Source organism: Talpa europaea (genome assembly GCF_964194135.1).
Source record: "Talpa europaea genome assembly, chromosome: 2".
Classification (NCBI taxonomy): Eukaryota; Metazoa; Chordata; class Mammalia; order Eulipotyphla; family Talpidae; genus Talpa; species Talpa europaea.
In genome coordinates, this window is record NC_140068.1 from 43,711,064 (window position 1) to 43,816,940 (window position 105,877).

At 38.7% G+C, this 105,877-nt stretch overlaps 1 protein-coding gene across 2 annotated transcripts; it reads left to right on the forward strand.

Annotated features, from left to right (window-relative positions):
- Positions 1–35,004: 35,004 nt before the first annotated feature.
- Positions 35,005–97,402, forward strand: SEC63 (SEC63 homolog, protein translocation regulator; the record flags this gene model as incomplete). Of its 2 annotated transcripts, none has more annotated exons than XM_084259578.1 (21): positions 35,005–35,128; positions 55,753–55,852; positions 63,423–63,537; positions 65,047–65,159; positions 68,771–68,832; positions 69,407–69,465; positions 71,058–71,108; positions 72,073–72,181; positions 74,202–74,296; positions 74,386–74,518; positions 75,684–75,776; positions 76,514–76,668; positions 78,845–78,992; positions 81,752–81,834; positions 83,248–83,307; positions 83,542–83,715; positions 87,633–87,791; positions 89,414–89,515; positions 91,713–91,811; positions 96,419–96,523; positions 97,259–97,402. In XM_084259578.1, the coding sequence occupies 21 exons, from the start codon at positions 35,005–35,007 to the stop codon at positions 97,400–97,402; spliced, it is 2,283 nt and encodes a 760-aa protein (XP_084115704.1). The 2 variants fall into 2 exon arrangements, with proteins under 2 accessions (XP_084115704.1, XP_084115705.1); XM_084259579.1 differs by having other exon boundaries at positions 83,545–83,715.
- Positions 97,403–105,877: the final 8,475 nt, after the last annotated feature.

Sequence of the window (105,877 nt, forward strand, 5' to 3'; positions counted from 1 at the left end):
ATGTTAGGTCTGGTTTATTATCTATTAACCTTGAAAGCTGCCGTCTAGCTGAGACCTGTAGGGGCCAGTAGTCTATGGGAAACATAATATACTAATTGTTTTTGCTTTACACATGATAATGTATTTCCTTATTATTATTACTAATAATGAATAAAAAAAGACCTGCTGAGTCTCTCGGCAGAAGATACTAGCACCTCACCAAGTGTCAGTGTCTCCTCATTCTACCTCATCCCCTTCCCCTCAGCCCTTAAGTTTCAGCCCTTTCGTTTTCGCCTAGGCCGTCTCATCCTTTCAGGAACCCCTGGCAAGACGTTTTGCCGGAGGCTGGTCCCCGGCACTATAGTATAACTCACTGTAAAAAAAAATTTTTGTCAGATTGTTTTGAAATCTTAAGCCATCCTAGGAAGAGTCTGATTTCATGAAAAGTTCTAAGGAGACCAAGTCAAATCCATAAGCTGGAGGCCCTGCTGTTGTGTCACATGGCCAGCACTTGCAAGAGTGACATATGAGACCCTTGCTTGTTCTGAGCCTATGAATCACTTCACTTTCCCTGTTCATGCTCTGAGTTCCTGACAAGTTTCTGTCTGACCTCCTAGCTTGAACTTTCCCCTTCTCTCTTATATTTGGCCTCATAAAAATCCCTCATGGAAAAAAAAAAAAAAAGCACATTTGATACTCCTCTGGTGTTGGCTCCCTTCCCCTGCTTTGATTTACATTTGCCCCTTAAATTCTATCTCCTGCCAGTCACTTCAGAAATAATCCAGCCAGATTCAGTTTATCCTAAAACCCAGGTGTTCATTCGTCCACTGAAGAAATACGTCTGATTCCCTAAGATGAGGCAGGCAGAGTGCCAGGCACTGGGGTTCTAGTAGTGACAGAACGGACATGGTCCTGATCTCACAGAGCTGTTGCTATAGTAACAGTGAGGTTCCTTATTTCCCAAGCTAGGAACCAGGCATGTCCTGAGTGAGAAAACCAGGGATTGCTAATTCTTAAAGATCAGAAAAACGAAATTTAATTGTACACAGGCAACTGTATTTTGTTCAAATTTTAAGATTGCATACCCTTTTTAATAGAATGGTTATTAATCTTTGTTTTAATTTTATACAAAAAGCAAGGTTGGCTATAAAAGCATGGTGATCTCCCTTTAGATTAGATTTTATAGATGATATAACTATAACCAAGTTTACTTGGTGGCTGCATATTCTAATTTCAGTAAACTAAGTGGAAACCAATAAAAAGTTTCTTTAGGATACTATCGAGCTGGAGAGGAAGATGAACTCTTGTTATTTGCAACAACATGGATGAAACTGGAAAGGATTATGCTAAGTGAATCAGAAGGAAAGACAACCAGATGATTTCATTCATATGTGCACTACAGAAGAAAAAGAAGGAACTAATAAAACTGAATGAAAACATACCCTAGAAATATTGTTACAGGGCAGCCCGGATACAAAACGGGGTGCCTGACTGTGGGTCCTCACCCGCATGCTTAAAAGGACTTATCAATACTCTACTGCACCTCCACTGCCTTGGACTATAACTGTGTTTTACTCACCTTCCTCTTCCCACAGGAACTCAGGGTCTTGGTTTATTGCTTAAATGAGTGAATCTGCATGACACTAAGTGTCTGCTGGAGACAGGAGGTTATGAATTCTATGTAATATGTTCAATAAGAATATTCTTTTCCTAGGTGTGGCCCCTGGACACTAAAAGAAAGCCACAGGTACATTTTGAAGGATAGATAACTTGGCCAAAAATGAATCTCAATCTATAAGACAGTAAGATATAAAGCTTGAATTAGTACCAAGAGACTGTGGTAAGCTTCGACTTTCAAAGTATCTTTAGGATTTTTCACCCTGTTGCTGAAATTTCTAATGGAACAAAGGATTTACGGGTTTCATGATCTGAATTATTGAATTAATTTTTTTAAAGATTTGTTTATTTATGCATACAAGAACTGGGGTACAGGCCAGAGGTGTCGGGGGTGAGAGGATTCACCAGAGATAGAGTGGGGGACAGAACAGGAGGATTCACTGAAATACACTGCTGAGGGGAGTAGTGGTCAAGTCAGGATAGGTCTGCTTCGCCATGTGGGTTGCTCCCTGGCCAGGGATTGAACTTGTGCTGCAGTGGCTGCAGATAGCTTCATAGGTTGCGTCTTAACCCCTTGCGCCACCATGGAGGCCCTGAATTAATTTTTTAATGTGTGTTGCTGATGCCGCTTTCTTCCCCCAAGAAGGTAAGCTCAACAAGAACTTGCTTGTCTTGTTCACTGTACATCTACCCAGCATCCCAGATAGTACCTGGCACATTGCAGATACTTGGTAAATATTTGTTGAATATGTGAATTTACAAGAAAGGCTGGAGGATTGTGGATTATTGTTCAAATTACAATGGACTGATTTACAGTGTCAACTGGATTTGGAATTCCCTGCCAGGAATGAGTTCTCCAAAAACGTCATTATGGACAGTAAGACACACAGATTCATCAACTCGAGCAATTGCTTCTATTTTTTTTTTTTTTTTGCAATTGCTTCTAACTAGCACTTTTCATCCACCTATGCTGTGCTCTGAGAGTCCCTTGCAATGTTTCCCATGGCAAATCAGTCTAGATTCTCAATGAGAGAATGCCCAAGCAGTACTGGGAGCTGGGATGACATATTCATATAGGTTCTAAGGAAACCACCATCTTTTTCCTAAAGGATCTTACAGTCTCAGAGGAGGAAGACATGAGGGATTTTGTATTTGGTAATTTGCCCAGACAACAGGCTTCTCATTGGCATATAAAGCAGTCTCAGCAGTACTGCTCTAGAATACAAGGTGTGTGTGTGGGGGGGCACATATGGTCCTGAATCCTCACCTTTTGAAGGCTAGGACTCCACTAAAGTGTTCAGCGTATCAAAACTGATAACAATTTTCAAAACTACTCATTATTGAGCTCCTGTTATGTGCCAGGCCCGTTTACTTTTATTTTTTACTTTTTGCTTTTATCCCAGGGTAGTTCCAGTGATATTAATTCATTTTACATACAATCAAACTGAGACTCAGGAAATTTCAGTAACTTGCTACTGAAAGTCACACAACTATTAAGTGAAAGCCATGAATCAAATCCAGGCTTTTTAAATACTGTGTTCTTCGCACTACACCAATGGCTGTTGTTGAAATATCCGAGATGTACAATGAATTTACACCTACGAGAAATCTCTTCCTAACTTCCCTCCTCTATTCCTGTCAGAGAACATCTTAAACACACCAGTCAAAAGCCCTGTAGACCCAGGCACATTTCTTTACAGGGTATAGTTTACTGGCACATTATACTGATAAAACCATTAAAGAGAGTCACTCTCTCATACCTAGAAGACACCGGGAAAAATAACAGTAAGCATTCAATCAATTATAGCTATGATGGACACCAGACCCTCAATAGGCTCAGCTTCTGTTTCTAGAGGACACCATTTAGCCCTAAGGTCCATCCAGGCTCTTCACATCTCTGATGGCCGCATAGATGTCCTCAGTCTCTACTGGTCACCTAAAAAGTAATCATGAATGAGAGCTGCTGTGTCTCCAAATTTGACTTCCCCAGTGAATGGCAGCAGTGAGAGCTGCTCTCCACCAGAGCCAAACTCTTCCTCTACCTCAAGGAAGCAATTCCGCTCCTTCCAGTCCCTGCATATAAGGTTTTCATAATTATTTCAGATACTGCTCCTTGGAAAATGTGGTTTTATTCCTGCTCATTAAGTCTTACAAATATTATGACTTAACATGTCACATTGCCCCAGTGGATCTCTCATAAACTCTGAGCTGCTTGGACAGTTGCAAAAACTAGACAGGGAGGCTGGAATCAGCATGAATAAAGACAATTACCCCTCCCTTCCCACACATACCTCCCTGCCAATGGCAGGGCATTCCTGGAGAAGGGGAAGTGTGAGGGAAGAAAACTTTCAAGTGCAATTATTACTATGGTGAGGAAAGAAAATGTACTTTTCCCAAAACCACTTTTTGGGGGGTACCAGGCAAATATCAATTCTCCTTCAACTTCTTGAGTTTGAAAAGGTTTTGTCACTACACATGACATTTGACTTCAAAACGAAAGTTTTGGGAAGACAGATTTTCTTGGTAGTTCTTAGTTCTTCCTAAATTTAGGAGGCATGTGCCCATGGGCAAAGGTGTGGCATGAGGAACTAAGAAATAGTAGAAGAGAAAAAGCTGAAGCGGGGAATGGAGAGGAGAGAGGGGAGAACGAAGGATACATGGGGCTTCAGTGTTCTGCTTCCTTTTTCTTTTCAACAGCACAGATGAGGGGGCTACCCAGGATTTCAAATCCACTTAAGCTTTTCTGAGGAGATGGTTGTGGCCTGACGCACAAGTGACTCTCAGAGCAGAGTCGTGCAGTTACAGAGGCAAAAATGAGATAGAAGGGCTCTGACATGTCCAGTGATGTCAACAACAGCTGACCAGTCATAAGACCTTAGGAAGGAAACCAGTGGGAATCTGGCTTCAGAGCACCTTGTACCCAGCTAGCTCCCTGCTAGGAGCTTAGAAACAGATTGATTATGATAATGGATTTTGTAATCTGTCATCATCCCATAAGCTACAGACCCACAGACTTCGACCCCTCCCAGGTATAATAAGCTCCTTTATTCAGCTGCACATGTTCTCCCTGTGGGGAGGATAGGAGGGGCCCTTATAATTACAGATCCAAAGCAGATGTTTTACCAGAGAACAGGGCATTATATTCATTAGCAACAATCTTATAAACCAGGTTCTTTTTACTAGCCAGTTCACTAATTGACAGTTAAGAATTTGTATTAATAATACGCAGCAGCCAGGCATTGCTTAATCTGACAGTTTTATTTTTTTTTTTTTTATAAATTTTATTGTTACATTCCCCATACAATTGCAGCCCCTCATTCTGACCCCAATCCCTCCCCTCCCGCCCCCGCCCCCCTAAAAGTGTCTCTGGTTCATAGTTTTTTGTTGATTTTGATTTTCACTTTCTTATAGTTATTCATTTTCCTGGTCCCTTATTTAAGTTTTCTAGATTCCTGCTATGAGTGAGACCATCCGGTATTTTTCTTTTTCTTTTTGGCTTATTTCGCTGAGCATGATCCCTTCCAGCGCCATCCATGTTGCAGCAAATTGCATGTGTTTATCTTTTTTGAATGCTGAGTAATATTCCATGGTATATATGTACCACATCTTCTTGATCCAGTCATCTATTTTTGGGCATTTGGGTTGTTTCCAAAGCTTAGCTATTGTAAACAGTGCTGCTATAAACATAGGGGTGCAGGTGTTCTTTGGAATTGATGTTTCTGTGTCCTTTGGGTAAATACCTAGGAGTGGAATTGCTGGATCATATGGAAGCTCTATGTTTAGTAGGTCCAGAAATCTCCACACAGCTTTCCACAGTGGTTGGACCAGTTTGCACTCCCACCAACAGTGCAGAAGAGTTCCTTTTTCTCCACACCCTCGCCAACATTTGTTGTTGCTAGTTTTTTTAATATGTGCCATTCTCACTGGTGTAAGATGGTATCTCATGGTAGTTTTGATTTGCATTTCCCTGATGACAAGTGATGTTGAACATTTTTTCATATGCCTGTTGGCCATTTGCATTTCCTCTTCAGAGAAGTTTCTTTTTAGCTCTTCTGCCCATTTTTGGACTGGATTATTTTCTTTGTTGTTGTTGAGTCTCATCAGCTCTTTGCAGATTTTTGTGATCAGTAATCTGACAGTTTTATTAAAATTGTAGGCAAGCTCTGCAAGCCAGCACGACTGTCGGAATCCTGCTCCCCAAGGATCTTAACTTGCCTGTAAAACAATATCACTCTGGCAGAAAATTGTTCTCCCAGGTTGAAGTCCGAGAGTCAGCAGAGTTTCTCGCTTGAATGAATTTTTTTTGTTCCCTTTCTGATGCATCAGAACAAGGAAGCAATTTTGTCCTCATTGTCTTAAAACCTTGTTGGCATGGTTCACGAGTTCTGGACCCAACTATTCCAGCAGTGAATTGACCTGACTCTAGTTTTCTCCTTTTCTGAGTCTCTTGCCCTTTTTTAAAAAAAATTATTTTGTGGGGTATAGAAGGAACTATTTCTCCAGTCCTTAGTAACTCCAGCAAAAGTTGTGTAAGTGATGACAGAGATGGCAAAATTCAAAGTCTATGCTATCACTGCTCTTTCCAGCCTTTGCCTTTGAAATCCTACCCATGTTCCAAGGCTCCCTCCTCCCTGGTATCCTCTCTAATTTCCCTCACTGATGGAAATAAAATATTTTCCTCTTCCTCTCAGCACCTCCACCTACTTCCCCAGGGCCCTCTCATCACCTGATCCTAACTCCCTGGGGGCACAGTCCATCCCAGCTAAGTCTCAGCCCCCCTTCCCATGATCCTTTGCCTAGAGCAAATAATCACTAAGTATTTGCTAGGTCAGATTGAATTTACTCATTATCGGTAACTCTAATCTCAGCCAGTCAGTCTGTAAGCACTCTTTTGATCTTTGTTCTTTTTACAAATATCTTTAGAATCTAGTCCTTCAGGACTTTTCACACTTCTTATCCATTTCCCTGGTTCAATCTCAGCCTCCTGGAGAGGGATCTTTTTAAAACATAAATATGGTCATGAGACTCTTCCGCTTAAATTCCTTCCACAGTTCTCCATGTATTCATTTCTTCTCCAAATAGTCTAGAACACACTGTGTACCATGCACTATGTTAGGAGCTGTGATTTCAATGATGAACAAAACACTCCCAAATCCTGCACTGATGGAGCTAAAATACTAGTGCGGAAGACAGACAACACATAGGCGACTACGTCAACAATAGATAAGTAGTACGAAAGCCAGTATTTATGGTCTGTCAGATGGTAATGAGTGGTATGGGAAAGAAGAAAATAAGAAAGAGCGACATGGAAGGATAAAAGGGGAGGCCAGCACATGCTTGGGTTGATTAGGAAAGGCTGTGTTGGAATTGTTAGGGGGAAATGATGTCCTGAGTTAATCCCATACACGCTTTGTGGATCCCACCCCTACTCCAGACTAAAGCCATCAAGACATTGGGAAAGACAAATCCCATCACCACCAAGGGGAGGGTGGCTGGGACCTGAAAGTGGAGTTGGGCAGCCAGGTTGGATATAAAAACCAAACACGTGGGCCTTGGGGGCTCTCGCTATTGCTTGCCTCCTGGCTTCCCGGCTCCTGGCTCGCGGCCAGCTCTCACAGTGCCATTTTGGGATTCCTGATCGGCAGATTGGGTAGGACGCATTTAAAACTCTGTCTCCCACTTTTCTCCCAGAGCTGTACATTTCCTCATTTCCCCTTCCCTTGTAAATAAACCTTTTATTAACCTTTCGCGTGTGCCTGCAGTAGAGCATTGATAAGTCCTTTTAAGCGCGCGGGTGAGGACCCACAGTCAGGCACCCCGTTTTGTATCGGGGTTGCTCTACAACACAATGACCTTGAACAAAGATTGTGGAAGTGAGGGAGCTAACCAAGTGGAAACTTGGGAGCAGAGCTCACCAGGCCCGTTGTATGGTGCTAAGGAAACATAGCAGGGCTAGCAAGAAGCAGCTTTAATTGCACTGGTGCTGACTCAGCAGATTCACATCTAAAGGCTGAGCCCTGTTTGTAGGAAGTCAGGGGCATATACATACTTTTAGTTTCTACGAGGTTCCAGGTGGGTTTGCATTGGCAGCTGCACATGGTCAGATATGACGTGGCTACATACTAGTGAGTTGTATGGCTGCATACTAAGGACTGAGTAAAGGTTTAGTGTTCACGCCACTCCCCTCCCGCCCCCCAGTTCCATTCCGCCTCATGGCGGTACATGATCTAACATGAATAAAGATTCATACGTGAAACTGAGCAAAAGGTACTCAAGACCCCCAGGCTGCTGCTGAGGGAACAGTGACGTAAAGAAGGTGCTAGGGAGGGAGGGAGGAAACAGAGTGGGGGTAAAGGTAGAAAGTGAAGTGGGAGAGATCTTGCCAGAGCCAGACTTTGTGGGCAATATGAGGACTTTGGAGTTTACTGAGTGAGATGGGGCACTTTGAAGGATGTTCTGCAGAGGATAGTTTTGATCTAACTTCAGGGCTTTTTAAAAAAATTTTTTTCTTACATCTTTGTTCATTTTTGTACAGTATTTGATTTCTCCCCTGAGGTGTAGTCTCCATAATTCTTCCACCACCATAGTCCCTTGTGCTCTTCCCTCCCCGGTTTTGATCCCCTCCCTCCTCCTCCCCTGCTGTATGCCTCAGATCTATGGTTCAGTTTTAAAAGATCACACTGGCTGCTGTGTTGAACAGAACACTAGGGATGTCTGGGAAAGACAGAAGTGGGGCAACCTGTTCCGAGAGGACTGCAGCCTTCAACAGAGTCATGCAGCCCTCTGGGCCAAAGTAGATCACCAGGTGGTGAGAAGTCACCGAATTCCTGTTTTTTGGAGATAGAACCAACAGGACTTGCTATTGAAATGATGGAGAGAGAGGGAGGGAGGGAGAGAGAAAGAGAGAGAGAAAGGTTTTAAAATACTACTTATTTAGAGCAACTGGGAACCTATTTGTTCTTTCTCTCCACTGCTGTCACCGGCCTCTCCCTTTCTACATTCCAGCTTCTGCTCACACCCATGTCTTCCATATTGCACACTCATTCTTTTACATCTGAGTCGTTGCTGATGATAATCATTCCTACTGGATTGCCAAAGTGTGGCCTTCTATCCACCAGACAAATTCCTATTCCTCCTTCCAGACCTCACATATCCTCAATGAGGACTGCTTCCTTTTACTTGCATGCACAGCACACACACACACACATACACATACCCCTGAGCAGGTATATCTACACCCACCTCTCATTTGCACATCCTTTATAACTGCCTCTCCTTACTTCACTTATTTCTTCAGATTTCATGGATCTCAGGTTCCTGGAGAACGCACGCTACCTGAGGGCAGGACTTCTGCTTCCTTATCGCTCCCTCCCTACCACAACAGTGGGGCTTCCTATTTATTAAAGCTATGTATGAGTGGGATTCACGGTGCTTCTCTCTCTAAATCCCTCTTCCTTTTCTCCTGCTTCCCTCACAAAAATGTTTTGTTTTCCCCTTCTATCTGTGACCACTCGTGCTACCTGGTAAGTCATGTGTTGAAGGGACTTGATTGGATGAATACTGACTTGTTTTGCAAAACAGGGAATGACATTTTATTTGTGCGTTAAATATAAAAAAAAAAAATCAAATGGACTTTAAGGCAGTTTTAACTACCCCCAACTCAGACTGTGTTGTAAAGGGATGTTCATCTCCAAGTTCACTACCAGGAAAGCCTTCTTGGAGGTCATAAATTAGATTGCTAGAATCCCATGATTTATTGAACCTATTTAAAACATAGAATGGCAAAACAGGGGGATTTAGAACAGGAGTAAAGCTGTAAGGAAGCAAATTTATCTTTCTCTTCTGCTTTAGCTGCAGTTAAGGGATCAGAGGACAAGACAGAGTAGTGTCAGCAAAAAGAAGTGTCTGGAATGCCCCAGCTTGCTGTGCTGGAAGGGTACAGTACAGAGTAAGTATGCCTATACAGCAGGGATAGTTGGCCAGTTGCTGTGCTGAACAGTTATGGGTTTTATCTGCATTTCTGGGTTGGAACATAAATGAGGCTCTACAGGACGATACGGAGATAACTGAAATGTGGCCGGTTTAGGGACGATGTGATTATCACCTGGAGGTGGCATAATCCATCCTTTTTTGTCTGTAAATAACACTCTTGTTATTTATCCTTTTTAACATATGGCGTATTTCACAGGTTGCCGATTTACTTACTACCTACTTCTCAGCACGTCTTATGAATTATATCTAGGTTTCTTGGGCTATTTGCTCACACATGTATTCTCACAAGTCACTCATTTACTTCCCCTCTATCTTGAACACTTCTCATGAGATTTGTTCATTGTATGTGTTTTTCTTTCTATGATAGCAGAATTAGATATTCTGAAATAGCACAGCAAGTACAGACATTGTAGGATGAAAGAGAGACTCCAAGATGCCAGTTTAAGAGTATCTGTGCCTAATGCAATGTCTCAGGAGGTAATTACGCCCAATAATTTATGCCTCTTACCACCTACAGTGCATCCCCATGATTGGCTTATTGAAGAACATGTTTAAAGGCAAAAGAAAAATGGAAGTCATAAAAACCTCTGGGATCATTAATTATGTATACCCATGCTGGCTGGTTAATAATCATAAGAGTTAATTGGAAAATTTTGTTTCCAATCACCTTAGTAACTCAGAATCTTTTTCTTTTCCTGCTTACTTCCTAAAGGCCCAAAACTATTTCTGAAACTGTACTGCTCAGCTGAAAAAGAGTAAGTCCAGGGACAATTGTTTATTTATTTAACTCAGATTCACTCCAATACTTTCTATTGTACAAACTCCTTTTTAAAAATAAACTTTTTGAGCTATTCTTTACAGACATGCACATTTTAAGTATGCCATTTGGTGGGTATTGACAATGTTTGCACTCACACATACCACCATGATTAAGATAGGACTTGTCCATCATCCCCTCAAATTCCTCCATTTCTAAGTAGCCATTTGACGCAACAAGGAAAAAGTTCCAGGTGTTCATTTCTATAGTATCTTGCTTTCCTTAAAGCCCAACTCTTGCCATTGGGGCAAACAGAGAAAGCGTCATAAAACATCACTTAGTGGTTTCTTTCCAATAGGCCCGGCATGATGCTTATCCAACATGTTGATTTTAGTTATTGGTAGTAAGGAGTGTAGATATTTTTAGGATAGGTGCCAACCTTGCTTTCTGTCCTCATTTGTGAAACGGTTGAGTCACCTTCCAGCATTACTTCTTCCCCTGTGGACCCTCAGCCATGGTCAGAGAGGATGTGTGACTGCCTTTTAAATGCACCGATTGCAGCACTTTACACAATGCAACCTCTGTGCGACTGCTCATGTGAAGTCCCAGTCTGGACTGTTCTTCTCTAGGGACCAGTTCACTTAGCATAATCCCCTCAAGTTTCAGCCATGTTGTCATAAAGAGCAAGATTTTATCTTTTTAAATAGCTGAATAGAGAATATGTTATAGCTGAATAGGTCCCCAAACACTTCTTGAATTAAACAGATAATGGCATATTTAGCCCATGCCCTAGCCAGCAGCCTCAGAGGGACTCAGTGGGAGCGCTGGGTTCTGTGCTCTGATATGGTAGCCATACCACCTTGAGAAAATCAGGTGTGTGACAGTCCAAATTTACCATTATATTTACCACTATTGAGACAGTACTCTCTTTTGAGCATTCTACCAATGCTTCAGGAATTATGAAATTTTCTAGTCTTGCTGGTGGAAATAGACACTATTCTCAGTCTCACACAAGTGGCAGGTATATTGCTTTCTGGTCTTTTTAGATAGTTCTTTCTCCACTCCTACCCTGTCATGTTGGGGCTTCTGCCTGGAATATTTCCTCCAATAATTTCTTACTCAGATAATTTCTAATTCTTCACTAAGTTCCCAATTTTAACAACAATTCAGGGAAAACTTCCCTGACTACATAATGGCCCTTCCCAGGCTTAGGTGAGGCTCCTGCTTTGTCCTTTTATTACAGGGCAGGGAGAGGGGCACCCCAGACCCCACAAACCTGCCTGCTCTAAATAGGTTCTGCTATCCACTGCATCAACACAAAACATATGAGAATTTAATGAAAGGAACTTTAATACAATTAGTAAACAATACAGGAAAGGCAAAGAATCTAGTTTCTAAATCAAGCACCCAAAGTGACCTGTCCCCTCGTGGGTAAAACTCCACCCAAACAGTATTGGCCCAGAGAAAGGCCCCAAAGCCCGCCACAAGTCTAAAGCATCTTCCAGTGGGGACCCACAGAAAAGGGTCAACCAGACAAGTCTGGGAGGAAAAGAGCAAAATCAAAATCAAGACAAAACCCGCCATTGTCACCTCCCTGCGGGTCTCTCACTTACTTCTGTGTCACCCAGTCCACGACCAAAAGGCAAGCGCAGTTTCTTCACATGTCTCTTGGCCCCATGTGTCTCCTCCAGGTTTCCTTCTGGATCTCCATCCTGCTTACTTCCCTCCTCTGTCCCTCTGCAGCTTCTTCTCTTTGCTCAGCTCTATCCTCCTTTGGGTGGGGCAGGAAACCTGAAACTTCCTCTTTTCCTGGGGACCACCCTGGTACACAATGATCTCAGCAATTATCTCACCATATAATAATCGCTTCCTTCTTTCTCCCCATTCCAACCTCCGAGCCTATTCCCTATAGTATCCCAGCACCTAGTCTTAGTAAGCACCAGTGTCTTATTCTTTTTGAAAATGTATGTTTATCTTTTGTAATAAATTCCAGCTCTATTCTGTCCTCCCCATTCCTGGCTCTGTTCTAGGCCATTTTCTAACCCTGATTCCTGAATAGCCTCAGATCAGCAGCCTCCCTGCCTGAGGGTCTCCTTCATCTAATCCACCCAGCTCAAAGCAGCAAGAACCATTGTCCTCAAGCATCATTTTGATCATATCACTCCCCTTCTTAGAAGCTTACAATAGCTCCAATTGCCTCTTGAATTAAATTAAAACTCCTAATCATGGGTTTCAAGAGTCACTACCAATTAGCTGCTTCCCTTCCCCCACACCTAACTGCTGTCATCTTTTCATAGGCCCTCAAGCTGTTGCCCTGCAAATTTGTTCCATGTCCACCTCCTCGCCAAGCTGGCCCATATTGTACTTGCTCCTCCTTTCTTCATTGTCTCCCCTCCTCTTTCTTTTTCCCAAGTCATATCCCTTCCCCCACTTACAAATATTGCTCAGTAATAATTTCCTTAATGAATATATCCAAGTCACCTCCATGAACCTTATTATATCATAACCTGTTCTCAGGTAGATTGAATATTTGTGCATATAAGTGTGTTACTAACATCCCATTCCCTTTGGCTGCTGCTAACTTATTTTTGGTACTGTCTGCCCTGTTAGTGTCCAGGAGCGCCTTCCATACCAGATTTCCACACCAGGCTCTGGTCAGTCTGATGTGTGCAGCCCTAGCTGAACAGTACAGAGTTTGTCCTCAGCATCCCTGTCATGGGAGATCTTACTGTGGTGGCGAGGAAGAAGGATGAAAACAAACATTTCTGAGTACCCACTCTGTGCCGGACATGGTGCTAGAAGCTTTACATATGTTGTCAGGTCTATCCCCAACAGCCTACTGAATTAGCAATGATTATTTCTGAACTGCAAAGACTTGAGGAGTCAGAGAGTTGTGTCTAGTCTGCCTTGTCACTGGTACAGGTTTTCTTAGTGCAACCACATGCTTCTATCCTCACACAAGGGAAGACATGTTTCTGGAAGAGTGGACCTTCTGGCAGATTACCTCAAATCTAAACCACCATAAGGATGTGCTCTGACAATGTTGTGTCCACACGGCCTACAACACACACACAATGTGGTGTCTGCTGCTCTAAATCTGATGAAGATGCTCACAAGCACTTGGCTCTGCTCACTCTATGTGCTTGTCTAACTCTTAGGAGACAAGTCTCTTCCTAGAAATGATTTCTTCTTTTTAAAAAAAATTATTTATGCATATAAGAACTGGGTGTAGGCCAGATGCGCGGGGGATGAGAGGATTCACCAGAGACAGAGTGGGGAGCAGAATAGGGGATCTACTGAAATACACTGCTGAGAGGAGCAGCAGGCAAGACAGGGTTGGCTGTGCCATGTGGGTTGGCTCACTTGACGGGGGATTGAACTCATGCCACTGTGGCTCGCTAGCTTGATAGCACTGAGACTTTAACCCCTGTGCCACCAGGGAGACCCCTATAAATTATTTCTTTTTAAAGCCATGGACTCTTTCCCTTGGGAAAAAAAAAATACATGATCACACGACCCTGTGCTCACTATCAGAGTATCCTCAGGTCCACCTCTCCCTTTGCTTGTCACCATAGGTTGATGGAGGTGTATCACTCAGTGGTAGTGATGTCAGCTGGAGAGGTGGTGGGTTCAGAGAGCAGGTCCTTGGGTTACCTCTGAGAAAAGCTTCATCAGAGCATCCCTTTCAGTGGCACTCGGTGAGTTTCCCCAGGAGAGTTTCCATGAGGCAGAGATGTTTAGTTATATCCAAAAGACAGATTTATTATTAAAAGGGATGGGAAGTCAAGGAGGCTTGCACAGACACAAGGGGGCAGAAAGAGCTGCCCCTGAAAGGGACAGGTTTGCTAAAAGCGAAGCCTGCACAGTTACAGGCAGGCAGCCTTGGGAGGAGCTGACTCTGCTGCTTTGCAAAGGGAGGAGGTTGGTGAAGAGAAACACCTGCGCAGTCACCGGCAGGCAGGAGGGCTGCTGCTCGCCAGGGCAGAGATTGTGCTGATATAGTCTTGTTCTCTTTGGGAGGGGCTCATTCCTTGTGGGATTATTAACTGCTGTTAAATTAATTATTTCTAGGACTGATGCCTAAAAGATTCTTTCTATATTTGGTTTGACTAGGTCAATTTGGAAAAACCAGTGATTCTTTTACAATGGCCCTCAATCTTCATGTCCCCACCTGGTGTGCACCTCAGTCTGTGCCTCCGGATACTTTACTGTGTAGCTTGTCTGATCACTATTTTTATCATGTCTATCCTTAACCTCCAGTTTCTGGCATTGTGTGAGCCAGTTTTGTGATGGTCTTGTGATGCCTCTTTCCAAAATTTTCTACTCTCAGCCTCCATTGGCAGAGCATTAGACCACATAGGTGTTCTAGACCCCAGGACTAGAAAGGAAAGTATACTCGCCTGATAACTTTTCTTAATTTAGATTCCAAAGCCTATTGAGGTAAATTTTTGAGAACTCTGTCAATATTATTTATAAATATGTTTCAAATGATGTGCTATGTAAGTCTTGAGTTATTTAATCATGCAAAGGCTAGCTTTGAAATGGAGACGTAAGAGAAAACCTATGGATTAAAAAGAGAGATTCAAAAAAAAAAAAAAAAAGAGAGATTCAAGAAGAGGCTTTTTTTTTATTTTAAAGATTTATTTATTTATTTATACGAGCACTGGGTACAGTCAGAAGCACGGGAGGGTGAGAGAATTCACCAGAGCCAGAGTGGGAAGCAGAGCAGGCAGAAGGACCGAAGTGCACTGCTGAGGGGAGCAGTGGGCGGCAGGAGAGGTCTGCGCGCCATGTGAGACCCTCCTCCGGTGGCCAGGGAGCAGCTAGGGATCGATCCGGCACCGGGGAGGCTTCAGGCAGCTTCGCAACCCAGCGCTCAACCGCTGCACCACCGGGGAGACCCCAAGAAGAGGCTTTTGAGAAAATGAATTTCATGATTTTGATTGTACCCATATTAATCTATGGTTCCTGCTGCTGGTTTTAATTATAGCACCTTTACTTCCCAATTGCAGATAACACCATCATTGCATTTCAGTTTAATTGCCAGAGCCTGGTTTGTTTACAAGGGGAAGTCCGTTTCAAACAGTAAACTTATTTTCCTGGGAAACTTCCTTTTGTTGCTGAGAAGGAAAAATGAAAAATACTGGTCTATTCACAGGCTGTTTGAGGCTGAAGAGTGACATCTCTTGGTGAAGAGATGGAAGGGATTTCTTTTAACTGAAATATGTAGAAGAACAATTATCCATGGCTTCAGAGTGTGAACCCCCTAAAATCATATGCAAAATTTTGGGTGTAAAGTATATGTTTTTCTGGGGAAAAAAATGGTCTAGAAGTTTTACCAGATTCTCAAAGAATTTTCTGTTCATAAAAGATTAAGTTCCCCAGGGCTTGGTTCATGTTTTCTTAAAATGTTTGGGTCAAAAGATTACCTGCAGCAGAGCCACTGAAGAGCCTGTTACAAACTCAGGTTCCTGGGCATGAGTTAGATTCTCTAGGGGTAGGGTTTGGGACTTCGAATTTTTAATAGTATTATTATTTGTTACCCCAAGTTATTTGGTGAAGTTTCTGAATTAGTTAAGAGGTTTTAGGTGTTTAACATTACCTGTTAGAATAAGATCAACACACTGCAGTGTAAGTAAGTACTTTCATTATCCAGTTAGGCTTGGGTTCAAATCCCAGCTCAGTCATTTACTAGCTGTGTAGTCTTGGCATATTATGAATCTCTTCTGAACCTGTTGCCTTATCTGCAAATATGGGGCTAACTAATTTATCTGTCTTGTGATAATATTGCCTAATACATAGTAGGAATCCAAGAAATCTTTTTTACTATTCATTAAACACCAAGTGTTACTTCTATTAAACACCAAGTACTCCTCCAAACTATCTAGGTCCAATTTTTAAAAATGCTTCATGAGGATTTTTCCATAAACATATTGTTAAAAAAAAAGAAACGAGTCAATCATTTTCTATAGAGATCCATTAACCAGGTATAAAGATCCAAAAACAGGGATTTTTTAGTTACTTGACAAATATTTCTGTTTTTTAATTTTTTATTTATTGTCTTACATTGTTGTTCATTTTTGGACGGTGTTTGATTTCTCCCCTCCAGGGCGGATCCTGTTGTTCTCCCACCACAATAGCACCCGTGATCCATCACCACAGTCCTTTCTCTCCTCCCAAAACAGGGGTTTTGATATGTGCCTGAACTTTACAACTTTTTTTGTCTTAATAGAAAATTAGCAATATTGGGGGCCTCCCTGGTGGCGCAAGGGGTTAAGACGCAACCTATGAAGAAATCCGCAGCCACTGCAGCATAAGTTCGGTCCCCGGCCAGGGAACTACCCAAGTGGCACAGCAGACCTCTCCTGACTCACCTGCTGCTCCCCTCAGCAGTGTATTTCGGTCAATCTGCCTGTTCTGTTCCCCACTCTGTCTCTGGTGAATCCTCTCACCATCCACATCTCTGGCCAGAACCCCAGTTCTTGTGTGCATAAATAAATAAATCTTAAAAAAAAAAAAGAAAATTAACAATATTGATATTCTACAGGCCCTACCACAACAATTCTGTCTGGACTCACAGTGATTTTAGCAAATAGTAAGCATAATAGAAATTACAACAGCAAAGTCTTCCATGCTTAATAGTCATGTTATAGAGTATTTGATTTAATTGAGCACCTACTCTCTAGCATATCTTCAGAAGCAAAAAAGAAAAGAAGAAATTCCTATTTTTGTTTAAGCCATATTTGACTTGAACACTCCTCTAGTCCCACTCTACCCTCATGCACACACACAGGGTTGTTTTGGGAAAATTCTTTTCCTCTGATGATTTTGCTGCACTAGTATACCACAGCTGTGTTTTCTACCATGGGAAAAACATTTACACAAATGTTCATTTTTACATACCAAAGAACATTTACTCTGGCTAACAATGTAAGCAGAAAATCTAAAGGAAATACAATGCCTAGGCAAAACCAACAAACTCTTCTAATTCATTTTCACAGTGAGTAACCACAGCTACTATTTGACTAACTGAAGAATCTGAGAATTTGTTGCCTGTGCTTTTTTTTGAGGTTAGACATTTACTTCAATCACTGGTGAAAGAAGACTTGTTCATTTGGAACATAAGAAACTAATTGCATGGGGAATATAAAAATAAAATTTATTAAAAAATATTTATTTATTAAACATATTAAAAAAAAGAAAAAAGAAACTATGGACCAGTGAAGAACTACCCAAAAGGTAAAATTCAATAGTCTGTGTACCTTAAAAGTTATCACGTTATCCTTCTTGAATCTGTTTATCAAAATTTTCTTGAAGAGGCTAAGCTCAGGTTTTGTGTTCTTTGATTGCCATCTGCTGGTAGTTCTCTATGCTGGAAAATAAAAATTCCCAGGAAGACTGCAGCAACCTGGTTATTGTTTGATTTAAGCAGTTTTTGCAACCCAGGAGAGACTATCTTTAATGCCCATGATGGTTCAACTTTCATGCCAACGTTTTAGAGAACATGACCTGAGAATATACCTGCTGTAGTTGATTTCTGGGAATATAGTTGCATGGTTTCTTAGCGCCAATTTGCAGGACCAGCGGCTCAGTCCTTTTTTTTTTTTCTTTTTAATAGACATTTTAAGAGTATTTTAGGTTCACACGGAAAACTAAGTGCTGAGTGTTCCCATATACTCCTTCTCTCTGTACATACACAGCTTCCCTTATAATTAATACCAGGCAACAGAGAGGTACATTTGTTATAATTGATGAACCTACATAGACAAATCATAATCACCCAAAGTTCATATACAGTAGAGTACCCACATGTTGTAACATTCTGTGCATTTAGGCTAATGTATAATAACACTTCACCATTATCATATCATATAGAATAGCTTCATTGCCCTGAAAAGCCTTTGTGCTTTGCCTATTTATTTATCCCTCCCTTACCTCTGCAACCACTGCAGTTTTGCCTTATCCAAAATGTCATTTAGTTGGAATCATACAGTATGTAGCCTTTTCAGATTGACTTCTTTTACTTAGGGCTGTGCATCTAAATTAGGTCCTTGTCTTTTGGGTAATTCATTTCCTTTTGGCACTTGATAATATTTCATTGTCTGAATGTGTCACAGCTTGTTTATCCATTTACTTACTGAAGGACATCTTGGTTGCTTTCAAGCTTTAACCATCGTGAATAAAGCTGTTCTCAAAATTCATGTGCAGATTTTTTGTGTGGACATAATTTTTCAGTTCATGTGGGTGAATACAAAAGTGTGTAGGGGGCCTCCCTGGTGGCCTAGGGGTTAGTCTTAGCCCTATCACTGCTAAAGCCTAGGTTCCATCACAGCCAGGGAGCTAGCCCACATAGGTGCAGCAAACCTCTCTTGTCTCTCCCACCGCTTCCCTCAGCAATGTATTTCAGTAAATTCACCTGTTTTGCTCCCCACTCTGTCTCTGGTGAATCCTCTCACTCCCTTATGCCTCTGACCCCACCCCAGTTCTTCTACTCCAAGAACAATATAGATAGATAGATAGCTAGATACATACATACATACATACATACATACATAGATATCTATATCTATATATCAAGGAGTGTAATTCTTGCATGGTATGGTAAGAGTTGTTCTATTATTTTTCTTGTCGTAAGAGTTCATTTTTAAGAGAACGAAGCAGGTAGCACTGGCTATGGTCAACCATAACAAAAGTCTTAACCTCTAGTCCTTGGATCTTGAGGTATGTTCAGGAATCCTGCCAAAATCATACATGAAATATTATGTAATATGCATTTTCTGGGACCATAGTTCATTGTTTTCATCAGATATTCAAAAATGACTATGTCTCAGGCCTCCCTAGTGGCACAGGGGTTAAAGACACAGACTTATCAAGCTATTGCCAGCCACTGCAACATGAGTTATATCCCCAGCCAGGGAGCTAGCTCACATGGCACAGGAAACCTCTCCTGATTCGTCCACTGCTCCCCTCAGCAGTATATTTCAGTCGATCTGCCTGTTCTGTTCCCAACTCTGTCTCTGGTGAATCCTCTCACCCACCCACACCTCTGGCCTATGCCCCAGCTCTTGTATGCATAAATAAATAAATATTTAAAAAAAATGACTATGTCTTAGGAAACAGCTTTCTGGAGACTTTGAAAGGAGTGTGGTTGAGGAGATATGACAAACCTGTAGTGATTCTCTTCGTCATAGCAAATCTATCTTTGGAATTAGAATCAGAAAATAAAAAAACTAACATTCCCTATGAACTTAACATGTGCCTGATACTCTTAAAGAGCTCTCACACTAACACACATGCACACACATACAGTTAAAAACAATATCTTGGGTTTACTGAGAATCCGCCAATTTAAAGTTTGTTCTGTGTTTGTGTGTATGTATATATGTTGGCTATTGTCAAAGTTATAAGCCTGTGTGCTTCAAAGGACCCGACCCAAAAATGAAAAAGACAACTCACAACATGGAGACAGATATTTTGGAAGCCATATAGCTATTATGGAACTTGAACCAGAGTATATAAAGATGTTTTACAGCTCAGCAATAAGAGACAAATAACCCAATTGTAAAGAAGGCAAAGGATTTGTACAGACACGTCTCTAAAGAGAACATACAAGTGACCATTAAGGACATGACATGATGCTGAACATCATTAGTCATTAGGGATTTGCAAATCAAAACCACAATTAGATGCCACTGCATGTCCACTAGGGTGGCTATAATAAAGACAAGTGACAACAAATGTTGAGGATGTGAAGAAATGGTAACCCTCATACAGTGCTGGCAAATGGTGCAGCCAGTTTGGAAACCATTTTGGCAGTTTCTCAAAATGTTAAACAAAGAATTACTGTGTGACCCAACAATTACTCTCTTAAAATACACACCCAAGAGAACTGGAAGCATACCTCCACATAAAAGCCTGTATGTGTGTACTTATAGTAGCATTATTCAAACAAACAGTAAAAACAACCCAAATGTCCATTAACTGATGATTGGAGAAATAACATGTGGAATGTCCTTACACTGGACAATTTTCCAGCCCTAAAAGGGAATGAAGTACTGATATATGCTACAGCATGGATGAACCACGCTTGAAAACATTTTGTGAATTGAAAGTCACAAAAGAGCATGTTAAATAATTATATTTATATAAACTGTGCAGAATAAGCAAGCCAATAAAGACAGAAAGAGGTAGCCATACACTGGAGAGAGATGAGGGAAGAGTGACTGTCACTGGGCCCTAGGTTTCTGCTGGGGGTGATGAAGTGATCTGAATTTAGCTGGTGGTGATGGTTGTACAACTCTGTGACTATGCTAAAACCACTGAATTGTACACATTAATGGGGTGAAATTTATGGTATGTGAATTATATCTCAAGAAAGCAATTTTTTTTAAAAAGGGAAATCATTCCTGAAGCAGAGTTGTCCTCCTGCTCGGAGCTATATTAGAGCAGGCAAAGTAAGGGAGGGAGCTTAGGTGGTGATAATAAAACAATTTTAACAGCTAACTTCACTGACTTAGATATTTATTGAGTATCTACTATGGTTTAGATGCTATAGATATAAACAAGGTACACAAAATCTCAGGAGATTCTATTCTAATGGAGGAAACAGGCAGTAAGTAGGTAAGTTAATCTATCAGACAGTGCTGAGCATTTCTCAGAAAAATAAGGCAGGGCAAAGAAGATCAGAAATTGGTGACATAGGGGGCCACAGTTTTAGGTACAGAGGCTGGGAAAGGCCTTTAGGAGGTGACATTTGTGAAAGGATCTGAACAAAAGGGGCCCCCCTTATGGCACAAGAGGTTAAATGTCAGCACCATGAAGGTATCAGCAGCCACTGCAGCAGGAGTTCTATCCCCAGCCAGGGAGCTAACCCACTTGGCACAGCAGACCTCTCCCGTCTCGGCTACTGCTCCCCTCAGTAGTCAATCCACCTGTTTTGTTCCTGGTGAATCTGTCTCTGGTGAATCCTCTCACCGTGCTGCCTCCCCACCCCACCTCTGGCCTACACCCCAGCTCCTGTATGCATAAACAAATAAAATAAATCTTAAAAAAAAAGGATCTGAACAAGGTGGGTGTGTTGAACATTTCTCCTATGCAGGCAGAGTTGACGGTTTCCTATGTAGCTTAATATATTTAACCCTCTCGACAGCCTGAGGCAGATAACTACTATTATTCCCATTTTACTGTTAGATTCAGAAAATTGAAGAGATAGAGCTGGTATTGAAACCTAGATATGGTCCTTTTATAGGATTTTATAACTTTTCAAAACACTTTCATGCAAATGGAATAATATATGCAGAAGTGCTTTGTAGATGATAGAGTACTATGCAAATGTAAGTAATTATAACTATTTTAATGTAATCTGATTTGACCTCCATGGCATCCCTGTGGGGGAGATAAGGTGTATAATATGAGATCATTCTGTAGACAAAAACAAATATATACACTGTGAAGTGCAAAGTAAAGTGACTTGCCCAAGGTCACAGAACAGTAAGCAAAACTTTTGGGATGATAAATCCCACCAAGTATTGTTCTTGCTAAATTTTTCCCTATTCCTTAACTCTCCCAGACACTAACCCCCCCCAATCCCGGCCCATTCATACCCCAGGGACTAGGGAGAAGCCATCCAAGCCCCATCCTCTTGGTTAACACCAGGAAGAGGCTTTTAGATCATTAACTCTTCGAGGTAGAATCAGAGAGCAGTTACTGGGAAAAAATATGAATATTTTAGGTGACTACACAAGGGTTTGAAAATCACTCTTCAAGATGATTAAATGGGCTTGATTTTAAATGCTTTAGATCAGAGGGAATTAGCAACATTCCAAAATGCTACCCAAATGGTAGCTATACTGGCCATTAAAGCCACTGAAAACCAAAATTAATATGTGAGACTAAGATTTCAGAAAACTTGCAGTGCAGATTTGACTTGTGACTAGTACTTGGGAGCAAAGTGACTAAGAATCTGAGGGTACTCACTTTAACTGCCCCTTTTCCATCCACCTCCCCTGTAAAGTTTGGTTTTCTGTACTTCTTTTCCTGATCATTGAGTAAATTATTGCTTAAACTTTATGGAGGGATTGGCTGTAAAGTGGATTTGTAACAGTATAAATGGGGAGGTTTTCCATGTTCCCTGCCCCCTTAATGAAATGTGGAGCTGAGCTGTGAGCAGAAGCTAAAATCTTTTTTTTTAATTTATTTTTGCCTTTTTTTTTTTTAAGTTTTATTTATTTATTTATTTATTTATTTATTTATTTATACAAGCACTGGGTACAGTCAGAAGCGCGGGAGGGTGAGAGAATTCACCAGAGCCAGAGCGGAGAGCAGAGCAGGCAGGAGCAGCGGGCGGCTGGAGAGGTCTGCGCGCCATGTGGGACCCTCACCTGGCAGCTGGGGGTCAAACCAGCGCTGCAGAGGCTGCTTGCAGCTTCACAACCCAGCGCTCAACGCTGCGCCACTGGGGGAGGCCCAGAAGCTAAAATCTTGACTTGGGAGAGATGACTAGGAGGAGACTTGAAAGAAGAGACAGGTGGAGTGGAGATATATGAAGTCCTGCTTGCCTATTGGCCTTGGACTTGTACCAGGGGCTTGGGGGACGTGAAAGAAATACTTGGGTGAGAGACGCATGGGAAGCTGGCAATGGCAGCCTTTAACTTGATTTGTACTTTGATTTTGTTCTTTCTTTATTTTTATTTTTATTTTATTTTATTTTGTGGGACGCTCGCCAGCGGCCGGGGAAGGAACCGGCGCCACAGAGGCTGCGGGCAGTCTCGCAGTCCAGCGCTCAACCGCTGCACCACCAGGGGAGGCCCCTCTTTCTTTTTTTAAAAGATAGATAGATAGATAGATAGATAGATAGATAGATAGATAGATAGATAGATAGATAGATAGATAGATTGATTTATACAAGAACCGGGGTACAGGCCAGATGCATGGAAGGGTGAGAGGATTCACCAGAGACAGAGCGGGCAACAGAACAGGCAGACGATGAAATACACTGCTGAGGAGAGCAGTGGGCAAGACGGGAGAGGCCTGCCACGCCGGGCCGGCCAGGATTGAACTGGCGCTGCAGAGGCTGCGGACAGCTTCACAGCACCGCACTCAACTGCCTGCGCCACCAGGGGAGGCCCTGATTTTGTTCTTTTCATCCCAACTTGCTTGGTCCCTCTGCCCCTTTCCTATGGTTTCCTGCCAGAAGGTGCCTTAGAATTGTGGTAAGCTTTTGAAGCCCTGCTATAGGCCAACCCTGTTTGGCCAGGCATTTGCTTATGAAGGGGGTGAGTAACTTTGGGTGTTTCATTGGGAAACTGTTATCCTTTCTTCTCCTTCTGTGACACTAATTCTATTAATGTTCTTTTCTTTTGAAGGTCTTACACACTAAGGGTATGCTTTGTTTTTGTGTGATGGATGGCAGAACCCATATAGAGCATGCAGGTTTGAGGTCCTGGGTGCCCATCAATCTGAATGCTAACAGTATCTAAATCCAAAATGAACCCAGGCCTCTTCAAAGTGGGCATAGGAGCCTTGTGACTGACCAGAGGGATCCTGTCCCAAGGATGGGCAGATTCCTATAATGTTTCACCTAGGATTGCAGCTAAAAGCATCCCTAGGAGTTGAAAACTTGCAGTGCAGAGTGTCCCATATAAACATGGCAAAGTCATCTGTAATTTAAAAAAAAGAAGAAAAACTTCAGCTGTTGGCTGTCCTCGGGATCACATCCCCACTCATGTCTGCTTTTCCAGCTTTCATTCCTGTTCCTTCGCTCCCTGACAGGCAGTCCAGATGGGAGCGCCTCTACTGTCTTTCTCCCCATCCTGCACACAGGTTTCTCCCCATCCTAACTGCTCCACTGACACTGCCCTTGGTATAGTCATCCACCAGCGGCATCCGTTTTACCAAAACCACTAGACCAGCATTTCCCAAAGCACGCGCCTGCAGAGCAAGAGATCTTTGTTATGGGTGTTATTAAAAGGGGGATAATAGTCAAAAAATTTTGGATACCTCACATTCTATACCTCATCTTAAAGATTTACATTCCTGTTAACATATTTAGGGGGTTGGGAGTGTGCCTTAATCTCTCTGACTCTCTCCCTACCTGATTCTTGTTTAGAACCCCTTCACCTGACACCCTCAGGTGTGCGGTGGGTCACAGCAGCTAAAACACTGCAGTGTGACAGTTAATGTGGCAGCCTGGCAGCTGCTTACTTGCTTTGTGTTCATTTATCGGCAGGCGTCTTTGGATCTGAGGCACCTAAGGCTGCCATCATCACTCGTGTTGGAGCCCATGTCTTAAGGCACCAACAGTCTGAATGAATGGAGCTGAAATTCTTTTCCTCCTTTAGTCATTTTTTTATCCCCTTTACCACCAGTCCATTATATTAATGATATGGTCATAGAATTTGCCTGTAAATTAAAGTTCAGGTTTCTTATTTTGATCTTCAGCTGGCTCTGTCATTTAAATTCCATAACTTAACTCAGTGACTTTGCTGGGCCTGACCAAGCTTCTAGGGAAGCAGGGCCCGGCTGGTGACCCCTCTTCACTGTGCATCTATCCGCATTGACTGACTAGCATTGGAACGGAGAGGTCCTCTGGGTAAAATAACTGAAGCATTTCCACCATTGGGGTTAAGATATATATAGCCACTTCTGCTTAACTGGCGCCCTAGGTGCAAGCCAGTTTTCTGCAAAAGCACGCTGGTAATTTGGAGGAGTCTAAGTGCAGGGAGTAGGAGAGGGACTGGACAGATGCGATCATCTCTGAGCTGAGTCACACTGCCTGGATTCTACACTCTCCTCTTCTCTCACAGCCTATGTGACCCCAGGGCATTTTCTTCCTTTCTCTAGGCTTTCTTACTTGGAAAATGGGTGCAGTTCTACTTCAAAAGGCTGTTTGAAAATGAAAATAGCTAACTTAAATAAAGCAAACAGCACCAGTGCCCCCCTGGCGGGGTAGGGTTTAAAGTCTCAGCGCTATCAAGTTATCACCAGCCACTGTGACATAAGTTCGATCCCTGGCCAGGGAGCTAACCCACATGGTGCAGCAGACCTCTCCTGTCTCACCCGCTGCTCTCTTCAGCAGTTTATTTCAGTAGATCCACCTGTTCTGCTCTCCACTCTGTCTCTGTTGAATCCCTGCATCTCTGGCCTAGACCCCAGTTCTTGTATGCATAAATAAATAATTTTTTTTTAAAAAAGCAAACAGCAACAAATATTCCTATTATCTGCAATAAGGAATTAGTATCAATGACCTGGTAGTAAGTAGTTCTGAACAAAGTGGGGTTCGCCTAGAAACTTACATTTCATTTTTGTGCTTTGGGGAGAAAATGTCTACGTGTACGCACTGAAGAGTTTGTTTTAGCACTCAAGAATTCTTTATGTGAACTTGTCCACTGACTCCTCTTCAGAGGAGAGGAGCCCCAGCTTCAGAGAACACTTGTAGGGTAAAGAAAATGTCAGGCTTTTCTGCCCTACCGCCATCAGGATGGATGATGGATCCTTGAGGTCCTGAATGCATGCCTGATGGCGGACACCTGGAGTAGGGTGTGGGCATAGGTAGATGGGATTCACCTGGGCTGAGACTGGGCTTTTAAGGTCGGCGTCACGGGGACGCCAGCAGAAGCCAAGAAGCCGAGAGAGAAGTAAGAGAAGCAGTAGCCGAGAAGAAGCCGAAAGAAGAAGCCGAGAGAAGGCCGGAGAACCCAGAGTGAAGACCTGCTGGGGCCTGGGAGGATTGCCAGCCTCCCGGCCCCCCAGCACCCTGCCTGCCATGTGCCTGGCAAATCTAAATAAAAGACCTGCAAAAACCACTGAGGACTCTGACTCCTCCTTTACCCGGTCTGCTGGATCCTAGAAAACCTGCTCAGTGCCCATTCCTGACCTTACAACACTCTACTGCCATTGCCAAATTCTAGACAAACAACTGTCATACTAGGGTATGTTCTTTCTGCCTGAGCAATAACATGGATTTCAACAATCAGGTGCAATGGCTCTAGCGTTTACACAGCGGCACCTATGTGGGTTGGGCAACAGATATTCTGGGCTCTGTTATCACTGAGCCTGCAGGGTTGTAACTTAAGTAGCCATGGCTGAGAGCAAGGAGCAAGTCCAAAATGGGCACACAAGAGAGATCCCCAGATTATTTGCACAACTTCTGCACAAGAGTGGATTTCCTGCAGCCTGCCAAGCAGGAGTGCAGAACCATCAAGACTAAATGAATGCACCTACAACTGTGAAGCCTAATAGACTGGGGCTCCTATTATATAATATAGGTGTTTATATATTTAAGGGGATTTATATAAGTATTTATTTGCCAGGTCCTGGGCTGAGCACATTTCATTTCCCAAGTGCACGCCCCCCCGCCCACCCCCCCAAACACATACACAGTTATTCCCATTTCACAGTTGAAGCCATTTGCTGAAGGTCACATAGGTAGTAAGTTGTAGGACCCGGTTTAGAATGCTTAAGTTGATTTGGAAGCTTTACCTTCTATGCTACCCTGCTCTCCTATACCTACACTCTTGTCCTATCGTTCAGTACTGCCCTCCACACTCTTCATTTAATTTTGACTATCTCAAATCCATCTCATAAGTTTGGCCTACAGTTTTTCCTCAAATATTGACATTTGTAATGTTTACCATGAGAATTGTGTTCACTGGTATCGTCTCTCTAAGCATATTTGCCCAAAGCTTGCTGTTTTTATATTTTGATGTTAATTTGGTGGAAGATCTAAAAGATTGCTAGTCAGTGTGCACTTGTGGTCCAGAGGCACAAGTGTCACCTGGAGTTTGTTAGAAATTTGAAACCAGGGGCCTCCCCGGGGGTGCAGCAGGTTGAGCGCAGCGCTATGAAGCTGTCCGCAGCCTCTGTAGCCCAGGTTCCATTCCTGGCCGGCCAGGGAGAAACCCACATGGCGTGGCAGACCTCTCCTGTCTCGCCTGCTTTCCCCTCAGCAGTTTATTTCGGTTGTCTGCCTGTTCTGTTCCCGACTCTGTTTCTGGTGAATCCTCTTACTCTCCCACGCCTCTGGCCTGTACTCCAGCTCTTGTATAAAAATAAATGAATCTTAAAAAAAAAAAAAAAGAAATTTGAAATCACAGACCCCACTCCAGGCTTACTGAATCAGAATCTTCATGTTAATCAGATTCCCTCAAGGGATTCATATGTACACTACAGTTTTTTTTTTTGGTCCGCTGCTCCCCTCAGCAGTGTATTTCGTCAGTCTGCCTGTTCTGCTCCCCGCTCTGTCTCTGGTGAATTCTCTCACCCTCCCGCGCTTCTGACTGTGCCCAGTGCTTGTGTAAATAAATAAATAAATCTTTTTAAAAAAAAAAAGTTGAGAAAATGTCAGAAAATGAGACTGAAAAAAAGAACAGAAAGACGTATAAGGAGAAATGTATGAGAGAAAACTGTCTTAGTGAAGAAAAAATATCAAGGAAAGACAATGATTCAAGGACTGAAAATATAAAAAATAATTTGCTCTGAAGTGTTGAAGATTAATTTCCTAAATGTCTATTATGAACATCAAGCCTGTTGAGAGTATAGCCTCATTGATATAAAGGTGATGATTATAAAATTCTACAGAGAGAGATTTGAATTAACATCTCGAAAATTTCTTAAAGTAAGATAGAAGTTGATTTGCCTCAGGACCCATATATTTAATCATAAAATGATACTTCATTCCAAATATTGAGATTTCTAAGTATGGATATACTTTTTTTTTTTTACTTTTTGTAGCAAAGATCTCAAAAGAATAGGAAAGAACTACCTCCCCTGAACTTATACTTCCCTCATATTCAGAAATGCCAGGATCAACCAAAAGTTGAGAAAAGTGTGACAATCAACTTGAATATCAGTATTTCCCCAGTGTTATTATCTAATCTACCTGAATATCTTTTTTTTTAATTTTTAAATTTTTTTTATAATAAATTTTATTTTTATATTCCCCATACAATTGCAACCCCCCCATTCTGACCCCAATCCCTCCCCTCCCGCCCCCCACCCCACAAAAAGTGTCTCTGGTTCATAGTTTTTTGTTGATTTTGATTTTCACTTTCTTATAATTATTCATTTTCCTGGTCCCTTATTTAAGTTTTCTAGATTCCTGCTATGAGTGAGACCATCCGGTATTTTTCTTTTTCTTTTTGGCTTATTTCACTGAGCATGAGCCCTTCCAGTGCCATCCATGTTGCTGCAAATTGCATGTGTTTATCTTTTTTGAATGCTGAGTAATATTCCATGGTGTATATGTACCACATCTTCTTGATCCAGTCATCTATTTTTGGGCATTTGGGCTGTTTCCAAAGCTTAGCTATTGTAAACAGTGCTGCTATAAACATAGGTGTGCAGGTGCTCTTTGGAATTGATGTTTCTGTGTCCTTTGGGTAAATACCTAGGAGTGGAATTGCTGGATCATATGGAAGCTCTATGTTTAGTAGGTCAAGAAATCTCCACACAGCTCTCCATAGTGGTTGGACCAGTTTGCACTCCCACCAACAGTGCAGGAGAGTTCCTTTTTCTCCACAACCTCACCAGCATTTGTTGTTGCTAGTTTTTTTAATATGTGCCATTCTCACTGGTGTGAGATGGTATCTCATGGTAGTTTTGATTTGCATTTCCCTGATTACAAGTGATGCTGAACATTTTTTCATATGCCTGTTGGCCATTTGCATTTCCTCTTCAGAGAAGTTTCTTTTTAGCTTTTCTGCCCATTTTTTGACTGGGTTATTTTCTTTGTTGTTGTTGAGTCTCATCAGCTCTTTGCAGATTTTTGTGTTCAGTCCTTTATCATTAGTGTTGGGTGCAAAAATGTTCTCCCAGTCAGTGGGGTTTCTCTTTGTTTTGGTTATTGTCTCTTTTGCTGTGCAGAAGCTCTTTAATTTGATGTAGTCCCAGCTGTTTATCTTTGCCTTCACTATCACTGCTTTGGGTGATGTATCTGTAAAGATGTCTTTGATGTGCAAATCACGTAGTGTTTCGCCTATATTTCCTTCTATATATTTTATGGTTTCAGGTCTTATGTCTAGTTCTTTAATCCATTTTGAGTTAGTTTTTGTGCATGGTGTGAGGTAGTGGTCAAGCTTCATTCTTTTGCATGTAGCAACCCAGTTTTCCCAGCACCATTTATTGAACAAACTTTCTTTGCTCCAGTGCATAGTCTTTGCTCCTTTGTCAAAGATTAGTTGACCATAAATCTGTGGGTTTATTTCTGGATTTTCTATTCGATTCCATTGGTCTGTATGTCTGTTCTTGTTCTAATACCATGCAGTTTTGATGATTATGGCTTTGTAGTATAGTTTGAAGTCTGGGAGTGTGATGCCTCCATTCCCTTCTTTTTTTTTCAGTAGAGCTTTGGCAATTTGGGGTTTTTTGTGATTCCATATGAATTCCATCAATAATTGTTCTATTTCTTTGAAGAATGACATTGAAATTTTGATTGGAATAGCATTGAATCTGTATATTGCTTTTGGTAGGATGGCCATTTTCATAATGTTTATTCTTCCAATCCATGAGCAGGGGATGTCTTTCCATTTCTTTGTGTCTTCTTCTATTTCTTTTAACAGTGTTTTATAGTTTTCTTTGTATAGGTCCTTTACCTCTTTTGTTAGATTTATTCCCAAATATTTGATTTTTTTTGTTTCAATAATAAAAGGGATGTTTTTTTCTTCTTTAGATTTATTGTTTGTGTATAGGAAGGCTACTGACTTTTGTGTGTTGATTTTATATCCTGCCACTTTACTGAACTGATTGATGAGTTGAATTAGTTTTTCTGTGGAGTTTTTGGGGTTCTCTATGTATATTATCATATCATCTGCAAATAGTGATAGTTTGACTTCTTCTTTTCCTATTTGGATTCCTTGGATGTCTTTCTCTTGTCTTATTGCTCTGGCTAGGACTTCCAGTATTATATTGAAAAGCAGTGGTGAGAGTGGGCATCCTTGTCTTGTTCCAGATCTTAATGGAATTGCTTTCAGCTTTTCACCATTGAGAATGATACTGGCTGTTGGCTTCTCATAGATGGCCTTTATGATGTTGAGGTATGTTCCTTGTATCCCAAGAATTTCAAGGGCTTTTATCATGAATGGGTGTTGCACTTTGTCGAAAGCTTTCTCAGCATCTATTGATATTATCATATGATTTTTATATTTCTTTTTGTTGATGTGTTGGATAATGTTGATTGATTTTCGGATGTTAAACCATCCTTGTGTACACTACAGTTTTGGAGGCACTGGTATATAGCTTTGAGCAGAATCTCTGAAGTCACCAACCTTTAGGTAGTTTCTCATTCAGTGCAGGACCTTCAGAAGCTGATAGACTGCTGGACTCAGTAGATCAAGAATCCTCAAGACTACTTCATGAGACCTTCATCCAACCTCCTCCTCCCCATTACTTAAGCAGGATACACTAGTTCTAAAATTTGGCTGTCAATTGGGATCATGAGGGGGAGATTTTTATGTAAGGGGTATAGGGATTGACCTAGGCACTGGGAATATTTTAAATTCCCCAAGCAATTCTTATATTTAACAAAGTTTGAGGTTACTGACTTGTGAATATCTTCACCTTTCAGTTAATGTAATTCCAGGGTTTAAATTGATTCATAGCTTGTGTAAAACAGGCTTTCCCTGTTTCCCAAACAGGCTTTACTTTGATTTTTAGACTTATCTGTAGTAATTACTAAAACACAGCTACCAAACCTTGTCTCCAACTCATGCTGTAATTTTAACCAGCACATATGTGCTCTGGTCCTCTTCAGAGAGGAGGTTTAGAAAATACTGTTTTCAAAGACCAGTGGATTAGAAGCTCTAAAACCTGCAGCAGTTGGTGTTTTTGTCATCTTCTTGTTTCTGGAAAGGCACCCGATCCTCGTCCAGCAAGAACTAATGGTTTTAAAAGCACAGAAAAGAATGGTGTCAGCAATCTTTCTACAGCTTTCTGAAGGGAAATGTTTTCTTATAAAATGCTCAAGTCAAGTGTAATTTAGAGCTTCAGTAAACTCAACATATGATGAACAGATAAATTAGGAAGTAATTATTCATTGTTTAAAAGGATTGATTTGCAAAAATGATTCAGTACAGCAGTGTGGTTCTTAGAGTAGCAGTGTCAGCATCACCTGGAGACTTATGAGAAGTGCAATTTTTCAGGCTGCCTTGTATCTTCTGCCTGCCACTCTAGAGGTGAAGCCCAAGAATATACATTTTCACAAGCCTTTCAGGTGAATTTTCTGCAACTGAGGTTTAAGAACTACTGCACTGGAAGAGTTCTTTAAATGAAGTTTCCCACCAGATAATACAAAGTGTGTTCACTCATTCACTCAGGGCCCCTTACCTATATTCTCTAAGTCAAGCATTTTTAGAAAACCTTCAGAGTGTAATTGAGTATTTATTTAATTCAACATTTTATATATAAATAAGTATAATTTGTTTACTATGACTAGATCTGTAGTATAACAGAAAAAGATCTCAAAGCACATTAAACTTTGAATTATGCTTTTATGACACATTTTCCAGTAATATATTCTTAATATAAAGTAGATTTCTTTCTAGGAATAATGTTTAAAAACAGCTTGAAAAGCATAGTTGTATAGGTACAAGCCTTGGTTGTGCTTCTCATCCATGCAAGTGGGGAATGGCAACATGTAAATAGTTTCATAGATGGGCTCATTAGAAGGATCAAACCCACAATCCTTGCTCACAAAGACCCTTCCTTAGGTTCCAAAAAGGCCTTTTCATTTCTGTAGTCCTGTCTCAGATTTAGGCAGTGAACTTGATTCTCAGGTTGGTTGTTTCTGCCCCCTCCCCAAGTGTCTGGATTTTGGTGAGAGGAGATAAAGGCACCTGGCAGATCAGTAAGACATCAGTGTTTGGCTACTATGTGTGTGTAATACTATATAAGTTAAAAGTAATTTATTTAGCAGTTACCTAATGTGGAATAAACACAAGACATTCAAATGAGAGCAAACAATGCCTATTTCAGAATTTTTGCTATAGCAAGAGATTCTGCCACCATCACTTGTGTTCAGCAGACTCAAAGTCAAGCAGGGGAGTGGGGAAGTTTTAGAGGTTTTTTTTTGTTGTTTGTTTTAAAAGTAAGGATTCAAGCATACTCTGATCATTCTCCTGGGGAAGCTGAAGGCAGGCTAACTAGGGGCATCCTGTGTGACTGGTTTAGATAGCATATTTTCCCAGTTGATCCTGATTTGAAAATGGGCTCAGGGCCTCACAGGTGGCTCAAGGGGTTAAGCATAGCACTGTGAAGCAATTTGCAGACTCTGCAGCATGAGTTCGATCCCTGGCCAGCCAGGGAGCAACACACATGGCACAGCAGACCTCTCTTAACTTGCCTGCTGCTCCCCTCGGCAGTGTATTTCAGTCGGGCTGCCTGTTCTGTTCCCCACTCTGTTTCTGGTGAATCCTCTTACCCTACGCATCTCTGGCTCTTGTATGCATAAATAAATAAATCTTAAAAAAAAAAAAAAGGAAAATGAGCTCAAACAACTGGGGAGCTGGCAGTTGACCTAGTCTGGGCTGATTGCTGAAGAGGTTGTGTTTTGGCTTCTTGGATTAGTTGCTCTAAGACTTGTGGGGCAGAGTTCTGTTGTTATATAGACTTGGCCATGTCCCACTATTTATCAATGCAAGCCGACAATCTAACCTGTGGGACTAGTTTATTCATATATTTCTCACTTACAATCACTTGCCAGCTTGTCCAGTGAATCAGAAACTAAAATGAATTGAATATACTGCGTATGTAGGGGATGTCCGAGAAGTCTTGGGAACGTGTATTTTTTTTTTATTGCTTTTCTTACATTTTTTTTAAATTGGGGTGACATTGGTTTAAAACACTGTATATGATTTAAGGGAAAGGGCTCACACCTCTTCAGATGTATGTCATCATATCACACCTACCACCAAAGCCTCCATAGTCCTTCATCAAGGGTCATTTCCAGATTAGTGCCCTGACCTCCCGCTTCCAGCTTAGCTCTGGGATCTCATAGCCAGTGAGCGAAGGGAAAAGTCTCTAAGCACCAGGGCTCCCCCAGCCGTCCCTAATCCAAGCGCAGATTGCTGCCCACACCCTGCCAGAAAACCAGCTGCTTTGGGAGAAATGTTAAGGTCCACGACCAAATGGTGGTCTAGAGCATTGACTTTGTGGTGTCAGAGTGAGCTGGGTTTGACTCTGGCTCGCTCATGGTGTGTGACTCTAGACAATCCCTTTGCCTTAACTTCCTCTTCTGGAGATCAGGCATGCTTTGATTTATTCCATGGGGTTTACTGATAGTTACTTGACATAAATAAAGCAATAAAAGTCTTAGCCTGCTGCATGGGTGGGAGAAAACTCTGTAGACCTGGTGGCTATACATATCAGCACTGGGATGGGGAGGTCACCATCTCCACTGACTTGGGGGGAATCTTCATCTGCAAAATGGGCACAATGTAGATCACAGTGTTTTGTAACTAACGTTAATTTGCAAACACAACTAAATCCCCCACCTTCTTATTACATACAATCTCCACCCCATTCTCTCCTCCCACCTGTTCTGAATGATTGTTTCCAAAATGTGGGGGGCCTGAGCAGAAGGTCCAGAACCTAAGGGAACAATATTAACTAGGGAAATCAAGAGTAAAGGGCAGGAATGGGTGAGGTAGGACGAGGGGAGGAAGGAAGCATTGACTCTGCTCTGAATCACTCTGATTCCAGTCGCAGGCGGGTGAACAGATCGCCCTCACTCCTCAACCTCGAAACCTTTTCTTTTTTTTGAGATTTATTTATTTATTTATGCATACAAGAACTGGAGCTAGGCCAGAGGTGCAAGGATTCACTAGAGACAGAGTGGGGAGCAGAACAGACAGACGGACTGAAACACACTGCTGAGGGGAGCAGCAGGTGAGTCAGGAGCGGTCTGACTGTGGGTAGCTCCCTGGCCAGGGATGGAACTTGTGCTGCAGTGGCTGGGAATAGCTTCAAAGGTTCTCTTAACCCTTTGTGCCACCAGAGAGGCCCAACCCCCAGAGGCCAGAGATCTTGTGTGTGTGTGTGTGTGTGTGTGTGTGTGTATTCACCAGAGACAGAGCAGGGAGCAGAACAGGCAGACTGACTGAAATACACTGCTGAGGGGAGCAGCAGGCGAGTCAGGAGAGGTCTGCCGCGCCAGGTGGGTAGCTCCCTGGCGTGCTGGGAAGCGAACACATGCTTTAGAGGTTGCGGATTGCTTCTTAGTGTGGTGCATAATCCCTCGCGCCACCAAAGAAGCCCAACTCCTAAATCTTAGTTGCGACCCCACAGGCCGACCAGGGAGACCAGGAGTTAAATGCAGATAAAACGAAGGGAGGGGCGTGAACCCTGCGGCGAGGGTGGGGGTTCTAAGGGAGAACTGGCAGGCTCTGGGGGGCGGGGCTTTGGCGGAGGGCGGGGCCTCAGAGGCGAATTCCGCGGCTGCGTAGGCCACGTCTCCCTCAGCCGGGAGAGCGGCGCGGAGGAGGAGGGGCGAGCGGTCTCTTCTCGCGAGAGCCGGCGGGGTCGCGGCAGTGGCGGCCCGACAGGCGTGTGGGCGGGAAGGAGCCGTGGCGGGGCGTGCTACGCCACACCGGGCCGCGGCGCTGGGACCAGGGCGCTGAGAGGGGTCGTGGTGGCGGCGGTGGGACGAGGGAGGGCGAGGAGGGGGTGCCATGGCGGGGCAGCAGTTCCAGTACGATGACAGCGGGAACACCTTCTTCTACTTTCTCACCTCCTTCGTGGGGCTTATCGTGATCCCGGCCACATACTACCTCTGGCCCCGAGACCAGAACGCCGGTGAGTCCCCACGGCAGCCGCCTGAGGACCCGCGCAGGCCCCGCCGGCCGCTCCGGGCCGCGCCGCTCCGGGCCGGGCCAGCCCGCCGCGGCCGGGCCTCTGGTCTGGGCGTCCGCCGCCAGCGGGGCCCGGGCGCGGCGGTGCTTCCCCGGTCCCTCCCCGGGCTCGTCTCCACCCCTCTTCCTTGTCCTCTTGGGGAGTTTGGCTCCGTCCTCTCTTCCCCCATTGTTCTGGATGCTCTGTGCAGGCTCCTGATGCCTCTTTGTCTTCTCTGTCTCCGGTTTTATTGGGTGTTTTTTCTTTATGGAGGGAACGGCATGGGATGGGGAGGATGGGAATTGGGAGGTGAGAGAAGAGTTGGGAAAGGAAAAAGCCTGACATGCAGGCACAAGGCTCAGCCCCCAAGCCCTGGTCCTTCTCCTTCCGTGCCCCTCGTTTCCCTGCTGCAGCTGTCGTTACAGATGTTGGAGACACCGTCTGCTCTTCAGACTCCGACTGAGCTCACCTACGGCACCTCCCCCTGCCCCTCTCCTCCACTGCGTTTTCGTCTGTTCACTTACCCTGTGGGGGTTGGAAGTAGTGCTGTTATTCCTCTTAGCAAATTTAGGTTTTTCTCTGTTTCCTCTTCTTTGGCGTTTCCTGTTGATGACGGGAAAAGTGCAAGTATGAAGGATTAAGTTTGGTAGGTAATTGTGAGGTCTCTGGTCCACTGCTTTTAATTTTAGATCTTTTCGCATTAAATACCGTCGAATTAGCCCCGCAGAACAGTAGAGATTCTTTTCTAGCATTTGATGTTTGAGTAATGTTTGGATTCCATTTGTTGCACTCTCAGCACATATGGCAGGTGGACATTCTTAAAGCTAGTTGGATCTGCAAGGCCCTTGGAGGTTATTTATGACACCTAACGGTAACTGGTAGTTTTTGAGTATTAACATTTAGGGGAAACTTTGTGTTTCTCAAGGTCTGGGCCAACTTGCTTAAATATTTTGAGTTGGGTGTGGTGGAGGTCTGCTTGTCCAGGTTATATACTGCACTTTGGGGAAATTGGTAGCAGTGAGGCACTGAAGAGGCTCAGAACTTGTTTTCAGACTGATTCAGTGCTTTGTAAAATTCTTGACTTATGTAATGGAATTAAATTGATTTAGGGTAAATAGTAACAAAATATCCCATCTTTGTGTACTTGACAATAAATTTAAAATATCCATTAAGTGCAAAAGTCTGCCCAGATAACAGCTTAACCATTTTTCTCATTCATTGGATAGTTTTATGAAAATTGGATATTAGGTAATTATGCCTTCTTTTCCTTTGTATTTGAGTTATTTATATTCTTTAGTGGTTGTGTATAAAGGATGAGGTCTTAATACCGTAATGGTTTTCCTTATCTTCAAAACCTAGACTATTCTTGTGGCAATTTTTATTTTTTGAGTTAAAAGTACCAATTTTGGTGTAGTAGTTTATTTTTTACTTATCACGCATCTGTTTTGTAGTTGGGTGTGTTGAAGACAAAAGGGGTATTTGGGAAGATAGGTAGGTTTGGTTAGAATGTGTTTTGAGAAGTAACTCTGACTTCAGAAATAAGTCATTTTAATCCACACCAGATTTTTGAAATTTAAGTCATTTTCATGGCGGATTTTGTATTATTGAACTTGCCTCATAGTTTATGTCGTCGTATTTGAGTCCCTTTAGCATGTAACTGGTCTTTGGGAAAGTGGTCAGGAATTAATATCAACTCTCTCTATGTTGTGAACTTCAGATGTTATTTAGTCCTCTTAAAAACATGATGGTGTAGCTGCTGTTATTATCTCCTCCATCTTACATGTTTAGAGAGTATCAGTAATTTACCTAAGTGGTGGATCCTGGATTAGAACATTGGTCTGCTTAGCTTCAAAGCCCTCTGTTATTTCCATATTGCTAGAGAGAAAGTTAGGTGTTGATTTGCCCTTTTTTACATAGGGCTTTTTGCTTCAGTCTTGCTTGGTCAGTAAACGTGCACATGTTGATATATTTGGTCTTGCTGATAATTGCATTATGAAAATTAAGGTGGACACTGAATGCTATTATCATTATGAAAATTTGTGCACACCATTTCCACGTTTGTGTGTCTACCATAATCATTGAGGTGTTTCTTTAGAACTGCAGTGGAATTAAAGGGGTATTTTCTTCATAATGCCTTTTTTTAAAGTTCATTTGCAGTATTTTGAATATCAAAGAGAATTCTTGAATTACGGGTTCACCCAGTGCTCCAAAAAAGAAATAATTTGCTGACTTGTACTGACAGGAGACTACTAACAATCTTTATTCATCCCACTTTGAAAATAGTCATATTTTGCTGCTGGCATATTAATGTTTCATTATTGGTTCTGTTTTAGACCCTTGAGGGTATGCTAAGGTATAAATGCTCTATTATGGTACTAAAATCTGAAACATTATGTAGCACATCTGTCCTCAAGGGTTGAATAAAGGATGTGGACATGTAGAGATATTTTTGAATAACACAATAGGATCTTTTAACATTTGATTTAGAAGCTTATTTAGTTTTGATATGAAATTCCAAGTAGCTAAATAAAAAATTTAGGCATGTAAGTTTGAATTTCAGTTCTTCTGACAGTTTTCACTTTTTGAGGGATATCCTTTGCTTAAAAGGACAAAGGGATTTTTTTTTTTTAACCAGGAACTATACAATCTTAAAGTTCAGTTTAAGAAATCCTTGGTTAGTTTTTCTTTTTTAAGATGACATTTGGACTTTTGTTTCAAGGTTGACAGTTGTTTCAGTGTCTTTTTTTTTTTTTTTTTAAATTATTGGACTCCTCAGAGCACCAGAAAGCATGGTGCCATTTCACAGATTGTAAAATCTAGGGTTTAAAAAAATAGAAATATCCTGATCATTGGTATATTTGATTTGTTGATTGAAATTACTGTTATTCCAAAACATCATTGGAATCCTTTTGCCTTGAATTTTGTTTAACTTATGCGTTGTGTCCTTATATTTAATGCCCCATTTAGTAGTCTAAGGGGGCTATTTATCTTCCTCAGTTAAACTGTTTCCAAATTGACTGAATAAGGTGACTGAATACTTTTTTAAATCATTATGGACAAAAGCCCCGTATGAAGTAATAACATGAAGTGTTTTGATTTCCTTAGAACAGTAGTTCTCAACCCTGACTGCACATTAAAATCACTTGAGGGAACTTTCAAAAACAGTTGGGCTCATCCCCAGATATTCTGATGTCATTGGTCTGGAGTGGTTCCTCTGTATGGTCCTTTAAAAGGTCCTTATGTGTTTGTGAATTGTAGTTAGATTTGGAAAGATCAGGGAGAGAAGAACTTCCTTAGAAGTGCTCTTTTGTTACAGTTATCTTGGAAGGTGCTTTGTCTTGATATGTGCTTTTTCTTAAAAAAACAAACAAACAAAAAAAAACCCTCTAATGTCATAGCCTTTTTGTTTTCCAAACCTAAGAAGCATTTACTGTACAACAGTGCTGTAAAGTTCTTGTAGTATAGTATTTTTGTTAAAACAGCTTTAATACCAATACATTTAAACCAGTTCATTGTAGTCATCTATTAATGTGTGCTATTATGCTCTCATCTATTATTATTTATTATTTTGCTGTGGTTGGAGCTTTATGCGTTTTTGAATGTTGTTAACATTTGGAAATGATTGCAGTTACCTTAGCATCACCCAACTAAAGTTGAGTGCACTGCCCCCTTTAATTCTTTCTTGTTGGCTGTTAATGTTTTTCTTGCCTAATATTTTTAAAATGACATTTTTTAAAAGATTTATTTATTTATTTATTTATTTATTTATACAAGAACCAGGGTACAGGTGAGATGCGCAGGAGGGTGAGAGGATTCACCAGAGACAGAGCGGGGAACAGAACAGGCACACTGACAAAACACACTGCTGAAGGGAGCAGTGGGCGAGACAGGAGAGGTCTGCCGCACCATGTGGGACTCTCCACGGCGGGCTGGGATTGAACAGCACTGCAGAGGCTATAGAGCTTCACAGCACTGTGCTCAACCGCCTGCGCCACCAGGGGAGGCCCTAAAATGACATTTTTTTTTTTTTAAACGCAGATGCTTTACCTATTTTTTAAATTTTTAAATTTCTTTTTATTTTTAAAGATTTATTTATTTATACAAGCACTGGGTACAGTCAGAAGCGCGGGAGGGTGAGAGAATTCACCAGAGCCAGAGCGGGGAGCAGAACAGGCAGAAGGACTGACATACACTGCTGAGGGGAGCAGCGGGCGGCAGGAGAGGTCTGTGCGTCATGTGGGACCCTCCTCCGGTGGCCGGGGAGCAACCGGGGTTCGAACCGGTGCTGCAGAGGCTGCGGGCAGCTTCGCAACCCAGCGCTCAACCGCTGCGCCACCGGGGAGGCCCCTAAAATGACATTCTTAATGTTTATTTTTTTCTTAATGTTTATATGTAATTTCATCCTGATCATTAATCTTAAATGTGTGCTTTTACTTCTTTAATTTAAAATAGAAGTCACATTATTTTAAACATTATCAGATTCTCAGTATATATTTGATAAAAGTCAATAACTGGTAGCTATAACTATTCAATTTTCAAATAATTGAGAGCATCCTTTTATTCTTCTGGTTGGTTAAGGTTTATATATATTTTGAATTGAGATAATATGTCTATACTTTTTCAAAGCTTTGCTTTTTTTGACTCCTTGATCTACTTTTTCAAAACTTATTTGACCTTATTCCTTGATCTTACTTTTAAAAAACTGCCTGGTTTTGAAACATCAGTCTGTCACAAGCTGATTGTGTGATCTTAGGCAAGTTATTTAACTTCTGTGTATTTTAGTTTACTCATCTGTAAAATAGAGAGTTGTTATCTGTTTAATAGAATTAAAAGGAAGATTAACTATACATATAAAGTGTTCAGGACAGTGTCTGGCACATAGTGGGTTAGCTCCTACTGTTTCTGCTGGTTACATAGGCTTTCTGGAATAATTTGATTTGGTACTTAAGTACTCAGGTTTTTTAAATCTTCATAGTGTTTGAAAGAATTAATGAAACTTTTCTTTAAAAAAGTTGCATTTCGGGGCCTCCCTGGTGCCTCAAGGGATTAAGACACAACCTATGAAGCTGTCCGCAGCCACTATAGCATGAATTTGATCCCTGGCCAGGGGGGTGACCCACAAGGCGCAGCAGACCTCTCCTGTCTCGCCTGCTGCTCCCCTCAGCAATGTATTTCAGTCACTCTCCCTGTTCTGTTCTCCACAATGTCTCTGGTGAGTCCTCTCACCGCTCCCCCCCCCCCCAATCTCTGGCCTGCAACCCAGCTCTTGTATGCATAAATAAATCTTTAAAAAAATAAATAAAAAGTTGTATTTCTTTATTCTTTACTTGCTGTCAAACAGTGTACAAATCCATGAGTTCTCTGATTTGGTATTGTGAGTGGGAGTCCTCTTAGAGCCCACTCCCCCCATACCCCCTTAACTTTTGACACTATCCTCTTTTGTGGGGAGAAGCCCCCCCCCAAGTATGTGTCAAGTAATTGTATCCTCCTTAACTCTGCTGCTGTGTTGAGTGCTTACTAACCTCAAAGTGAGTTTTGCTGAAAGTACTCAGGTCTCACTTTGAACTAAATCCTTGCATTATCCTAGTTTCATTAGGTAACCAACTTACCTAAAACCATATAGCTACTACTAAGTAGAAAGATTGGGTGTTTGACCCAAATCTTATGCCAAAATTCTTGTTAGGCACTACTCTATACTGTTTCCTATAATTAATGTAACATACAGTAAGTATTGAAATGGCAAGTGGAAAATGCTGTGGGAGCAAAGAGGGAGGACTCACTAATTCTGTTTTGGGATTTGGGGGAGTGTTACATGTAGAGGTAATTTGAGATAGGTCTTGAATGCTAAGTGGGAGAGGGCATTCCAAATGTAAGGGAAAGGATATTGAAAAACCAGAAGATGTGGAATAAATGACAAAGATTTGAATGTGATTGGCACTTAAGCAAGTTAGCTATTTTAGTAAGTTTATCTTTTATCCTGTAAGTTATTGGGTAAACAGTGGAGACTTTTAAGTAGGGTATTAGCTTGGTCAGTTTTGCTTTTGTTCTGCATTATTTGGTGGATTGTTTGGAGAATAGTTTGGATTGGGTGGGGGTAGTGGGAGGTGGGTGACTGGGTGGGGAAAAACTAGATGGAAGGTCCATTTTGTTAACAATGCATCTCTGCAAAAAGTGGGAGGAGCATTATAACAGTGACCACAGGAACAGTTTTCATTTTCCCTGCCCCCACTTACATGTGCTGCCTTGGACTACAACTCCCAGTTCGCCATGAACCAGACTTTCTGAATGGGGGCTAGCTGGGAAGGAGGAAGGAGCAGCGGATACATATTGGAGGTAGAGAGGAGGAAAGAGATGAGGCACCTGGGTGAGATATGTGGGAAGGGTGCTCCTGTTCCTTGGTCATGGATTGTTAGCATTTTGCCAGAGACAGTGGCAGCTGTTATCTTGACCCTGTGGAAGCTTACATGGTATATTCTGAATTTTGGGTGTCCTGTCCCAACACTCTGGGACTTGGCCTAACTCCTAATCACTTCTTGTGGTTAGTTCTGGTATACACTTTGGACTTGTTCTGAAGCTTTTATGCCTCAGCTGCCCTGGGTTTGACTGGACGTTTGCCCATGAGGGGTTGGGTCATTTTTGGATTTGATTGGGAATCTGTTATTTGAAATACTTTCTGCCCCCCCCCCCATGAACTTTGATACCAGTTAAACATCTCTGAGCACACTAAGAGTCTGCTTTCTTTGTCTTTGTGTATGTGGATAGGCAGATGGTTAGAATGGGTATAATGGATTTTTCCCTTCACAATGTGGGGGGCCTGAATACCCTTCCAGTTTTGTCCAGTTTTAATTTCAGGGGTTTATTGAGATGTCAGGATGTAGGAGAATGGGCAGATTAGAAAGATAATTCTAAGATAGCTTGGACTAGTTATGGAATAAACATGGAGGAATGAGAAAGTGGAGTGCAGATTTTGAATTTTTACTCATTTAAATTTTTACTCATTTCTTCTATGCCCCTAAAAACTGTTTGGTGATTAGCCCAGTAAAAGCCTGTGGATAGCCTGTTGACCTTTATCAACTTTGGAGTTGGATAAAGGGAAAAGAATGGGATCATTATTTTTATTTAAAATGAAATGTTTGGGGCCTCCCTGGTGGCCTGTGGGTTTTATCAGTGCTATCACTGTGACATCCTGAGTTCTATCCCTGGCCAGGGAGCTAACCCACATATGGTGCAGCACACCTTTCCTATCTCGCCCGCTGCTCCCCTCAGCAGTGTATTTTGTCAGTCTGCCTGTTCTGTTCCCGACTCTGTCTCTGATGAGTCCTCTCACCCTCCCGCACATCTGGCCCATACCCCACTTCTTGTATAAATAAATAAATCTTTAAAAAAAAGTGTTCTTTTTATTTTAGAATTGTTTTTGTCAGTATGGAGGAAAGAACTTTCTCATGTACGTTCCAGATCTCTTTGGCTTCAGATTTTTGCCTTTTAAAGTCTATTATTAATTGAGCATTTGCGGTTAGCCTGTACTAGGAATAGTGGACAATACAAAGATATATGCAAATGTAAATGTACTCTTGTTTTGTAATCTGGTTGGAAGGGTTAGGATTAGGTAGGCTAAGATAAGAATTATATCCAGAGCACAACAAAGAAGATGTCAGAAAAGTGAAAACCAGGTGCTGTAGAAGTTAAGTACTTAAGTATTTGCGTTTAGTTGGGGATAATAGTGGGGATCTAGAGGTAGGAAGGGCTCTTCAGAGTAGGTCTATTTTAACCAGACTTTTAAATGATGAGAAAGAGTGAATGGGTGGATTGGGGGTGTCAATCAAAGAAGTCTCATGAACAAAAGTATAGAGGTTGGAAAGAATGGAATGTGAATAGAGTAGATAATTTGCAGCTAGCGTTCATGGAGTGAAAAAGTATCAGAAAAGGCCAGTAAAGTTGGTTTAAGTCATCTGGAGACTCTTGTATGCTCAGCTAAAGAGTTTGTGTGTGTTGGTTAACAGTATGTCATTTGGGATATTTTAGAACATTGCTTGCAGTTGTGCTGTATGAAAGTTAATGTAATGACATATCTGAATGAGTTAGAATGGAAATTAAGCAGATAGGAAATAATGTGATCCTGAACAGTGGTGGCACATAGGAAAGGTATGGGGACAAACGTGAGATAATACTTCAGTAGCACTAATTACATTCACAGTTGCATTCCCAAAAGCTATCACCATGATCTATTTCCAAAATATTTTCTTCACCCCAAATACACTCAGAACCATTGAGCTGTATCTCCCCATTTTCTTCCTTCTAGCCCCTGGTAAACTAATTTTTGTCTCTCTGAATTTGCTTAATCTGGATATTTCATATTAGTATAATCATGCAGTATAGACCTTTTTATGCCTAGCTCATTTCATTTAGCATAATCTTTTCAAGGTTCATCCATATTATAACTTGTGTCAGAACATCATTCTCTTTATGACTGAATAATAATGCATATTCTGTATTTTTGTCAATTCATCTCTTGAACATTTGGGTTGTTTCCATTCTTTCATTATTATGAATAATGCTGCAATAACATTGGCACACAAGTTTCCCACAGTGGTTGTGCCATTTTCCATTGCTACCAGCAACAGGAGTGCTCCGATTTCTGCATATCCTCATAACACTTGTTATTTTCTATTAAACATTTTACAGCCAGCCTCTCTTCCACTCTTAGAGCACATAGGACATATCCTCTGGATGCACTCCCTAGACCTTTGCAATTGGTGCTCTTTGCCTAGAATGCTTTTCTTCTAGATAGCCACATTACTACTGCCCTTGTTTCCCTTATATCCTTGTTCAAATGTTTTCAGTGATGCCTTCCTTGACCATCCTGTTTAAGATTGTGATGTTTCTACTTCCCCTGAAGCTTTCCCCTTTTGTTTTTTTCCCCCTTAACACTTCTCCCCATAACACGTCGAATATAATTTTTGTTTTTTGCTATTAAAATGCATGGTCTGTGAGAGCAGGGTTTTTGTTTTTGTTTTTTTTTTTTATCCTCAGTGTTCAGAAAAGTCTTGGCACATGGTAAGTAGTCACCAAATATTTGTTAAATAATAGAGTTATCATTCTTTAAAATATTTTGTGCTGCTTAACTATATTCCAGGCAACTGGAAAGGGTATGTGTGAGAGAAAGACAGAGATTATTTGTGGAGGAGATATAATTTCTGCTTTCAAGAGCTTGCCTACAGAAGAGTAAAAACTGACTTTAATACTATTTGTTGAAGAATGGTAATGCTCTCATACAAATTGCTGAAAAGGCTGTATTGTACTGCTTCTTTGTTTAAGGAAGGAGCTATAGAAAATGTTAACATTCTCAAACCCAGTAGTTTCTGGGATTCTATTCTAAATTTTAAATACTTACACTGTCAAAGAAAGTATCCATAATCCCAAAAAGTTAGAAACATGTCCTGTGTCAATTTTAAGATAGTCATTATATTATGGCCTCTTTATTCATCTAAATCATATTTACAATGTATTTCTAAACACCTAAGCTGTTTAGATATTTAAAAATTACAAGTAATATGCTCTTAATACAAACTTAAACTTTATATGTCTTTCAGCTGTACATGCATATATTACAGAGTACTATCATATTAGCTTTTGTATGTCTTATTTGTTCTAGTCTGAGAAATTGTCACTTGGGCAGCTGCTGCATTGAGGAGATGCACAGGTATCATCAGTACTACAGGGGTGTCCTTGAGGCCTAGTTTGAGGCAGCTTCACAATCTTCAAATCCAGGGCAGCTCATTGTCCCTTGAAGTTAGTTGCTGAAATATCCTTGTTCATAGAGGTTCCTCCTGAGTGTGTATGTACCTCAGCCTTGCTAACTCCTCTCCTTTCTCCTCATATATTCTTTTCTTTTTTTTTTCCTAAAGATTTATTTATTTTTATACAAGAACTGGGGTACAGGCCAGAGGCGCGGGAGGGTGAGAGGATTCACCAGAGACAGGACGGGGAACAGAACAGACTGACGAAATATACTGCTGAGGGGAGCAGCGGGAGAGACAGGAGAGGTCTGTCCCACCATGTGGGTTTCTCCCTGGCTGGCTGGGAATCGAACTGGCCCTGCAGAGACTGCACACAGCTTCACAGTGCTGCGCTTAACCCGCTGTGCCACCGGGGAGGCCCCTCTCCTCTTACTTTATTCTAAAGAGTACTAAAAAGGAAAGATTAAAATGCTATTAATGATTATCTGTGTGAAGAGTGAATTATTTTTCCTTCTGCTTTTGTGAATTTGTGGAGATTTCTATATTAATTTTTATTAATATCCAAAAGATTTAAATAGTCTTTGGCTACGTTGACTGTGATCTTGAGCTAAACATTCTCTGTCTTTTACCTCTTTGGCCCTTTCCATCTCAGTGAATTGTTTTCACTTTGGGGTTTATGGTGTGTTTAAGGTCCCAGTGGGACATAAATCTTTCTATTTTAAGCTTCTTTTTAAAACTACCATTTCTTTAACAGTACTTGAGTCGCTCTGTTTCTTTTTTCTCTTGCTGTCTGTTTTAGAAATAATTAACCTTTGACTTGTGCTGTGGATTATCATTGTAATATTAAGGGGGAAGGAAAAATAAGAGCGGTAATGACCAAATGATTAGATGAAGAGTGAAGTAGAGGTGTTGGTAGATAAGATGGCAGCATAGAGAAGACCTTTGGTAGGATTTTTAGTCATGTTTGATAATGCTAAGGAGACATAGCATCCTTCTCAGGGATCCACTTGAAACACACAGCAATTTGTTTGGAATTCAGTATGTTTTACTTGAGAAGTTAAATTTGGAGAAATGCATCTTGAAATGAATCATTCCTTCAACTGAGTCTTCCCTTCTTTCCTTAGTATTATCTTCTGGATTAGAGACAGGTGGGTTATAAAAATCTCTGTCTTACAGATATGAAGAATGGATGCTTTTTATATTACCTTGACACTTACATAGTAATGTGAATTAAAACAAAATAGTTTGCCATTTCTACCCCCCCAAATTCATTTGATTTGTTGCCTTGTCTCACATTCTTCAGTAGTGAAGTCCTTGTAGCTGTTTTTATTTATCATACTTTTTTTTGTCTATATACTTCTTTTACACCAGACTTTTTATTAGAGCTATCATCTCATTAGTTGTTCTTAGCTACCCCTCCATTGTTAATTTTTTTAATTTGAATTTCTTCATATTACACTTTGGAGATACAATTAAGATAGATAGATTTAATTAAAACCATGGGCCTCCCTGGTGGCACAGGGGTTGGGATGCAACTTATGAAGCTATCTGCAGCCACTGCAACATGAGTTCGATCCCGGCCAGGGAGCAGCCCACATGGTGCAGCAGATCTCTCCTGTCTCTCCCTCTGCTCCCCTCAGCAGTGTATTTCAGTCAGTCTGCCTGTTCTGTTCCTCGCTTTGTCTCTGATGAGTCCTCTCACCCCCCACACCTCTGGCCTGTACCCCAGTTCTTGTATACATAAATAAATTAAAAAAAAAATTGTGATGCTGTATATTTTTGCTCTTTCTGCAAATTGTCTACTAAAGTGATTTCAGTGCACAGACCTATAACTCTAAATCTGGGCACACATCCTATCTCTTTAGTGGTTTGCTATTTATTTATTTTTTTTTCCCTAGTGTCTTTAACTTTGGACAAGTTATTTAACCTTTCTGAACTTTAGTCTTTTTTTCCCCCAAGTATAATCAGTCATTCATTCACACACACACACACACACACACACACACGCAAATACTTACATACATATACATGCATACGTATATACATACCACCAGGGTAGTTAGAACTTCTAAATTATATCATTCATACATTCGACAAATGTTAAGTACCTAGTCTTTGCAAGGCATTGTGTTAGGTAGTGTAACATGGGTATGAATATGGAAAGGATCCCTGTTCTTTTCAAGTGTATATCCTAGTATGGGGAGACAATTAACAAGTAATATATAAAATAATGAAATATTAGTGATAAATACTTCTTAGAGAAGTGAAATGTTCAAAGGCCATCTTTCTGAGACTGTTTTCTTCAAACTGAGTGAGGAAAGGGGACCAGCCATTGAAAGATCTGAATTGGGTGGGAAAAGCCTGTTTCAGGCAGTGGGAAAGAGTTTTGTATAAAAAAGCCTTTAAGGTAAGAAAGAGTCAGACATATTCCATGAATAGAGAAGACCAAAGTGGCAGGTGTGTGCAGGTGAGAATGATCTGAAATAAAGTCAGAGGGAGCTGGGGTGCAGATCATATCTGTAAACCAAGGAATATGAAGGTTGGACTTTATTTTAGGTATGATGGGAAGCTATTGAAGGCTTTTAAGCTGAAAAGTGCCAAGATCTAACTTCTTGTTCTCCCCTTTTTTTTTTTTTTTTTTTTTTTGTGGGACCCTCGCTGGTGGCTGGGGATCGAACTGGCGCTGCAGAGGCTGCGGGCAGCCTTGCAACCCAGCGCTCAACTGCTGAGCCACCAGGGGAGGCCCTATTCTCCCATTTCTCAATGGCATGAAGAAAGATTTTTGGTCATCTTGAATATATGGCCTTTTAAAGATGAAGTCATGAAGTCATATTTCCTTAAGATGTTATAAAATATAGTTGTACACTTAGAAATCACATACTATAAGATACAGTATTTTAAAAATACAGCTTCATCTTCTTACTTTTCAGGAAACAGTTTCAAATTTCTCTTATATTCAACCTTGGTATTTTTGTTTCCCTGTTTTGTTTTGTTTTTTAAAGATTTATTTATGCATACAAGAGCTGGGGTACAGACCAGAGATGTGGGGGGGTGAGAGGATTCACCAGAGACAGAGTGGGGAACAGAACAGCAGACTGACCGAAGCACACTGCTGAGGAGAGCAGCAGGCAAGTCAGGAGAGGTCTGCTGAGCCATGTGGGTTGCTCCCTGGCCGGCGGGGGATCGAACTCATGCTGCAGAGGCTGCGGATTGCTTCATAGTGCAGTGCTTAACCTTGCGCCACCAGGGAGGCCCCTGTTTTCCTATTTTGAAACATTCTAGAAACCAAACTATTGAAGTAAAACATCTTTCCCTATTTTTTAAAGTTAATAAAAGAACAAAATTTCCAAACAATGAGTGAACTAATATCATTGTGACGAGGCAATATATTAACTAGTTGCAGAGAGACTTTGGGTGGCTAGAAAACTGGTGTATGATAGCTTTTCAGCTTTGTGGAATATTGCATATAATCTTTTGATTCTTTTTTATTTTTTTTTTTAATTTATACTATTTTAAAAAAATTTATACCGGGGTACAGGCCGGATGCACAGGAGGGTGAGAGGACTGACCAGACACAGCGGGGAACAGAACAGGCAGACTGATGAAACACACTGCTGAGGGGAGCAGCCGGCGAGACAGGAGAGGTCCGCTGCGCCATGTGGGTCTCAACCCAGCCGGCCAGGATCGAACCCGCGCTACAGAGGCTGTGGACAGCCTCACAGTGCAGCACTCAACCACCTGTGCTACCAGGGAGGCCCTAATCTTTTGTTTCTTAATGCTATTTTTAATGAATCCTTTGGGGCTTTAGGAACAATTTTTAAGAGTTACTGAATTTTGCAAAGAGAAGAAATACAGCTTTTTCTTTAAAATAAAAATTAAAAATTGTTTTAATCTATATAATAAAACTTTAATCAAGCTTTATTAATTCTAGTAATTTATTACAGGGTGTGTTCTAAAATTTGTAAGTGATTTTTATAATCATCAAAATATTTATTTTAAATGATAAATGAAGTAATCTTTTTGATGGAGTTTGAGTTAACAATGATGACTGCTTTTGTCCATAGGTTACATATATATGTATATGTATATTTACATGTATGTTTATATATTTTCTGTAAATTTAATGATTCCGGGTAATCTGCAAATTCAAGTTTTGACAAAATATGTCTAAAGTAGAAATATTTCACTAAAATCTGTTGTACCATATTGTCAAAATTTGCTTTTTAATTTAATTTTTTTTTTTTGCTTTTTAATTTAAAAAGTAAATTTTACTCCCTAGAATTTTAACTTTTTGAACATATAGGATATTTTTTTGTGCTAATTTTGTCTGGTTTTAGTTTCAGGGTAATTTTGGCATCATGAAATGTATTAGGGAGCATTCCTACTTCTTGTATTTTGGAAAACAACTTGGGCAAGATGCACATTAGTTCTTTTTTTTTTTAATACTTCTTTTTTTAAAATTTACTTATTTATGCCTAGAATAACTGGGGTGTAGGCCATAGGTGCTGGGGGTGAGAGGATTCACCAGAGACAGAGTGGGGAGCAGAACAGGCAGATCTACCGAAATACACTGCTGAGGGGAGCAGCGGGAGAGACAAAAGAGGTCTGCTGCCCCACGTGGGTAGCTCCCTGGCCAGGCAAACTTGTGGCTGTGGATAGCTTCATAGTGCTGAGACTTAAGCCCTTGCGCCACCAGAGGTGCCCAAGGTGCACATTAGTTCTTAAAAAATCAGTAAAATCACATGGAAAGCCATCTGTTCTTGGGCTTTGTTTTTTGCAAGATTTTTAGTTTTATTCATCTTTTTCTACCTGGGTTAGCTTGGTAGACTATATATTAACATAGAATTTTATCCATTTCTTCAAGGTTATTGAATTTATTGATACATAGTTGTTCATAGGAATCTCTTAAGAGCTTTTGTATTTCTGTGCAAGCTGTGGTGATTGTACCACTTCCTTTGTGATTCTGTTTACTAATGTTTTCTCTCTCTTTTTTAACCTCTCTAGAGGTTTATCTATTTTATCTTCTTAAAGAACCAGCTGGTAGTTTCTTTTTTTTTTTTGTATACTGTTCTTGATCTCTTTAATTTATTTTCACTCCTATTTTTACTATTTTCTTTTTTCTACTAACTTTGGATCTTGTTTATTCCACTTTATTTTCCATTTGCTTTAGTTGTGATATAAGACTCTATATTTGGGGGTTTTGTTACTTTTTAATGTGGACCTGCTTGCAATCATCTTTCCCCTTAAAGCCACATTTTCTGTGTCCCATAGATTCTGGTAGCTTGTTATTATCATTTTCATTTGTCTCAAGGTATTTTTAAATTTTAGCTTTGATTTCTTCTCTTATTCAATTGCTATTAAGCAGAATGTTCTTTATTCTTTATGTATTCAATAGTTTATCCTAATTTTATGCAACTCTGATCAGAGAAATACTGAGTTTAATTTCAGTCCTGTAGTTTTACTGACAGTTGACTTAGGTACCAAGGTATGTTTATTTTTTAAAATGTTCCATGTGCACTTGATAAAAATGCATATGCATCGTTCTTTGGATGGAGTGTCGTATGGCTGTCACACTTGTTTGGTCTAGTTCCTCATTTAAGCCCATTTTTTCCTTATTTATGTTTTGTCTTTTGATCTGTCCATTGTTGTAAGGGGGGTATTAAAATCCCTTAGTATTACTGTGTTATCAGATTCTTAAGTTCTGTTGCTGTCTTATGTATTTTGGTGCTCCATCATTTATGAGTGTTATTTCTTATCATATTAAAGCTTTAATTGTAAAATAGTGTTCTCTATGTCTTACTGCCTTTCTTAATTGGAAGTCTATTTTATCAGTTGTAAGTTTAGCTCTCCCTGATTTTTTTGCTTGCCATGTGCTTGTATAACCTCAATCCAGCCTTTAACTCTTATGTTTATGCTTGTCTTTGTTGGTAAGGTAAATCCTGTAAACAACAGAAGGTTGGATTTTGTTTTGAAATCCAGTTAGTCACTCTCCATCTTTTGACTGTTAAGTTTAGACCATTTACTTTTAAGGAGTTTGTTGAGACATAAGTACTCATTGACATTTTGTTATGTTTTTACTTTGGTTTCTCATGTTTTTCATGTTTAGTTTTGAGAGCTTCCTGTTATATTTTAAGTTCCATTTCCATAGTCTTATGTGTTACTTTTATTCTTTTCGTTTAAAGGATCTCCTTCAGTCCCTTTTGTGCTTACATGTTCCCACTGTAACGTTCACGGACAGTCTGATTAGTGTTCTCTTATATAGGTTCCCCTTGGGTTTTTTTTTTTTTTTTTTTTAATATGTTTTCAATGTTCTGTCCTTGTTAGTTCTCAGGAGCCTTTTTATGATGTGTCTTGGCTATGTCGGTCTGGCATTATTTTGCTTGAAACTCTTTGGACCTCTTAGATCACAACTTCTGTTTGATTCCCCAGATGGAGATGGTTTGTGGTGATTATTTCTTTAAATAATTTTTCTGTGGCTTTTCCTTTCACCCCCATGAATGGCTATTTCTCTTTAACTTGTCCCAGAGCATTCTTACATTGTTTTCATTTTTCTTCTTCTCTCTCTACGTTTTTCTATTTGTGTGTTTTTTAGCATTGTCTTTTCAAACTCGTTCTTTCCATTGCTTCAGTTTTTCTGCTGCTGAGGCCCTCCTGTTATTTGTAGGTGCTTGAGCTCTAGTTTGTCAAGCATATTTTTTTGTTTTTGTTTTGGCACTGGGGTAGGGAGTGGTGAGTGTTGGTTGTTTTGGGTATCTCAGCCTGGGCTTTGAGTAGTAGCCTCTTCTGTAAAGAAACCCAGGTACTTTGGCCTGACTCAGGCTACAGCTATTGTATATTGAGAGCTTTAGGCTCAAACCAGTAGTTCTTGCTGTGTGTCCCCAACTCTGCAGTTCTTCAGCAATGCACACTCTGTCCTAGGTGCCTGCTTGCACATCCTCTGATCCAGTGCAGTGCATTTGCCTGCGTTTTAAATCACAGAGATGTTTTATGACCTTGGAACTTCCCTTTTCTATAAATGTGGATGATTTTTTTAAAAAGAACTATACCATAAGTTAATGTATTTTTAGCAAAAGTTTTAGTAGTAATGAAACTAATGATTCTGTAATCTAGAAGTTTATAAATGATCTTTTAATTTTTTTAACATCATTAAAAAAACTAGAAGAACTATACTTGTGATCGTTACTTTGATTTGAGGTCATTCATACAGAGATTTGGGTGAATATTTAGTTGTGCTGGAAATCTAAATGCCATAGTAAGTTCAGCATATAAAACAAAGTATGTAATATTTGCTATTAATTTAGATATTTTCCTGGACAAATATTTAAATTTTAGATAGGAACAGTGAGGTACACGTGGTATACATATACATTATGGAAGACTGGCTACTGAAAATCAGTTGTACTTTCTCCTGTCCAGAGACGTTAGGAGAACATCATATCTTTGAATAGATCATGCAAACTGGTTAATAAAGAGGCTTCAGCATTGTTCCTGTAAGTTTATTAAATATGTTCTTAGCTTTGAATATGTTTTTTTTTTTTTTTTTAAGATTTCTTTATTTATACAAGCACTGGATACAGTCAGAAGCGCAGGAGGGTAAGAGAATTCACCAGAGCCAGACCGGAGAACAGAACAGGCAGACTGACGAAGTACACTGCTGAGGGGAGCAGTGGGTGGCAGGAGAGGTCTGAGCGCCATGTGGGACCCTCACCCGGTGGCCGGGGATCGAACCAGCGCTGCAGAGACTGCGGGCAGCTTTGCAGCCCAGAGCTCAACCACTGCACCACCGGGGAGGCCCTGAATATGTTCTTTTACTTGAAAATGTGAGACTGTGGAAGGTTAATTTTTTTTTTTTGTGGGACCCTTGCTGGCGTCCGGGGACCGAAGTGGTGCTGCAGAGGCTGCGGGCAGCCTTGCAGCCCAGTGCTCAATCGCTACGCCACCAGGGGAGGCCCTGGAAGATTAATTAAATGTAGATTAAAAATAGAGCCAGTGGTATTTTCAAAATTGTCCATACTCTAACCAGGAAAGTAAAAAAATTAACATTTGCTCCCATTTCATTCTCAGACTCCATCCAAGTTTTGTTATTTGTCTGAATAATGGCCTATATAGCAAATATCTACTTCAGAATCACATATCATATTTAGTGGACATTATTTCTTTAGTCGCCTTCATCTGGAATAGTTCCTTGGTTTTCACTTGACTTACATGCCAGGTATTTTGTAGAATCTTAATTTGGGTTGTCTGGTGTTTTCTCATGAATAGGTTTAGTTTATTTATCTTAGGCAGGAATTTCATAAAACTGATTCTGTGTTCTCATTGCATTCTACCAGATGGTATTTGATTGCAGTTTGTCCTATTGCTGGTGATGTTTACTGTGTTTGCTTCCTATTGTTACCATAACAAATTTCCACCAACTTAGTGAGTTAAAACATTACAAATTTATTCTCTTATAGTTCTGGAGGTCAGAAGCAAAGATCAGTTTACTAATCTAGGGACTAGTAAATTGGGCAGGACTAGTCCTTCCTTGGAGGCTTTATCTTAGAATCTGATTCCTTGCCTTTTTCAGCCTCTAGACATATTCTGTATTCTTTGGCTTGTTACTCCTCTATCTTTAAAGGACAAAATTCCAACTTCTAATCCCATTGTGACATTACCTTCTCTTTCTTTGACCCTGCTGCTCCCTTATAAAGAACCTTGTTATTATATTGGCCCTGCCCTGATAATGTAAAATAATCTTTCCATCTCAGGAGTCTTAATTTAGTCACATATGCAAAATTCCTTTTGTCACTTAAGATAATGTGTTTACTGATTTTGGTATTAGGATGTAAACATCTTGGGCAGCATTTATTCAGCCTACTACATTTCCCAGTGTAAAACCATTCTTTTCTCTATTAAGATCTCATTGGAATTCTTAAAAGAAATAGAGCAAACAGGACTGAAATCTATACTGAACTGCAAAAGACCTCAAGTAGCCAAAGCAGCCCTGACAAAAAACAAGAGGAATGAAAGTATTGTGCTCCTAGAGTTCAAACTATAATACAGGCTATAGCAATCAAAACAATATGGTGTTGGAATAAAAATAGACACATAAGCCAGTGGAAGTGGAACAGAATTGAGAGCCCAGAAACAAACCCATGTTTATATGGATAGTTAATCTGTGAGAAAGGAGCCAAGAATATATAGTAGAGAAAGGGTAGTCTCTTCAAAAAAATGGTGTTAAGAGGACAGCCAGATGGAGAAAAATGAATCCAGACCACTTTCACACCATACACAAAAATTAATTCAAAATGGATTAGATGTAAAGACCTGAAACCATAGAATATAAAAGGCAAAATACTCCATGATAATTGACTTCAATGTTGTCAATAGATTTATTTTTCTATATCAAAATATATTAGTTCATAGCAGTACTGTGAATAAATCCACAGGGTTCATTCTTGTTTTCTTTCATTTGTGTGATTTCCTTCTCTGATGGTGAAAAACTAATTCCAGTAACATGTTAATGTACTTAGCCAGTCCCTTCAGCATGGACTATGACCAATCTCTGCCACAACCTCTGCTTCTGCATGGACCCTCTTCCCTGCATATCTCTCCCCATGTGGGTGTCTTCCTCAAAGTGGAGTGGTAATAGGGTACTTATTATTCTTACATGGTGAATTTGAAGCATTGTATTATATGCGAAGTTCTTTTACTTATCTGAAATTTAAGGACTATGGATTTGTAGGTTTTTAATAAGATGAAAAATATTTATCTTTATTAGCCAACTGGATCACTTTAGATGTCTCAAATTTTGTTGGCAACATACAAAGCATATTAGTAGTCAGTCTAAGTGGCTTCTCTCCAGCATGTCTGATCAGTGTTGACCTTGGCCATGTCAGTGTCATGGAGCTTTTCAACAGTCTGTTTGATCTGGTGCATGTTGCCCTTGATGTCCATGATGAACACAAATGTGCTTTGTCTTCTTATTTCTTCATAAATGACTCAGTGCTCTGCGGTTTGGGGATGGGGGGTGGGTTGGGGAACTTGACACCATAGTGGTCAGCTTGTCGCTTTTCTAAGGCTATTTGGGCTGCTTTTGGGAATGTCTTCGTCCACCAGAAAATGGGTGACATATGGATCTTCCTTTCTTTTGTGGCTGTGGAATCTGTTAGCACTGCCTTCAAAGCCTTGGCTTTGGCTTTGGGAGTAGCGGGGCCTTTTTCTTTGTGTTGTCATTTTGTTAAAAGGTAGATTTTAAAACATTTTTAAAGTTGGAAGAATAATTCAAACCAAGTGATTGTGATGATCTTAGTAAAACTGAATCTAATCTTTTACTTTGGTTTAATTCCTTTTTAGTTTAATTGCAGATTATTTATGGGGACTAAAATAATACCTTTTGTCCTAATACTCCTAAACCTATCTTAGCTTATGGGTTTGGGTCACTTTTCTAATCTAACAATTATTTTCTTGTTTGAGGGTATCATTTCTACTTAGCTTTCTTAATAAATTGCTTGTTTTAACTGTTTTATACTTTTACTCCTTTTATAGCAGAAAACTGGAGAAAATTTCTCAAGTTACTGATTATGTGACTAAATACCTTTGAGTCAATTTTCATGTTTTTCAGTTAGAAATTATTTAGGTCTCATATAAAAAATGGTTGTCTGCTAGTTGAATAAAATTTTCCAGATAGATTGTTTCAAGTAGCAAAAAATTTAACCGGTCTTGTGATTTAAAAAAAAAAAAAATTAAGTAGGCATTACTTTCATGTTCCAATAAAATAGCATGGTAATAGAGGTTAGTATGTTATTAATTCTGGTTTTGTCTTCACTATAAAAAGTGATATATTAATGTATATTTATTTTTCTTTGACAGAGCAAATTCGATTAAAGAATATCAGAAAAGTATATGGAAGATGTATGTGGTATCGTTTACGGTTGTTAAAGCCCCAGCCAAATATTATTCCTACAGTAAAGTAAGTAATTGGCTTCAATTAAAAACATACTTATTGCTTAGCCTTTGCTAGGCATTATATAAAAGAGTAAAATTATGAGTGTTAACATGTGTCTAAAGAAATTGTACCCTTATTAGGAGTAAGATGTGGTTAGTAAACTTGAGAACTGTTATAACAGAATGGTTTAGAAGTTAAAGAAGAGTGCACTTCCTAATTAGGGAAGGAGGGGAGAAAGAGGAATCAAATCTTGAAGGAAGACCTTATGCATCTTCTCAGAATTTGAATTTTATCTTAAAGATTATGGGGGAATCTTTAAAAGATTATCAAAAAGGGAGGTAATGGGCAACTTTGTATTTCATGGTGCTGAAGTTTATTGAGCACATACTGTATACCAGGTGCTGTATATCAGGTGTTGTATGCTTTATATGTTACTTCATTTAATTCTCTAAGCATCAAGGTATATTTTTGCTTTTTCTCAGAATAAGAAATTGAGGCTAAGAAAATGAGGTGACTTGATCAAGTCATGTGCTAGAAGTAGTGGAGCAGGGACCTAATCACCTTTATTTTGGTGGCACATCTGCTTAAACAGATCATTAGCGTATTTAATTAGAGAAGGCCTATTTGACTTTGTGAGACTGTTATTGGGCATACTGGTTTGCTGCCTAGGTTTTGCACTTTTACCCTAAGTCATCAATTTAGAAATGAACCTGACAGGAAGATAAGAGTTGCTATTATTGGCAGATTTATCTTGTGAATTACTTAAATTTATAAAAGACAGGAGGGGAAGACCTAGCAGAAAAAAATAGTAAGAATAGAACCTTTTTTTTTTTTAAGATTATTTTTATTTATGCATGCATGCAACAACTGGGGTGTAGGCCAGAGGTGAGGGTGTGTGTGAAAGGATTCAGAGACAGACTGGGAAGTGGATGTTCTGAAGTACACTGCTGAGGGGAGCAGCGGGTGAGACAGGAGAGGTCTGCTGCACCATGTGGGTTATTTCCCTGGCTGGGGAGCAAACTCAAGCTGCAGTGGCTGGCAATAGCTTGATTGCACTGAGACTTTAACCCCTGCGCCATTGGGGAGCCCCAGAACCAGTTATTAATATCGATTGTAAAGGCAGGAAGGACACAGTGCAGGTTTTCTAGGATCCCATGCAGACCGGGTAAAGGAGAAGTCAGAGTCCTCAGTGGCTTTTTGCAGGCTTTTATTGGGGTTTACCAGGTACACAGCAGGCAGGAGTGCTGGGGGGCTGGGAAGCTGGCAGGCCTCCCAGATCTGCTTCTGCTGCTGCTTTCTCAGCTTTTTTTATCGGCTTCTACGGGCGTCCCAGTGACACTGCCCTTAAAAGCAGTCTTAGCCCAGGTGAATCCCATCTACCTAGGCCCACACCCTACTCCAGGTGCCTCCATCAGGCATGCATTCAGGACCGCAAGGATCCATCCTCTATCCTGATGGCAGGAGGGCAGAAAAGCCTGACATTTTTCCTTACCCTACAGTCCACCCACTCAGGGTTTTCTGCCATATAGTCTTCATATATACAATTTTCTTAGCAAACAATGCAGCCATGGCCCACAAAAGCAAATACATCACAATATAACAACAAAATACAACAGAACAGAAATAAGTCCAGGCAGGGCCCCAACCTAGTGGAAAAAGACAATTATTGGTACCAACAGATGAGCCACCAAATCTGCTGCTGAAGGCACTGCTCATACAAGGAAGGGGAATCACTCACGGCATCTACTGTTAACACGCCAGGAGCCGTCAGGCTTCCTGACCTTCTCTTTTTGTTGTCTCGGCTACAAGCCACATACCACATCCACCCCCAGGATGCACTCACTCTGGGATTGGCGATTCTATTCTTCTGTTGGGGGTAATCGCCCAACCCTCAGGGTTTCTGTCTGCAGTCGCTCCAACACTCGGCCTTCATAGCCACCAATGTGACTCGCAGACCCCTGCACTCAGGCCAACCCACTGCACAGGCACATGGGTCGGGGATCCAAACTCTACATTCGGCTTGGGCTCCACCCCAAGCCACTTTCCCCACCCGTCCCCCAAGGACGGGTTCCTCAGCTCCTCACCCTCACTCAAGAATGAGCAGGGCATCACCCACAGGTGATTTTAAGAGATTCACTGGTCTTCAGCATACTTAGGCTGCTTAACAGCTGCTCAGGGCTTCTCAGACTTAGCATCAGCACCAGCTTTTGCCTTCTCAGTTGGCTTTTCTCCACCTAGCTGCTGGGCATACACAGGCTGCTTTTGGCCATCAAGGCCCACTGGACACCCCCAGATTCCCATCTCCTGGGGTTTACAAACTATTCTCCCCCAGGGTCCCCAGAACAACATTAACTTGCCAAGGTTCCTCTGCCTTCTGGCGGGATTGTCAGTCCAAGTCTTTTGGTCCAAGTCTGTTAGCCTCTCCCTGCATCAACACTGGTGAGCTCTGAATCATGGTCCTCTCTTCCGACAATTCTTGCTGCCTCAGGGGTCATTAGCTGGTCCTCTCGGGCATCTCCTCCACACGAGTTCTCATCCGGTAGCTTCCGGACTGTGTCCACCTTCTGTGCCGTCATGGCGCCTCCAGTGTCGTCACAGGCAAACACAGTCTGTTACTCCTTAGTCCCTCCAGGTCTTCGGAGGGCTCCAATACCTGTCTGCATGGATCATCCTGCCAACTTAAGTCAATTGTGGAAGCAGGAATGGCCACTAAGCAGGTTTTCTGATCCAGCAGACCGGGTAAAGGAGAAGTCAGAGTCCTCAGTGGCTTTTTGCAGGCTTTTATTAGGGTTTACCAGGTACACAGCAGGCAAGGGTACTGGGGAGCCGGGAGGCTGTCAGGCCTCCCAGCCCCCAGCAAGTCTTCATTCTATCTGGGCTCTCCGGCGTTCTCTCTCTCTCGGCTTCTGCTGCTGCTTTCTCGGCTTTTTTTAATCGGCTTCTACTGGTGTCCACGTGACGCCGCCCTTAAAAGCAGTCTTAGCCCAGGTGAATCCCATCTACCTATGCCCACACCCTACTCCAGGTGCCCGCCATCAGGCATGCATTCAGGACCGCAAGGATCCATCATCTATCCTGACGGCGGGAGGGCAGAAAAGCCTGACATTTTTCCTTACCCTACACGATTTAAACAGTGATGATAATTTTCAATATATCTGTGTAATTTAGGGAGTTTAAATAGTATTTCTTTATAAGGTTTGATTTTGACTAGTTTGGTTGCTATGTGGAGGGAGGGAGTGCTTAGCTTTGATGTTGAGAGCTTCAATAATGTGAAATTCAAAGGCAAAAAACTAAATGTTTTCAAGAGTAGTTTCATAGTCACTGCTCATTCTTTGCTACTGCTTCTCATTTTATTTGTGTAGGGTAAGGAAAAATGTCAGGCTTTTCTGCCCTCCTGCCATCAGGATAGATGATGGATCCTTGCGGTCCTGAATGCATGCCTGATGGCGGGCACCTGGAATAGGGTGTGGGCATAGGTAGGTGGGATTCACCTGAGCTGAGACTGCTTTTAAGGGCGGCGTCACGGGGACACCAGCAGAAGCTGAGAGAGAGGCCAAGAAGCAGAGGCAGAGATCACTGGAGAGCCCAGATAGAGTGAGGATTTGCTGGGGGCTGGGAGGACTGCCAGCCTTGCGGCCCCCCAGCACCCCTGCCTGCTGTGTACCGGGTAAATCCCAATAAAAGACCTGCAAAAAGCCACTGAGGACTCTGACTCCTTCTTCACCCGGTCTGCATGGGATCAGAAAACCTGCTCAATGGTCATTCCTGCCCCTACAATTTGTTTTAAAGATTTATTTATTTATGCATATAAGAACTGGGGTATAGGCCAGAGGTGCGGGGCGGGAGTGAGAGGATTCACCAGAGACACTGGGGAGCAGAACAGGCAGATGTACTGAAATACACTGCTGAGGGGAGCAGTAGGCAACACAGGAGAGGTCTGCTGCGCCTTGTGGGTTAGTTCCCTGGCCAGGGGTCGAACCCATGCCATAGTGGTGATAGCTCTGAGACTTAATCCCTAGACCACCAGGGAGGCCCCACTTTAATAGTTTTCAATTTCACTTTTATGTTTGTTTTCTGAACTTTGCTAGCTTTAGGGGGCTAAATAAAATGTGAAGTTATTTATGGAAATAAAGTTTATTTTCAAGTGTTCACTAGCATATTGAGGGTATTCACAAGTGTAGGATTTGATTTAAATATTCTTAAATTATTTATATTATTCAGTCAACAGAGTAGCTCTTTTGTGCCTACTGTGTATGTGTCATTTATTTTACTAGGTGCTTATATACTGTGATTAATAAATAGATATGATTCTACAACTTACTGTTTTAGGGGATACTGGTAAGAAACAAATAATGATAATAGAGTTTAGTTAGAGCTGTGAAGGAGGGGACTGGTTCTTTACTACTCTGTTGATTGTTTATTTAAGAAGAAGAAAGATTTTTAAAAACTGGCTCCTAGCACAGGGCTCTAGTAAGCGGCATCCTAGGTGAAAAGCTAGTAATAATGAGCAACTTGGCAAGATCTCACAGTTAATATGTGGTAAAACTGAGATTTGCCCTCAAGAGTTTTATTCCAGAGCCTGTGTTTTTAACTGTCTTTCACTGGATAGTGAAAGTGGGAGTTTCCAGATGGGGCTCTCTTTACATCTTTGGGTTTAGATAGACATATAGGTGTGTAGGGTAAGGTCAAAAGTGTCAGGCTTTTCTGTCTGTCCTCCGTTAGGATTGATGATGGATCCTTGCGGTCCTGAATGTATGCCTGATGGCGGGCACCTGGAGTAGGGTGTGGGCATATGTAGATGGGACTCACCTGGGCTAAGACTGGGCTTGTAAGGGCGGCGTCATGGGGATGCCAGCAGAAGCAGAACCATGAGAAGAAAAACCACAAAAAGGCCACCAGAGAACTCCCGAGAGCCCAGATAGAATGAAGACTTGCTGGGGGCTGGGAGGCTTCCCAGCCTTCCGGCCCCCCAGCACCCTTGCCTGCTGCGTACCTGGTAAATCCCAATAAAAGCCTGAAAAGCCACTGAGGGCTTCAGGACTTCTCCTTTACCCCATCTGCTCGGGTCATAGAGATCTTGCACTATGTCCTTTCCTGCCGTTACAAGGTGGTATGGAAAGCAGCTTTGAAGCATTATGCCATTATGCCATTGATAAGATTTAGTTTTATTTTGGTCATATGGAATGGAATTTGCATCAGAGTACCTTTAAGGGGCCTCCCCGGTGGTGCAGCGGTTGAGCGCTGGGTTGCGAAGCTGCCCGCGGCCTCTGCGGCGCCGGTTCGATCCCCGGCTGCTCCCCGGCCACCAGAGGAGGGTCCCACATGGCGCGCAAACCTCTCCTGCCGCCCGCTGCTCCCCTCAGCAGTGTACTTCGGTCCTTCTGCCTGCTCTGCTCCCCGCTCTGGCTCTGGTGAATTCTCTCACCCTCCCGCGCTTCTGACTATACCCAATGCATGTATAAACAAACAAACAAACAAACAAATAAATAAATACATAAATAAAAATACATGCCTCTTTAAAAAAAATAAAATAAAAATAAACCTTTAAAAAAAATAAATAAAACTACTCTTGAGTTAGTAAAATGGAATATGAGCCTGTCCCTTTGCTCAAGGAGCTTGCAGTAAATCAGGAGAAAAGTTATGGTTTGTGCTTTGTCTGTAACCAACTTCACATTGGTCATCTTGATAAGGGTTAGGGATTGCTTCTTTGAGGATGGATAATTTGAGTTGAATCTTGAAGGATGAATAGAGTTTGATTGGACAGAGATGGGGAATAGGAATTCCAGGAAGAAAAATCCAAGAGACCAAAAAGGATGATGGTGGGAAAAGCTTAGTGAACATTTAAAAAATCAGGTAATAAAGGTAAGCAAATAGCTTGGAACTGGATCCTAGGAGCTCATTCCAAGGAAACATGTTGAAGATAGGTTCCTGCCAAGAGAGCTTTAAAAATATGGAATGTGTTCTTTCTATCCTTGAAAACAGATCACTCCAATTTTGTTTGACTAGTCCTCTGATTAATTTTATCTCTGTTTAATCAATCCACCTCAGAAAAAGTTATAATTCATCACTTAAAGATTGCTACTAAAATGATGTATTTTCTTTTTTTAATTTAAATTTTATTTTTATATTCCCCATACAATTACAACCCCCTTATTTTTACCCCAAGCCCTCCTTTCCCCGCCCCCCACCCCCCATAGAGTGTCTCTTGTTCATAGTTATTTGTTGATTTTGATATTTTCTTTCTTATAGTTATTCTTTTTCCTGGTCCCTTTAAAATTATGTATTTTCTGTATTTTTATTTATAATGAACTTTTAAAATTACAAAATAGGATTGTAATAAACAACTTTTTTTTTTTAAAGATTGATTTATTTATGCATACAAGAGCTGGGGAATAGGCCAGAGATGTGGGGGGTGAGAGGATTCACCAGAGACAGAGTGGGGAGCAGAACAGGCAGACTGACTGAAATACACTGCTGAGGGGAGCAGCGGGCGTGACAGGAGGGAGGTCTGCTGCGCCATGTGGGTTGCTCCCTGGCCAACTAGGATAGAACTCGTGCTGCAGAGGCTGCGGATTGCTTCATAGTGTGATGCTTAACCCCTTGCGCCACCAGGGAGGCCCAATATACAACTTTTAAAAGCTGTTTTTCTTTTTAAAATTTAACAATGCAAGGCATATAATCTTGCTCAGGTAATATTTTTGTGGTTAGAAAGTTTCGTTATAAGATGTGCTGTTTATCCACTATATTGATGGTTTTCTTTTGGTGGGGGAGGGGAACGGCTATTATTTACATCTGTAATCATCCTTTTACACTTTATATACTTAGTTTTATTCCTTCTAAATGTCTTAAAGTGAAGTCAGTTGATAGTTTAAAAGGGTATGTACTTCTTCAGGGCTTTTGATGCTTTATTGCCAGATAATCCTTCAGAGTGGAGAGTGTATGAGTGTTCATTTTTTCTTTACCTTCTGCAACGTTGTAGTATCCATCTTTTCAATGTTTTTTATGTCTTTTAATCTATTGTGCACATCTTTATCTGTATTGACTAAAAAGTTTCCATTATGTGGCTGTGTCTTGATTTGTTTAGTTGGTCTGCTATAAAAGGTTTAATTAGTTTCCTATAAATGGACATTAGGTTGTTTCCAAAGTTTTGGAATTATAAACAAGGCTATTTATTCATCTTTGCACAATTGACTGATTCTTTTTTATAGTTTCTTACTAAAAGTATGATTGCAAAAGCAAGAGCTATTCTTTTTTATATTGAATGGTTTATTGAATACTTAGTATTAATATATTTAGATCTAATGTAATAGATGTAACAAATTGATAAGTTGAGTAATTCTATATGTAAAAGTCTACAGATAATAACTGAGAATATTATATACAAGGCGCTATTCTAGGTTTCTAGAGAATTCAAATGTAAAAAAGTCACTGTCCTTACTGTTAGAGTTTAGTGATTGTAGAAATTAAGTCAATAGGATAGTGATATGGGCCTATTTTAGATTATTTTATGCCTTTCTCTTGTCACAGTGTCTTTAGTTTCTTAAAGGAAAACCAAGTGAATGTATTTACTTATACTTATCTTTTTCCTAAACAGGAAAATAGCTCTGCTTGCAGGATGGGCATTGTTCTTATTCCTTGTATACAAAGTTTCCAAAACAGACCGAGAATATCAAGAATACAATCCTTACGAAGTATTAAATTTGGATCCTGTAAGTAGTGTTTATAATACTTAATAGTTTAGTGATCTGTTGAAAATAGTATAGGCTCACATCTTAAAAGAAATTGGGCTGTGCCTGAGGAAATCAGACTCTGGACAGTTAAAATTTGTATTAATATAACATGCTCAATCCACTATTATTCTAATGTATGCTTTTAGAACTACAGATGTTGATTGCCATCCATGGATTTAAGGATTGATTTGTAATAGCTGAAATGTAAGAATATTTTGAAGATGAAAAGAGAAGTTAGTGACAAGTTAGTTGGATGATAACAACAGCTGATACTTAAGAAGTGTGTTAGTCTTTGTGTCTTTTAAAGAACTGGTGTTATTGCCTTAGATATTCAGGCTAACCTTGGGTGTAACTCTTAGTGATCTTTTGATTGAAATTAATTGATGGGCCCCAGCAGAAAATTAGTCTTGTAGCTTTATCAGTGGAAAGGCAGAATTGAAATGAGTAATAGAGACCATCTAGTTCTTTTTCCTGGTAGAGAAAATGAGGCCTGAAAAATATATCCTTTTTCTGGGTCCTCTAACCAAGCTGAGTTTAGTGTTCTTTCCATTTTCCCCTCAAACCTGCTTTATTTTACTAATAGTCTGTTCAAAATGTGGCTTGATCAAGTGATTTATATAATACAAAGTTTATCTGTGTTTACTTTCTAGTTTTTTGCTTTGAAGGAAAAAAAGTTTGCATAGCATTCTGATGTTTATTGTGATGATTGTGGTTAGCAAGAGATTTTTTTAAGATTGAAAAGCTTTGGGGGCAATTTAATGCCATAAAAATCAATATGAAAAATTTATTAATAGAAATTGAGCCTAATTAGGAAATAACCAAGGTAAACATATTAAATGTTAATATTAAAATATTGACAAGCAGATGAAATGAGATATTCAGATTATATTTTAGAAAGGCAGTTAACCTGTGTTTTAAGAGTTTTTTCAGCCACATTTAATTTGCCATGATCATTCTTTGATATTTAAATGTCAATGTTTTTTTATTTAAGTGTAGTTTATATGGTTTCACTCTCATATTGTTGGTGTCTAGTGTACTGCATGACACATAGTAGGTGCTCAATAAAATAAGTATATTGGGCAGAATAAGTTTTTTTAAGATTTATTTTGCTTATTTATGCATACAAGAACTGGGGTGTAGGCCAGAGGTACTGGGGGTGAGAGGATTCACCAGAGACAGAGTGGGGAGCAGAATAGGTGGATTTACTGAAATACAGCTCCCTGGGCGGGGATGGAACTCATGCCACAGTGACTGGAGATAGCTTGGTAGTGCTGAGACTTTAACTCCTGCGCCACCAGGGAGGCCCCCCAAAATAAGTTTTTTATTTAAAAAATACATGGGGCAAAATTGATAAAATATACAGGATAAAAACTTCATTTTCTCTTTCTGAATTTATTGAACTTAAAATATTTTAAATTCAAAATGGGACAAATTATGTTTTTATAGCATTGTGTGTATTTTTATTAACATGATTCTTTTCCCTTTTAGGGGGCAACGGTAGCAGAAATTAAGAAACAATATCGTTTGTTGTCACTTAAATATCATCCTGATAAAGGTGGTGATGAAGTTATGTTCATGAGAATAGCAAAAGCTTATGCAGCGTAAGTAAAGATTCATTTCAAATTTTTAAGAGTGGTAAATATAGTTTTCTATTTAGGTGAAATAGTAACTAAAATAGTTGTTATATACCTTTTGTTAAATGTTGACCCCCATATGTTGACTCTGTTATTAAGGAGTTACCTGACAACCCTAGCCAAGTAGTGTTGTTGCCCTGTGAAGTTAGTTAAATAGTAAGTGCTATGTGTATTGAACTATTTTCTAAGCATCCTGATTAGAAGAAAATGTATTTTGTTTTCATTTCTAGGCTTTTTATTATTTTATATCTTTATTTTTTATTTTGGCAATGTAGTTTGTTAAATTTTGGGGAACCAGGCTACAGTAGGTAAAATTAAAGGCAGCTACTTTTGAGTGTAATATTACAAGAGATAGAAGTTTACTGGATTCTTTAGATCTTGTAAGAGGTATATCCCTACACAATCATTATGTTAAATTAAAGAGTAAAAAAACAGATAAGATGTCTGTTTTGAGGACTCAGTGATCTGTAATTTTGTGAGCTAATTTAAAAAATACAAGTAAATTATAGGATATTCAAACATGGTAGTGAACTGAGAAACTGACATGTTGAATGAAAAAAGTTTTTGGGGAATGTTATTGTGCTTATTAGTAAAATATGTTGGCTGTGTCTCTTCCAGTTTTTTGGACCACTTATTATCTATATGAATATGATTCTATACTAAAACAGTGCCTTCAGGAGCTTCTGAAGTATGCACTATATTTTATTTTCTGCACAACAGATGTCCTCCAGATTGATGTCTTTCTGTTGGTGTCTTCTTTCCCCCTTTTCTCAGCGTGTCTCCTTCAAGCATTTACTCTTGTTACACAAGAATTGCTGTGCCTTAGTTGCTGTCTTCAGGTAATTTAAGAACTGAAGATTTCCAGAGGAAGTCAGATAATGAAAATTATTTAATTAGTACCTTTAATTTTAGTACTTTTGGAGCAGTTATTCCCTTCTCCCCTCAGTTTTCAGGTATTGTAACATTTTCAAGTTCATGATTTTGTTCTCAGGTTGCTAGAAATTTGATTCATTGTGACATATGGTCACTATTCAAAAACTGCAGAAGAATAATATCTAGCTTTGGTTTTATGTGGGTTACATGAATGAAGATAGAGAATATTTTGTATGTAAAATGGTCTGTCAGGCAGTGAAGAGGACCCATAACTGAGAACTTGCAAATTGGCACAAGTATAACTAGATTATATAAAGGTGTGCATTTACTAAAAACAAGTTCTGAGTGATAGAATTGAAGTTCTTGTTAAACTCAACATTTGGCATAAAGTTCTAGGCTTTAATCTACAAAATCTTTTAAAATTTAGTTTAGTTACCCAGGATATTTTCTCTTCCTTTATGATCATTTTAAGAAACAAGCTGGGTACTCCTCCTGCTTCATACTAGATTTTAACTGATGTTACCTTAAAGTTATTTCAATTTTTATGAATGTGTTTTCATATGTTCCTACAAAGGAAACATGTACTTAACTCTGCATAGCCAACTCAGGGTCACTCACATACAATTTAGTTGAAGTATTCTCTAGATCAGGATTTATAATCTGGGATCCTTAAAGTTGTGTATTGGATTTATATGTATTTATAAATGTGTTTTTTTTTCCCCAGGGCAAAAGGGATATAGGTTTTATATATTTGTAATAGGATCTATGACATAGTCTGCCACCTCCCCCAAATTAAGAATACAATGTTTAAGAAACTTTATATTCAGTTTTAAAAATTATGTTAGAATTATTGGTTTTGTTTAAATTTATTAGATGTGAATTATACTAAAATCACATAGCCTTAAAGTATTCTATTAGGAGTGGCATATAAAAATAAAAAATGGGTTGCTTTCTTACCTGACTCTTTGAAAAGTTAGTTCCTTTATTTGAGTATACAACATGGTGTTTCTGACATAGTGCTTGTGCAACTTGGTTAAATGAATTACGTAATGGAATTATAACCATGGGTGTGCATGTATGTGTGTAGGTTGAAAAATCCTATGTTTTCTATGATGTGAGTAGTGTTTTATTTTGCAAAATCTGAGGTCATTGTATAGAGAACAGAGCAGTATTGTGCTGCCATCATCAGGAAGTCAGAAGGGGTGGAATTATGTTGGGGAAAACACAACAAAACAAAAATGGACAATTATAAATCAGAGACCTACTGCAGGGGAGGAGGAGAGAGAGGGATGAGAGGGAAGGAGGGAGGGAGGAGCACAGGGGACTGAGGTGATGGTGCACAGGTGCATTGGTGAAGGGAACTCTGTGGGGACTACACCTGAGGGGGTGGGGAGAAGCAAATATTGTTTAAAAATGAACAATGATGTAAAAAATAAAAAAAGAATTAAAAAAAAAGAAAAACAATCTGATTAAAAGACAGGCTTTTGACAGAAATAATAGCTAAAGCTCTGGATAACTTGGATAATTGTGTGGGGGAAGCCAGGGTGAAATATATTTAGAAACATTCCTCCCTTAGAAGAAAAGAATCATAGTATACCACTCCTTTTAGCAATATGCAACCTCTAGTATTTTTTGCTCCTATATTTTCCTGTGGCTTCAGTCAGATTGTATAAGTGGAGGTAGAGTTGGATAAGGGATTAAAGATGTCAAAACACATGTTTTCATAAATAATCAAATCAGTGTGTTCTAAATATTTTGAGATCATTGAAAATGTGTACTTTTAGTTTTAACTATTTAAAAAATGTACTTCTTCATTGTCCCTTTCAACTGGGAGCTTTGTTGAATAGAAGTTACATTGCATCTTAAGTGCATGTGTTCTGGGAGATAGAAATGTAGCTAAAATTAATTTGGATATAAACATAATCTTGCCATTTAGTTTGCAAAAATGTCTTTTCTGTCATACTATTGGTCATTTTGTGTGTGGGGGTGTGATTTCTGTTCTCCTTAACATTAAAAGTTTTTGATGAATTGAAATTTTCTTTTAAATTTTTTAAGTATCTATCCCGATTCCTGTAATAAAACCACTCTTACTTTGTGCCTTAAGCCATTAGCCATGTAGGAAGTTATATTTATCATATGTTTAAAAAAAATCATTGTCACTTTCATGTTGTTTGTGTTAGGAAGCTATTGTCTTAGCAGGTGTTTTCCTAGTCCCACTGGCAGTTGGCTTAGAAGAAAATTGGGATCTTAGCACACTGCAAATGATCTTCTCCACAGCAGTGGAGTTTTTACAGGTCTTGTTCACTTGAACCTTGCGGATGTGGTACCAGTTTTGGAAAGAGCTATCATTCTGTATTATTTATCATGCTCATTGAAGAAATTTTGGAAACTATGAGAAAATAAATTCACCTATAACCCTCCTTTTCTTCTCAGAAAATGTAAAAGTTTCTTCTGACTTGAGCCAGCTAAATTTGAGAAGTCACAAACCAGCCAGGAATTTGTATCAAGGCTCTCAATAGTTAGCATTTTCTGCTAATGCAGAATTTCTTGTTGTTCCTTTATCCCCTTGATTTCTGAGAGATTTTTCCTGATTCTTTAAAATTAATATCTTTAAGAAATGAGTTGGTTAGTTAATGGAGTTTGCATACAGAAGTACTTTTTCAGAGTTGAATTTCTAATCATTCAACTTTGTTATTTTATACTAGTTTAACTGATGAAGAGTCCCGGAAAAATTGGGAAGAGTTTGGCAATCCAGATGGACCTCAAGGTGTGTTAAGTGTTGATTAGTAGAATACTGGGTTGTGCATAGTAATGTGAAATTGCTAACCAGATTGGAAAGAATATTTGCATTTGTAGGGTGTATGAATAGTAAAATTACAGCCACAGGGAATAGGACTTAGTTATGGGAATTTAGTTCCTTTTCATTTTTATTTTGTTTTTCTTTGTAGAAGCTAGTTTAAAAGATAAAACTTAGATTGATTTGGCAAGAAAGAGTGATCAGTATCATTATTCATCATTTCCAGTTAGTTGATAAAATTGAGTGAAAAAATAAGCTTTTCTACTGACTTTAAATATTTTCTCACATATTCATGGTATTTACATAACCTCAAGACATACCAAGAATTTAGATTTTTCTGGAAGGAATTTGTATAGACAGGGTTTTTTCCTACCTCTAATGAAAAAATTTGAAATTTCAGATGTGAACCATATTCTGTGTGATGGGGACATATAATTAAGCAATCTTTCTCAGGACTTTGGGGGGGAGAGGCAAAATTGGGGGATATAAATAAATAAACTGGATATGAGGACTCAACAAACAACATATACTCTTCCTATTTTAGCCACGAGCTTTGGAATTGCCTTGCCAGCTTGGATAGTTGACCAGAAAAATTCAATTTTGGTGAGTCAATTATAAAGAACACATTATAATGTGGTTGACATAGTTTGGTAATATAAAGAGAACTATTACAAAGAAATTGGTATATTGTTATTATTTTAGCTGTGTATTTGTGAAAACTGCTTATACAGTAATGGAGAAAAGAATTGAAAAGTAGAACTTTTCCTTATCGGTATGATTTGGTACATGTTTCGGTCACATCTGGGAACATTATTGCCACTAATTTATATGAAAAAGATTTTGAGCATTCCCAGGCCTCTCCAGAAAACCTACCATGTGTATGTGTGTGTGGGTATATATTTTGTTCTGCACTTTCACAGATAATGGGGCAAACCTGTATTAGTTTGGGGGTTTTGGGCAGTCTATTCTAAATGTAGTTTTAAAGCCTTACAGCTGTGGTGATTTATTTTGGAAGTGGTTTCAGTTTGGATTCTAACTTTGGGGTTTAGGGAACTACCTTTTTTTAATGAAATTTACCTCTATTCTAAGTAGTACTCAAAGTTTAAATTATCATTCATATTTATACATAGGCTAACTTAATTTTAATGTTTGCTAAATTAATGGCATATATTCCATATGATAATTCACAAGGCAATTGGACATCAGACTATGGTAGGATATTAGCTTTCAATCAGTGATAGATGCTGCAACTTTAAAACATCACAGTTATCTTAACTTATTGTTCAGGAATAGATGATTTCCTACTTCCTTTCTTGAAAATAATGATCTAGAAATGTTTCTTTGAAAAAATGAAAGTCAAAATCCATGCAGTCTGTAACTATAATGTGGCTATTAGGTATTATTTTATGGCAGATTAGTAATCATTATCTTGAAGGTTCAATAATTGCTATATATCAGTGTGTTTATCATAATTGCTATATATCAGTATGTTTTAGAGTTCAGGAGTACTCTAAAAGACTAAAAAAAAAAGGATAATTAGCTCTCAGGTTTGGGGTTCCAGCAATAGGAGAAAAATTTAAGACCAATAGATAGAAATTACTTGCAAACAGGGTATTATGAAGTAGCCCCTTGGTACTTAGGCAAAGGAACCAGGCTTCTGTCATTTACTACGAAAGCAATAACTACTTGGCAAGGTGTGGATATAGTGGATATGCAAGTACCTGTCTGGCAGGTCCCTGTTGTAGACTATATGGATTATAGGCTTTATGGATTCCGGTTTTTATTCATTCAAATTTATATAATTAATAAAAATTTATAATTCAGTTATAAATAATATATAAAATGAGCTGTTATCAATAGCATATCAGTATATAGCAAATTAAAAGTTAATTTAGTATAATGGATAAGAGCATGGCCTCTAGATAAGTAGACTGCCTCTCTGCTCTACCACTTACTAGCTGTGTGACCTGGGACAAGCTTATGAAACACATATGTGCTACAGGCTCCTTATCTGCAAAAGAAAATAATAATGATACCTTCCCCATAGAGTTTGATAATGAGAATTAAACAAGAGAAATACATGAAGAGTACTTTTTATAGTGGCTCGTCCATCATATGCCTGGAAGTTAGTGTTCATAGGTGATGTTACCATTTCCCTGATGAAGGTAATCATTTTGTTCTTTTTTCATTTCTAGGTTTTACTTGTGTATGGATTGGCATTCATGGTTATCCTTCCAGTTGTTGTGGTAAGTTCTAGTTCTTTTATTAACATTTATTTAGAAAGAGAATTGTGGCATAATTTGGTGAATTCCTTTAAGATTGTAATTTGTACTAGAATATAATCCATTAATTCTTGACTTAATCTTATATCAACTATACTTTAAAGGTCTTTTAAAGATGATATCACTGGAATATGTTAAAGGATATCTACTCCCTATCTTGAAGTTATACACAACTAAGATTAAACAGGTGTATTTAGAGTTTAAAATAAAAATCTTCCCTCAACTCCATTTCTCTGATGATGACAATCATTGCTGTGTTTGGTGTTTTCCTTTTCAAATATTTTTCTGTGTATTATGTATATACATACACATTTTTGGAAGAAGTGTATACTGTGTGTGTTGTTTTGGGACCTTTTTTGCTTTATGTATTACGTGCACACCATAGAGAACATTCTTAGTAACTTAATGTGGAAAGACTATAGAGATTATGATTTTACTGTTTTTTTACCTTTTGACTAGTGGTATTCTTTCTGATCTTATAGTCCCTCTGAGTACCGTTATGAGGCTAACGATTAACTTATCTTGACTTCATAGAATTGTTTTGTGAGGATCCAGTCATGGAATAATGTGAATCAAGGTGTTAGCTGAAAATTGCTCCTAAACTTATTTATTTATTAAAGACGTGCTATGTGTCAGGAACTAGCCTGTTGCTCATAGTAATGGGTTGTTTCTATTTTGTTTTCAAATAATTTTTAGTTTAAACTTAAGTGTTGTAATCTTACGTGTAGTGAGGTAGGTTGGTGTTTTAGACTTCAGGGATCATAAATATCTGCAAAGTAAGTAATATGAAATACCTGTTAAAGGCATTTGTTTTACAGCTTAGGTATATTTATTGATTTATGAACATTTTGAAAATTTTGACCATAAATGTATTCTGCATAAAATTTAACATTTATTATAGTTTTTATGTTTAACTTTGTGTTTTTAGGGCTCTTGGTGGTATCGTTCAATACGCTACAGTGGGGACCAGATTCTAATACGCACAACACAGATTTATACATATTTTGTTTATAAAACCCGAAATATGGATATGAAACGTAAGTAAATTTAAGTAACTGCAATGTTAGATCATTTTCTGAGTCATTTATGTGGAGGTGATATGAAATTCCTTTTTACAGTTTTGCACTCAGTTGTTATAACTAAAACTGCGGGAAATGCTATACTCTACCACTTTTCTTGATCTGTATTTCTTATTCCCATTTACTTAGTCTCTGATATATATATATATATAATTTATATATATAGTTTATGAAATTTCAGAAATTTTATTTTATATCAGAAATTTTATGGTAAACCTTCATGTGGGCTAATATTGTAATAATGCTAGTTGCTAACATTTTTTGAGTGTTTGATGTCCCAGTTATTATAAAGTACTGTATATGTTTTAGATCATTTAGTCTTTGCCTTGTCCTCTTAAGTGCTGTTTTTAAGCATATTTTATACATGAGAAAATTGAGCCCAGGATACATAAGTCACAGAGCTTGAACCCAGGCAGTCTGGTTCCTCAACCCTAATTTAGTACATTATATACAGTGTTAACCTCAGTAAAATAAGCACAGGTTTTGGGTATTTTGAGAGAAAATTGAGAACATATTTCATTCTCAGAATTTATTGCAAAATTTCTTATGAAAATAAAGTACCATCCTAAATATTTGATGTCATAAGGCCCCAAAAGTTAATTGTAAGTTTTATCACTGGAATATCTAAGGCTGTTCAGAATTACTGCTCTGCAGAAATCTTAAATATCTTCCATTCCCTCCTTAAAAATAAATATGAAGGCATATATTTTAAATTGTGCCTCATTGGAGTGTACATATTTATTCCAATACCTAAATGGACTTTTCTATAATTTGAATTTGTCAGTTTTACTAACTTTCTTGGTAATGAGAAAGAGACTCTAGGATCATATGACCATGTGAACAGACCTTATGTTTCTGAGGAATGAACAGTTCATGCCGCATAATGAGTGAGTGTTATTTTATCTTATGCACACACATCATGCTTCCTTATGCTGGATTAAAATAACAATATAGAAATTTATTGCATTATGAAAATGTTTCATATTTGTAATCTGTTTTAATGTTGTTGTTTTTTTTTTTTTTTTAAATCAGTGATCTTGATTTCTGTTTCACTTCGGAGATTGGTACTTAACCCTGCACAATTTTGCCAGAAAATCATTGTTCAGTTTGGTTATATATTCTTGGTTATTCTAGTGTTGACAACATTTATGTAGCTGTATTAGCAAGAGTTCATTTCCTGAAAATATTTGAGAGTAGTAGTAGCTCATGCACTAGTGTGCTTACTTTCTGTTACACACGTATGAAGAAACTGAGGCCCACAGAGAGGAATATTGCCCTTGGTCATTTAGCTAGCAAGTGGAAACTAGAGTATATACACTTAACAGCTGTACCTGCTTTTGGTGAAAATACATGTATTTCCTGCTGTCAGGTGATGACTATAGTGCTAGTCCTTACACAGCTTGTATAAGCTATCATAACTAATGCTAATATATTGGCTATGAATTATGTGTATTTCAATGAATACCATTTCCCCAAAACCCTCCAGGGCTCCTTAATAAAATTTTCTGTATATTACAGTGTATTTTAGTTTTCACAAAGCTGAGAAGTCAGGCATTGAAGAAACCTAAAAGTTTTTAACCCATTATTTCTTGGCCTTATTAGTTGTAGTGTCTCGTTGGTTTACATAACAGTTATTAACATCACATGGAATACTTAATGCTCTATAGAAAACTTCTGTTGGACACAAGCTTAGGTCTACAAATAGATATATTTGAAGTGATTTTAATGACTCCAGTTACTCTGGAGTCCTTAATTTGATATAGATTTCTTTTTACTTGTAATAGGTAACACTGTACACATTTTAAAAAGTGAGTTTTTCGATGGGATGAATTAATACTTGGTTACTAGTATTCAGATGATTTTAGCAGTGTACGTGATCAAAAACTGCCTTGGTATAGAATTAATGAAATGTCTTAGGAGAGGAAATTAATGGGAGCAAATTTATTTACTTCCCTTCATATTTCTTTTACTTTCTTAGGTCTTATAATGGTTTTGGCTGGAGCCTCTGAATTTGATCCTCAATACAATAAAGATGCCACAAGTAGACCAACAGATAATATTCTAATACCCCAGGTTAGTCCTATCTCCCAAATACATTAAAGTATTAAAAGTTAATACTTTTTTAAGTGTATATTTTTTAATAATTATTTTATTTACTCTAGCTAATCAGAGAAATTGGTAGCATTAATTTGAAGAAGAATGAGCCTCCACTCACCTGTCCATATAGCCTGAAGGCCAGAGTTCTTTTACTCTCTCATCTTGCTAGAATGAAAATTCCTGAGACCCTTGAAGAAGGTATTTGTGATTCTAATATGTGCAGGGTTTTATTGGTACAAAAGGAACAGATTTAATTAGTTGTTGTTGTCTTTGTGTTGTGTTTTTGTCTCTGTTCTTTTTTGCTTAATCAAATAATTGCTCAAGGACCTTTTAAAAGAAGTCTATATGCTACATAGTTATTTCACAAATAGTGTGAAGGTTTAAGTAAGTCAGATGTTTTGGTAGATCTTGAAATTTAGTATTTCAAGGTGAGAGAGTACTTTATAAGAAGTTTGGTTAATTGCACATTATACTTGTAAAGTATACTTTCTAATGACTTGTAAAAAGGGATTTTGTGAGTTTTGGGAGAAGGATAAAAATGGATTTCAAAGCAAATATCTCAATTGATTCCATCACCACTACCATCCAGGAGTGGTACCAGTCAAATGTCTGTTTAAACTTTGAAGCTGCATAATCTACATAAAAGAAAAGCAGTGTATTGGGATGCAGAATTTATGGCAGTGTCATCGATTTGAGTGTCACCTTTTCTTCACTTGCATTATTTCAATTGAAGTTTTAAAAGAAAGTTACTATCCTTAGGGGATAAATGTTCTTTCTGAATGACCCCACTTCCCCTAAGTATGCCTCTGAAAACAAAACTACTTTGATGCTTAGCAATTAGTGATAGGATGCTTATGATGGAATGAAGAAGTACTATTTTTAGGTTGAGTACCAACCCCAGTGAACAGTCTAAATATTTAACCAAAAGAGTCTTCCCAGACTCCTTTCTCCTCCTCCTCTACCTACTTCTCTCCACATTTAGGTTGGTAGGTTGGTATTTATTGTCAGTCTTACTAGTCTTTGGACTTACCTATAATTATATGAATCTTAAGTACACAAGAAGAAAACTCTTAAGCCTTTTAAATACAGTAAGATTAGGATTAAGTTAAATTTTGTGATTTTTCCCAAAAAAGAGATAGGGAGTCAATTTTCAAGTGCAACACCGTAACAAAAATTTACTTTTGAAACATCTTATTTGAGCTAGGTTTTTCTGACTAGTTTTTGACTTAGTATTGCTATGGAAAAACTATTGATGTAAAATTCTGAGTCGTGAAATATTTGTGGGACAATTTAAATTTAGTCTTTTAATTATAAAAGTAAAATGACTTGTTTCAAGTTATTTTTTTTTTTTATTGTTTTGTAGATCAGCAATTTATGCTGAAAAAATGCCCTGCTCTACTTCAAGAAATGGTTAATGTAATTTGCCAACTGATAATAATGGCCCGGACCCGTGAAGGTAAGGAGCAAACATAATTTTGCTGTACTTTTTCTTGCAAGCATATTTAGATTATACTTAGTGGTTTTAACATATATGGGTGCTTACTATCATTCTGTATATACAGCTTTTCCAATTTTGTTTATGGTTTTCCTTCTACATTTTCTATTATATAAAGTCTTGCCACAACTCATATTTTTGAATTTAATTTTTAATTTTTTATAGTTTATTATTTGCAGATATTTAAAATATCCTTTTCCTTTCTCTGAACATTTCAGAATTCAGTTATTCTGTATTTTATCAATGAGCTTGAAATAATTCTTTTAAGTTATATAATAATGGTTCACCTGATATTCCATGTTTTTTGTATGAAGGAAAAGAATGGGGGAGTTTATGATCAGTAATGGAGAGGGAGACCCTTAAAAAAGGAGATAGTGACTGTGGTTTGTTGTGACAGATGATGTCAGTTCTTAGCATGGTGTCCCTATGGTCTTGATAATAATGTCTGGTCATCTACTGGTTTTGTAAGTGATAGAATTTTTCTGTTAAACTAGTGATTGATGCTAGATAATGTGCATTTGACCTAGTTTGTATTTTTTTAGTATTTTAGTAATTTTTAAAGGGAAAGCAACAGTGTGGTCTTAAAATCTGAGGTGGTAAGGATGTTTGCATGAATCTTGTTTTTGTAATGAATTGTTTACTTCTTAACATATAAAAAGTCCAGCTCTGTTCTTTCTTTTCTTCCTGTTCTTTCTAAGAAAGGGAGTTTCGTGCTCCAACTTTGGCATCTCTAGAAAACTGCATGAAACTTTCCCAGATGGCTGTACAAGGCCTTCAACAATTTAAATCTCCCCTTCTGCAACTCCCTCACATTGAAGAGGACAATCTTAGGAGGGTTTCCAATCATAAAAAGGTAATTCTTTGTTACTTTAAAATCAGTTTTAGCAGTTTGTCATGTCACTTATATGAGACGTTTTCTAGAATTGGTTGGTATGAATCTCTTAGACTTAGAATGTTAAGGACATTATAAATCTCTCTCAAGTGGTCCTATTAACATTTTCTTGATGAGGTAATTGATTTATAATATTTTAACCCCACAAATGGTTTTGCTCTTTGACAATAACTGTTTATTAATTTACACTTTGTTTTCTGTATTACCAAAAATAAACATACTAAGTGAAGATAAAACTGTCTGTTTTTATTTCATTCTATTTGTGGCTTAAATGTTGTGTAATGGTTTGTTGGTTAATTGTGAACAAAAACAGTGAAGCAGTCAAAAAACAAGTAGCTCAAATAAAGATAATTCTTATTTAGAAAATAAACATTTGTAAAGACATGGTAATGAATCTTAAGATATACCAGACATGTATAAATATCTATTAAAAAACTTGAGGAAATATAAGGAAAAGATGGAATGATTTTATAATTTTGGTAGAATTTTAAACTTTACTTTTCATATAGTAGCAAAGTGGGCAGAAGGTAGACCCTGGATTTCTTATTATATTAAGGTAGAATTAGTAAGTACATTAGATTTTTGCATGAGCGTTCTCTGTCCTTTCAACTGTTACTTTTATTAATTTGATCTTATTTTAAGTCATAATCAAAAACTTTCAGAATCCAAAGTGGGCATTTCACTTGCCTCATGACCTAATAATCCCTGCCTAGGAAAGTGAAATTGGTAACTAGTATCAAAATCTGGAAATTAAAGAACACGCCTAAATAACCTTTTAGCCAAGATGACTATTACTGCAATAATATATAATATATTTAGAAAATACAAAAATGAGACTGTTGCATAGTAAAATCCAAAGGGTATAGTTGTACTTGAAGATAAATTCATATTCTTAGTTTTTAGTTATTAAAAAGTGAAAATAAGATCAATAAACTAAAGCACACCAAATGACTATGGTCCTTGATTGGCCCAGGATTTGATATGAATATACTCCTTTTTTCCCCCTCTAATTTAATTTTTTTTAACTTAAAAAAAGAATTAATTTTGTAGTAAAAAAATCCCAAACTCAGGTTTTCTTAGAAAGAAGGCCTTGATGATAAAGGACTGATCACAGAAATCTACAAAGAGCTGATGAGACTCAACAAAAACAAAGAAAATAATCCAGTCAAAAAATGGGCAGAAAAGCTAAAAAGAAACTTCTCTGAAGAGGAAATGCAAATGGCCAACAGGCCTATGAAAAAATGTTCAACATCACTTGTAATCAGGGAAATGCAAATCAAAATTACCATGAGATACCATCTCACACCAGTGAGAATGGCACATATTAAAAAAACTAGCAACAACAAATGTTGGCGAGGTTGTGGAGAAAAAGGAACTCTCCTGCACTGTTGGTGGGAGTGCAAACTGGTCCAACCACTATGGAGAGCTGTGTGGAGATTTCTGGACCTACTAAACATAGAGCTTCCATATGATCCAGCAATTCCACTCCTAGGTATTTACCCAAAGGACACAGAAACATCAATTCCAAAGAGAACCTGCACCCCTATGTTTACAGAAGCACAATTTACAATAGCTAAGCTTTGGAAACAACCCAAATGCCCAAAAATAGATGACTGGATCAAAAAGATGTGGAACATATACACCATGGAATATTACTCAGCATTCAAAAAAGATAAAACACATGCAATTTGCAGGAACATGGATGGAGCTGGAAGGGATCATGCTCAGCGAAATAAGCCAGAAAGAAAAAGAAAAATACCGGATGGTCTCACTCATAGCAGGAATCTAGAAAACTTAAATAAGGGGCAAGGAAAAAGAACAACTATAAGAAAGAAAATATCAAAATCAACAAACAACTATGAACCAGAGACACTCTATGGGGGGTGGGGGGCGGGGAAAGGAGGGCTTGGGGTCAAAATAAGGGGGTTGTAATTGTATGGGGAATATAAAAATAAAATTTAAATTAAAAAAAAAAAGAAGGCCTTGAAATACAGTTGTATTTTCTGCTTTAAAATGTATGTAATTTTAACATTTTTCTAAAAGTTGCTAGATTTTATAGTAGCAAACATGTTAATTTTCCTTTTATGAAAAGTTTTATGACTAGGGATTTCATTTCTTTCTCTTTTTAAAAATTTAGTACAAAATTAAGACAATTCAGGATTTGGTGAGTTTAAAAGAATCAGATCGTAACAATCTACTACACTTCCTTGAAGATGAAAAATATGAAGAGGTTATGGCTGTCCTTGGGAGTTTCCCTTATGTTACTATGGACATAAAATCACAGGGTAAGTGGGAGGTTTCCCTCTTGAACATCACTTCCCTTTGATAGATTGGCTCTTGTTTATTTGATTCAAGGTTTTCAAAACATTTTATTTAATAACATAACTTTAATTAGACTATATGGAACTGTAGTTTACTTACAGATTTGTTATGAAGTAAAATGATATATGCTTGGCAATTTTGAGAACATTGATAGTTTTACTTTTATTATCCTCATAATGGGATTAAATTTAAGACTTTTGTTCTGTAGTTCAATTTTCAATAATAACTTTTCAATGAAAAGAGATAAAAGAGATTTTCAGATGTAATGAAAGACATTTGAAGTATGTGTTGTTAGTGTGAAAGAAATAGCTAGTTCTAAAATGAATTCTTAAAAACCTGCCTTATTTATGTTAATGAAACCTTAAAAATTACCATGTTCTCTGCCACATTTAATGTGTTTATCTAGACTTAACTCTCTACCTTTATGTCTGTCAAGTAAAAACAGAGATTATTTTTCTCCCTATATAATTATCTTGCGACTTCCATTTTAATAGCGAAATAATACTATTTTAGAACAGTGACAGAGTTAGAGATTGTGTGCTCCATTCCTTCATGGTGACATTGTTCTGAACTGTGACATTTACTGAGTTAACTGTTGTGAGAACATTATTGTGGGACCAAGAATGTAAAAATATATTAGGGATGGTTTCTGTTTTTAAAGGTCTTTATAGTCTAGTTGGGGAAATAGGACATAAAGATAGGATTAAAAACAAGGAAACAGACTAAGTGTTAAGTGAATGACACAGACATTGTGCCATTTGTTCATTCAATAAATAATTGGAGTGACACTCATTCTTCTTGGTGATGGGAAAGCAGTGGTAAGACAAAGCTTATGTCATAAGAGTTTTTATTCTAATGGGAATTGAGACAAGATAAATGGTTCCCTAAGACTTGATGTGTTTGAAAAAGAAAGGGTTCAATTTTTCTCTGGAGTGTAGGGCACAACTACTAAAAAGTTGTGGGATGATTTGGTAAGGTGTTGGGATTTCCTTATGAGTCTCCCTGAGTTTTCAGACTTTAAAAACACTAACCTAAGCTTCATTCAGGACCATACTGAGCTAATCAGAAACTAAATAAAAATTAGTCTGAAACTTAATACTTTTTGATATAATTGAGAATGTGAAAATTATGTCCTGCTTATAAAAATGAATGTTAGAAGAGATTCTCCTATTATAAGTCAGGTGAGTATGTAATATCCTTGGGAAATATTACAGTGTGTTCCATTCTAAAGTGTCTTGTATAAACCATTTATTTTACATTTTTACAGTGCTATCAAAATGTGTAACATGAGTGGTATAGTAATGGAGGGAGAGTAGAAGTATAGAAGTGGGAAAGAGATAACTGCTTCATCTAGTGCTGGGGATGGTGGATCTCTTTGCCTACATTGTTTAGAGACTACATATTATAAGAGAACTTGTGTGTGTGTGTGTGTGTGTGTGTGTGTGTGTGTGTGTGAGAGAGAGAGAGAGAGAGAGAGAGAGAGAGAGAGAGAGAGAGAGAGAGAGAGAGAGACCCTTGCCAGTGGCCGGGGAACGAACTGGCGCTGCAGAGGCTGCAGGCAGCCTCGCAGCCCAGCACTCAACCGCTGCGCCACCAGGGGAGGCCCTATAAGAGAACTTTTATAGACTCGTTCTTCATTGGAAAGTGTCAGGTGGCAGTGACATTGATAACAGCTATTAAATCATAGTGCTCATGCACGTACAACAATGTTGTGTTGATGAATAGGTAGTTCAGATTTGACTTGAGATAATGAAGACTTCCAGGTAAAGAAGAGCTATTGTACCCTTTCTTGATGCCCAGCTGTCACACCTTGCAGGTAGTAATGGAGGAGAGAGCACTTTTAAGTTGTTGGAGACCATTCTTTTCCGATGGTGATATGTTAGACAGGCCAGACTAGTATGTAGTCTAAATCTGTGTAAAATAAGTAGTAAATTTAGAAAAACATGTAGGCAAAAATAAATACATGAAGAAACTTACAGATGAAATCTGTAGAAATATACTATTGTGTGTGTGATATATTGATTTTTTAAACTTTAAAATTTCATTTTAATGTTATTTATTTTAATATTAGGTTTATTTTATTAATAGACATTTGGCAACTTTAACAGATTAACAGATGGCTTTAAAAAACTAAACAATTCTAAAAACTTCACAGAAAATATTTTAAGGTGTTTTTTAATTTAAGTATTTTGAAGTTCTTGCCTTAAAAAATAAATCTCTATAATGTGGCTTGGAATACTAGTTTTAATTATTTTATTATGACAGATAGGCATTGAACATACAGGTAAAATCTTGTGAGTGTAATGTTTGTACAGCTTAATAGAGTGACAGTCCTTCTGAATATCACTAAGCATGGTATGGCTATGGTATGGCAGTCCTCAGTCATACTTTGTTTTAAAAGGCCTAGGTTTGAAAACTTGGGAATGTAGTAGAGCTATGTTACCTTGGACATTTTATTTTATTGCTGAACCATTAGCTTCTTTAAAGTGGAAATAACAATATTGTTGCTTTAAAAAGCTATTTATCCCTTCCCGCCCCCGTAAAACTATTTTAAGGATTAACTTAGTCCATTGGAAAACCTTATACAGAGTAGTCAATAACTTAATTTTTATTGAGTAAATTTAACATATGGCATGTTGGAAATACTGAAGTGCACCTAATTGATTTGGATAAGTTTTGTTTATATTGACATGGAGCTTTTTTTTTTCCTTTCATGTTACAGTATTGGATGATGAAGATAGCAACAACATCACAGTAGGGTCCTTAGTTACAGTGTTGGTTAAATTGACAAGGCAAACAATGGCAGTAAGTAACCTACTTGTATTTTTATGCTTTAAGAGCTGTGTTAAAGGTTTTATATTTTTCTTATTTTAAGTCATTTTCAAAGTCAAAGCTGCTATAACAGCAAAATCTAATTTTTGCAAGTTCTACTAGCTGTTTTAAAATTTTAAATCAATTTTTATAATTTTTCACACACAAAAAATATCTTGGATAATAGGTGAATTTTTGGTCATTTGTTAATGGCCTATAACACAAAAAGGTAATATGGGTATAATTCTTAATCTGTAAAGTGCTGTAGAGATGTTAACTATTTCATCACCTGGAGAAGGCACTTGGTAGACTACCCTTGCTGTTGGGTTACACGTTGCCTCTAGTACAGCTTACTGCAAAACTAATGCCAAACACTTTGTTTTTCATCTTTTATTGTAAAAGCAAAAATCCTGTTTGGACTTTTGGTTAACAAACTAATGTAGGTTTTTAATAAAAGAGAAGTTTTGTAAGTGAAATTTCAAAAAGCAGAGGATACATGTATTTATTTTTCAATTCTTGTATGATTCTGTACCTCAGAGTAGTTAAATATTAGAACCCAGCTAATGAAGAAATGAAGCAGAGATGATAGAATTAGACTATGGGGTGGCAAGTTTCTTCAGTAGACGTCTGGGAAATAAATACTTTAGCTTTTACATGCTACCCAGTCTCTCTAGTAGTTACTGAAAACACAAATGGTGTGATTCTGTTCCAATAAAAATTTGTTTAAAAAGGCACTAATGGGCCTAGTTTGCTAACCCCTGAATTAGGCTAACAGTTTGTACCATAGCAGTTATCATTGCTGTGACTTGTTAGCTTTAATAATATCAGTGTTTATTAAACAATGCATGTCACTTATCATCTTAGTGGATTCATATTGGAATTTAAGTCCTAAATTTACAGTTTCTGTACTGACTCTAAAATGGATTAGAAGGTGGGCTGTGCCTTTAGGATATATGAGTTTTCTTGGTATTTACTTTTTAGTTATAGATAAAATGAACAGTATCATTACAATAATGAATAAGCTAATATTGATCTTATGAAGTTTTAATGTTAGAAAATAATGTAATATTCAAATTTCTGTGACATTAGTCATTTCTGATTACTATTAGAATAAAAGAAATTTGAACTATGAAATATTTTGGACTAATGAATTTACATTTCTTGTCATCATATTTGTAAATTTAAGTAGAAAACTTTTATATATTCGAGACATGAGAAATTTCAGAAGATAACTTCTGAGGTTTCATGTACTAAATGTTAAATTTGCACACATTATTTTGTAATTGATAAAAGTCTCCTGTCTCATCCACCCCACCTTAAATTTTCATCAGTTTAAAAAAAAAAACAAACTTGCTGGTAGTATAAATAGGTTGATAGACTTCATATTTTTCTCCTTACTGCCTCTAGGAAGTATTTGAAAAGGAACAGTCTATCTGTGCTGCAGAGGAACAGCCAGCAGATGATGGGGTAAATACTTGTTTTCTTACCTATCTTTCCTGGTGAAAGAAATGTTTGGTTTAGTTCTCAAATTGACTTACATTGCTTTCAGCTAAACCAAACTAAAAATACTTAGTTTAGCCATTTCTATCTGAGAATTACTAGTACTCCCTGGAGGGAAGATAAATTAAAAATAAAAATTACTATGACTCCAAATTAAACTGTTGCTTTACTTTCTCAGTGTATATATGTTTCAACTTACAGCAGGCTGATAACAACAAGAGTAGGACAAAAGGAGTATGGCAACAGAAGAGTAAAGGACCCAAGAAAACTACTAAATCAAAAAAAAAGAAGCCTTTAAAAAAAAAACCTACACCTGTGCCCTTAACACAATTAAAGCAGCAGAAACAAAAGCAGGCAAATGGAGTCGTTGGGAGTGTAAGTTTTTTTGTTATCACTGTTGTTTTTATTGAGGTATAACATGCACCAAAATGTTCAAATCATATGTGTACGGTACCTGACATTTCATATTCATATATGATATTCAAATAGAAATGAATATGTATTTATAGGAATCTATATCTGTAGATATAGAGAGAGCTAGATATACCCATCATAACTAGATAAAGATAAATAACCTTACCAGCACGCTATAAAGCTCCCTTGTTCTCTTCTCAGTGACTCCTCCATCCAGCTCCATACCTTTGCCCCCATTCTGTTAGTGCCATCAATTAGTTTTGCCTATTCTTTAACTTCATTTAAGTGGAATTCTTAAACGGATTTAATTTAAATTATGCTTTCATTCAGTATTATGTCCATGGCATTCATCTATATTGCACGTAGCAGTAGTCCATTTGTGTGTGTGTGTGCGCGTGTGTGTGTGTGTGTGTGTGTAAAACATTCCATTATATGAATATACCATAGTTTTTTTGTTCTGTGGTTGGTAGAATTTTGGGGTTTTTTTTTCCAATTGCAAGTAAAGCAGCTATGCTTACTCTTGTACATGCCATTTTGTGGGCATTCATTCTTTTAGATATTGTTCCTACAGAATTGCTGGATTTTGAAAATAGGTGTCTGTTTAACTTATTGAAATAGCCCATTTCCCAAAGTTCCACCATTTTAAGCTATTACCAGTAAAATATGAATCCAATTGTTTCATATCCTTACCAGTGTTTGTTTTTGATTTTATGAGTCTTTATTATTTTAGCCACTATGGGTCTATCTACAGTGGTATCTCTATGTGTAGTTTTTATTTGTATTTACCTGATAACTAATATTCAGTGCCTTTTCATGTTCTTAATGGTCTTTAGATATCCTCTTTTTATTTTGGATTGTTTCTTTTATAAATTTGTAGGAATCTTTTATACATTCTGAAGGCTTTTTTTGACACTCAATGGTAGTATTTGATAGTTCGTAATTTTAATAAAGTCTGTTTTGTCCCTCTGTTATGGTTAGTGCTTTTTGTATCTTGTTTAAGACATTTTCTGCATCTCTCTAGGACACAAAAATATTTTTCTGTTTTCTTCTAGAAGTAGTAGTATTTTATTTATTATATGTTATGTCTTCAATTAATTTTTGTGAATAGTGTGAGGTAGAGATTTTTTACCACTTATTTATTTATTTATTTTGTGGGACCCTTGGCAGTGGCCGGGGATCGAACTGGTGCTGCACAGGCTGCGGGCAGCGTCGCAACCCAGCGCTCAACTGCTGCGCCACCAGGGGAGGCCCTGACCACTTATTTATTGAAAAGATCTTTGTTTCCTCTCTGAATTACAGTGGTGATTTGTTTGTAAAATAAATGACCATAATGGTATATGTGTAGATCTAGTTTATTCCATTTATTTTTTTTTGTTTATTCTTTTTTTTAAAAGATTTATTTTTATGTATTTATGCATATAAGAACTGGGGTGTAGACCAGAGATGGCAGGGGGTGAGAAGATTCACCAGACCAGAGCTGGGGAGCAGAACAAGCAGATCTGCTTGTTGAAATACACTGCTGAGGGGAGCAGCAGGCAAGACAGGAGAGGTCTGCTGTGCCATGAGGCAGAGATTGAGGGAGAGATCGAACTCATGCTGGTTGAACTCATGCCCATAGAACTCCTGCCACAGTGGCTCTCTGGTGGTAGCTTGATAGTGCTGAGACTTTAACCCCTGTGCCACCAGGGAGGCCCTTTTTTTTGTTTATTCTTATGCCAGTGCCACACTCTCTTCATGATTAGAGCTTCTTACTAAACTTTTTACTGAGTCTCGAAATTTTGTAGTGTAAATCCTCAAACTCTTGTTTTACTTCTTCAAAACTATCTTGATTATTTTGGGTCATTTGCATTCACAGCTAAAGTTTTACAATAAGCTCAGTAACTTCCACCAGAAAAAGTTGCTGGAATTTCATTGGTATTATGTTGACTTTGTGGTTCCATATGGGGAGAATTTATGTTACAAATGAGTTTTTATTTGTAATAATGGTTTATCTTCATTAATTTGGATCTTCCTTAATTTTTCTCAGGAGTGTTTTATAATTACCAGTGCAGAGGTATGGCACATCTTTATTAGATTTAGTCCTATGTATTTTGATGCTCTCTGGTGCTATTGCAAATGACATTTTAAAAAGTCCATTCTTAAGTGTTTATTGTTAGTGTACAGAAATAGAATTGCTTTCTAAATATTGACCCAGTATCAAGGAATCTTGATGAACTGACATCACTGTTTCTATACATTTTAAAGAACATTTTCTTCATTACACAATCATGCCATCTGGGAATAAAAGCTGTTTTACTTTTTTTAATCTTTATGTCAGCCCTCTCTTCCTCTCCCTCTTCTTTCTTCCCTCTCTCTCTTGTTTCCTCCCTTTTTCCCTCCTGGCCAGCTGCCTTACTATACTAGTTAGAACTCTGTGTAATGTTGAAGAAGTAAAGATACCAGTTAGTGTGAACTACATTGATGCCTTAAAAATTTTTAAACTAGCCTTGCCTTCCTGGAACAGACTCATTTGGTTGTAATATAGTATCTTTTTCTTTTTATATTTACCTATATTTGTTAATACTGGTTTGGATTCCTCTGTATTTTTATGAGAGAATATTTGTCATAATACCCTTGCCAGGTTTTGTATCAAGTTTATGCTGGTCTCATTAGGAATTATTCTGTTCTCTCTTTTTCTTGGAAGAGTTTATGTAAAGTTTGATTTGTTTCTTATTGTTTCTTATTTGTTTCTTATTGATTTGTTTCTTATTTGTTTCTTATTATTCCTAGGGAAGCCTTCTGGACTTGGAGTCCTAAAAAAATATTTAGTTACAGAGTCCATTTTTTTAACATTCTACTTTTTTTTTCTTGTGTTGGTTTTAGTAAATTGTCTCAAGGAATTTGTCATTTTCCTCTGAGTTTTCAGATTTACTGACATAAAGTTCCTCCTTTTTAATGTTTTGGATTTGTAGTTATGTTTCTTATTTCTAGTATTGGTCATTTGTACTGTTTTTTAACTCTTTGATTGGACTTGTCTTGGGGTTTATTAGTTCTGATAACCTTTCAAATAAGTTTTGGATTTGAGTTTCCCTTATTGTATATCTGCTTTCTCTTTAATTGATTCCTGGTCTGTTCTATTTACTTCTGTTTTCTTTGCTGGGGGGTTTTTTTGTTTTTTTTTGCTTCTTGAAATGAACTATTAAGTATTTTGTCTTGGATATTTTCTTTCCTTACTATATTATATTCTCATCAGTAATAGAAAATATTAAACTCCTACAGCAGTACTTTTTTTTTAAAAGATTTTATTTATATTTATTTGTTTATTTATTTATACAAGCACTGGGTACAGTCAGAAGCATGGGAGAGTGAGAGGATTCACCAGAGCCAAAGCGGGGAGCAGAACAGGCAGACGAAATACATTGCTGAGGGGAGCAGCAGGTGTCAGGAGAGGTCTGCGCGCCATGTGGGACCCTCGCTGGGGTCCGGGGATCAAACTGGTGCTGCAGAGGCTGCGGGCAGATTTGCAGCCCAGCGCTCAGCCGCTGCACCACCAGGGGAGGCCCCTAAAGCAGTATTTTTAAATAAACTTCCCATTTCTTTTCCTTAAATGAAATATATTGTATAGTTGTTTTTGAAAGATAAACCATCATAGCAATTGTTGAAATATGTTTGTTCTACAAACTATGAAAAATAAGTACAATAACCAACAATAGATAAGTCAAATACTAGTTTTCAGTCTGCCTTCTACATATTTATAAATAAGAATGTTTAATTTTCAAAAATTCTGTATGGATAGTGAAATTGCAACCCTGTGTTAGTTTAATGATAACAAGTTAGCTTCAGGGACTTAGGATGATATATACTCATCAAGATATTCTGTGGTAACTTTTTCCTTTTAGGAAGCTACAGTAAAAGAAGATGAAGAAGAAGTTTCTGACAAAGGCAGTGAGTCTGAAGAAGAAGAAACCAACAGAGACTCTCAAAGTGAAAAAGATGATGCTAGTGACAGGGACTCTGATAGAGAACAAGATGAAAAGCAAAACAAAGATGATGAAGCAGTAAGACTGTTAGGTTTAAGCAGTTGGATTTATACCTCTTATTTTATATTTATATTAAGTATAATTTTATATTGCTTGGTAAGAATATTTTTAAGGCATTGAAAAATTGTTTCTAATAAGAACTGGAAATGTTAATTTTCTTTAACTTAAATTGCTAGGTAGAATAGGACCTGAGTCTGAAGTGAAGTCAGTTTGGTCTCTTGAAGGCAGTTTTCAGTGTTGGAGATGACTAGAATATGAGTAAGAAAAGTTGGGCTGTGAAATAGGTAGGAGTTACTTGGAAGTCTCACAAAGATTGTAAGTAATGTTTATAGTAAGGAAACATAACTGTGGACTCTAATGTAAAGAGTTTAGTTGAGAGAAAAGCTAATATTTACAGAATTCACCCTTATTCAAGACTTATATAAGACATTAAAAAAAGTGGGAGTCCCTAAGGAATTTATTAAGATGGTGACAGTATAGGAAATAAAAAAAAAATTCTCATGGCATGTCAGTGTGATTTATGGGAGTGCTGCAGAAAGGAATGTACTTGGTGAACAAAAAAGGTCCTTAGAGGGTCATTGCATATAAGCTATAAGCTGATCAGCTGTTTCCTTTATATTTGTCTTGTTCTTTTTGACTGGGACATTGATCTCAAAGTATAAAAGTAACCCATATGGTTTAGGAGCGAAAGGGGACTCCTTTGAATAGCTTCTCAGGCAAAAACAGAGACCAAAAAAAAAAAAAAAAAGAAAGATAAAAGGCAAAAGATAAAAGTATAAGGAAATAATGTATCTATGCCCTTGAAGTAATGGGAGGGCAAAAGGTGACTGTTCCTACCAGTTTCTGGCCTTTTGACTGTTTTTGTACTTTGGGAATTTAAATTGATCTCCAAGAAATGAAAATCTACCACAAAAATTATTCCCATAGACTTGGCTTTGAGGAACAATTGATGTATTCCTTTCTGAGTATATTAAGATTGGTAGGGCTAGTAGAGGTAACTCTAGGGTTTTTAACAGAGGACCAAAAATACATTCATTCAATCAAGAAATAACAAGTAATTACTCATCTGTCACATCCCTCTGTTAGGTGAAAGAGTGCAAAGTGAAATGTGAAAGTTTCTATCCTTGAATGATATGTAGGTAATGGGGAAGGCAGTGTTATAAATAAATGTAGTATAAAAGAGATTGTGCACATTTTGTGCAAAGTGCACAAAGGAGAGAGTGGTTGACAGTCCTCAGGTGGAGGGAAGTTTGTAGTCTCAGGAGCTCATACTTTAGGGTTTAGGAGGTTCTTAAGAGAATGAAGAGGAATTTGTCAGCCAAAGAAAGGGGAAAACAAAAATTGAAACAGTTCAATGAAGTGTAAGTAATCTAAAATGATTAGAATAAAAAGTGCAAGGAAGAAAGATAGCCTTGGGTGAGATCATAAATATGTAGTTGGTGTAGGTGTAGTTGATGCTAAAGGGGTCAGATTTAATAGTTGAAGCATTGTAAGGTTTAAATGCAGAAGGGATCAGACTTGTGGGACTGAACTCAGTGCCAGTTAGCATTGTCAGGAATAATAGCTGGATGAAGGTGGGAACTCCTCAAAACTATCAAATACATACGTGATTTTAAATATTTTAATTTTTACTTCACTAGGAGTGGCAAGAATTACAACAAAGTATACAACGAAAGGAGCGAGCTCTATTGGAAACCAAATCAAAAATAACCCATCCCGTTTATAGTCTTTACTTTCCTGAGGTGAGTATTACATGCTTTCAGATTTTCCTTATTCTATTCAATTTCTCCTTAGATTATTTCTCAGTTGCCTTTTATCTCTGATTTGTCCTGTTTCAAACCGCATTAACAAATGTGCTAAGTGTGGTCTATCCTTGATAGACCATTTTTAAAAGATATATTTCAATATGAATTACATTTAGTAATGTATTACTTGTTAGCTTTAATTTTTGTGGTTTCTTCCACTTCTGTCTCTTCTGTGCTTAGATTACTTAGGATTGTGCTAAGGATGATTCCTCATTAGCTGGCCAGGCAGTCTTAACCAGACAAATGCATGTTTCACCTATGCCTGCATAGCTATTGTGCTGTTAAATTTTAAGTAGGATGAAAAAATTCTTTAAATTTTCCCCGCGGCTTGTCTGTCGCCCAGAGCCACTAGACTTGCTCTGGCCCTGGTAATTGCCCTAGTCTGTGAGAATAGGCAAGCCTGTGTCCAGCTAAGTTCAGTAGGACCTGAGCATGATTCAGCCTGAAGCGCAGGGCAGGTCTTTGCAATGCTCTTTGTTTCCTTGACCTTGTTTTCTTCATGAAAGCGACCTGCTCAACTTTTGATCTCCTTGATAGGCTACTTTGGGATTTGCTTGACATTTTGCCTTTTGGATGATTCTGACTGTAAACAGAGGTCAAGAACCAGTTGCCTTTTAGTTCAGGGAAACTGTTTCACAGACTGCCTCACAGCTTTGCCACAGAACCTTCTGCTTACCACTCGTGTTTGGCAGGTGATTTCATGTATTAATCTGCTTTCTGCTCTAGAATGTTAATCCAGAGTTGCTCCAGGCTGCTGAAAGCAAATTCCTAAGTAATTTGGCTTTCCTGTGGCTCTGCACAGGCTGTTGTTTGGATTTGGAGAGAAGTCAGCCTGGGATTCCATCTTAATGCACACGCTGATCTTCTGGCATGTCCTGAACTCTAGCCCATCTGTTAGGGGCATTTTGCCCATTGGCAGTGATAGTCAGCCAACACAAAGGCTCCTGAAATCAAGTAAATACCATTCTTTGATTGGTTTTAAAAATGCCATGGGATGTGATAAGCTATATTATTTGTGCCCATATAACATCCTTAGTTAAGATGATAACTATTCCTTCACTCCCTTAGAACATTATAGCTGTGAAAATGCTTTTCTTCTCCCTTGTAATTTAATCTGCAACTGCATGGTAAACATCTCAAAGACCATTTATCAGATAAAATTTATTTAGAATTTTCCTAACATCTACCTGTCTGACTTCCCACATACTGACCTAACAACTACTTAAAATTTTAGATTAATAGTTGATTTACACACTTTGAAAGTAATTTATTATATTTAATTACAGTTATGTTAAGGTTGTTTGGGAGTCTAATATAACAGAAAACAGTTTTGTGTAAAGTGCGAATAACTCATGGTCGAGCATCTTTTCCACTTTCAGCATGTGCATCAAAGGCACAGGTACAATGCAGTTAATCAATGTTTACTAGCTTCTTAATAAATATTCTTGAATGATTCTAATTTTAATCAACTAGTCTCAAAGAGGGGAGAGAAAGGAAGTGGTAACAAAGAAGTGCACACCTTGAACATATCCTGCACTTATCTTTTGGGAGTGATATTTCTAGCAATGAATTACTTTAGTAATAGCTTTGTGTACCTTATTTCATAATAGTCATAACTCATTTATTGCACTCTATGTGCTGTGCAATCTAGCTTGTGTTTACTTCTGTTACCTATCATCGCAGTATTCCCTGAGGTAGGCACTTACTTAACAGAGAAAAAAATTCAAGTTTGGAGAAATGGAACAATCCAGATCACTGCATGGCTTTAAAATAGATATTGGCAAACAACAGCCTGAAAGAAAATTTGACTCCTTCCTTGTTGTAATTGAAATTTTATTCTTTATTTACACACTCATTCTTTATGCCAAGTGGTAGATTTGAGTAGTTGCAGCAGACACTCTGTGGTCCATAAAGCTGTGGCACTACCACTCCACTTTCAGTCTATTGCATTTTCATCTACTTTGTGTGTGCAAAACACAATGTAGACAAACATATGTATATACATAACTACTGTAGTATGTATCTGCCACAGTAGTTCTATGCTGAGGGTGCAGCAATGAAGAAAATAAGTATAATACCTCTAAAATAAGGTGTATTTTCTCTCTCTCTCTCTCTTTTTTTTTTTTTTTTTCAGGAAAAGCAAGAATGGTGGTGGCTTTATATTGCAGATAGGAAGGAACAGACGTTAATATCTATGCCATATCATGTGTGTACACTAAAAGATACAGAGGAGGTAATTATACAACATTTCAGATTTGACAACTGTGCAGTAACTCACCATCATGCTGTTTTATTAAAACTGTTTTAGTAATCATTTTATCACATTTGGCTTACTACACTTTAGTTAAGGCATGTAACTATTCTTTCATGTCTCTGGAGGGAGGGTTCATTGGAAAACTTAAAATACTGAATTATTAAAAAGAAACAACTTAGGGGCCTCCCTGGTGGTGCAAGGGATTAAGCACCGCACTATGAAGCAATCCGCAGCCTCTGCAACACGAGTTCAATCCCTGGCTGGCCAGGGAGCAACCCACTTGGTGCAGCAGACCTCTCCTATCTCACCCGCTGCTTCCCTCAACAGTATATTTCAGTCAGTCTGCCTGTTCTGTTCCCCACTCTGTGGTGAATCCTTTCACCCCCCGCATCTCTGGCCTGTACCCCAGCTCTTGTATGCATAAATAAATCAATCTTTAAAAAAAAAAAAAAAAAGAAAGAACGTAGCCAGTGTTTTAAAACTTGCTCTCAGCTTTATTTTAGGAGTTTTCACTGTTAGTATCTAAGAATATATGCTTTTCTTCCTCCTCCCATCCAGAATTGAGTTATTTTTTTAATAAGAATTTGCCTTTTTTTTTTAAATTATCATTGATTCAGTGCTTGGATTTATACTTTCATCTTAAAAACAAGTGTAAGAACTGGTAATTCGATTTTTTTATTTGATTTTTTAACATTGCCCACTGTTAATGACATCACTAATATGAACATATTTTACCTTTAGGAATGCCTTTCTGGTTTTTTTTGTTCCCTTATGTTATTTTTCCTAGGAATTGGGTTCTGTCTTCCTGGACTTGGTGAACAAGAGCAAGACTTTTGAATGTCAAGATGATTCATTTTATTTATTTATTTATACATACATATATACATACATACATACATACATACATACATACAAGCACTAGGTACAGTCAGAAGCACGGGAGGGTGAGAGAATTCACCAGAGCCAGAGCGGGGAGCAGAGCAGGCAGAAGGACCGAAGTACACTGCTGAGGGGAGCAGCGGATGGCAGGAGAGGTCTGCGTGCCATGCGGGACCCTCCTCCAGTGGCCGGGGAGCAGCCGGGGATCGAACCGGCGTTGCAGTGGCTGCGGGCAGCTTCGCAACCCACTGCTCAACCGCTGCACCACTGGGGAGGCCCTCAAGATGATGCTGGTTTTTTAAGTCCCAAAAATTTCCTCTTCTTTATAACCAAGTAGTAAAAGTATAAAGAAGCTTCATGTTTTTCATTTAACACTCAGAGTTAAGTGTATTTCTTTGAAGACAGTGCAGTTTTATTTTTTTAAATATAAATTTAGCCTATTTTTGAATAGGCAACACAGTCACCTGGTTAATATTTCAAAGTGTGCACTTTGAAAACATATTGTGTTCTTATCTCTTAGTCACCCATTCCCCATCAGTGTTACCAAATTTGTGTTATTCTTCATGTGGTGGTGTATATAAATTACAAGCAAATACACAGTTTGCTTAAATTACAAGCAAATGCCCAGTTTTACACGAAAAGTATATCATGCATCCTGTTCTGTACCTTGCTGTTTTTGTTTAATGTTACAGTTTGAAATTTGTTAGCTGTTAATACAGAACAACCTTCCTCATTCATTTTTATAGCTGTAGATGTTCTTTTGTGTGGTTGTTTATCCAGCACTTTCCTATTTTTTTTTTTTTAAGATTTTATTTTATTTTTATGCATGCAAGAGCTGCAGTACAGGCCAGAGGTGTCGGGGTGGGGGACAGAGAATTCACCAGAGACAAAGTGAGGAACAGAATAGGCAGATTGAAATACACTGCTGAGGGGAGCAGTGGGCGAGTCAGGAGAGGTCTGCTGTGTCATGTGGGTTGCTCCCTGGCTGGGGATTGAACTCGTGCTGTAGTGGCTGCAGTTAGCTTCATAGGTTGCGTCTTAACCGCTTGTGCCACTAGGGAGGCCCTAGCACTTTCCTATTTAAAGGACTTCAAAGTTATGTCTTGTCTTTTGCTGCAGTGAATAACCTCATGTCATTTTGCACATAGATTCGTAGCAGTAGTATTAATGGATCAGAGGCTCTGCATATTTGTAATTTCGATAGGTATTGCTACATCATTATTTCTCTATAGGGAGAATGAATGTTTATGTATGCCGATTGCATCTCAGTGTGCCAGACAATTGAATGTCATTGCTAATCAGAGAGGTGAATAATTGTACCTCAGTGTTATTTTTCCCCTCTGATCTTTATTGTAGATTTTTGAAATATATAAAAATGTTGTAAACACAATATGATGAACCTCTACCTCTATTGACCAATTGCTAACATATTGCCATGTTTTATATCTGTCTTTGTGTCCACACAAAAAACATATGTATGTGTGCTCCCTCACCCATTTTAAGTACTTATCCACATCATGACATTTATACCCTTAAATACTTAAGCATGTATCTACTAAGAACAACAACTTTCTCCTACATAAGCTCAATAGTTATTTTATACTCAGGAAGTTTAGTACTGATACAGTATTATTATCTATGCAGTCCATATTCAAGTTTCCTTAAATACTCCACTAGTATCTGTGTTTTTGTTTTGTTTTTAAATTCATAATCCAATCAAGGATCAGACATTGCATTTAGTTGTCATTTCACTTTAGAACACTTCCTTGGAGTTTTTCTTTTTAAATCCTTCATTGATGTTTTTGATGAGTCTTGGCAAGTTATTTTGTAGGTTATTCCTGATTTGAATTTGTCTCATTGGCTATTTATGATGATATTGTAAAAGGTCTTCTTTACTCTAACCTGTGCAGCAATTCTTGGGCACTCTGTGACTAAAAAATGAGTGTTTTGCCCACTGATTTTAATAGACATTGATGAGTCTTACCTGAGTCAATTTTTGCTATGCTAGTTGTGTTTAATGTAGTTTTAACTTTGTATTTCTTTTAATAGTGAAAATGACCATCTTTCAGTGTGCTTGAGTTGGGTCATATGGGGTCTGTTTATGATCATCGGTCACTTTTCTTGGGCTACTGATTTTTTTGATTGGTTTTGGAAGACTTTTTTTTAATACTGTTAAATCAATTCTTTGTAACATTTCACCAATATATGTCCCCATTTGTCTTACTATTATAGTTGTTTCTACATGATTTAGCAATTTTTTTTCTTCTGTGATTTTTAGGTTTTATGTTATAGTTAGAAAGGCCAAACTGTGGATTAATCTTTTTTCTTTTAAAAAGAATTCTTGTATGAGTTTAGTTTTAATGGCATCTTTTACTGTAACCTTGCCTACAAAATTTGACATTTTGAAGATTGGAGACAGATTACCAGAACATCCAAATACCCTATTAAAAAGTATATTCCTTTGTATAAGTGGAATTTAAATTTTTAAGAGCTGTAACTCTATTTGAAGTTTATAATTTGATAGGAAATAAAAATATCTTTTTGACGTTTTAAGACATTGGTATTTGTATAGGATAAACTTACTGCTCCTGAATGTTTCTCCTTTATTCTCACTACTACTACAGTCACAACTTCTGACACCAAACGTGGCGATTTTCCTCACATGAAGCAATTCTTGACATCAGCTTGGTGTCCTACATTGTAACTCAATGCCGACACTATGTACCTGGAGAACCGCAGGTTAGGGCCTCAGTCTCTCAAGACTGCCTCCTTCCTCCACCACCCCCATCTCACCCCTTCAGTTGATAATTTCAAGTCCTGGTAACCTGTACTTCTTACAGCCAACTGTAAATCAAGCTCCACGACATCCTTCTTTAGTTTGATTTATTTGCTAGAGAGGTGCACAGAACTTGAGGAAACATGTTTATTGCTTTATTTTGAAAGAATATGATAAAAGATACAGATGCATGTACAGATAGAAGCAATACATAGGGCAAGGTTTGTGGGAAGGCATGTGGAGTGTCTGTTCTTTCTGAGCATAAGCCACTCTGCCATTTTCACATGTTTACCAACTCAAAAGCTCTCTGAATTCCCATGCTTTGGGGATTTTTATGGTGGCTTCATCACATTGGCATAATTGATCATTAACTCAATTTCTAAGCCTTTGCCATAGAACGGAGAATGAGGCTGAAATTCTAATATTCTAATCATGACTTGTACTTTCTGGTGATCAGCTGCTATCTAGGAGCCCATCAAATGTCCCCTCATCATTACAAAAGGCATCCCTGTTACCCAGGAAATTCCAAAGGATTTATTGCCCAGTGTCAGGAACCAGCGTCGAGGCCAAATATTAAAGCAAAAGAGGCTCTTAGTGCCCTTAAACACATAGGAAATGACAGGGGTTTGAGGAACTCTGTGCCAGGAATGGGGGGCAGAAGCCAGTACATTTATTTTCTGTTATTTTGCATTGTTTATCGTTTCCTTGAGAGAGAGAGAGAGAGAGAGAGAGAGAGAGAGAGAGAGAGTGTGTGTGTGTGTGAGTGTCTGTGTGTATATTTGTTGCTAGAACTTTTGTAACATTTGTTAGGACTTTTTGTGTCTGAGTCACCCAGCTATTAAAACTCTAATCGGGGAACTTTAGGGACAAGCTGTTGTATCTTCTGCTCCTCAAAATACAGGTTTTTTAAAAGTACTGCTTCATCTTCTAGGTAGAATTGAAGTTTCCTGCACCAGGCAAGCCTGGAAATTATCAGTATACAGTATTTCTGAGATCAGACTCCTATATGGGTTTGGATCAGATTAAACCACTGAAGGTAAGAAGTGACTCTTCAGTAAATATTGTTGTCTGACAAATAGGTGCTTAATATACCTGGGAAGCATTTATAGTTTTGAAATGTAGGCTAATAGAGGGGGAAAGAGATCATTTCATATTCTATATATGATACACTTGGTGGATGCTCTGTCAGTAAACTTGCACACCATCAGTGTTTACCATTTCACTTGAGTTTTTTATAAGGCATGTTACATGTTAGCCAGGTTCGCCGTGGTACTAAAGTATCGTTTCACTGGGTATTGGAGTCCCAGAGTAAGTTGGAGAGCAGTGAAGGGGTGCCTCTTATTTTCCCACAGGGGTACTGTACTTCTTTCCATTGGCTATAAAGTTTTACTTCAGGATTTGGAGATTGCAAAAGCCATGCTACAGTTTTTCTTCTCTTAGCAGAAAATTTATTAAGAAATTACTTGGTGTTTTTGCTCAAGAATCACAATTATTAGTCTTTCATGCCATGGAATGTATGTATAGTATTGCTCCTATCATCTCAAAATATAAAACAGTATTAGAAATTTGATTACCATAACATGTTAGTAGATTTACTATTTTAATTCTGGGATGAATGTCTATTTGAAATGAATCTGTTAAGTTTAGAGTTACAGCCATAAATTTCTGTCTTTATAATTGCTGTGGTAAAAGAGAATCTTTTCCTTACTAGATAATTCTTCCATTATTGCTCTCCAAATTGCTGATAGTTATATTTACTTCTTCTTTGTAGTTGGAAGTTCATGAGGCCAAGCCTGTGCCAGAAAATCACCCACAGTGGGATACAGCCATTGAGGGAGATGAAGACCAGGAGGACAGTGAGGGCTTTGAAGATAGCTTTGAGGAAGAGGAGGAGGAGGAAGAAGATGATGACTAAGCAGTGCTGCAGCTGGACCACAACATTTGCAATTTATTGCTCTTTTTTGGAAGTATATAATAAATCAGAAATAGTGCCGAACCGAGGGAGGTGTTCTTTCCTAGAAATGGGTGCATAATATAACTTGGTAATGGTGCCTTGGTTCAGTCTGGAAAAATTGCTTAAGGCTTTTTAAGTCTTTCAAGTATGGGGCAGTGCGTCTGTTTCATTTTCAAATGATAATAAACCCTTTGTTGTAACTGTCCAGAAGTGTGGGCTATGTATTATCTGATCAATTTATGGTTCCAGTAAAAGCAAGGGTACATGAAAAACAATCTATAAATGAGCAACTTTTCTTTGTTTAGCATTAGTTTTAGCAAACATTGAAATATGATAAACACCACAAATATGTTTTAAGTAACATCTGCTCAAGTTTTAATCTCTTGATAAGCTCTATCATTTATTGACATTTTGCAGTTATACAAAATTGTAACAGCTCCATTCATAGCTTTAAACTTTTTTTTTTTAAAACCTATCCTGGCCCTAAGTTGGCATTTTCTCACATTCCACATAATATAGAAGGCTGCATTTGGGGATTTTCCTTTTTTTTTTAATTGCCCAGAGTTATCAGACAGATTAAAAAATGGCTTTTAATGGCTTAAAACATTTTTAAGCCTCTATTTTAGCAGATCAATGCTGGATCTGATTCTTTTTATAAGCTACAGATCTAAAAATGATTGTGGGGCCATATATTCTCTGATGTTGATGACTTATGTTATTAAGCCTTTTTAAAAAGGTTCGCTATATAAAAGCTGAAATACACTCTTAGCTTTTAATCTACCTGACTCTATCAGAAGCCTTTTAAGGGAAAAAAAACTACATATATATATATATATATATAAATATATATATATATAAAAAACATGCAATGGAGGCATTTTTTTGTATCCATTTTGGACTCCTGTCAATAAAATAGAAGTTTGACTCATTTTACGTTTGTAATGGTGTGTGTCTTTTTACTCCCAGAGAAAGTATATAATAGGATAATTCATTCTTTTCGTTTTCAAGTAAAAATTAAATTTGTACATTACCTCAGAAGTGACTGCTATTTCTGTATACTATAGAAAAATCCATGAGTGGGAGGAACTTCTACAGTGCATCTAGGAGGGATAGTGCAGTAAAAATGTGTACATGATGAATCATTGAGGTTAGGTGAATATTTTATTATATATGGAGGAAGCCTAAGTCTGTATTATAGGATTGATGGTAGTAATCCTGACAAAGTCTCCATAGGGCAAAGCATAGTTGGAATACCATCCTGTGACCTTGTTTATTTAAAAGGTTGCCACTTTACATGCAGAATACCACTGGTATTTTGTTACAGAAGGAGTTGGAAATAAAATTTGAAAATTGCCAAAAGCAATTTTTTTTTGGTTCTAAATTTAGGATTAAAGTTTTCTATTATATGGTCAAAACACTGTTTAGAACTTTTGTCACCTGTTTTTAATGGGGTTAGTGAGACCCATCGTAGGTGGTCAGGAGTGCCTCTGAAGATTCTTTTTATTTTACAAGTTGAAAGTGGGTGTGGTTTTGAAGTCAGGTTTTCACTTGAAAGTGTCAGGTGAAGCAGCTTCTTTTCACCTAAGTGGTGGAGGGTGAAAGTTGTCTGTTAAAGAAAAGTATAGAGGGATGAAAAACAAGTGAGCAAATAATGTTTAGCATGCAGGTGTGCTGGTTTTCCTGAAAATTTTCAAGAAAAATATTTCTTTTCTAACGGCTATTTTGTCTTAAAGAAGCTTTACAAATTCAACCAACTTTCTGTTTTTAAGACTGGAGGTCAAATCACAACCCAAAAATTCACTATTGTGCATAGAAAAGCAGCAGCATCTCAACAAAAAATAACCACTAGTCTTTGAACTTTGTGATACATACGTTACTTCCCAACCAAATAAATTTTCCTGTAATGAGTCCTTTAGGTAAACTTCACATGTTGCAGTTGTGAAAGAACTGAGGCTTCAGTTTATGATCTCTGGAAAATTACTGAAATTCTCATACCTTTTTTTTTTTTTAATTTAAATGCCATAATTTACCTTGGGTTGCATTTAATGTAATGGAAACCCTCAGTGTAGTCTTTTTTTTTTTTTAAAGATTGATTGATTTATTTATACAAGCACTGGGTACAGTCAGAAGTGCAGGAGGGTGAGAGAATTCACCAGAGCCAGAGCGGGGAGCAGAGCAGGCAGAAGGACCGAAGTACACTGCTGAGGGGAGCAGTGGGCGACAGGAGAGGTCTGCGCGCCATGTGGGACCCTCGCCCGGCAGCCGGGGATTGAACCAGCGCTGCAGAGGCTGCTGGCAGCTTCGCACGCAGCTTTGCAACCCAGCGCTCAACTGCTGCACCACCGGGGAGGCCCCAATTAGTGTAGTTTTGATACCCTCAGACAATGACATTTTGTCAACAGATAAATTAACAGAACTATAGATGAAATTAGCCAGTGTGTATATACAAAGTGACACTGGTTAGTTGTGAAATCAAGTTACTAAAATGGTGTAATATTTTTATCTTTTAAGTTGGTGAAGTACCTCTTAAAAGATACTCTTCCATGAGGAGACCACAACTGAAAGTCTGGCAGATGTAAATTTTAGTAGAAGTCTGACTGAGGCCCCGTATTCCATCTGGATATCTCAATTTCAAAGTCAGATACCCGTGTCTTTTAAATTGTTAAAAAAAAAAAAAAAAAAGAAACGTGAATATTTTTTAAAAATTAAGGTTATAGAACTACAAGCTGTTCTCCCAGCTTGCACTGAAAGTGAAGGCTGAGGCCGGCTGGCTGCATTGTGCTGTGCTACTCCACTGTTAGGTGGGACGCTCAGGCCCTGGGTGGAAGCAAAGGGGGTGGAGGCCAAGGAACTGCTGTGGGAGAGGGTGCTGACTGTAACCAGGCTCTCTGAGCACATTGCCCTTGACCACAACATTTATCCAGCCATTTGCTTTAGCCCATTCAAGTAGACACTGGAGCGTTCTTTAGCAACAATTCTTACTGCAAATGTAATCCAGCACTTTACGTATTTTTTTGTTGTTGTTGTTCATTACCTATTTACTGAGTTTCTATGTTGTGATTGGAGACTAAGAACATAAAATCAAAGAATTCAATGTCCTTAAGGACTCACTGGCATTAGGGCAGGCAGATGGCGTGGCAATCCATTTGCCTTTGGAACGCCTTTTTGTTATTTGAAGTCTTCCTGTAGGAACAGGAATTAAGTTAGCGCTCGTTTTTAATTTGTTGACTTTTTTTTAAAAAAATAGGCAAAACCTCGTTCTTTTAAAATGTTCTTGAAGGCTTTTTTCTCCTCAACTGTTCTTTCTCAACTCCATGAAATCCCCTACTGAGTGTCTTAAACAACTATCAGTGAACCAAAATAGGACATTTTACCAACTGTGTAGTGATTAGTTCAAATGTCTCAAGAAGTGAGTATCAAGCATCTCATGTGTTTAACGTGAAGCTAGAATTATTTTGCAAAATTGAAAAAAAAAGCAGTGTTCTACATTTTTCTGTAATCACAGCTAAAAATCCAAATACATCCATTGGTGGCAAGCTTTAGGGCTGTGGTTTCAGTGAGGGTGCGTACATCCCAAGGGTATGCAGATGGTCAGTCCATGGGATGATGTTAAAATGGTTATTTGTATTTAATCTCATCTTTTAAATTTCTATTTTTCTGTGTTTTATAATGTGCATAATGTACAATTGTACACTTCTATAATTTATAAATAAACTACATTTATTGGTGCATTATATATATTTTTGATTTCAATGCATGATCAAAACATTTTAATACACTACTTTAAGGTTTTGACAGGGTGACATATAAGCTAAGATACAGGTTTGGACCTTCGGCACACACCTTTTGAGTACACAAAGTATGTTCTGCTGGAGCTGAAAGATTGGTATTTATTTCCTGGAACCCTACTTCAGCCCCTAGGAAAAAAGGGATAACTTTTTCAGGAGGAACTGCCTAGATTTGGTGATAGAGGAGGGACAGGTTCTAAGAGCTGTTGTCCCGAGAATGGCAGGTGAGGGCAGAAGTGCTAGGGCATCTTGCTGGGACTTCCAGCAAAGACTGCAGCGCTCTCAGTGGTTTTTGCAATTAGTGGTGGCAGCTAATTAAAGGTGAGTGTGTGAAGGACTGTCCAGTTCTTCAGTACGAGATGAGTCAGCGTTACCCTGCCAGACTGGATGATAGTTAATGACAACAATGGATACCACACAGGTGTGAGGAGATGCCATACAGAGCTACTTCACACTATTTGCCTGCAGTTTCCAGCCTGATTCCGGTAGAGGGCGATAGGGCTATGATTTTCTTCAGCCCAGAATAATTTAGTTTGTGAGACTAAACCAAGATTAAAGACACATTTATGATTTATTTCTCTCTCCATCTTCTAGAATTGCTCCTTCTCCTTTAATCTTGTTTTGTTCCTATCTAACCTTTGTCTTTATTAAATGTGGCCTTTAATACATTAAATTTGCTCCTAGATTTTCTGGCTGGAAGCATGAAGTTCCTGTGTAACAAACTCCAGAAGACTGCCCACATTTATTCATCGTGCTAAGACTGTATTTAGCTTGTTGCCTAGAGGTGGGAAGCCAAGTAGGGCAAAAATTTAAATTTTTTGGATGGTTGGTGTCAAGAACTGATGGGTCTGAGATTTTAATTCTGTGCAAACTAACAAGTTAACCTCCCTCAGTGTCATGGATGATGGTGGAAAATAGGACACTCCCAGGTCAGAGGCAGCTGCACAAGCCCTGAGGGTTTCATGGTCCCCATATCTCTTGTTCCCCAAATTCCATGGAGGTGAGGGGGAGTGACTCAGGCAGACACTCTACATGGATTGTGTTTGTGTCACAGCTGAGGAAAATGGCACCTGGGAAACCAATCTCCAAAGGGTCTGCAATTAAACTGGCTTTCAAGGCTGTTTACTCTACAAACATAAAAAGATAGATGGGAACAAAAGCTGTGTAGCTCTGCTCACAAGGTGTGCAGAAACATGAATTACTCATGGAAAATTCTCTTCCAGGGCCTCCCTGGTGTCGCGGGGGTTAAGTCTCAGCACTATGAAGCTACCCAGCCTCTGTAGCACAAGTTCGATCCCCGGCCAGGGAGTTACCCGCATGGCACAGCAGACCTCTCCTGACTCGCCTGCTGCTCCCCTCAGCAGTGTGTTTCAGTCAGTCTGTCTGTTCTGCTCCCCACTCTCTCTGGTGAATCCTCTCACCCCCCACACCTCTGGTCTGTACCCCAGTTCTTGTATATATAAATAAATAAAATAAATCTTAAAAAAAAAGAAAATTGTCTTCCAAAAGTTGGAATTCAAAATAGTACCTCTACTTCCAAATGGTATAGAACACTTATTTTAAAAGAAAACGAGTTATAATTAGTAAACATTAGGGTGGGTGAGGCCATTTTCCTTGAGAATAATGGGCATTCAATACTCTTTCAAATATTAATTATCAAAGATAGTTTTATGTTACAATTGGAGATAATTCACTTTACCTGTACACCAACGACAAATCATCCAGAATTTTCTAAGTTGAATCCAGTCCAGTATGACAATGGAAAAAAAGTGTTCAAAAAAATGAAGACTACATTTGTTGTGTATTGTGACCATAAAATATTTCAGCTATTCCTCTGTGCCCCTCCCCCAAACCTCAAGACACAGCCTGTTCCCATCTCCACTAACAAAACCCGTGGTCTTCCTAATAAACTGGACATTTGTCTTCAGGTAAGCCTGAGATTAATTACTGTGGAGTAGCTGCCGTTCTTTCCTTCCATGATGTCTTCCAAGATGCTGCCCAAGCTCAAGGAATCAGTGGCCCATCTTTGGGCTGAAATATTTGAAACAGCCATGCTGGCTTTGGACTGAGAAGTCATTTCTGGAGATGTAGATGATTAAGGAGAGTCATCAAATTTGCTGACATATCGATACAAAACAAGGCCCGTGACTAAAATTCAGTGACACATTAAAAAAAAAAATCATGATCTTGAAACCATGTCTGAGGATTCCCAGAAATTCCCAATAATATCAACTGGGATAACGACAGCCTCCCCCACTTAAAAGTCCGTGTCTACACCTTTGTAAAGTAAGTCTACTGTATTATATAATCACACCCAACTTTTCAAAGCTTTTTTATTTTTAGATTCTCTGCCACATGCTCCAGTGACTGTTCTGTATGTCACTTTATAAATTTCTTCAAAAGCCTTCAATTCCTCCTCTTGCCATGACGATACATATGAGCGCGCGAGAGAAGCGGAGCAGCAGGAAAGGCACTCGCTTCGCAGTCAACTAACTCCCTGTTCAACATTCTACACTCACACTTTTTCCCACAATCCCAAGGAGGCTTCCCCCACCTCCCCCACCTCTTTCACAAAACACTGATCTGTTATCACGGAAATAATAAGGATTGATGTGATTTTCAGCACCACGTTTTTGAGAACTGGAGATGAATCTGTGTAGTGTTATGATCACAGTGTTACTTCTTTATACACCGAAACCCCCACCTCTTTCAAGTCGGCAGACTTAATGACAGGGTGTATCACCAAATGTCAAGAGTGACATTCAGGAGCAGCACGTTGCAGATGAGAGTTTAGATTTGGTAATACTAAAACAGTTTGAGTAGAACTGGGAATGCTGCAGTTAAAAGGAATAATTTCAGAGTGCAAAGAAATCTTTAAAAGCCTTCCACTTCGGTACGACCTGTACCATGTTCCTGGCGTTTGGTGCCAGGATACTCACAAGAGGATGGAACCACGTCTCTGCCCCTCCAGCCAACCCCTCCATGGCCTAGTAGATGCTGATCTGGAATGTGGGGATGGAAACAGAATTCATCTTTAGTCTTTAACCTCCACGGGAAGTTAGTGACAGATGTGTGTGAGCGCCGAGAACTTGGGAGGCACCCTCTCTGGAGCTCTGATTTGAAGTAAACTACACTTCCAGGTGTACCCTCAGAAGGTCAGACATGGATGTGAAGGAGAGACATAGAAACAAGCCCAGAGAAGAGAAGACCTGTCATACTTGGTGACAGAACTGGAGTTGGAACCCGGGCAACTTCTCCAACAGGGGGAGCAGGGCCTCCGCCTCAGGGCACACATCTCTCCTCAGCTGCCCTGCTGCTTCTCCTGCAGAGGCTGGCCAGAAACCCAGCTCTGAGCTCACTTCCTCACTTGGCTCCAGGTTCAAGGGGCCCAAGGTTGTGGGGAGGACAGAGGACTATGCTAATGGTAACTACTGTTTATTGTTCTAGGTGCTTGGGTACAAAGAGAACAAAATTCAAAAAAGGGATAAAGATCCCTACATTTGTAAAGTGATGTTCTAGAAGGAGGGAAAGAGAATGAACAATACACATGATACTGATAGATAAGTACTTTAGATTGTTCGAAAGTGCAAAGTATGATGGAAAAAAGAGAACAAGGCAAGGAAGGCAGGGGAGGGGAGGCTTCAGTGGTCGTGGTCAATTTGGGTCTCATTCCACAGTTGACATTGGGCCAGGCTTGAAGGAGAGAAGCAGTTAGCTGTGTAGTTATTTAAGGGACGAGGATCACAAAGGGCAAGGCTAACATGTAGGCTCTAAGACAGGAGTAGCCTGGCGTGAGGAGAACACCAAGGAGGCCCCAGTTGGTGGGGAAGCAATAGAGGGAGTTGGGAGCAGAGGGAGATGACCTCAGAGAGATAAGAGAAGTCAAGACAGCCAGAGCCATGTAGGTCACTGTAAGGACTTCAGCTTCTGCTGAGTACAGTGGGAACCCCTGCAGGATTTTGAGGAGAGGAACGACAAAAGAATCCATCTGGCTGTTTTAAAATTATAAGAACTAAGAACAGAGGGGTTGAAACCAGAAGACCTATTAGATAAGCATTATAGAAATGTCCCTGGAATTTTTACATGTAAGGCAATGGGTTTTATGCAGCTATTTGTCTGGGTGGGGATTCCGATGGGTGGCAGGCATGGACGTGGGGTCGTGTTTGGATTTGGGATGCACATATTTGGAGGGAAAATTCTTGATTTCCAAATGAATTGGATGTGCTGTCAAGAGAGAAAGAAAGGAGAAGTTTGCTTCTAAGGTTTTGAACCAGAGGATGTGGGAAGATGGTGTTGCCAACAACTGAAAGGCAAAGGCAAAATGTGAAACAGATTTTGGGAAAAGATGCTAAGTCCTGCCTTGGATAGGTTTAGTTTGAGATATTTCAAACGGAAAAGTTAGGTAGACAGCTAGATCTTTGAGTCTGGAGTTTGAGAACAAGGTCCAGTTGGAAAAAGAAATTTGGGGTTAAATGGCATGTACACACTAAATGAGGTCACCAGAGAGATGGCTATAGATTGGCTGAATTCTAAGGATTAACAACAGATTGGTGCGAGGAGGAGGCAATGGCAGAGGAGACTGGGCAGGAGCGGTTAGCAAGGTCAGCAGAGAGATAAGAGTGTGGCGTCTGGGGGACACTGTGGCTTG